The following is a 112,518-nucleotide window of genomic DNA, read 5'->3' on the forward strand; positions in this document are numbered from 1 at the left end:
TAACATTAGTCTGTTGCTCTCAGTTTGTTGCAGAACTTAACTTCTACAATGGCATACAGTGCAGATCCCACCAAGGCTTTGGCAGAAGTTTTTAGTGATGAAAGACTGGGATAATTTTTCTGCCTTTCAAATAATGTTCAGATCCAAGTGTATTAGAGATTTTGGCCACATGAACAGGCGTGACCACTGTGGTGGAAATGCTAAGTCAGGGCTTGAAACAGTGATTGAGCACCAAGTAGTAAGGCAGGGCCAAGCCAGGGGAGCTCAAGTGTATGCAGTGCACATGAATGACCAGTATGGGTATTGACAGGATCTTCCTCTTCGCAGACCTCATTTAAGTGTTGGCAGTGGAACTGAGGGTATCTCATCTGGAGATCCCTGCATAGCTGAGGCCTTCCAAGGATAAGCAGGTTTTTTTTTCCTTATTTCTGTCTCCATGACTGCTCTGTTTAGCAAGTTTTCACTCACTGCAGCCTGGGGTCTTGCTACTCTGCTATCACTGTCGTGCTTTTCATTGTGTTACAACCACTCATTTCAGTGACTTGCTAAAACTTACAGGGCAAGGACAGTATTTAAGTGAGCCAGGAGATATTTGGCCTTGTATTTAATCTTTTTCTTCTTACAAAGTACCCTTGTGTGAGGAACATTTGTTTTGTGGGAGCTGATTCAGGAGAACTCAATTTTGAACATTCCAAGGGGAAATCTCTCTGGAGTTATGACTACAAGCAGGCAAGCAAGAACTGAAGCTAATGTAGAAGTTTAGGAGCGTATGAAAAGACAGCTACATTAGTGAACTGGACTGCCTGCATGAGTATACTCCCTGGGATTCAACAAAATCTAAATTTTCACTTTATTTCTTTGATTACCATTCACTCACTACTTCAAAATCTCCATTTTAATTCGATACAAATTTTCATGTTTCTGCTCTATGTGCAGATTTCCAGAAGAGTGCAATGGAACCAGCAACAGGTTTTGCAAGAATGGGATTTATTGATTTCTTTGATCCATATTCCAACAATAATTTTTGTTTTGTCACAGCCAATTTTCCTTTCTCTTCATAATCTACTTGCACCTTGGAGGAATTTGGTAGAGGTAAAGCCTATGGTTATCACTACACAGCCAGTAAACATAGTAGCTGGCACTCCAATTTTCATCACAAAGAGAACATTAAACATTGCTCACACTTCTAATTCATGCCATTTACTACTAAACAGAGCAGTCATGGAGACAGAAATAAGGAAAAAAAAACCTGCTTATCCTTGGAAGGCCTCAGCTATGCAGGGATCTCCAGATGAGATACCCTCAGCTCCACTGCCAACACTTAAATGAGGTCTGCGAAGAGGAAGATCCTGTCAATACCCATACTGGTCATTCATGTGCACTGCATACACTTGAGCTCCCCTGGCTTGGCCCTGCCTTACTACTAGGTGCTCAATCACTGTTTCAAGCCCTGACTTAGCAAGCAAAATAAACAAAACGGAAGAAAACCTATGCATTTAAAATGGTTAGGATTTGAGAAAGAAAAAATATGAAATATATAGTGGTGGTGACTATGTTAAAAAAATAGTGTTTTGAAGCTGAGAGTTTTCTCTCTCAAGTAATGTTATCGTTGTATGGGAACTGTTGATCACAGCCTGGACCTCTTATTGAGCACCTGAGGCAAGCAAGAAGTCAGCCATGGGAGCACAGGTGAAAGCAATTTGCCAGTGCTACCAGGAAGGGGTGGAGATCCCATTTAAGGGCTGACTACCACTGAGGAGGGATCTCTTTCTGGAGGTTGCTCTCTGGGGTGTTTACTGTCAGCCTATGAGTCCAGTTAGCATTTCCTTTCTTTTTTTTAATTTTTTTATTTTTTTCTTTTTAAATGTACATATCTTTTCATCATGGTAATCTTATGAAGCCTAACCTTTGTGCATCTATTGATTGTAGAAGCCCGTAGCCTGCAATATTACCATAGTAGTTAGAATGTTGCACTTTTCTGAGAAAGTAATAAAAAGGAGTAAAGAAATTTCTCTTGTTTTGAGAAATACTGATTTCTCCAGCCTTTTTGAAGAAACGTTAGACTAGAGAAGCTGCAATTACGTTGTAAAGTCATTCTTCATGCTTCTTATCTGCAACATCTTTTTTTTTTTTTAACTTCTTTTCATAATGAATACATGGCAGAATACCTTAGCCATGAGCAGATAACTCTTTTCTTCAAAGCATAACTTTTGACGCTCTTGACAGCAATACCTGAAATGCAGTTTGTGAGTCTTGGAAAAGGAAGGCAGACAGAAAAAAGACACCATGTAGTCTGGATTTGATTAACATTAGTCTGTTGCTCTCAGTTTGTTGCAGAACTTAACTTCTACAATGGCATACAGTGCAGATCCCACCAAGGCTTTGGCAGAAGTTTTTAGTGATGAAAGACTGGGATAATTTTTCTGCCTTTCAAATAATGTTCAGATCCAAGTGTATTAGAGATTTTGGCCACATGAACAGGCGTGACCACTGTGGTGGAAATGCTAAGTCAGGGCTTGAAACAGTGATTGAGCACCAAGTAGTAAGGCAGGGCCAAGCCAGGGGAGCTCAAGTGTATGCAGTGCACATGAATGACCAGTATGGGTATTGACAGGATCTTCCTCTTCGCAGACCTCATTTAAGTGTTGGCAGTGGAACTGAGGGTATCTCATCTGGAGATCCCTGCATAGCTGAGGCCTTCCAAGGATAAGCAGGTTTTTTTTTCCTTATTTCTGTCTCCATGACTGCTCTGTTTAGCAAGTTTTCACTCACTGCAGCCTGGGGTCTTGCTACTCTGCTATCACTGTCGTGCTTTTCATTGTGTTACAACCACTCATTTCAGTGACTTGCTAAAACTTACAGGGCAAGGACAGTATTTAAGTGAGCCAGGAGATATTTGGCCTTGTATTTAATCTTTTTCTTCTTACAAAGTACCCTTGTGTGAGGAACATTTGTTTTGTGGGAGCTGATTCAGGAGAACTCAATTTTGAACATTCCAAAGGGAAATCTCTCTGGAGTTATGACTACAAGCAGGCAAGCAAGAACTGAAGCTAATGTAGAAGTTTAGGAGCGTATGAAAAGACAGCTACATTAGTGAACTGGACTGCCTGCATGAGTATACTCCCTGGGATTCAACAAAATCTAAATTTTCACTTTATTTCTTTGATTACCATTCACTCACTACTTCAAAATCTCCATTTTAATTCGATACAAATTTTCATGTTTCTGCTCTATGTGCAGATTTCCAGAAGAGTGCAATGGAACCAGCAACAGGTTTTGCAAGAATGGGATTTATTGATTTCTTTGATCCATATTCCAACAATAATTTTTGTTTTGTCACAGCCAATTTTCCTTTCTCTTCATAATCTACTTGCACCTTGGAGGAATTTGGTAGAGGTAAAGCCTATGGTTATCACTACACAGCCAGTAAACATAGTAGCTGGCACTCCAATTTTCATCACAAAGAGAACATTAAACATTGCTCACACTTCTAATTCATGCCATTTACTACTAAACAGAGCAGTCATGGAGACAGAAATAAGGAAAAAAAAACCTGCTTATCCTTGGAAGGCCTCAGCTATGCAGGGATCTCCAGATGAGATACCCTCAGCTCCACTGCCAACACTTAAATGAGGTCTGCGAAGAGGAAGATCCTGTCAATACCCATACTGGTCATTCATGTGCACTGCATACACTTGAGCTCCCCTGGCTTGGCCCTGCCTTACTACTAGGTGCTCAATCACTGTTTCAAGCCCTGACTTAGCAAGCAAAATAAACAAAACGGAAGAAAACCTATGCATTTAAAATGGTTAGGATTTGAGAAAGAAAAAATATGAAATATATAGTGGTGGTGACTATGTTAAAAAAATAGTGTTTTGAAGCTGAGAGTTTTCTCTCTCAAGTAATGTTATCGTTGTATGGGAACTGTTGATCACAGCCTGGACCTCTTATTGAGCACCTGAGGCAAGCAAGAAGTCAGCCATGGGAGCACAGGTGAAAGCAATTTGCCAGTGCTACCAGGAAGGGGTGGAGATCCCATTTAAGGGCTGACTACCACTGAGGAGGGATCTCTTTCTGGAGGTTGCTCTCTGGGGTGTTTACTGTCAGCCTATGAGTCCAGTTAGCATTTCCTTTCTTTTTTTTAATTTTTTTATTTTTTTCTTTTTAAATGTACATATCTTTTCATCATGGTAATCTTATGAAGCCTAACCTTTGTGCATCTATTGATTGTAGAAGCCCGTAGCCTGCAATATTACCATAGTAGTTAGAATGTTGCACTTTTCTGAGAAAGTAATAAAAAGGAGTAAAGAAATTTCTCTTGTTTTGAGAAATACTGATTTCTCCAGCCTTTTTGAAGAAACGTTAGACTAGAGAAGCTGCAATTACGTTGTAAAGTCATTCTTCATGCTTCTTATCTGCAACATCTTTTTTTTTTTTTTTTTTTTTTAACTTCTTTTCATAATGAATACATGGCAGAATACCTTAGCCATGAGCAGATAACTCTTTTCTTCAAAGCATAACTTTTGACGCTCTTGACAGCAATACCTGAAATGCAGTTTGTGAGTCTTGGAAAAGGAAGGCAGACAGAAAAAAGACACCATGTAGTCTGGATTTGATTAACATTAGTCTGTTGCTCTCAGTTTGTTGCAGAACTTACCTTCTACAATGGCATACAGTGCAGATCCCACCAAGGCTTTGGCAGAAGTTTTTAGTGATGAAAGACTGGGATAATTTTTCTGCCTTTCAAATAATGTTCAGATCCAAGTGTATTAGAGATTTTGGCCACATGAACAGGCGTGACCACTGTGGTGGAAATGCTAAGTCAGGGCTTGAAACAGTGATTGAGCACCAAGTAGTAAGGTAGGGCCAAGCCAGGGGAGCTCAAGTGTATGCAGTGCACATGAATGACCAGTATGGGTATTGACAGGATCTTCCTCTTCGCAGACCTCATTTAAGTGTTGGCAGTGGAACTGAGGGTATCTCATCTGGAGATCCCTGCATAGCTGAGGCCTTCCAAGGATAAGCAGGTTTTTTTTTCCTTATTTCTGTCTCCATGACTGCTCTGTTTAGCAAGTTTTCACTCACTGCAGCCTGGGGTCTTGCTACTCTGCTATCACTGTCGTGCTTTTCATTGTGTTACAACCACTCATTTCAGTGACTTGCTAAAACTTACAGGGCAAGGACAGTATTTAAGTGAGCCAGGAGATATTTGGCCTTGTATGTAATCTTTTTCTTCTTACAAAGTACCCTTGTGTGAGGAACATTTGTTTTGTGGGAGCTGATTCAGGAGCACTCAATTTTGAACATTCCAAAGGGAAATCTCTCTGGAGTTATGACTACAAGCAGGCAAGCAAGAACTGAAGCTAATGTAGAAGTTTAGGAGCGTATGAAAAGACAGCTACATTAGTGAACTGGACTGCCTGCATGAGTATACTCCCTGGGATTCAACAAAATCTAAATTTTCACTTTATTTCTTTGATTACCATTCACTCACTACTTCAAAATCTCCATTTTAATTCGATACAAATTTTCATGTTTCTGCTCTATGTGCAGATTTCCAGAAGAGTGCAATGGAACCAGCAACAGGTTTTGCAAGAATGGGATTTATTGATTTCTTTGATCCATATTCCAACAATAATTTTTGTTTTGTCACAGCCAATTTTCCTTTCTCTTCATAATCTACTTGCACCTTGGAGGAATTTGGTAGAGGTAAAGCCTATGGTTATCACTACACAGCCAGTAAACATAGTAGCTGGCACTCCAATTTTCATCACAAAGAGAACATTAAACATTGCTCACACTTCTAATTCATGCCATTTACTACTAAACAGAGCAGTCATGGAGACAGAAATAAGGAAAAAAAAACCTGCTTATCCTTGGAAGGCCTCAGCTATGCAGGGATCTCCAGATGAGATACCCTCAGCTCCACTGCCAACACTTAAATGAGGTCTGCGAAGAGGAAGATCCTGTCAATACCCATACTGGTCATTCATGTGCACTGCATACACTTGAGCTCCCCTGGCTTGGCCCTGCCTTACTACTAGGTGCTCAATCACTGTTTCAAGCCCTGACTTAGCAAGCAAAATAAACAAAACGGAAGAAAACCTATGCATTTAAAATGGTTAGGATTTGAGAAAGAAAAAATATGAAATATATAGTGGTGGTGACTATGTTAAAAAAATAGTGTTTTGAAGCTGAGAGTTTTCTCTCTCAAGTAATGTTATCGTTGTATGGGAACTGTTGATCACAGCCTGGACCTCTTATTGAGCACCTGAGGCAAGCAAGAAGTCAGCCATGGGAGCACAGGTGAAAGCAATTTGCCAGTGCTACCAGGAAGGGGTGGAGATCCCATTTAAGGGCTGACTACCACTGAGGAGGGATCTCTTTCTGGAGGTTGCTCTCTGGGGTGTTTACTGTCAGCCTATGAGTCCAGTTAGCATTTCCTTTCTTTTTTTTAATTTTTTTATATTTTTCTTTTTAAATGTACATATCTTTTCATCATGGTAATCTTATGAAGCCTAACCTTTGTGCATCTATTGATTGTAGAAGCCCGTAGCCTGCAATATTACCATAGTAGTTAGAATGTTGCACTTTTCTGAGAAAGTAATAAAAAGGAGTAAAGAAATTTCTCTTGTTTTGAGAAATACTGATTTCTCCAGCCTTTTTGAAGAAACGTTAGACTAGAGAAGCTGCAATTACGTTGTAAAGTCATTCTTCATGCTTCTTATCTGCAACTTTTTTTTTTTTTTTTTTTTTTTAACTTCTTTTTATATTGAATACATGGCAGAATACCTTAGCCATGAGCAGATAACTCTTTTCTTCAAAGCATAACTTTTGACGCTCTTGACAGCAATACCTGAAATGCAGTTTGTGAGTCTTGGAAAAGGAAGGCAGACAGAAAAAAGACACCATGTAGTCTGGATTTGATTAACATTAGTCTGTTGCTCTCAGTTTGTTGCAGAACTTAACTTCTACAATGGCATACAGTGCAGATCCCACCAAGGCTTTGGCAGAAGTTTTTAGTGATGAAAGACTGGGATAATTTTTCTGCCTTTCAAATAATGTTCAGATCCAAGTGTATTAGAGATTTTGGCCACATGAACAGGCGTGACCACTGTGGTGGAAATGCTAAGTCAGGGCTTGAAACAGTGATTGAGCACCAAGTAGTAAGGCAGGGCCAAGCCAGGGGAGCTCAAGTGTATGCAGTGCACATGAATGACCAGTATGGGTATTGACAGGATCTTCCTCTTCGCAGACCTCATTTAAGTGTTGGCAGTGGAACTGAGGGTATCTCATCTGGAGATCCCTGCATAGCTGAGGCCTTCCAAGGATAAGCAGGTTTTTTTTTCCTTATTTCTGTCTCCATGACTGCTCTGTTTAGCAAGTTTTCACTCACTGCAGCCTGGGGTCTTGCTACTCTGCTATCACTGTCGTGCTTTTCATTGTGTTACAACCACTCATTTCAGTGACTTGCTAAAACTTACAGGGCAAGGACAGTATTTAAGTGAGCCAGGAGATATTTGGCCTTGTATTTAATCTTTTTCTTCTTACAAAGTACCCTTGTGTGAGGAACATTTGTTTTGTGGGAGCTGATTCAGGAGAACTCAATTTTGAACATTCCAAAGGGAAATCTCTCTGGAGTTATGACTACAAGCAGGCAAGCAAGAACTGAAGCTAATGTAGAAGTTTAGGAGCGTATGAAAAGACAGCTACATTAGTGAACTGGACTGCCTGCATGAGTATACTCCCTGGGATTCAACAAAATCTAAATTTTCACTTTATTTCTTTGATTACCATTCACTCACTACTTCAAAATCTCCATTTTAATTCTATACAAATTTTCATGTTTCTGCTCTATGTGCAGATTTCCAGAAGAGTGCAATGGAACCAGCAACAGGTTTTGCAAGAATGGGATTTATTGATTTCTTTGATCCATATTCCAACAATAATTTTTGTTTTGTCACAGCCAATTTTCCTTTCTCTTCATAATCTACTTGCACCTTGGAGGAATTTGGTAGAGGTAAAGCCTATGGTTATCACTACACAGCCAGTAAACATAGTAGCTGGCACTCCAATTTTCATCACAAAGAGAACATTAAACATTGCTCACACTTCTAATTCATGCCATTTACTACTAAACAGAGCAGTCATGGAGACAGAAATAAGGAAAAAAAACCTGCTTATCCTTGGAAGGCCTCAGCTATGCAGGGATCTCCAGATGAGATACCCTCAGCTCCACTGCCAACACTTAAATGAGGTCTGCGAAGAGGAAGATCCTGTCAATACCCATACTGGTCATTCATGTGCACTGCATACACTTGAGCTCCCCTGGCTTGGCCCTGCCTTACTACTAGGTGCTCAATCACTGTTTCAAGCCCTGACTTAGCAAGCAAAATAAACAAAACGGAAGAAAACCTATGCATTTAAAATGGTTAGGATTTGAGAAAGAAAAAATATGAAATATATAGTGGTGGTGACTATGTTAAAAAAATAGTGTTTTGAAGCTGAGAGTTTTCTCTCTCAAGTAATGTTATCGTTGTATGGGAACTGTTGATCACAGCCTGGACCTCTTACTGACCACCTGAGGCAAGCAAGAAGTCAGCCATGGGAGCACAGGTGAAAGCAATTTGCCAGTGCTACCAGGAAGGGGTGGAGATCCCATTTAAGGGCTGACTACCACTGAGGAGGGATCTCTTTCTGGAGGTTGCTCTCTGGGGTGTTTACTGTCAGCCTATGAGTCCAGTTAGCATTTCCTTTCTTTTTTTTAATTTTTTTATTTTTTTCTTTTTAAATGTACATATCTTTTCATCATGGTAATCTTATGAAGCCTAACCTTTGTGCATCTATTGATTGTAGAAGCCCGTAGCCTGCAATATTACCATAGTAGTTAGAATGTTGCACTTTTCTGAGAAAGTAATAAAAAGGAGTAAAGAAATTTCTCTTGTTTTGAGAAATACTGATTTCTCCAGCCTTTTTGAAGAAACGTTAGACTAGAGAAGCTGCAATTACGTTGTAAAGTCATTCTTCATGCTTCTTATCTGCAACTTATTTTTTTTTTTTTTAACTTCTTTTCATAATGAATACATGGCAGAATACCTTAGCCATGAGCAGATAACTCTTTTCTTCAAAGCATAACTTTTGACGCTCTTGACAGCAATACCTGAAATGCAGTTTGTGAGTCTTGGAAAAGGAAGGCAGACAGAAAAAAGACACCATGTAGTCTGGATTTGATTAACATTAGTCTGTTGCTCTCAGTTTGTTGCAGAACTTACCTTCTACAATGGCATACAGTGCAGATCCCACCAAGGCTTTGGCAGAAGTTTTTAGTGATGAAAGACTGGGATAATTTTTCTGCCTTTCAAATAATGTTCAGATCCAAGTGTATTAGAGATTTTGGCCACATGAACAGGCGTGACCACTGTGGTGGAAATGCTAAGTCAGGGCTTGAAACAGTGATTGAGCACCAAGTAGTAAGGTAGGGCCAAGCCAGGGGAGCTCAAGTGTATGCAGTGCACATGAATGACCAGTATGGGTATTGACAGGATCTTCCTCTTCGCAGACCTCATTTAAGTGTTGGCAGTGGAACTGAGGGTATCTCATCTGGAGATCCCTGCATAGCTGAGGCCTTCCAAGGATAAGCAGGTTTTTTTTTCCTTATTTCTGTCTCCATGACTGCTCTGTTTAGCAAGTTTTCACTCACTGCAGCCTGGGGTCTTGCTACTCTGCTATCACTGTCGTGCTTTTCATTGTGTTACAACCACTTATTTCAGTGACTTGCTAAAACTTACAGGGCAAGGACAGTATTTAAGTGAGCCAGGAGATATTTGGCCTTGTATTTAATCTTTTTCTTCTTACAAAGTACCCTTGTGTGAGGAACATTTGTTTTGTGGGAGCTGATTCAGGAGCACTCAATTTTGAACATTCCAAAGGGAAATCTCTCTGGAGTTATGACTACAAGCAGGCAAGCAAGAACTGAAGCTAATGTAGAAGTTTAGGAGCGTATGAAAAGACAGCTACATTAGTGAACTGGACTGCCTGCATGAGTATACTCCCTGGGATTCAACAAAATCTAAATTTTCACTTTATTTCTTTGATTACCATTCACTCACTACTTCAAAATCTCCATTTTAATTCTATACAAATTTTCATGTTTCTGCTCTATGTGCAGATTTCCAGAAGAGTGCAATGGAACCAGCAACAGGTTTTGCAAGTATGGGATTTATTGATTTCTTTGATCCATATTCCAACAATAATTTTTGTTTTGTCACAGCCAATTTTCCTTTCTCTTCATAATCTACTTGCACCTTGGAGGAATTTGGTAGAGGTAAAGCCTATGGTTATCACTACACAGCCAGTAAACATAGTAGCTGGCACTCCAATTTTCATCACAAAGAGAACATTAAACATTGCTCACACTTCTAATTCATGCCATTTACTACTAAACAGAGCAGTCATGGAGACAGAAATAAGGAAAAAAAAACCTGCTTATCCTTGGAAGGTGAGTATTTCATGGTCTCTGCTGCCATCTATTGTCATTTATGGGTACTAACAATTCTTGTTGGGATTCTCTTCATAACGGGAAACAGCACTTATGTACTATACTGTTGCAGGGACTTGAGAAGCTTGCTTCCTCTGCCAAACCTAACTGCAGCTTTTCCATCTTTGAGTATGTACTGGGGATTATTGCCAAGCCTTGTAGGGGTATGAAAGAACAACAAAGGAATTCCATGAATTGTTTTGGGCTGCGGATATATCCAGATCTGCTTACTAATTAAAAAAAAATAAAATTAAATTAAAAAAAAAAAAAGAATTCTTTGCTTTGTGGAAAGCAGCATCTTCTCTTGAAATCTTATCTGTCTTAGGAAAAAACACCTTTGTTTCTCAGCTTTGGTGCTGTCTTGTTCTTGATATACTTTGTGAATTAACATGACAATTTTCTAATGACAGCTCTCTCCCACGATCATCCCAGCGAACATCTGCTGCATGCAACACAGGAATCTTCCTGAATTTCATTTCTCTAAGTGCAGATTTCCAGAAGAGTGCAATGGAACCAGCAACAGGTTTTGCAAGAATGGGACTTGTTTATTTCTCTGATCCATACTCCAACAATATTATTGTGTAAATAAATATGAAGCTTGAATTTTGCCAAGTTTTGAACTTTGAATGGACTTCGGCCTGTTTAAAGAAAGAAGGTTCCTGAGCCTTTTCAGCATCACTAAAACATAAAATGAGAAAGCATAACACTAGTGGGAATTTGGACCTTGCTTTTGTGAAACAATGCATCAGTGTCTGATTCAAGGGAAGCGGTTGCAATTTTGAAGGAGTTCTCCAGGTGTTTGCCAGAGGTTTTTGATGAAATATTGCTCTTTCTGTCTCTAGGGCTATAACCTTGTTTTTCCCTGTTTGTGTTAAAGGCAGATTTACAAGTCTCAATCAGTTAATATTGTTTGATCCTAAATTTCAGTTTTATTTACTTTCTTGCCAGAGTAACCTGGCACGTACAAGAATTTTGTGTCTTCCTACTTGTTTTCTCAGGCCATATTCAATTAATCCCAAAAAGTAAGCTGTTTATTTGTTTGTTTATTGGGGATTAGCTGCTTCTGTTGTTACAAAATCATCTACGGGCAGTAAGATGCACCCGCGTGGATATCATCCATGAAAGATAAACTTCTTTATCCTGCTCTCCTAGCTGTAATTTAACCAGTGGAACTGCTAGGGTAGACTTCTCAAATTCTCATCCTTCATTTATGCAAGCAGAAATTGTCCCCTCTTTCTCAGTAATTTACACATTACTTTCATTCCGATGGGGCAGAGCTCTCTCTGGGCTCTTCCAGCCCCCCCTTCCCCATTTCTCTCTGAGTGGATCCCTGGATCCTACGGCCCTACTCCAGTGCCGTGACACTAACAGCTGCTGTTATTCCCAGTTTACCTCCTCCTCTCCAGAGGCTCCCAGTACCAACACTGCGATTCTCTCTGCAGAGGCTAGTCTCACTTCCAGTGCCCTGCCCTCTCACCTCCCCCTTTGCAAGTAATGCTGTTTGCAGCAGAAGTCTCCGTCTGCAGCTCACTCTCTCACACCAAGTTCTGCTCGCGGGGAAACGATGTGGGGAGTTGTGCTCTCACACCAGCACAGATTAACTCACTTTCTCTTTAACCCCTTTTTCCTTTGTCGCACCCTCAGTTACACTTCCATATACACTCCATTCTACTTCTGTATACCAGTAACAATTACCTTTCTTATACCACCAAAACAGTTCGTCTCATTCCTTTCAAAATCCACAAATCAAACCGCACAATTCTTCAACTCCCACAAACACCAAGAGCTTGGTCTCTCCTGATTAGGATACTCAATCAGAAAACTGGTCCCACTATTCCCTTTATGATCCTAGTTTCTTATTTAATATTCCCCCCTGGCCCTTCTGCAACATCCTTCCAATGTGACAACATACAACTCAGAGGTGTCCTGCTTTTTTTTTGTTTGTCTGATTGGTTTGGTATTTTTTCTGGTGTGAGAGCAACTTCCCACACCTAATAACTAACAAACACTTGAGGAGCATACACATATACAATGGAATTTCGAGCGACAATTCTTTTTGGTGTGGTTCTCTGTGGCTCCACTTCTGTGTTCTGTGACCACAAGGGTAGAAGGGAAAAGCCTCTCTTAACGAGGCAGCTGGAGATTCGAGGAGCGACAGATGCTGTGTTCTCAGGAGGCACATTGGAACAAGTCGGGAGAGATCCTTTCTGGAGTGGGGAGAAAATAACCCCCTCCGGAGGAAAGGCAGCAGGCTGAATTCGGACGCTCTCGGCTTCAGAACGGCACAGCTTCGCTCTCCCGGCTCGGAAGTGGCACTCGCGGTGAACTGCTCCGGAGCGTTTGCCGTTACTGCCCGAGAAGCGAATTATCGCCGACTGCCGCTTTCAGCCTCCAGCCGCGGTGTCTTGTTAAACCGTACCCGAGAAAAAGTGCGACGGCAGCCGGCGGCTTTTCTCCGATTTGCGGGCTCTTCTCCGCACATCCGAAAGGAGCGGTTTGGACTTCGCCGTGCGTACATATATGCAGAATGAACTACGCCTGGCTCTGAATGTTGTGTCCGTGCCTTCATTTCGAGCGACAATTCTTTTTGGTGTGGTTGTCTGTGGCTATACTTCTGTGTTCTGTGACCACAAGGGGTAGAAGGGAAAAGCCTCTCTTAAAGAGGCAGCTGGAGATTCGAGGAGCGACAGATGCTGTGTTCTCGGGAGGCACATTGGAACAAGTCGGGAGAGATCCTTTCTGGAGTGGGGAGAAAATAACCCCCTCCGGAGGAAAGGCAGCAGGCTGAATTCGGACGCTCTCGGCTTCAGAACGGCACAGCTTCGCTCTCCCGGCTCGGAAGTGGCACTCGCGGTGAACTGCTCCGGAGCGTTTGCCGTTACTGCCCGAGAAGCGAATTATCGCCGACTGCCGCTTTCAGCCTCCAGCCGCGGTGCCTTGTTAAACCGTACCCGAGAAAAAGTGCGACGGCAGCCGGCGGCTTTTCTCCGATTTGCGGGCTCTTCTCCGCACATCCGAAAGGAGCGGTTTGGACTTCGCCGTGCGTACATATATGCACGATGAACTACGCCGGGCTCTGAATGTTGTGTCCGTGCCTTCATTTCGAGCGACAACTCTTTTTGGTGTGGTTCTCTGTGGTTCCCTTCAGTGTTCTGTGACCACAAGGGTAGGAGGGAAAAGCCTCTCTTAAAGAGGCAGCTGGAGATTCGAGGAGCGACAGATGCTGTGTTCTCAGGGAGCGCATTGGAAGAAGTCGGGAGAGATCCTTTCTGCAGTGCGGAGAAAATAACCCCCTCCGGAGGAAAGGCAGCAGGCTGAATTCGGACGCTCTCGGCTTCAGAACGGCACAGCTTCGCTCTCCCGGCTCGGAAGTGGCACTCGCGGTGAACTGCTCCGGAGCGTTTGCCGTTACTGCCCGAGAAGCGAATTATCGCCGACTGCCGCTTTCAGCCTCCAGCCGCGGTGTCTTGTTAAACCGTACCCGAGAAAAAGTGCGACGGCAGCCGGCGGCTTTTCTCCGATTTGCGGGCTCTTCTCCGCACATCCGAAAGGAGCGGTTTGGACTTCGCCGTGCGTACATATATGCATGATGAACTACGCCTGGCTCTGAATGTTGTGTCCGTGCCTTCATTTCGAGCGACAACTCTTTTTGGTGTGGTTCTCTGTGGCTCCACTTCTGTGTTCTGTGACCACAAGGGTAGGAGGGAAAAGCCTCTCTTAACGAGGCAGCTGGAGATTCGAGGAGCGACAGATGCTGTGTTCTCAGGGAGCGCATTGGAAGAAGTCGGGAGAGATCCTTTCTGCAGTGCGGAGAAAATAACCCCCTCCGGAGGAAAGGCAGCAGGCTGAATTCGGACGCTCTCGGCTTCAGAACGGCACAGCTTCGCTCTCCCGGCTCGGAAGTGGCACTCGCGGTGAACTGCTCCGGAGCGTTTGCCGTTACTGCCCGAGAAGCGAATTATCGCCGACTGCCGCTTTCAGCCTCCAGCCGCGGTGTCTTGTTAAACCGTACCCGAGAAAAAGTGCGACGGCAGCCGGCGGCTTTTCTCCGATTTGCGGGCTCTTCTCCGCACATCCGAAAGGAGCGGTTTGGACTTCGCCGTGCGTACATATATGCACGATGAACTACGCCTGGCTCTGAATGTTGTGTCCGTGCCTTCATTTCGAGCGACAACTCTTTTTGGTGTGGTTCTCTGTGGTTCCCTTCAGTGTTCTGTGACCACAAGGGTAGGAGGGAAAAGCCTCTCTTAAAGAGGCAGCTGGAGATTCGAGGAGCGACAGATGCTGTGCTCTCAGGGAGCGCATTGGAAGAAGTCGGGAGAGATCCTTTCTGCAGTGCGGAGAAAATAACCCCCTCCGGAGGAAAGGCAGCAGGCTGAATTCAGACGCTCTCGGCTTCAGAACGGCACAGCTTCGCTCTCCCGGCTCGGAAGTGGCACTCGCGGTGAACTGCTCCGGAGCGTTTGCCGTTACTGCCCGAGAAGCGAATTATCGCCGACTGCCGCTTTCAGCCTCCAGCCGCGGTGTCTTGTTAAACCGTACCCGAGAAAAAGTGCGACGGCAGCAGGCGGCTTTTCTCTGATTTGCGGGCTCTTCTCCGCACATCCGAAAGGAGCGGTTTGGACTTCGCCGTGCGTACATATATGCACGATGAACTACGCCTGGCTCTGAATGTTGTGTCCGTGCCTTCATTTCGAGCGACAACTCTTTTTGGTGTGGTTCTCTGTGGCTCCACTTCTGTGTTCTGTGACCCCAAGGGTAGGAGGGAAAAGCCTCTCTTAACGAGGCAGCTGGAGATTCGAGGAGCGACAGATGCTGTGTTCTCAGGGAGCGCATTGGAAGAAGTCGGGAGAGATCCTTTCTGCAGTGCGGAGAAAATAACCCCCTCCGGAGGAAAGGCAGCAGGCTGAATTCGGACGCTCTCGGCTTCAGAACGGCACAGCTTCGCTCTCCCGGCTCGGAAGTGGCACTCGCGGTGAACTGCTCCGGAGCGTTTGCCGTTACTGCCCGAGAAGCGAATTATCGCCGACTGCCGCTTTCAGCCTCCAGCCGCGGTGTCTTGTTAAACCGTACCCGAGAAAAAGTGCGACGGCAGCCGGCGGCTTTTCTCCGATTTGCGGGCTCTTCTCCGCACATCCGAAAGGAGCGGTTTGGACTTCGCCGTGCGTACATATATGCAGAATGAACTACACCTGGCTCTGAATGTGGTGTCCGTGCCTTCATTTCGAGCGACAACTCTTTTTGGTGTGGTTCTCTGTGGCTCCACTTCTGTGTTCTGTGACCACAAGGGTAGGAGGGAAAAGCCTCTCTTAAAGAGGCAGCTGGAGATTCGAGGAGCCACAGATGCTGTGCTCTCAGGGAGCACATTGGAAGAAGTCGGGAGAGATCCTTTCTGCAGTGCGGAGAAAATAACCCCCTCCGGAGGAAAGGCAGCAGGCTGAATTCGGACGCTCTCGGCTTCAGAACGGCACAGCTTCGCTCTCCCGGCTCGGAAGTGGCACTCGCGGTGAACTGCTCCGGAGCGTTTGCCGTTACTGCCCGAGAAGCGAATTATCGCCGACTGCCGCTTTCAGCCTCCAGCCGCGGTGCCTTGTTAAACCGTACCCGAGAAAAAGTGCGACGGCAGCCGGCGGCTTTTCTCCGATTTGCGGGCTCTTCTCCGCACATCCGAAAGGAGCGGTTTGGACTTCGCCGTGCGTACATATATGCAGAATGAACTACGCCTGGCTCTGAATGTGGTGTCCGTGCCTTCATTTCGAGCGACAACTCTTTTTGGTGTGGTTCTCTGTGGCTCCACTTCTGTGTTCTGTGACCACAAGGGTAGAAGGGAAAAGCCTCTCTTAACGAGGCAGCTGGAGATTCGAGGAGCGACAGATGCTGTGCTCTCAGGGAGCGCATTGGAAGAAGTCGGGAGAGATCCTTTCTGCAGTGCGGAGAAAATAACCCCCTCCGGAGGAAAGGCAGCAGGCTGAATTCGGACGCTCTCGGCTTCAGAACGGCACAGCTTCGCTCTCCCGGCTCGGAAGTGGCACTCGCGGTGAACTGCTCCGGAGCGTTTGCCGTTACTGCCCGAGAAGCGAATTATCGCCGACTGCCGCTTTCAGCCTCCAGCCGCGGTGTCTTGTTAAACCGTACCCGAGAAAAAGAGCAACGGCAGCCGGCGGCTTTTCTCCGATTTGCACATCCGAAAGGAGCGGTTTGGACTTCGCCGTGCGTCATATATGCAGAATGAACTTTTTTTTTAAAATTAGTAAGCAGAACTGGATATATCCACAGCCCATAACAATTCATGGAATTCCTTTGTTGTTCTTTCATACCCCTACAAGGCTTGGCAATAATCCCCAGTACATACTCCAAGATGGAAAAGCTGCAGTTTGTCACAGGAAGCAAGCTTCTCAAGTCCCTGCAACAGTATAGTACATAAGTGCTGTTTCCCGTTATGAAGAGAATCCCAACAAGAATTGTTAGTACCCATAAATGACAATAGATGGCAGCAGAGACCATGAAATACTCATCTTGCTAATTCTCACAGCAGAAACGGCATTTAATTCGCACGGTAAGTCCGACATTTTTAGAGAACTACTGAAAGAGACGGTAGGCCTGTTGGATTCAGAATAAGAGAATATAACTCCCAGAGCCTAGCCCTGTCTGCACTCCCATAGATATGGGCACTCAGATGTGAGACCACATCTGGAGTACTCCATCCTGAATGCAACCCTAGCATACTGCTGACTGTCCCTGTTTTGTATGATCAGAAAAGTGTTACTATTAAAGAAAGAGGATAAAGAATAATCCTTCCTTCCTAAAACGATTTTTGAACCTCATGAGCTTCTTCTTGTCCCACTGACAAAGGCTGTCTAAGTCTCTCTGAGTGGCATCCCATCCCTCAGTCATCTTGACCTTATCACATAGCTTGTTGCCATCCACAAACTTGATGAGAATGTACTGTCAATGTCACTGCTGAAGATATTAAAGAGCATTGGTCCCACTACTGACCCCTGAGTAGTAGCACTTGTTACTTTCTCTAGCCAGACATTGAGCCCATGACCACCACTCTCAAGGTATGACTAGACTAAACTTTGTTCATCAGTCCACCTTTCACATCCACACATTTTGAATTTGAAAAGGATATGATGGGGACTATGTCCAAGTCTCTACTGACATTAAGATAGATGACATCAGGCATTTTCCTCATCCGCTCATGTAGTTATGCCATCATGAAATCCACTAGTTATCTTTTCAAAATTAGTTCTTGTTTGTAACACTGAACAGTATAAATTGTATTTTCTTTACGTAGCAGTAGCTAATAGCTTTTACCTGAAATGAGCTTGTTTCTGAAGAAACAAAAATTGGATTTGCTACTTTTGAACATTTTATATTTTTTCTTTGTCAAATCCTAACCATTTTAAATGCATAGGTTTTCTTCAGGTTTGTTTATTTTGCGGGGTTATTTGATAAATTAATGCATATTTTGTAAAGCAAACAAGTGTCTGGCAGTTAGTACATAGCATGACAACAGAATTGCTCTTTGATTTGCATAGTAGTGTTCCTGTTAAAAATTCTGCTTGCCAGTCTTTGAGATTAAATTCTTTTCACTTATAGAATGAGTGTGTTAAGTCAAATTATGTGAATCTGCCTAAACCACTTTCTTCTTGTATCAGGCAGTCTCAGAATTCTATAATAATCCTTCCTTCCTAAAACTTTGGAATTGTTTTTTAGACACAGTCTTTGTTTCTGTGTTTAATTGTTACAATATCAATATGTCTTATGCACTTTGATACATTCAATAAAGTGCACAGGCACAGCAAAATATCATGGCTCAGTATTAACTGATTCATAGCAAGCAAAGAAACATATTTCCAAGAATAAATAAGAATTGTAATTTTTTTTTTTTTAATTGTCAGCAATACCTGTAGACAGTATCTTCTAGAACTAACAATGCAAAGGCAGATATACGTATGCAATAATAACACCAAAAACAAGATCACTACTGGATTGTAATTAATGTCATTCTCTTCTATGAGGCAGTTCTTTTGCTTATTACATAATCCTAGAATGCAATGACATAGCAAGTATCAACTAGTAACAGTGTTACACTATCTCCAGTTCTAAAATTAGACATTCCTCTCACAGCCAGATGCACCCACACAACTCTTGGGCCATCTTGCCAATGGCAGCTGTGACACATCAATTCTTTCTAGGCAGGTGAATTAATTTTTTCCATCTGTAAACTCTGGGGAGAACGGTTAATCTTTGTAGGAACACTGTAATGGTCCACACAGAACTCAAAACTGCAGCTTTGTGCTAGATCTGGCTGATTAGACTTGCTAGAACCTAAAACTTCCCGTTTTATGGCATTCCCATTTTATGAACAAAAAGCCAAAAATGAAATCCGCAGTGAAAGAAAGGCTTTTGAAGAAAAATACGTGGAAGTATAAACAAGACAGAGGCTGAGTGAACATTAATATGGCCCTGCACTTTCTGCCAATGGGCTCTAATCCCATTATCATTAAATTTGCTGGGCAGTTGCATTTTGGTATTTTGGTATTTAGAAACAACGCAAGAGATGTTGGCAAAAAGAAAGAAGAAACAAAGAAAAAAACTCTTTTTTTTTTTTTAAAAGCTATTTATATGCACTTGGCACAGCTCTCCTGGGGTTTGGAGACGTTTCCCTCTTTCTTCTTCGTCTTTCCCCCCTCAACCCGTTCACTTCTAACTTCGTTCTCCTCTCCCATCCTCACAGCACACAGACCGGATCGCCAGGCACTGCGCTGCCGCTAGCCTAGTCCCGTCGGAAAAGTTCTTTCCGCGGTCTGTGCTGCCACCTCCTGGCCAATACGCGGAACGGCCGCTGCGTCCCGCAAGCAAGACGTGTGTTAGTTTTCTTAAGCTCAAATACAAAAACAAAGGGAGGTTGAGAACATCATTTTCCTAATATTAATTTTCTCGTTTAAAGGAATGGTAAATGTATATACAAATGTTCTTGAGTCTTCGCTGAAAATTTGAGCTACTTAATACAAGTGCTGAATTGGGTTTCTTCTTCACAGAAACTTTCCATATACTGACATATAAGAATACATTACTCAGTGTAACAGGTCCAGTAGTCAGTGTATAACTCTTCACTTGAATTAGTAGAGCTTGCTCAGATTCAATGATTACTTTATATTTAGCTAGCTTAAAGAGAACTGAGATAACAGGAAAAAAGAGAGCATGAAGAAGTCATCAGAATTATCTAGCTGTGATTAGAAAAGATACTTGCTAACATTCCTGAAGTCATCCCCTCATTTTCATGTTTACTGTCACTCTTTAATTGTTTTTTAATGTTTCTTTGAACAGTATTAAAATGAATGGAAGTCAAAGTCCAGTTTTAACACTCCACAAGACGTTGTGTTGTTTTGTATGCATCATGTATTATATATGTATTAAATTTCTCCAAGCCTGCCTGAAGATGTACTAACAGTACTTTGAGGCACATTTTGTATCACAGCAATTTAAAATAATAAATTAAATAGAAATTGTCTATTATGATTAGTGGATGTAGAAATACAAGTTCATACCTTTCATTTAACTGTTTTAAAAGCCTACTTCCATTATTCAGGGGACAAATGGCCACTTCAGTTCTACCAAGATCATTCTACCATCCAATGTTCAATCTGCATGAAGTCTAATTATCCATGCAGCTAGAGAAATGTGAAAAAGCTGAAGCACAGATCTTCTACATAACCTACTTTGCAGTATTTACAATAACATGGACTAAAAAATTAGATTGGTACTCATGTAAAGTTTAATGTTTATCGTAGTGTCTCTGCGCTTGACAGTAGCTAAGTAAGCCCATACATCTATTATATTTCTTTCATGCTGCCCATGTGTCCGGCCTCTGTGCCCGTCAGCAGTAATGGTCCTCAGTGCTATTACTGTAATTCAAAGGCATTAACCAGAAATTAAATGCATATTAGTTATATAGTACGAAATTATGTTAGCTGATGTGTTAAAGGCTGCAAACCACAATCTCAATAGCATTTAGAAATACCACTGTGACAGAATAGAAACATAAGAATAGGTCTTTAGAAATATTGTGCCTGAAAACAATTCTGAAAGCACACTGATATTTTGAAAGCATTGTTGGCTATCTGTCACCATGGTTTATCAGTAACTGACTGTCCTCAAATTCCAGACAGCTTGTCTAATCATCTCCTGGTTTACTTACAGATTTCAAATGCTCACCATTCCTGATACAAGCCATTGGCTTTCTTGGCTACCTGGGCGCACTGCTGGCACATATTCAGCCAACTGTCCATCAGCACACCAAGGTCCCTTTCTGTCAGACGGCTTTCCAGCCACTCCTCCCTAAGCCTGGGGTTGCCTGGGGTTGTTGTATCCAAAATGCCGGACCTGACACTTGATTCTATTGAAACTCATACAGTTTACCTTGGCTCATCGCTCCCTCTGGCAGAACAACACTCCCTACCAACTTGGTGTTATCGGCAAACTTACTGAGGGTGCACTCATCTCCTCATCAAGATCATTAATAAGGATGTTAAATAGAAGCGGCCCTAGAACAGAGCCCTGGGGGACAATGCTCGTGACTGGCCTCCAACTGGATTTAACTCCACTGACCACAACTCTTTGAGTTGGGCCATCCAGCCAGTGTTTCATCCAGCAGAGCGAATGCCCATCCAAACCATGGGCAGCCAGCTTCTCCATGAGGATGATGTGGGGGCAGTGTCAAAGACTTTACTGAAGACCACATCAACAGCCTCACCTTCATCCACTAAGCAGGTCACCCTGTCATGGAACAAAATCAGGTTTGTCAGACAGGATCTTCCATTCATAGACCCATACTGTCTGGGCCTGATCCCATGGCTGACCTTTAATTGATCCATGGTGGCTCCCAAGATTATCCGTTTCACAACCTTCCATGGCACCAAGGTGAGAATGATAGGTCCGCAGCTACCAGAATCATCTTCCTGGCCCTTTCTGAAGATGGTCTTCATATCTGCCAGTCTCCAGTCCACCCAGACATTCCCAGTTAGGCAGGACTGTTGAAGGATGATGGAGTGCGGTTTGGCAACCACATCCACCAACTCCCTTAGCACTCCAGGATACAATCCATTTGGCACCAAGGAGTTGTGAGTGTCCACATTTCAGAGCAGTGTCCAGCTTTTTCCTTTTCCTTGAACTAGGTCATTATTGGAAAGATTGTTGGTCTTTTTTTTTTTTTAAAAAAAAAAAAAAAAAAAAAGGATGATATTTTATTTCTATTCAGTGTGTAAGCAAGCAGAAATGTTTTACTAGTGAAAAGATAGAACACATTATTTGGAATTTACATTTCTCTAATACTGCTGATTTAAAGGTGACTTTAACATTCCTCAGCAGTAGCTCTTTGTGAATAATAAATCTATTTTCTCTAACAGCAGTGAATGCGTTGTCTTAGACATGTTTTAGTAACTAGATTGAGAAGTGATTTGTAATCATCCTTGTTCCACTTCCACTGAATTTTCTAAGATGCAATCTATTAAATTAAAAAAAAAGTATTTTATGTCAAGAAGCAGCTTCTTTGGGGATCTAAGATTAAAGTGGGTTCCACTATAAATCTTGGTACACACAGTGCATAAAATAACTAATACAGGAAGAAAAATGAAAGAAAAAAACTTTTAACCTGTAGTACATCAAATTATTCAGACTATGTACATATTAAGTGAAAGTCTAGAAATCATGATTTATGTGATTGACACTGCCTAGATCTAGACATGGAGTAATGAAAAAACGTTACTGAAAACATATGATGAGCCATCTGATGAACTAGCAAGACAATTAGATGACATTTCAGTTTTCAACAGTCTTGACCCCAGAATAGGACAGTTATGTGAGAAAGTCTCTGTGCTACGCAGATTAAAGGCAGATATTTGTGCAACCAAGGTGTTTCAAAGGTAGCATTAACCCATTTCAGGCTAATACAGTCCTTACAGGTGCTGTTCTGAGGTCTAGAAGAAATGCACACCTCAGTGCCAAGTTCTTATCTTTAGGAGAAAAGGGACTAAATCAATTTAAAAGGAAACATTTTGCTTATATTCTCTCATATGGAACCATGTAATAGTTTCAGCAGCTACCAGAAAGCTGTGCTGAACAAATTAAAGGATTAAAAATATCAAAATATCTCTTGTTAGTTGGTCATACTTCACGCAAAAGTTTTGTCAGAATTAAGAGGTTTCTGAAGACAAGCTTTCCAAGCTTTCATATGATAAACATTTTTCTGACTTCACCAAAATGAAGCAATTAACTACTGTGATAAGACACAGTATCACAAACTGATTTAACTCTTCATAGGACTGCACCCAATCAAGGGTTACGATAAGAAGAAAAGCTTTGGTTTTTAAATATCAGTCTCTCAACCTTCACAGAGATAAACCATAGGATGTGCACAACTGTTTGGATAAGAATGTCATACATGTATGAAAGATCTTTCTGTCTGCTGTGAAAGCCATCACTCCCACAATAACAAAGTTTCCATAAATAATTCTTTCGCTTTTTTTTTTTCTCTCCCCCCCCCCCTTTTATTTTTATTTATGCTGAAGAAAAAAAGATAGGATTAGCTCTAGGTGCATATAATGTTCTTGCAGGCAAGGGTTGAGATAGGAAATTGGCACTGAATAACTGTGCAGTTGAAACTGTGTATAAAAGCAAAAAAATCCTACTATTTCACTGATGCTCCCAACAAATTGACCTTGACAGTGAGAGTTATCACACTGCGAGTCTAGACAAATCCAGACATTCAGATTTGTGTTAAAAATTTAGTACTTCCTTCCCACCACATTGTTTTTTGCAGGGATAATTATAAGTGGCTGTACTTAAAATTTACAGCACACATTGAGTAGATGCTCGACAGATTAGTAGTAAAGAATTTCAAAGTATTTTCTTACTTCCATGTAAGTTTTTTTTTTAATTGATTGTGAAGATGAGATTTACATAATTTCAGGAGTTCGGATAAAATCATAAACCTTCAGGGTTGGAAAAGACCTCCAAGATCATCTAGTCCAAATGTGCACCTACCATCAATATTGCCTTCAGAACCATGTTCCTTAGTACCACAACTACATGCTTCTTGAATGCTTCCAGGGATGACTCCAGATGACTCTACCTCCTTCCTCAACAGCCTGCTCCAGTGCCTGACCACTCTTCTGGAGAAGTTTTTCCTAATATACAGTCTGAACCTCCCTTGTCATTGTGGTCATTTCCTCTCATCCTATTGAGAGTTACCTGGGAGAGGAGGCCAGCACCTACCTCACCACAACCTCCTTTGTTGTATTGAGCTATAAGGACTCCCCTGAGCTTCATTTTCTCCAAATTAAAATTAAAAAACCCACAACAAAACCTTTGCCCCCTCCGCAGCTTCTCATAAGAGAAGCTTTCTTGAACTGTTAACCACTAGAATTCCTAACTCTGAAAAAGATTTTTGAACCAATTTGTCTTTCTACAAAGATGACAATGTTTGCTTGGTCAGAAAAAGGAACTCTGAAGATTGCCATATGTATGTCGTGACCTACAAAAACAAAATTATCAGACTACATTGACCAGAACACAGCTTGGAGACTACTGTCAATACTCCTAAAGCAGGGCTTCAGAAGAATAATTTCAACATTATAACCAGGCAGCAATGTTGTACCAGCATAGACAGGCCTTAACAGGACTTCTTGAATATTCGGATACTACTGAGGATTGGTCACTTGAAGTAGTCTTTTCTCAGATAAACTGAACTCATTTTTGCATCATCACCTTCACCATTGCGTCCAGTCTCCCCCTAGTCCACATGACACCTACCATCAAACCTACTGTGGAGAGCTAGGCATGTGGAAATGTCAGCATGACCTCAGAACTTGGGACACAACACATTAGATACTATTAGTGCAATTGGCAAGTATAGAGTCCTACACGTGGGAAGGCATAATTGTACATGTCAGTACAGTGTAGGGTCTGACTTGCTGGAACAGAGCTCTGCAGAGAAGGACCTTTGCGTCTTGATGGGCCTCAGAGGTTGAAGGAGTTTCTCCTCTCCCTCTCCTGTGCCCTAGTGAGGCTACATCTGAAGTACGGTGTTCAGTTCTGGGCTCTCCAGTTGAAGAAAGACAGAACTGCTGGTGAGAGTCCTGCGCAGAGCTACAAAGATGAAGAGGGGACAGGAGCATCCCGTTATGAGGAAACCTGGGACTGTTTAGCCTGGAGAAGACTGATTGGGAATCTTATCAGTGCTTATAAATATCTAATGGATGGGAGTCAAGTGGATCGAGCAAGTTCTTTTTAGTGGTTCCCATCAACAGAATAGGGGCAATGGGCACAGACTGGATGAAAGTTCCATATTGACATCAGAAATAACTTTTTAACTTTGAGGGTAACAGTGCACTGGAACAAGTCATCCAGAGAGACTGTGAAGCTTCCTTCTCTGGAGATATTCGAAATCTGCCTAAATGTTTCTCTGTGCAAATTACTCAAGGGAATCTGCTAATCTGCTTTAGCAGGAGGATGGGACTAGATGATCTCCAGAGGTGCCTTCCAACACTTGTGATTCCATGCATCTGATTCTATTCTTTCACATCTCTGTTGGCTACTCTTTTTATTACATCTAATAAACTGAGTTCAATAAATAGGTAGGCAACAACCTTGCCTCTTTATTTTTTGGAGGTAGGATGGAGAACTTCAGATTTATGTGTAGCTGTCTTGAACTTGACTCCTACAGATTCTTGTCAGTTTAGTGCTTGCTCTAGGGCACTTGAGCAGCTGGCCTAAGCTGTCAGTTTCTTCTACTGTAGGTGCACATGGACACCTACAGTTCAAGGTTCCCATTTATAGCTCAAGTAATGTCCAACTGCTGTTTGGCTAAATCTAACAGTATGCAATAAGATAGCTTTGAACAATTATTTAATCTTATGTTTCTCCAAGAGCAGTTTGAAGTTTAAATTGGTATGTATTAAGTCAAGATTCCATTCCTTTTTGTTTTGTACTGTAGTGTTCATGAATAATGAAGTGGTTTTCTAGAACTGCCCTTTGCACAGATCTAGATAGACCAGCTGGAAGAGCAATAAAGGTTTATCACAGTTCTGCTCTTATTGACCCCTTCCTTTCTACATGCATCAGAAAGGACTCACGGCTGCCTTAGTGCTCTTTCCTTCAGGATAGCTCACAATGCAGGTAGATTACACTCAATAACAAGACTGTTCTCACTTTACTGCATAGAACAACATTCAGTGTGCAAAGCCCTTCAAAAGAAGACTCAGCAGTCTATGGTGGGTGACACAGAGTAAGCATGATTGGCAGTAGTGAAGAATAAAATCTCATTTTATCTCCATAATAGACTTCTACTACATGCTCTGCCTAATCCTACTTAATTATCTGTTCTTAGTGAAAAATCCTGCATGTAATCAAGATGGATTTATTCATTTGGACGTTTTTAATGAGATAGAGAAGATGCTCTTAATTTTTTTTTCCTACTTTCTTCTTTAATCAATTATTCTTTTCATTATGATGCAGTCTTCACAAGATAGTATGGTCTTCAAAAGAAACATTATTGCTAGTGATATTTAATTTCTGCTTGCCTTGCTGCTGGTCACAGAACAGGTACAGTCACTTGAAATTTGCCATGCTTCAGAACTCTGATGAAACAGAGCACACTGTACTAAAAAGAGAAAAATAATCACTATTTCTCATTTGTTGTGGAGTAGTTTTACCTCCAGTGCTTCAGTGGCACAAATGAACCAACTAATACTAGATTTTCCATGCTTAAGTTACTGAAAACTTTTTAACAGGTCTGGAAAACTTAACTGAAAGCCTAATAGATTACATCAGCTGGCTTCCCTTGATGAACTAGGTGAGTAATCTCTGAACCATATAGTCCTGATCAAGGGATGGTATGTGATGGCTCACTACCTACTTGAATTCCCTCTGCTGGATCCATCCATGGAACCATCCAGGTGTCTTCTGGAACAGGATATTTCCTTTCCTGTAAGGGACTCTTCTCTGGGTGCGTGACAATCATTTCCTGGGATGTCTAACTGTGATACGTTACTGGGATGAGTACCTTCTGCAATTCTTCTTTTAATATGGAGATAATGACAGGCAGCTTCTCTGACTAAGGTAGGTGACCCAACACACCACTCTTTGTGATTTGGTCACCCCTGTTTTACAAATGTGGGTTAAATTTTTCACCCACCCTTGGATTGGCAAAGTTGTTTTAACAATAACCTCTGCAGTCTGAGTTATTAGTTCTACTGTCTGCAGTGCAGAATAGGTAGCCAATAACTGCTTCTCAGACATACTGTATCTTTCTTCTGCTCCATGCCAAACCTGTCACCAGAATCTGACTGGGGCTTAAACAGAAATCTGATGTTGCCACAACCCTCAGCTGAACCCTTCTTGAGTTGCATGCACATCCAGTTCAGCTGGAAGGGCTGGATTGAATGTGCCCAGTGGGCATGTTTAACAGCTAGCGTTGGAAGGCTTCTTGTTCCATTCTACCCCAATCCCACCCTTGGCCTTATTTTTGTTAGTTGATATAAAGTTTCTATATGGCAGTTGCTCTAAGTGGGGTATAAAGGACTGCCAGTATCCTAATATACCTACAAACTCCTGCAACTGCTTTGATGTCATGGGAACCAAGAATGCTTGGACCTTATCTGTGATCACACTGGGTAAGACCTTGGTCAGAAAACACACAGGAATTTAACTGATAACCCTGGTACATGTACTTTCCATGGGTTTATAGCACACTTTTTCTTGTAAATGGGCAATTAGTGAAGTTACTGCCTTCTCTAGTGCCTTCACCAAGTCAGACACTAACACTAGATTGTCAGTGTAGTGGTACATTTTGACAGTAGACGGTATCTTCTAACTTGCCAAGTCCCACGCCACCAGATTATGACAAAATGTAGGCAAATAGAGGTACCCCTGAGGCATGACTTGCAAAGTTCTCTGTCTGCCCTCCCAAGTGAACGCAAACTGGTCTTGGGATACCTTACCAATTGGTATGCTGAAAAATGCATTTGCTAGAACACAGTGATACATTTTTATTTCTTCACTTAATGTATCTAAGGCAGAAGTGATATTGGGTACAGCTGCATGGATTTGTGATATGACTTTATTTAGTTGTCTGTAGTCTGCCATCACTCATCACGTATCATCTGACCTCCTGATTGGCCACACGGCAGAGTTATATGAGCTGTGTGTAGGTCTCTACTCTCTCCAGCTCCTGTGCAGTCTTGGCATTTCTTCTTGTCCACCCAGGCATCTACACCATTTTGTATTTGTGAACTGACACAGCTGTGGCAAACAAATGGGCTAAGTTTGCAAGTAGCCTCTTAAAATTTCCTGCGCTGCCCAGTTGCTAATACATCTTTCTCTTAGCCTGAACTCTCCCACATTGGTCTGTAGAGTCAGACCCCACAGAATGTCTATCTCCAATGTACATTCTGGAAGGGGGTTGATAGCCACTCTGCACTTCCAGGTGGGAGATGTCGTACCCCCAGTTTCAACCACATTTGAGTTATACGGATCACCTGACCCCTGAACTCACATATCATTGCCTTAGTGCCTTAAAATTTATTTGAGTCACCATATATAATGGATGTTTCCACTCTGATATCCACTAGTGCCATAACTCGCTGAATATTCTTCCGAGATTTCTGCTCCACCACCATAACATTAGCTCAGTAATCCCCAACACTTCTCCCTCAGATGGCTCAGCCATGGCTGCCCAGCCCACCTCATGGAGTTTTACACTTTTTCTGATGGGACTATGAAATCCTCCAGATTTTATGTTTCTTGGAATCCATTCCATAATTGGAGTATCTGTTTGTCAGTTATTGCCTCCATGCTTATAATAAGACCTTAGTAGGCCATCTGTCAACTTTTTGAAATTGAACTCCTACCTTAATCAGGCCATTGAATATTTGCTTTCTTGAGACCCTAATGGGACTGGATTGGAATCCTTTAGGGACTGGTAATGGATGGATCTCTAACCATAGGCACTCTGCCAGATCTGGCACCAGTTGGGCAACCTGTTGTATTACGGCCTCCACAGCTGCTGGGGCTTTCAGGATACCAAAGTACCATACTGGTATGGTGGGGCTTGTTGCAGGATTGTAGTTCTCATTCCTGCTGAAAACATCATCCGATCAGGACTTTCAAGGGCATCCTCATAAATTGCCTTTTTCATACCTAATTCTCTAACACAGTTTTGTAAGTCTTCCATAGATGATCATAAATCTGTGTGTAAAGGTATTTATTTTTATTTGGCCAAGTTACTTGGCATGAAAAAATCAGCCACTGAATTAACAAATTATTTTCTTCATTACATTGGACTGCTGCGTACAGACTTTGCTTGATGACAGAGTGAGTAGAAAAGGATGCCAGTTTTGAAATTTCTGGTCCATTTACTATGATGTTTTCTGCCCCCATGTGCTGTGACCAGAGCAACCACATGAGTACACTTTCTCCCAGTTTTTATCTAAACTGCAGCACTAGATCCAGAAGTTTGGCTGCTGTGTATGGCTGTGTCATGTAGTCTGGGCGGGGGGGTTACTGGTCAGGGGACATCCCATTGGTCAATCTTGCACCTTCTTTGCTTTCTTGCATCACGATAGGACAGATCTCAAATGGATCTGGCTCAAATGGAGCCTCAAGATTTGACCTTCTGTTTTTTTCCGCTACTAGATCTAGGTGGTACAGACTCACTTGTACAGGGGCCTTGGTAATTTCTGATGATATGTTCCTGAGTTTTCTCAGGGGAATGGTGAATTTAGTTTTTCCCCAGTTGGTATGGTGACTTGTTTGAATCTTTTGACTCATACACGTAATAATTGAATTTCATTTTCCAGAATGAGACTCGATATATCTAATTGACTCAAGGCCACTGGAAGTGGCCATTCCACAGTGGACACAGCCAGCTGTCATTTTTTTGTATCCAGTATATCTTTACTTGAGGCCATGAAAATACTCTGCCATGCAGGCCAGGGAGTCATAAAAATTGCTTCCATCCCACATGGTGCCCCATTTTCCACTCACTGTGGCAATCCCATAACATGGGGATCCTAGAAATACCAGCTAGTCACCTTGGAAAAGAGGCTGAGTCTTACCTCACTACAACCTCCTTTCAGGTATTTGTAGAGAGTGATAAGGTCTCCCTCAAGACTTCTCTTCTCCAGACAAACCAATCTCAGTTCTCAGTATAAGTACTCCTTATAAGGTTTGTGTTCCAGACCATTGTCTGGACACACTCCAGGGCCTTAATGCCTTTCTTGGCACTTGCTCATATTTAAGTTCATGTAGTTGGTGATTGTCCAGCCCACCAATCCATCATGAGGAAGTCTACAGATTCCACCAACATAATATAGTCCTACTTAGTATGCCTTCAAGTACTGCATCTAGGTAACTGTTGGGAAATATTAAATAGGACAAGCCCTAAAACGGAAACCAGTGTAACTCCCCTATTGTCTGTTCAACAACATGATGTAACCTCATTTACTATAACCCTTTCAGCACGACCTGTCAGCCAGCTGTTCACTGATCACACTGTCTTTACCACTAATGCTGGACATTTTGTGCAGTACAATACTTTGAGACACAGTATTAGAAAATTTAAATGAAATCCTAAAAGTTTACATCAGCTGGCTTCCCTTCGTCAACTAGGTGAAGAAGTTTATCGTAAGAGGAAATAAAATTTGTTAAACAGGACTTTCCCTTCATGAACCTGCATTGGTCATGACAGCATTGTCTTCTACATGCTTTTCAGTAGCTCCCAGAATAACCTTCTCCATAATTTTACTGGGCAATGAAGTGAAATTAGTCTGTAATTATCAGGGTGTCTTTTCTAACTCTTTTTGAAAATGGGGATGGTGTTTGCCAGCCTTCCACTGACTCAGAGGTCTCAAAATTCCAATCCACTGAAAAATGATGACATTTGGCTGCACAGATTTTCTCCTTCCAACGGTGAACAACTTCTGTGTAGTCCTCCCATGTCCTCAAAGCTTGCTTCTGGTGCCATATGCTTTCTTTTTCCCCATAAGCTCAAGAAAGTCCTTGCTCTGCTAGGCTGGCCTTTTATTACACCTGCCTGACTTGTGGCATTTTGAAATTGCCTATTCCTGTGTGGTGATGCTTAAAAAGCGACCATCACTGATGGACCCTGAATGACTGCTATTGCAGAATTATGCAGTAATGCGAGTTGAACAGCCGAAGCTCCAAGACCTGAAGGAAAGGGAAAGACTGGCAGCTGCAGTTTTCCTCTTCTCCCATTTCCCACCCCCCAGACTTCCCCTCTTAACTAAAACAAAAGCTAAGCCTCTAGTATCCTTGTCAGAACATCAGGCTGTTTCCCCCATTTATATCTGTGCATCCTGATTACTATTTTAGAGAGTTTCGGATGTAGCGCTGCAAGAGAAGAGATCTGGAACATCTGATCCTGTCAAAACACCTAAGAACCAGAATCTGCATAAGGAAAACCTTATGGTTACAGGGATACACATTGCTTATACTTGCTGCTTTTTTCCTCTGAGCAGAAAAAAAAGGAAAGTTATTCCATGGTGGCCAATCTGTCAATTTAAAGTACTATGTGGCGTTAAAGCACTACTTTAGATATTAGGTGAACTTCAAATTTTTATAGCAGTATCTGAGTTACTGTGCAACCCACTGCTGGCCAAATCATTCTTATCACTCACAGCTGGCCTTAGTTTATACTTTTAAATTCCAGTGATGATATCAGTTCACCCAGTCACCAACACTTCTTACAGTACCTTCCTGTTCTTCATTACATAAGGTCTCAGCTCTTCTCAGTGAATGAGGAATAATGAAATTACATTAAATTCTTACCTTCTTTTGTCAGGAAAGAAGAAGCTTAAAACAATACTAACATATCTTTTTTCCTTCACTCACTTTAACTCACTTTTCATGTATCCTTAAAAAGAATCTCCCAGTGTAAAGCAAGGACTTTGAATGTTACCATGTCTCAAAATAGCTGTAAATCTGTATGAAACCAAGAGCTGAAAGCTGTCAGAATTTTGTGGGGCTGCTGATTGCATTTTACACTGCTCTGTGAGCTTTATGCCAAACTCAACTGTTAAGACTGAATTCTGGAACAGGGAAATGGCTTGGCCACGATGTTGTTGCATAATTTGCAACAACAACAACAACAACCACCTCTGTTTCTTAGTAAGCCACCAAATTCAGAAGAGCTGATTAGGAAACATGCTCTTTTCAAGCCACACAAGGGCTAAAAAATCTTGGATCTCCCTCATAAACAGAGTAGCCCTGATTACCTAACCTTTGTTTCTCAGCCTGCTGGATTTACTCACAAATATCAAGCTTGTGTCAAAGTAACCAGAATGTACCAAAGTTCACCTCTTCCACTCTTGATCACACTGAAGACTGGAAACAAAACCTCAGAACATCTAGCCACAGAATGTAATGGCTTGCCTCCCTCATGGTCTTTAGAATTCACCTGTATTTCATTCTCTGTTTTTGAGATCCCTTAGTCGTGTAAGAGAAAATACTACACTGTAATGAAAGAGGCTGAAGCAAATACAAGATAAACATAAAAAAGAACAGTTAGCAAGAATTCACTGTGAAATTCAGCTCAGCATAATCATTTGTTTATACTTGTACTCACAGACACTAAATTTTTGGCATTTCATTTTCAAAAATATTCACAGCATTCAAAATAAAGATGGATACCTGTGGGGAAAGGTGATGGCAGACAACCAGCTCTAAATTACCACCACCACTACCACCAAAGTGCCCTCACAGCCTAGAAAGACAAATGTATTCTAGGCTGCATCAAAGGAAGCATGGCCAGCAGGGAGACAATCCTGCACCTCTTGTCTGCACTGGTGAAACCTCACTTAGAGTACTACATCCAGATGTGAAGTCCTCAGTAGAGGAGAGACATGGAGCACACCCAGAGGAGAGCCACAAAAAATTATCCAAGGGATGGAACACCCCCTCCTTTCCCCTCCCATGAGGACAAGCTGAGCAAGCTGGGGCTCTCTCAGCATGGAGAAGAGGGGAAGTGACAGAGGCCTTTCAATATCTAAAGGGGGAAATGGTGGCGAGAGAAAGAAGGGGACAGACTCTTTATCAGGGTCTGCTGTGACAGGACAAGGGGAAATCATAGAATGGTGTGGGTTGCAAGGGATGTTTAAGATCATCTAGTTCTGACCTCCCTGCTATGGGCCGAGACATCTCCCACTAGACCAGGTGGCTCAAAGCCCCTTCCAGTCTGGCCTTGAATGTTTCCAGAGAGGGGGCATCCACAATCTCACTTGGCAACCAGTTACAGTGTCCTGCCACCCTCACAGTAAAGAATTTTTTCCTAATCTGTAGTCTAAAGCTACACTCTTCCAGTTTAAAACCATTTCCCCTTGTCCTGTTGCTACGTCTTTCTAAAATGTCCCTCTCAGGCTTTCCTGTAGGCCCCCATCAGGTACTGGAAGGCAGCTATAAGGTCACCCCGGAGCCTTCTGTTCTCCAAGCAGAGAAGTCTCAACTCTCTCAGCTTATCCTTGTAGGGGAGGTGCTTCAGTCAGTACAGCCTTTATATAATTCAGAATTGCTATTTCTTGTTGAAAGCTGTCACCGTACCTAGGTAATTGTTGCATTTACATCTGTCCTTGTAAGACTGCATTGATCGCAGACTTTATGCATGCATACTGTTGGTTTGCAAGAACAAACACTAACAGGGTTTGGTCATGTATTAAGATTGAATGACTTACTACACTCTGTTTGGCACAGTTAATCTAGTCTAGTTGCACTTAGCCTAAAGGTGCAACTGGTTTTTCCATGCCATTCTGCATATCTGATGAGGGTGCACTTGATCACACTGTCCACATTACCTACAAAGATGTTAAATAACACCGGTCCCAGCACCAATCCCTGAGGAGCTGGGATCCACTTGGATGTCGAGCCATTGCCCACAACTCTCTGAGCGTGGCCATCCTGCCAATTCCTTATCCAGTGAGTGGTCCATCCATCAAATCCATTTTTCTCCAATTTAGTGTCCAGGATGTCATGCGGGACAGGGCCAAATGCTTTGTACAGGTCTAGGCAGTTGGCGTCAGTTGCTCTTCCTTTATCCACTGACGCCGTAACTCCATCATAAAAGGCCACCAAGTCTGACAGACATGACTTGCCCTTGGCAAACCCATGTTGGTTATCACCAATCAATTTGCCTTTATTTTTCCTGTGCCTTAGTAGGGCCTTTGGCAGGATCTGTTCATGGAACAGAGGTGAGACTGACCAGCCTGCAGCTCCCTGATCTTCTTTTTCTCCCTTCTTGAAAATGGGAGTTATGTTTCCCCTTTTCCAATTAGCGGGAACTCACCAGGTTGTCATGACCTTCCAAATATGTTGGATAGCAGCTTGGCAACTTTATCTGCCTGTTCCCCCAGAACCTGTGGGTAGATCTCATGGGGTCCCATGGACTTGTGCCCTTCAGGCTCTTCAGATGGTCTTGAATCTGATCTTCACTTACAGTGGGCAGATCTTTCTTCTCTGAGTTCTTACCTTCTCTTTCTGCAGCTTGGGTGGTGTGGCTGGAGCCCTTGCCTGTGAAGGCTGAGGCAAAGTCGTCATTGAGCCCCTCAGCTTTCTCCACAGCCCTCATAACCAAGTCTCCAGTTCCCTTCTGGAGAGGGCCCACGTCTCCCATGGCCTTCCTTTGATCACTGATATACTATTGAAATTCTTCTTGTTCCCCTTAATGTCCCTGGCTAGATTTAATTCTATCTGGGTTTCAGCTTTCCTAACCTGATCCCCAGCTGCTCGGACAACTTCTCTGTGGTCCTCCCAGGTAACCTGTTCCTTCTTCCACCCCCTATAGACTTTCTTTTTGCATTTAACTATGTCAAGGAAATGATTTCAAACTAAACAAGGGGAGATTTAGATTCAATATAAGGCAGAAGATTTTCACAGTAAGGGTGGTGAGGTGCTGGAACAAGTTGCCTTGTGATATGGTGGATGCCCCATCCCTGCAGGCATTCAATGTTAGGCTGGAGCAGGCTATGAGCATCCTCATCTGTCTGTAGATGTCCCTGTTCTCTTGCAGGGACTAGATGACCTTTAGAAGTCCCTTCCAACTCAAACGATTCTATGAATCTATGATTCTATCTTACATTTGGCTTTGGTTAGCAAAATTCCACTTTAACTTTCCAGCAGTAAGTACCAGATTTGCATAGTTTTGTGATCTTTACATTGGTTTCAATACTTAGTGTTATTTCTGCTGCGGTATAGATATGTCAACTGTTGCTATCATCTTACATTTCAATTCTGGGGGAAATCAACCACTCAGTGAAAAAATTCCATGTATGATCACTCAGTCTGTTGTTCTGGACAGAGACTTTAATCCAAAGCAAGCAATAGAGTCTCCGATTTCTGAACGTGCTTAAGCATTTTCACAGCATTTTTATTATCACCCTAGGAATAACAGGTAGCAATTGTAATGTAATCTAAGCCAACTTGCCTTCAGTGATAGTAAGTGTACATTGAGTACCTCGAGTACTGTGTCCAGTTTTGGGCCCCTCACTGCAAGAAAGACATTGAGGCCCTGGAGCAGGTTCAAAGGAGGGCAACAAAGCTGGTGAGGGGTCTGGAACACAGACCATATGAGGAGAGGCTGAAGGAGCTGGGAATGTTCAGCCTGGAGAAGAGGAGGCTCAGGGGAGACCTCATTGCTCTCTATAACTTCCTGAAGGGAGGTTGCAGTGAGCTGGGAGTTGGCCTCTTCTCTCATGTCATTAGTGATAGGACCAGAGGGAATGGTTTCAAGCTCCAGCAGGGGAGATTCAGGCTGGACATTAGGAAGTATTACTTTTCAGAAAGGGTGTTCAGGCAGTGGAATGGACTGCCCAGGAAGGTGGTGGAGTCACCGACCCTGGGAGTGTTCAAGGAAAGACTGGATGTTGTGTTGAGGGACATGGTTTAGTGGGAGCTATTGGTAATAGGTGAATGGTTGGACTGGGTGATCTTTTAGGTCTTTTCCAACCTTGGTGATTCTATGATTCTATGATTCTACACGCTTTTCATGAACCCAAGCTGACTAGGCCTTATCTCCTGGTTGTCCCGCATACGCCATAGGACTGCAGTGAAGACAATCTGCTCAGTGACCTTCTCTAGTACTGAGGTCATGCTGATAGACCCATAGTTCCCTGGATCCTCATTCATGTAGATGTTTGTCACATTAGCAAATCTGCAGTCACCTTGGACCTCCACAGTTAACCAGAAGTGCTAATAAATGATGGAAAGTGGTTCAGCAATCACTTTTGCCAGCTCCCTCAATAACCTTGGGTGGATCCCATTTGGTCCCATGCATTTGTGACAGTCCAGGTGGAGTAGCACATTGCTAACAGTTTCCTCTTGAATTGTGGGTAGGTTATTCAGCTCCCCATCTCTGTCTTTCATCTCAGGGGGCTGAGTACCCTGAGGATAACTGGCCTGACTATTAAAGACAGAAGTAAAGAAGGTTCTGAGAAAGACAACCTTTTCCTTGCTCTCAGTGAAAACCTTCTCCATCATGTAGGTGAAACCAGGAGATTCTCCCTGGCCTTCCTCTTTGCTGTTAGTATATTTGTAAAACCATTTTTTATTATCTTTAACAATGGTGGCCAGGTTAAGTTCTTACTGGACTTTTGCTTTTCTAATTTTCCCTCTAGACAAATCTGTGTTTGCATTGAAATTTGCATTTCATTTCAATAAAAATTGGGTACATGCTTTTGAGAGTATTCCTTCACCTTCATTCTGATACATTGTGTGCCCAAATGTAATATCCACTGCCCATTTATAGCTTTTGAAGGAGGGAATTATAAAGAGATTGAGCTCTTCAAACAAGTATGTATCTCTTCTCTCCTCTGAGCACTCAACAAGAAAATGCAAGCAATAGTCTTTCACTTCTCTCAACATACTTACTGCCTGTTAACACATTGGCTACATTTGTCAAATTACCTTGGTACAAGAATGTATTATTTCCCTTTAAAAGCTTAATCACACATACCTTTTCAGAAAATCACATAGAATCACAGTTTTGCTGAAACTGGCAGAGTTCTCTGGAGAGGTACGTATCGCATTACACTGAAAAATATTTTGTATACTATCTCTTAGGTTCTTCATAACTTGAAGACGACTTTACTACCAAAGTCCAAAGGCACTTTGCTGTCTTTTTGGAATGAATATGGTTTGGAATTATTCAAACAGTTGGCTGGTAATTGAAGAAGCTTGTATAATGACTTATGCAGGCCAACATTTAAAATATCAGGATATTATGCCTATCTACCTCTGCTGAGAGGGGTAAATCCAATTCTCAACAGCCTCCTTAGCTCTTCGAGGCGTCCTAATATCCTAACCAGTCTCCCATCAGCGAGATGGGACCAGCCTTTATAGAAATGGTTGGAACAGAACTGTCTTCCAGCACAATCATTTAGCTGGCCTAATTACAAATTTTTATAAATTTATCCTGAAAATATGACATTTTTTCCCACAAATAACAGTTTTCTCCTGAAAAAATTGCATTCTCTCCCAGAAATACAAGCTTTGTAGAAAAATATAACATTTCCTGAGAGAAACACCAGTTTTCTCCCATCAATATGATGTTTTCTCCTAGAAATACGAGTATTCTCACCAAAATGACATTTTCTCACACGAATACCACTTTTGTCCTCAAAAATATGACATTTTCTCCCACAAATACCGCATTTCTCCAAAAAATATGATATTTTCTCCCACTAATACCGGTTTTCTCCAAAAATATGACATTTCCTGCCTGAAATACCAGTTTTCTCACCCAAACTATGACATTTTCTCCCAGAAATTCCACTTTTCTTCTGAAAAATATCACTTTTTCCTCTCAGAAATACCAGTTTTCTCCCCCAAAATATGACACTTTCTCCCAAAAATACCACTATTTCCGAAAAGATATGTCATTTTCTTCCAGAAATATCAGTTCTTTCCACATAAATATGATACTTTCACCCAGAAATATTAACTCTCTCCCCAAAATATCACATTTTCTGCCTGAAATACCAGTTTTTCCCCCAAAATGTAACAGAAGGGAGGGACATTCCTGTGTAAGAAAAAAAACAGATGGAATGAAGCATAGTGTGCTGAAACTGAGAAGGAAGGAAGGCATTCCGGGTTGAAAGCCAAAAGGAAGAAGTCTTGCTGAGCCAAAAAGCAGAAGGAAAGGGTCTTGCTGGGGTAAAATACAGAGGAATGCTGTTGCTATTCCAAAAGCCAGAAGGAGGGTTGCCAGACTGGGGTTTGATGTGCCTCAACCCTGAAGGAAGGAGGCAATTAGTAAGATAAGTGATGAATGCATTGAGGAGTGCTAGCAGTTGAACTGCAAGAGAGAAAACAAGGTGAAGACCAAATCGCTCCTTACCGGGCTGTGGAGAGAAACCTCCCTCATCAGAGGGAAACAGCCAGCTGGTCACACTTTCTCGTCTGCAAGTGACCGGTGTGAATAGTGGTTCTCCGCAAATGCTGCTTTCTGCTGAGAAGGGTGGAGTCGGGCAATTCTGTAGCCAAAAAAGTGCGACTCCAACCGGCTGCTTTCCTCCGAGGATGGGATTTTTCTTTGCAGCTGAGACAGGAGAAATTATGCTTTCAGCTCGTTTTCTCTCTGAAAGCATGACTCCTAGCACTACTTCAACACACCTTCCCCTTTATTTAGTGAGAGTTCATTTCTTTTCTTTCTCCATTGTAACATTCTTAGTTTCTCTGATGATAGAAAAAAAGGAATGAAAATTTGCTGTAAGACAGATGATGAGTACGTTGAGGAGGGCTAGGCATTGCGCTGTCAGAGAGAAAACAAGCTGAAGTCCATATTGCTCCTTTGGAGTTACTTGGAGCGCACTCAGTCTGTTCCGTAGCCGTAAAAGTGCAAGGAGTGCAGCAAATCAGAAAGAAGCTGCCTTGCTGGACTGAAACTCAGAAGGAAGGGGTCTTGCTGGTCCATACCCAGAATAAAGCAGGTGTACTGTGCCACAAAGCAAAAGAATGCTGCTTGCTGGGTCCAAAACTAGAAGTAACCGGGAGTGCTGGGCCACAGACCTAATAGAACGGGTCTTACTAGGCTGAAATGTACAAGTAGAGCTTGCTGTGTCAATACCAATGCTGGGCCACAAACTGGAAGGAAGGAGGTTTGCTGGGCAAAAATACTTAGAAAAAGGGATTGATGTCCAGAAAACCATATGGAAGAGGTGTTGCTGGCTCTAACCCAGAAGGAAAGTGGCTTGCTGAGCCAAAATCCAGAAGGAAGTGGACTTACTGGCCAGAAATGCAAAACAGCTGGGACTTGCTGGCCCAAAACCCATAAGGAAAGGGGCTTTGCTGTGTAGGAGGTGGGCATGCTGGACCAAAGCCCAGGAGACAGAAGGGACATGCTGGGCATCAACACATAAGGAAGGGGGATTCTAAGCCCAAAGCCAGAAGGAATATTCCTTGATATGCAGAAACCCAGACAGATGGGGGCTTGCAGGGTTCCATGCCAGTGGGTTAGCTGGAGGGAAATCCAGAGGAAAGGGGGCCTGTTGATCAAAACCCAGAAGGAGGGCTTGCTAGGCAGAAACCTGTAAGGGAGAGTTCTTTCTGTGCCAAAAACCAGAAGGAAGGAAGCTTGCGGGTTTGAAATCCAAAAGGCAGCTGTCCATCTGGGTCAAAATGCAGAAGGAAGGGTGCTTGCTGTGCTGAAATTGAGAAGGAAGGTCGCCTGCTGGGGTGAAAAGCAGAAGAACTGGAGCTTGTGGTGCACTTACACAGGAGTTGTAGCTGAGCTGAAAACCAGGAGTAGAGCATGCTGTGTCCAAACCCAGACGGAAGAGGGCAGTGCTGGGCCAGAAACCAGAAGGAAGGAGGCTGGCTGGGCTGAAATGCAGAAGGAAGGGGCTTGCTTGACCAAAACCCAGAAAGAGGTCTTCCAGGACAGAAACCTAGAAGGTAGGGGGCATTCTTAGCCTAAAGCCGGAGAGAACAGTACTTGACATGTTGAAACCCAGATGGACGGGTGCATGCAGGGCCCCATGCCAGATGGAAGTGGAATAGCTGGTGCGAAATGCTGAAGGAAAGGTGCATACTGCGCCAAAACCAGGAAGTGATCTGACTCAACATCAGCTGGTTCAAGCTGGAGAAAAGCCTTATCTCTGTGTGGGAAGAGTTGGAGACACTTCAGCAAGAAATTAGCAGCTGAATAGAGCAATGTTTACAGCAACTCCTGCAGGGCATTCTTCACTCTTGCATTAGAAATGGGATAAAGGAAAGAATAATCCAAGCAGGTCTGGGAAATCCTGCAGGGAACTTGAGGCACAGCTACAGACACTACAGACAACAATGTGATATTTCTCCAGTGCATGGAGTAACAATGCCCTATTTTCATTTTCTGAGAATCACTAATGAGGGAGGAGGAGGTATTCTCACACGGTGAAGTGAAGTTATAAAAAACAGCAGGGTGTATGGAGACAGTAGGGCAGCAAAAGTGGGGCATCAGCAACATTAGGATCTTTGGAGAGTTAAAAGAAAGTATCTGGGTGCTGGGCTGGTGTCTAGCTAGGGCATCTGGAGCCCAAAACAGAAAGGCAATTTTACCTTGTTCAGTTATGAGGAAGCATAGTATTACATATTTTAGAACTGTTGTAATAATTATTTACCCTTTATTAATGAGCTTTAGCTTCTAATCATTTAAGATCCAGGACCTTACATAGTTGGTTGCCTTCACCTTCTGTCCCTTGATGGAAATCAAATATCTAGACCTCCTATCCCTCAACTTAGAGTCACGACAAGCTAACATTTTAAACATTTTATCTTCATTTCTTTTTCTCTGTGATGGTTTGGGGACTGTAATTCATCCATCCTACACAATGTGATAATTTCAGGAGAGATTCTCACTGAGAGAAAGGCATCACGAGCACAGGACAAAGATGTGGTTCCTGCCTCAGTCAGTTTACAACATAAGCCTCCAATGTAATGTACCAAGTGTTTTTTTTTCTAAGGTGGAAAAAGCACTCTTTTATAAGGTCATTCTGCTTTTATATTTTACTCGCACTATTATTCTTGTGCTACTATCAATTAAATGCAAAGAAAAATAAAAAATATCACTGTATAAATCATAAAAAGGCCCTTTTTATGGGTTAAGGACAAAAGCTTGTTTCACGAGAACTGTGTTTTTGCTTATATGAAACAATCCCTCGTCAGTCTGCCCTTCCAACAACAGCACCATGGCTCCAGACAAATTAACTTACACACCACTGTTATGGATGGTAGCATGTTGTACAATGGAAGGTCACATCTGAGAGCCCTGCTTTGATTACTCACCATATGGGAAAGGTTTCATTTTTGCATGACTGAGTTATGGAAGTGAGAGGCATTAAGAATCCTCTGCTGGTATACAGTGCTGGACTACAGAGAGAAAAAAGAATATAAAGGAGTTAGTATACCATTTCTATGTCACAGCATCACCTTTGGTAGTTCTATTGCTGGATCTGCAATGGCACACAACAATGTATTTACGTACTGGGACTAAAGGACTTCTCCTCCACCCTTCTATTAAGACTAATTGTCAAAACACTGGTTCTTGGGAGATTTGGTAATACTATGGAGCTGCACATCTTGCTCCCTACAAGGGACTGACTGCCTGCTGAAGTTTGAGTTTGATATCTGTGGCCCGTGCCAGGAATAGATCCTACGGAGATGATGTGTGATTGAGCTTGCTTCTATCCATTGTTCATGGCAATTTCAAGGAGAACAGGCCACTCCTGTGGAGGTGATTTCAGGAACAAGTGATCACTTTTCTACTACTAAATGTGGGGGCTACTAAAAATTTAATATATGTATATATATATTTTTAATTAAGGCCTTTCAGAGTGGTAGCATGGATAGCATAGCTGTATTTTGGTCTTGTGCCACCATGGGTCGGAAAAGAATCTGTATTTTCAAGGACTAAATAGGTCACTGATATTAAGGATCAAAACTGGATAAAAGTTGGGTTAGAGCAACTCCTGCTGAAGTACACAATCAGCCCTGTGCTCTCAAGGTAGGTCCTATCAAGTTGTGTTATGCTGGCCAATACTGCACAGATTCTTAGGATAAGAATAACATATACTTTGGCCTGATTTGCTAGAGGAGGGGTGGAAGAGGCAAAGCCCAAGGGAGAATTGTTACTCTTCTTGTTGTGAAAAACAGCAGTAGGATTTGCTTCCTGTCCCCAGCAACCCCTCTTAAGGACAGCTTCTTTAGGCTAAAGATGATTCCCTGTCCACAGACAGAGCAAGCAGCTAGTTGCAGCCCCCCACATCTCACTGTTTGGAAGAGGTAGATTGAGCATTAGAAAACTTCTAGCACTAAGGTATAGGCCTTTACTAAACTTCCTTACAAAATGGTTGCAGATTGTTCACAATGAGATGTTGAGGCAGAGCCTAATATAAGCTAGAGTGAGAATATCTGCCAGATATTCTATTTTTCAGAACATTCTGACCAGGTGGGTAAACACTGATACTACCTACGGTGGATAGGCAGGATAGCAAAAGCCTAGTATACACTATTCTCCTGCCCCCTTGAAAAAAAGGGGAACTTCTGGTGGCCCTAGTACATTGTCCTTCTGTCCTCTTGATGAATAGAAAACAACCTGTGGGCCTAGTAAATGTCCTCCTGTCCCCTTTGAAAAATGAAAAATGACAGGTGAGTGATAAACCTTATATGTAAACACACCTTAGCAACTGTGTCTAGTACGCTGTGTGCCTGAAATGCTCAGCCAATGAGTAACAGGAGAGATACACTTAGTAGGAAGGATATAAAGGAGTATAGATTTCACTAATTAAGCGCACAATTTCTTTTTTGCCACAAGGTGGCGTGCGCCCACTATTACAGTAACGAATAAACTTCGTCACTTCACAAAGATCTGTGTCTGATTGGAAATTATTGATTTTGAGCGTTTCTCACACTGTTGGCATGAGGCAACATGACTCTTGTGCTCCAGAATGAACAAGCAGCTAATCATCCTCCTCCCCTGGCTGCACATGCTAAGGTGCTGCAGCTGCATGCCTGGGTATATGTGCAATTCTTTCTGTATCCAGCTCTTACACAGCAATAGGATTGAACCATAGGGCTATTTGGCAAGCTCTTCAATTGCAGCCTGCTTGTCCTTTCAGCTTTGTTTTCTATGCTAGATTTTGCTGAGGTCCTATTGTCTGAACAGCTTTGGCTAGCACAAAACAATCCGCAGCATTGTGCCTTTGTATTTCACCTTTCACTTGCAGTCATTTATTTCTAGAGCTCACAATGAACCTCAGGATAACTGACCTACCTGAATACAAAGGGAGCAGGAGATAGAAGTTTCCTGGTTGTTCTGGAAGAAAATGATTTGTTGTCAGCATTCCTTTTAGAAATAACTTGAAGTGTCATAGACAAGCACCCAACAGTTCATTGCCCCAAACACCCACATAAATGAAAAAGGAAGAGGAAGACTGAGAAAGCACCTGTCTGCACAGCTGTCATCCCTGCTGTTCTCCTGTCACTACACTGGCAGAGTGGCAGAGCACAACATAGCAAACCCCAATTTTCCAGCTTACCAATAGGCCTGCTGGCAAAAATGTTCCTCTCCATCCCAGGAGGCCAACTTTGGAGATCCCTCATGCAGCTTTTCTGCAGGAAGAACTTTCTTCTTAAACTTCAAGAGCCCTGTGGAAGTAACAAGAGGTAACAGCGACTAACAGTTATTGAATGTATGAAGCCAGACAGATTGAGTTCTGGATGACACCCCAAAAGATAAAGAGTACGTAAGAGCAAAGCTGTTAGTAAATTAGTTTCCAGTTCAAGAGAGGCAGTGTTCAGGACGAAGCTCTTAAGAACAGGATCCCAGTCAGACTGCTACAGAGACCTTGGCACAGCTTCACTGCTTGGACTAGACTTTACACGATCCTTAGGACCCTTTCCCATACACACATCATCTGTGCTCCTGCGCTGCAGCCCACAGTGTTCTCAGCAATGCTGCCACAGATATTTGAAAGCTGTATCTAAAATCACCAAAGGATTTGGAGAAGAAGATAGCTTTTTGCATTCCTCTTGCAATTCAAGATCACAAATGCAGAAATTCAGATCACTGCACAAAACAGAGCTACACTATTGGCCTGCCAAAAATCGCCTGGGAACTGCATTGTAGGATTTCAGTCTGTAAGAGACACTTTCTAGTAACAAGCAATATGTAGTGTCTATTGCATGTAACATGCCAATGGGGAGAAAGATTTCCTCAAAACTGTAACTGGTCTAGAAATACCCTACCTAATTTGGCAGAAAGGAAGAGTTATTTGGAAATATTTGCATAACTAGCTTTTGGTAAGCTTTTTTGAAACTGTTTTACATTATTCATAATAGTGAGACCAATGCTATGAACTCTAGATTCCAAGAAATTAACGAATTTGATGATGGAGTAGAGGTAAGCCTACAAAAAGCTTTCTCATCTTTCTCTTCATTTGAAATCTCATTCCCAAATACAGTTGTTTTGTCTCCATAATGTGTTTCTGTACTTTTGCAGCCATATTAGTAACGTGTGGCACTGCTTTTGAGTTGGTTTTGGTTTTATGATCCTTGTTTAGAGTTATTACTTTGTATTAGTTACACTTCTGAACCCTTTTTAGGTAGCCCATGGACCTCCTGATGTGCATGGACAACAGATGAGAAATTACTGCAATAATCTTATTCAGTGAAAGGCACCTATTCAGATACTGTGTGAATAGTACGAATTGCAGGAAATGTCACCTTTTCCTTGTACTAATTGAAGGTCCCAGATTCATATTATTTACCTGTGGGGCCACTTCCATATACGTCTCCATATATTAGTCAGGTAGGAATGGGGCTTGAAAAGCAATGCTCAACATGAAGGAATTATATGCCATGTTGCACAAGGTATATCAAATATAATTTTTGCAGTTTTGGCTGAGGAAAATCTTCCTAAAGATTTAAGAACTCACTACTATTTCACTGGAAATGCAGTCATTAAGTTGCCAAATATTATTGGAGAGTAGGAAACAAATTACTTTGACTACAGTATGTACTACCAAAGGCTGGGTAATTGCTTCAGAGAATATATCCCCCATAGGTATAGTTCCTTTTTTCCCCAATATTTACTCAAACAAACCTCTTCCTTATTAAAGTTCATATTTTATTAATCTTGAATAAAAATTCATTTAATTGAATTAGAATAAGCTTTAAGCTATTGCTTTCTGTCTTGTAAAACAACACATAAGAAAATAAATGTGAAATTTTGGGTTTCATTTTGCTCATTTCTGAGGGGAGTCAGTGAACAAAACGCCCTGGGAATCTGACCTCAAGGACAAGGAAGGTGAGCAGAGCTGGCAGATCTTTAAGAAAGCTTTTCTTACAGCACAAGAGTTCTCTATCCCTAGGCATAGGAAATCAGGAAAGGAAGGCAAGAGACTGACATGGCTAAACCAAGACCTCCTGGTCAAACAGAAGATCAAAAAGAAAATACACAGGCAGTGGAAGCAGGGACAAGTAACCTGGAAGAAGTACAGGGATGCTGCTAGGCTGTGCAGAATCAGGAAGGCCAAAGCCCAGCTGGAACTGGACTTGGCAAGGGGTATAAAGAAAAATAAGAAAGGTTTCTACAGCTAGAAAGGAAAGTCAAAGAGGGTGTATCCTCACTAGTGAGCAACACAGGCAAGCTAGTAACAATAAACAAGGAAAAGGCTGAGACATTCAGGTTCACAACTGCCTGTGGAACCTGCTCAAGGATAAATCCACGGGTCATAATGAGATGTATCCTAGAGTTCTTGAAGGAATTTGGTGACATAGCCGCTCTTGTTATTTGAAAAGTCATGGAGGTCAGGTGAAGACCACAGTGACTGGAAAAAGGCAACATCACATCCATTTTTAAGAAGTGAAGAAAGGATGACTCAGGAAACTACCAACTAATTAGCCTCACCTCTGTGCCAGAAAAGACCACAAAGCAGATCCTCCTGGAAGCTATGTGTATGGGAACTTTTGAATGACAGCCTGAACCTCTGATTGACCACCTGAGGCAAGCGCTGACACAGCCATGGGAGAACAGGTGAAGGCAATTCACCTGTGTGACTGGAAAGGGTGGAGACTGGCTCCATCTCTCCTAGACCCAATTAAGAGCTGACTTCCACTAAGGAAGGATCTCTTTCTGGAGATTGGTTTTTTTTTTTTTTTTTTTTTTTTTTTTTTTTTTTTTTTTTGGGGGGGGGGGGTGTGTGTGTGTGGGGCTGGGATACAGGTGAGTATTTTAATTTTTATAATCCCTTTCCACTGCAATAATCCTTCTAGTTATGCTGCCTGCAGAATACCAGCCTAACTACACCAGTCTGCTAATGGTATATTACTTGAATGCACACTGTGCTAAGGCACATAGAAGAGAGGGAGGTGATACAGGATAGCCAGCATGACTTCATTAATGTCAGGTCCTGCCTGACCAATCTAATGACCATTTATCATGGTGTTGCTCTGTCAGTGGACAATGGAAAAGCCACTGATGTCATCTGTCTTGACTTCAGTACTGTCTCTGACATGCTCCCATATCACTTTCTCCAAATTTGAAAGATATGGATTTTTTGTAATGGACCTTTTGATGGATGAGCAACTGGTTGCAAGATTGCACCCAAAGAATGATGGTCAATGGCTCACTGATCAGATGAAGGTTGGTGTCCCTCAGGGATCTGTATAGGAATAGGTGCTGTTTAATGTCTTCATCAATTACCTCAACAGTGGGATTGAGTTCTCCCTCAGCAAGATTGCAGATTATGTCAAATTGTGTGATGATGTCAACATGCCTGAGGGATGGGATGTCATCCAGAATGATCCAGAGAGCTTTGAGCAGTGGGTCTGGGTGAACCTCATGAGGTAATCCCCACTATCAATACAAGCTGGAGTATAAAAGAATAGAGCACAGCCCTGCTGAAAAGGACTTGGGGGCACTGGGGGATGGCAGGCTGGACTTGAGCCAGCAATGTGCCCTAGCAGCCTGGTTAAAGCCAACCATATTCTGGATTGCATCAAAAAAAGTGTGGTCAGCAAGTCAAGAGAGGTGACCCTGTGTCCTCAGTACAGGAGAGATATTGACCTGTTGGAGTGTATCCAGAGGAGGGCCACAAAAACTGTTCAAGGGATAGAACATCTCCCCTACAAGGACAGGCTGAAAGAACTGGGGCTGTTCAGCCTGGAGAAGAGAAAGCTCTGGGGAGACTTGATAGCAGCCTTTCAGTACCTAAAGGGGGCTTCAAGGAAGAAGGGTCTACTGTAATATATGACAAGGGAAATTGTCCATAACTAAAAAGAAGGAAGATTTTTGATTGGATGTAAGGAAGAAGCTTTTGAAAACAAATGTGAGGCACTGGAACAGGTTGCCCAGAGGTGTGAATGCCCAGTCCTTGAAGATGCTCGAGATCAGGCTGTACCATGCTTTGAGTAACCCAATCTATCTGTCTAGATGTCCCTGTTCATTGCAGGGGAATGTGACTAGGTGATCTAAAAGGGTCCCTTCCAACTCTAACAATTCTATAATTCTATATGAAGTCATAGGTAGGAGATACATTGTTGGTTCTTTCTTCTTTCCCTATTTTTTTCTGCTTGCTGCTATGAACAGTTCATGCTGGCTTGCTACATCTGCTCAGATGACAATATTTGCATTCTCAGCAAAGTAACTGATGATCTACTTTGCCTGCTTTTGCTTCTAGTGGCTGGCCATTCCTCCCTTCAATTCAAGAAAAATCAGAAAAGGTCAATGAAGCCAGAATTTGCTCATGTAAAGCAAAACCCCTTCTGAAGCCCTAGCATGAACAGTGACACCCATCTGGATTGCACTGCAAAAGCTGCAGCTGCGACTGCACCTGGAAAAATCTCACCACAGGCCCCCAGTCAGAAACAAAGCCAGAACCATGTTTGTTCCTTTTAAAGTAGGCAGTAGCTTATAACAAGGTGAACTGTTGGGCAATGACAGGGCTAAATGGATGCATGCAAACAAAAATACACTTTTTGGCTCCTTATGTAGCTGATATGCAGGGAGACTCTAGCTGAGCTTGGAGACTCCAGGTGAGCCCTTTCTCTTGTATTTCTAACAGTAGACTGTCTCTTGCAGAGAGCCTGAAGTCCTATCCTTTTCTCTGAAGTTTCTCATAAGCACCTATAAGAAAGCAGTGTGTAGCAAGCAAGCCATCTAGAACAATGGCCCTGTTTGTACATCAGTCAAGACCACTGCTATTATTTTGGAAGAAACGTCTGCAACACAGTAAACAAGCCACTAGTTCTTAATCTATTTTCTTAGGATATGCATGCTCTCTGACAATACAGATTACTGTTTCAGGACTACTGTTATAAATACATATCATTTCAGTAATCTGGTTTTATAACAAGTTTCACATAGGAAAACATATCTAGCCCTGTAATCCAGTTCTGAATTTTCTTAACTCCTGTCACGTCCAGTTATTCCTGAACTTAATTTGGAACAATTTTCAGGAAAGATCTCAGAAACCAGTACTTGATTATGTTAACTTTATTTCTTGAACTTCAAGGACAAGCAACACCCTGCCAGTCAATAGTAGATATTTGCTATTACAGTTGTATTCACAATTGTAATAGAAGCAGATTTGGATTAAGACAGGCCCAAACCCATTTCCAGAAATGAGGAGCTACTGTGAGAGTACACAAAAGCTCAACATATGCTGCTTTCTATCTGCTACCATGTAGGGAAATCAGAGAATGACAGGCACCTGAATCTGAAGGGGGGGAGGGGGGGGGGGGAAAGGCAGCTCAAATCTGCATCTCTGGAAGATGGTTTCCATTCTGAAACAGTTTAATATTTCATTAACTTCTTTCTGCCCCGCCACAGTGAATCCAAAGAGATGACTATAGGAATCTAGATGTAAGTCATGACAATATTGCTAAGGCTATATTCAAGATAGTAACAAAAAAGCTGAGTGGACTGTGTAATCCTGGCAATATATTCTTTTTTACTCAAGTACTTGCTCTAATTGAGTAAGGTGCTGACACCTATAAACCCAAGAAAAGCATGGAACCTGTAGCACTACCAGCACTGGCTCTTAACTTTCCTCACTGAGTCCATTGGCTATTGGCCAAAAATGTTGACTCACTGTAGCTCATACTGCTCAAGAGGATGAGGAGGAGTACTCCCAGCATGGGATTGGACCTCTTCTGTTCATAATGTGGTGCTCCAGACATGCAGAGTTCTAAAACAAAACCACTTGTACTGCAAGGGTGGTTAAACTAGTACAGGTTGCTAAGAGAAGTCATGGAGTCTCTGCTCTTGGAGATGTTTAAAACCATCTGTTCTGATCATGATCCCGAGCAGCCTGCTCCAGCTAATCCTGATCTGAAAGGGGAGCCTGAGCTGTCTGATCTTCAGAGGTGCCTTCCAATCCCATTGATTCTGAGCTCATAGCATACTTATTCTTCACTGACCTTTCTTTTGTGCTACTGATGGAAGAAGTACCTCAATTGCATTTCAGGAATTTTCATACAGGCATACAAGTTAAGTTACAGAAGGAGAGCTGTCCCACGGAAGGATGTAGATACTGCGACACCGAGAGCTGCATGTTATTATTTTTAGGCATTTCTTCCCCTTGGACAACACACAAAGAAAACTTAGGTGCTCCAATTCCCTGTGCAATAGATAGGGAAAGCAAGATATCTCAAGATATGATTCACAAAAGCAGAAAAGAAAACTGCCTCTAGAGCCACTGGAGGTGCCAAGGAGAAGGGTGAAGGTTAAGCCCTTCTTAGACAATAAATCATCCTTTTCTGGATGACAGAGTGCCATTTCTTAGTAGCTAGTGGAGTGGGGTTGGAGCTCCATCCCACTGCCTGCTGCTAGTTGCTTATAAAAACGCAGCAGGAAGAATCATTGCCTATGTAGATAATGGTCAAAAGGTTTGTGCAACAACCCAAAATACACACCATCCAGAGTTGGTTTCCCTAGTCTCATTTGGGAATTTGGGGTATACATTTCTTCCTAGTTGACTGTAAATGCTGTGATATGGAACAGAAGTCTCAACTGCATAAGCTGCTCCACTATGAAGAAATCATTCATCCACACAACTGAAGGAAAATATTAGTTGTATAAGAAAGCAGTACCAAGCACAGGTAGGATTATCACAGGCTGGGTAGAGGTTTTGCCTGGCCACTTCTGAAAGGAGTTTTCCTGACAGAGAGATCCTGCGGGCAAGGGAGAAATGAGGAATACTCAGATGTGGGCTACTGAGTTTCTCAAGTGGTTTGCTCAAACTTCTCCTCTCTTTTGTTCCACAGTGGCCTGGTGGATACACATCAGCAAGCCTTATGAAAAGGAAAAAAGATTCAGGGAAGCGACAGTACTGAATATCAGTTCAAGGAGACTGCAAATGTATTATAGATAACTCCTTCCTCCTCACCTGTCTAGCAAAATTCTTTACAGTTTTGGATCTAGTCATACTCCTCTTTTCTCTACTGGCCTCTGTCCCACTCTGCCAAGTCAGGGAAACTTCCCTACAGTCTGTCCCCATGGCTACAGTCGTGCTGGTAGATAATGACAGAACTTATTTCACTGAGAACTGATATGCTGTGCCATTCCAGTGCACAGTTAAACATGACAACCACAGTAACCATAGAAAGCTTTTATGCAGCTAGGTTTCCCAGGGATATTTATCTGTGTACTCAAAAAGACAGGATGCCTGAGAATGACTGTTGTGGATTCAGACTTTTGGTACAAATTAGTTTTTCTATTCAAATGCTGCTCAATTTCATCTTTAGTAAGCTGTTTAATTCACTCACTCCTATATGACAGTCCAGGACATAATGTTAGGATCTCTGAGATCTACTGCAGGGGCTGAGCTGTTCTCTGTGCTGTGAGGACAACAATTCTAGTACCTGGTGCTTTCCCTTAAAATCCTGGCCATTCGTTGGGGGGGAGGAAACACAGAGAAGGGTTCACATATGCAAGAATGAATACCTTAAGCGGCAGGAAGAAAGACTTGGGTAATGAAGAAGGTTGTAAAAAAAAAAAAAAAAAAAAAGTTATAGTTCGTCTTTCTGGAACCATGGATGACAGGGGGCAGGTATGCTGGCTCTGCTGTCGCCTTCAAGACTGAAAAAACAAAAACAAAAACAAACAACAAAACAAAACAAAAACCAAAAAAACAGCGTTAAGTGTGTTTTCCACCCCGAGTTACGCAGAGGAGCATTCTTCGTCGTGCTCCGAACCACCGCACAGCCAGCTCCAACACCGAGATGACTCCAGTGTGAGAGCTCACCAGGAAGAGGACGAAGACGACTCTCCTCGCGCCCAGCCCCGCACCCACCAGCGGGGGTGCGAGCCCCGCTGTCAGCCCCGCACGCCAATCAGGCAGCCTGCCTGCCTTCCTGTAGGTGTGTCCGGCTCACCTGGGAGCCGCGGTGCTGATGACATACCTGCAGCCCTGCGGGAAGCGCAGAGATCTGAGTCTGCTGTAGCCCAGGGCAGGGGGGTCCCAGCCTGAGCGGTGCTGGGGGTAGCGTTGGCCCCGGCCCGGCCGCCGCAGGTAAGGGCACTGTGAGAGTGGCGTTGCTGTTTGCCTGGAGATGCGAAGGCCTGGCGCCCGATCCAGCACGGGCCGGGCTGAGGCCGGCTGGAAGGGCGCTGTTCCTGGGGCCGGTGCGATAGGGAGAGGACGGCCGAGAGAGCGGCCCGCCGTTTCAGGATCCGACGGGGAGGAGGCGTAGGAAGAATCTCGGGGGAAGGAAGTCGCCCTCATCCCGCTGTGGGACGACGGGCCTGCTGCCCTCCTCTGGGACGTGGGGCTCGGCCTGATGCGCGTAGGTGTGGATGAATGTGTGGGGAATCGCCGTTCGGGGAAGCCCCGCAGAGCCAGGTGCAGGGATGCCCGCTCTGGTGCCTACAGGGAGAAGGAGAAATGAGCTTATACCCTCGGGGGGCCTTCCGCAGCCTTTTCTTGATGCTCCTGCCCCTCACAGGTAGAAATGTGGGCCCGATCCCGGGCCCAGCAGCTGGAGTGCTTTTCCGCACTGCTGCTGTGCCTCCCACATGAGAGTTAGGTCTTGCGCTGGTCACTGGACTGTGGACTTCAGAAACCTTGGTGTCTCAGGGCTGCATTTGAACTCTGGACACCTTGTTTTTCTCTCTGCTTTGCTCATTTGTGTCTTGTGACTTTTATGGCCTGTCATGGAGGAACGGAAGATGAGACGGGTGCTTGCTGCACATTTCCCTTCTCCCCACTTGGAGCTTACCCCAGAGCTGTGGTTACACCCTTGGTGCCTCAAGCAACTTGCCTAGCCTTTCAAGCTCCTGCAGCTCTTCCCAGGCCCACCCAGCACCCTTGTTATCCTTATGCTTTGTGCTTTAACTTTCAGAAGTTGGATGGATCAAATCTGGCAGACAGTACAAGGGCAGGGGAGCACCTTTGCCAAGGGATTACTGGATATGGATGCTGTTGCCTTGTCCTTCCCCCTCATTTGCTGGCCAAACCACATCCATAACATGCTACTGAAGTTTTGTGACAGCATTCACTGATGTTTTAGAATTTCTTGAAATCTAAAAGGCTTATTGAAGGTAACTTGTATAAGGATAAAGTTCTCTTAAAAGGTTGCATAGGAGGGAGGTGGCTTGTTTTGGAGTGATATATAAGTGACCTGGGTTTCTGAAGTGCAGCTGAACTGGGTGAGGAGAAGGCATTGAAAATATGATTTGAAGTTGTTCTACATCTGAATTATTCTTAAGTCTCAGTTGTTAATATTTGGTTTCCATGCACAGTCTCATTTTGCCAGCTCATGGCTGATGAAGTATTTGTAGTCTTATCCGTGCAGTAACTTGGTAGTCTTGATTAATCTGAGTGGGAAGGGGGATCACATGCTATGATCACTGGTGGCAGCATGGACTAGAACTAAGCCTGGTGCTACTGCTGAAGCTCTGTCTTCTTAATGTCTAAAACTATGAGACCTGGGTACTTCCTTTGAGGAACTCTTCTGAGAGCCTTTGATGTTTATAGCTTCATTTCTGGGCCTTGTTTTTTTCATCGTGTTAAACTTGGATATTCTTGCTCTTGTCCCTTGAGCCTTCTTATTTCCTGTGGATCACTTTTTTTTTTTTTTTTTTTTTTTTTTCTTTCAAGTCCTTTCCAGGTGTGAAAAACAAAATTTTCCTGAGGTTTTTATTTTTTATTTATTTACTTATTTTGTATCATTGCTCCAACTAAAAATCAGCCCACATCCTTGGGAAAAAAAATTGTCTCCATGGCCAGACAGTGCTGGTGCAGAACGGTAGCTTGAAGCCAGGCATGAATAGCCCTTGTGCTAAATTGAATAAAAGAAGGAATCATATGTTTAATTCCTATATTTCTGGGCTGAGGCAGTAGGTTGTGGTTGCACAGATCCTCTCAGCTAGCACTGCCACTGGAAGATGCTGTTATGCTACCATTTGTCATCTGTGCCAGTTCCTCAGCCTGGTTTGTTGTGAAGCTACATGTGCATGTGTGCCAGAAGAGAAAGAGCAATGTAGGATGGGAGTAAGGAGGATGGCATCTGTGTCAGTTTTTGACAAATTAGGGAATTTGTGAAACTAAGGCTTGAGGTACAGGAATTGTCACAAGCACAGTCTACCTTAAGTATTTATGGAAGATACACATTTTTCTTTTTTTCTTTCAATATTTCCTTTAAAGCAAGTGTTTAAGACCAGCTGCCCGGATTCACTCATTAGCCCAAGTTTACTCAGTTGCCAGACTTGGTTGGTCAGATGAGTTTAGGTCTATTGCATGGAAGTCCAACCTTTTGGTTTGCCTGAGTTGAACTGAGTGAAGAGGAATTGTCTTGGGCCACGTATAAAATACATGATATCAATAATGTGGATAAGTAACGCAACTTATTTTTTAATGTATTTTTTATTAAAACACGAAAAAGAATAACATAAATATAAGACTAGTGGGATATTTTTCCTTTTTCAGTGGAAGTATTTGCAATTCTTTGTGAGTTCTCAAAGTGCTCGTCAGAGATTTCTGATGAAATATTACTCTTCCTGTGCTTCATCCTTGAAAACAGTTGTTCACAAACATATAAGCCACTGAAAGGCAATGCATGAATCAGTTGTGATTGTGAAGTGAAGGTTATTTTTCTCTGGTAAAATAGGTCTTGTAAAAGTGTAGTAAAAAGACATAATCAAACTTTTATTTGCAACTTGATACATTACATGTGAGAATTCACGGGTAACGTATTTTTGTCAGCTGAAAAAGGAGTCAAAATACATTAAAAAATTTGTTTTTGTTTTTGTTTTTTTAATCTTCAAACCTATCTCAAATTTCTTTATCAAAATAGAAAGCATGGCTGCATATTTTGTACTGTTTACAAGAATGTATTTAGCCAATGCATCAAAATGCTCATTTGCCATAACTTGAACTTGCTGTAATTTTGAACACTGTTATGATTTGAAATAAGCACAGATAAGTGGATTTTCATCTTGAAGACGCATGTTTAATTCATTCAAATGAGCAGTCAAATCCACCAAAAGTGCTAGACCTCTGAGCCATTTTTCATCTTTAAGTTCTGGTGCAGAATTTCTTTTTGATTCCATAAATGACTTGGTTTCATTTTTCAAATCATGAAATCTTTTTAGCATTTTACCCCAACTTAGCCATCTCCCTTCAGAAAAGTAAATGATATTCCCATAATCAGCATCCAAATTTTTAAGAAACTCCTGGAACTGGCAATGATTAGAATTCATGAAATTCTCAGATTTGATGATCATTTGCATTATGTTATCCATTTTTAAAGCTTGCACATGGCAATTTTCTTCATGTCTGATGCAGTGCTGTTTCATCAAACACGAACTGCTGGTGGTAATTGCATTGTCTTCTATTAATCGTGTAGGTCCCTCTTTTTTTACCAGTTATCTATGTGGAACCATCAGTAGCTATACTAGATATATTGACAAAAGTTGAAGAAAATTGCTTTAATGTATTTTTTACTGCTTCTTACAGATCAAGATAATTATAATCTTTGAAAATTGACACAGTTTCCTTTGCAAATTAAGCATAGTACCATATTATTTATCTTGACAAGAAAGAACTCATCAGTCTATTTTTTGTTGAACAATCATCCTTCATCCATAATTTTCCTTTTTTGGGGTTCTTGTTTTCTTTTGAGACACCATTAGGTACGTTGAAATATCAGTATCAGCAGTCACTATTTTTTGTTCAACAAGTGACAAAAGCACATGCCATGTGTAATACATGTGGGTTGAGTGCATGTGATGGGTGTAAGAAGAAAAGTTTGTTCTGCACTATGCCCCCCCTGTTTTGGATAGTATATGAAAAGTGAACAGGAGTAGTTGGCTGTAAATTAACTTCCTGAGACTGTATCCTGTTTGCAGAAAGTCACATAGAAGTGTGTGATGACTAGGACCACGGAAATATTCATACATCAAAGTACTTCTGTAGCCTCTAATTAAATGTTTAAGTTCTTATTGAGTGAGAGCTTTCTTGGAGCTCAGTTTCTACCACTGGAGTTCTTGCCACTTATTATACACAAAAATTCCCAAATCCAAATCCAATTCCACTATATCAAATGGGAACACAGTATTTCCAAATGGAAATACTAGGTTACAGCCTAAAACAGTGGTTGAGTACCTGGTGGGAAGACAGGATCAACCCAGTGCATGCAATGCACCTGAGTGACCAGAAGGAGTAGGATGGGGATCCACTCCTTCCCAGACTTCATTTAAGATTTGGCAATGCAGGGCAGCTATTGCTGTAGATCTCTGCCTACCTGAGGCCTTCTGAATGTAAGCAGCTCTTTTCTTTCATTTCTGCATCTGTGGCTGCTGCATTAGGGCTCATTCTCATTTGCTGGAGCCAGAGACTTTGCCATTCTGCTATTATCATCCTGTTATAGCATTACACTGGGTCATGCTGCAGTGTCTGTGGGGATTCACAATCTTAGTGGTCCCTTGCATGTGCGGGCAGGGCACAGTCTTGCTGATGAGATTAAGCCTTGCACAGTGTGTCTGAAGAGGGAAGGATGAATGCTACTTCATCCAGTGGTAGTTTGAGGTTTCAAAATATTCCAATCTAGAGGGAAGGATTAGGATTACAGGATTTCTTCATATTAGAAAATGGGATTCGGGTTGCTTTCCCATAGCAGATGAAATGGGGAGTTGGAAGCACCTCAGTGTGTTCCAGGTGACTGGTTCCATCAGTGAAAAAATTGATGGGTTAAACTGAAGAGCACACTAAACACAAATCCTGCCCCACCTAAATAGTGTCCTCATAACGCTGCGTGTAAGGGCTGAAGGGAGAAAATAACCACTGGAGATGCATAGTCACAGAGGAAAGCTACTAAATAACATATGAAATTTGCTTCAGTTCAGACTAGAAAGTGCATATGCCTGAGGAAGCAGAAGGTCAGATACAGTACTTTTGGATTGCGGGAGCCCTATGCATGTGGCACAAAGTCTGAGCTGAGTTCAATGCAGTGACCTGTTGGACATGGTCATTGTTTGCAGCTGCTGCAAGATGGCTACAATAGTTACATCTACATATTCACTTAATGATAGAAATAGATACATAAACCAGTGTTAACTAATGCACACTAAGCAGTGGGAGTAGGAGTGACAAGAAGATTCTTTGCCTTCAGATATTGCTGAGCAGCTACAAAAAATCAGAGGATGCCAGCTAAAGTATGTACACTTTATATTCACAGAAATTAGAGGTCTGGTAATTAAAAGTGCCTGCAAATACTCTTTGAATAGCCTGAGTCTTAACTAGAACCTTACTTGGTTACAGATTCCTGTCCTGTGAGGTGGTGCTAGTGGAAAATTAAGTGTATAATAGCAAGAGTATGTCTTTGCTGGCATACTTTATTTCATAGCTGAAGGAAAGGTACAGCAGCCTTACTGATGCCTAGCAAAGCACTTGATGTTGTCTTCAGAGGACCTTTAGAGGGCTATAAGCAAGATTATTTTGGAATAGATTAAGCCTGTGCTGCTGTTAAGACATACAAATTGTACTGTAGGTATTCCTTAAGGGTAACTAGCCCTGTGAAATATAATCTAGCTGCAACATTTGAGTCAGCCTTCTTTCTAAAGTGCTCAGAGATTCCTATTCAGGTTTACAAAGTAAAGGTTGTCAGGTTGCATAACAGCAAAGATGAAAAGGTGTGGTGTGCATGTTTCCCTTCTAGATTTATACAAGAATAGATATTACAGGCATACTGTCAGCCTTATAGGATGGGGTCAGTGTCTTACTGCACAATATTTTGGAGAGCAAGTGTTAAATCACAGAATCGTAGAATCATAGGTCCTGATGATTTATATTCTATGTGGCTTGGATAAATCTTGCCACTGTCTGTTGCCTTTCTGTGTCTGTTTCTATAACTCGCTTTGTCCTGTCACTCTTCCTCATCTGTGGACACTGCTGCGAAGAGGGGACCTTCTCTTAGTACATCTGGATGAGGGATTGAAAAGGAAACTAAGATAGTCACAGAGTCAGTGCTACCTTCTGTTGTCTTGCTACAGAGGTTATTTCAGCCTATGTTCTGTGCCGTATTGCTCTGTACAGTGTGTAAAACAAGCTGTTTCCTTCCAAAGAGGTGCAGAGGAAGGTACATGAGCAGCTTGGACTGCACTGGAGCAACAATCATGCTGCGACCAGTCACATGGCAGGGCAATAAGAACCCATGTGAAATTATGTCTACGTGTATATAAAAATAATAGCAACTGTATTGTCAGGCATATTGGAGCTCTTTACTTCAATTCTGAATGTTGCTTCATGCTTACCTATTTGGCTGCTGAGTGTATAGTAACAGATACTAAAAGAATAAAAGTAGGCATTGGAGTGGAAAATGGAATAGCTCTTTGATAGTCACAGCAAAATAGTTTTAAAGAAAAAAGTATAATAAGAAAATATGGGGTTTTATGGACCCCACACGCAATGAAAAAAAATCCTGAAAATGAGGAATTTCAACTTCAGTAGAGCAGTATGAAATCAAAGCTGCCCTGAAATACGTTATCTTTTACTAACATGTTCCCTTTGATAAGTTAATTTATAATTCAGTACTGCACAAATTTTGATTGTGGCAGTGGAAAATAGTGTAGTGCATTTGAATTTTTTTCATTTGTATTCACAGAATTACAGTATTGCAGAGGTTGGGAAGACCTCAAGAGATCATTGAGTCCACCCCCCCTGCTAAAGCAAATTCCCTACAATAGGTCGCACATCCAGACAGGTCTTGAATCTCCATAGAAGGAGACTTCACAACCACTGTCGGCAATCCATTTCCATAAGCTCTGTCATGCTTAGCATAAAGAAGTTCTGCATGTTTATATGGAACTTCCCACATTCAAGCTTTAGACCATTGCTCCTTGACCTATCACTACACACGAATGAGATGAGCCTGGCCTCATTCGTTTGCCTTCAGCCTCCCTTGAGATTTTTATAAACATTTATCCATGTCCCTCCTTAGTTGTCTGTTTCCCAGGCTGAACAGACCCAGGTTACTCAGCCTTTCTTCATGAGGGAGATGCTCCAGGCCTTCAAGTACTGAAAATAAGGCTGAATTTCTCCAATTTGGAAGCACGGTATTATGATGCATAACTCTCCAATGTGTATTATTACTTCAGTAATATATTGTCTTTAAATAATTGTCTGGGGATGTGGTAGAACTGCAGTTTTGTGCTGAAGTGATGCAGTAATCCTGAGCGAAGAGTTTAAGACCTGAAATTAAATAGCTGGATCCATTCAAAACAATTAGATATACTCAGTCTGCCCAAACAATTCCAATGTAACCAAAATATTATTGGTTTGTGTTCTGTGGGCTTCTTAAAGCCATAGGTTCAGAATTATAGATTATTTGACAATAAGAGTGGAGGGGGGAGTGTTGGATTTTGGTGGTTTTGTTTTGTTTTGTTTTTGAAAAAAGAAACCCTTTAACTGTCTTGATTGTGGGAAAGGTTTGAAGTGGGACAGAAGTGTGATATGGCTTCTGCAGCAGAAGACATTTAAAAAGTAATCCCAAACTTCCTTTGTCTCTCAGACAAGAGATTTAAAAAGAAATTGCATAGGAGAGACCTATACACCTAAGTTCAAGTTTATTTGTGAAGAGTTGGTTTTCAAGAATGGTTTGGTGGAGATACTTGTTTTGTGCTTAGAGATGCCAAGAACTATTTGATGCTGTATGTCTTGAGCTCATAAAATTGTTGGAATTGTAAAAGTGGGTTTATCTGAATATGGACAGAGTGAAAAATAAGCTGCTGTGAATACCTGACATTTGTGAAGTTATGGGGCATGTACTTTCATCATGCGGGTCACTAGAATGTAAGCATGGTAAAAGAGTAAAACTGGTCCAGAATGAGTTGAAACAATTAATTATGAATACTATTTGTATGTATCTGTTGTTTATGTAAAGCATCTACAGTACAAAAGTAAAATACATTAGGAACACCTTTCATATCTTGAAGAATTTGGAGGCAATAGACAAAGTGAGGGATCTGAATGAACAATTAATACTTTTTCTGTTGGTGAAGGGATGGTTTAAGTAAGACTTTACTTACAATTGCAGTCTGTTACAGAATTTAAAACTTTGTGTGTTGATCACACTGAGTGGGCACTGACTTACTAATCCTGAGAACACATCTGTGAGTTAGGAGGGGTTGTGGTTCCCTCAGCTGCTGAGGTGGGCAGGAGCTGCTAATCAAAGAGCCAGAACTGGGAATTCTGTTGGGGAGAGTTTGGGGGTAAAGTTGTGGTTCTCAATTGCCTTGAAAAATCACTGATCATCCAAGCCGTTTATAGATTCTTTTTTTTTTTTTTTTTTTTTTTTTTTTAATCAAATGGTAACAGTGGGTAATTGAAGGAATGAGAACTCCTACTATCCTAATGTGCACAGTTCCATTTCCGTTATGTTACCGATGTCACCCTTTGTGGACCCATCAACTTGAACTTTGTGGGTGACCACAACTGTTTAAGTGTTCACGGGCTATAGCTGTAGATAGAAGCACGACTTCATAAACAGTCATGTTAGTGCATCTTTATCACTTTTTATTAGGATAAATGCTAGCAGAGCAGGAGTACATAAACATTTGCAGTGCAGGGTATTTTTCTTTTTGAAACAAAAGCAGGAATACTGCTAATTCCTGGTGTGCATATAGCTGTGATCATTCTTTGTCTACTTTCTCTCTGTTTCTTGAGAGCAGGTCTAAAATCACCCGTTGTAACTCCTGCGTATGCCAAGGGGTACAAAAGTGGTTTGTTATCTCATGATGTGTCACTGCGATTGTTCTCACTAGCATACTGAAATAATGAGCTTGTACTGTCCTTCAGTCCTGCAGTAAGCAATCATAGCCAGATAGAATGCGAACCTGATACTGAGGAAAGACAAAGACCTCTGAAACAGTGGCTGGATGTTGGTTGTTAAGCGCCCCTGTCCTGTGTGGGTGAGACCTCACTTGCTGCAATGTTAGCTCTCAGCATCATGTGTGCTGTGGAGAGCGGGCGATGTGCAGAAGTTGCTTGCTTCTTGCTCCTACCTGACCACCGATACACTGTGACACATGAGAGGTACAGGGTTCATTAATTGTCAGCAATAATTTGTTCTTTGAGCTAGGTTCGCTAAGACTGGCAGAGGAAAGATGGAAGACCTGTTCTCAGTACGGGAGTACATTTGAGAAGAGAGATTTGACTTCCCTCCCTTTCTGTCATGGTCTATGGACTACACCAGCCCTTTCTTTTGTGCCATCCTGATCTTTCCCCCTTCAGACATCCCCTGTAGCTTGGCTTTCCCAAGACCGAACTGCTGTACCTCACTACATGCTGCAGTGACTACTAAGTGCAATAAAGTGGTTTGCCATATATCAAGTCTGATAATCTGTGAGTCTGATTAGCAGTGTCAGGAGTTAGGACAGAAAGCTATCTAAGTTTAACTCTGCTGAACTCTACTGAATCTAGGAGAGAGAGGATGTTTGTGTGTTGTTTATTTATGCCCCACTGATTGAAGTTTTTGCAGGTAATGGGAAAGACCGTGAGCTGAGCCTTGGATTTCATGAACTACTGCCTGTAACTTCCCAGGGGAAGTTACTTATGCTAAAGTATGCACAGTCCCAATTAGAATATAGTATGCTTGCTTGCGTAGGTTGGTGGATCCGAATACGTCAAGGATTTTGCATTCCTTAGCTTGACATTATTGTATGATAGTGTTGTGAAAGAGGCAGAGGAAATGATATAAATTTTCTGTTGCACAATTAGTCATGATGACTGTTAGGAGACAAATTGTCTCATGTTCCAACTTCTCACTAGCATACTGAAATTGTAAGCTTGGGGGTGAATTTAAGGCGCAAAGGACTGACTTCTCTGTATTTCTTTTTGGAGGTGTGTGGCCCAGGAGGAGAAAAAGAAGCAGTTTTGTGTGCTGTAGGGCTGAGGACAGAGAGGTTATAGGTCAGTCAAGAGTTGGAGCTGTTTTCTTCAAAGATTGCCAAAGGGCAATTGTCAACGGTTTACGGGCTGGTTCAGCCCGGTTCCGTGACGAGCGGGGTGGAGGGATCCACAGATCCGCGCCTCCGGAAAAAAAGGAAACAGGAGACCCCAAAATAATTAAAAACAGCGGCACCGATCTGAGGAGAAACAAACTAATTTACTAAGTATATTATCGGAATGCAAGATAACACACTATAATACAATATAATCAGAATTGAAGCTAATAAATCAAATATAATGAGAGAGAGAATGTCTGAAAGGGTGGATAGGCCTCACCACAACGCTGAGGTGAGATGCGCAGTCCAGTTGAGCAGCAGGGAGACAGGAGCAGTGTCCACGACGAAGGGCAGGCGAGAAAGAGAAATCAGGTGGCCTTGCCAGGAGTTAAACCTCCTCTCCCTGACCGCAAGGTCCCCTGGGGAATGTAGTTCTTCTTCTCTTCAGGGCAGGTACTCAGGACTTGAGCATTAACAGTTAAAGTCCCAGTGCCCCACATGATGTTATGATGTGGAATACCGAAAGCCAAAAATCACAAAACCATGACAGCAATCTCAGGATTTAAACTGTTTAGTTGAAGAGCTGTGGAGCTGTAAAACCATATTGTTTTAAGGGATCTTGGTGGGTGAAAATGTGAAGCAGACTCTGCCTCCTCATTCATATGCAAAAGAATGAAAATAGATGAAGGATTAAAATGTCTGTAATTGTTCCTTATACATTTAAACTTATTTAATTATTATTGTAGGAAAAATACTATAATTAGTTAGTGATAGAAAAGCTAGAAATATTTCTAGCTGGTATATGTTCTGTGCATTGAAATAACACAATCTAATTCTATCATTTTTCCCCCCATTTTTTCACTTTTGTTCCCCCACTTCTTTGCTTGCTTGCTTCCTTCCCCAGCACTTCCTTTTCTGCTTTTTTTTTTTTGCCTTAATCTGTTCTACACTGTACATACAGTGTGTCTCCCTTTCCTCCTTCCTTTTCTTTTTTTTTTTTTTTTTTTTTTTTTTTTTTTGCCTTTTTATGTTCTAATTCTACATTCAGTGTATCATGTTGAGTCCTAATCTAAATTCACTTGGACCTGTGTATCCTTTGTTCTAATTAGTCAGGAATGAAGCCTTAACATTTTTTGGCTTAAAAGGCTAAGATAAACCCAGACAGTAAGATCTTGTCTTTGAGCTTTATGTATGTATGTATGTATGTATGTATGTATGTATGTATGTATGTATGTATGTATGTATTTATTTATTTATTTATTTCCCCAGACCTTTTCCAAACCGGTATGTGGGGAAGTCTCTGGACTCTCAGGACGCACTAGAGACATAACAGCACACCAATGTGGTTAAAAGCTATTAGTCTGCTTTGTTGTTAAGCACTGCTCTATTTATACACGTTAACAGAGCATTCTTCAAAACGCACTTCAACCGTTCACACAGGCGCTTAGCCAATCAGAGCCGTAAGATGTTCTTACTTCTTCCAAAGGTGTCCTTGGTTCTCATGCCACTATCTTGCTCCACAGCTTCTGCTCTGAACAGATTTTTCTTACATTCACACATTTCCCCCTTTTTTGTTTATTCGCAACCTTACCATAATATAAAATAATAATTATATTAATAATACAATCATTGTAACTCAATCAAGGCCTTGATTGATGATACTATAAGTGTGAGAAAGGAGACAAGGCAAACATAGTATCATGGCAAGAAATACTGTTGATCTACTAAGAAGAACAAACACTTGTTCAGTCTGCAGCTCATCTTTCTGCAACCTGGAAATAAATCCCGGAGGGCCCAATTCTGTGTTAATCTCTTACTGCCTTGAAAGAGGTCTTCAACTTCTATGTATTCTATTACATTGATTTTGAAACATCACTAAGAATTGTACAATAGATGCTTTTAGAGTGCTCATAATTATGCCTTTGGGCTAATAGAGAATTAATAGTTGGGCAACTTTTGCATGCCAGATAGAACTAGGGGCATTATTACTGACCCTCGAGAACCAACAATCTGCAGAAAAAGAGAGAGAAAAAACATGGTGGTAGTGAATGCGATAGGCAGTGCCAGCAGGGCATCCCCTGCTTCAAGGTGCACTTTTCCTCTCTCATTCTCTCACCCACCCCAGATTCTCTCTTTTATTCTTCTCTGGGTCTGAAGGGTATTTTCCATTTGTACGCTGCATCTGTATGGCCAGTGCATGATACAGAGGCCAAACGGAATGCCTGCTTGCAAAACAGAATAAACTATTGAGGTTAACTCTCTTAGCATGCGCCTTTGGCTCAGGTGTTGCATGATCATATTTTAAATTCCTGATTAGTGGGACAAAAGAGAGTTAATCATTCTGTATAATATAGGGTCATCCCTTTGCTTGGGATTCCTTTTCAGGTTTTGTCTTAGCGCTACTAATACATTAAAATAGCTATTTCCATAGATTCCAGCATTGGTAACATTAAATCCTGTTAATTCACATTCAATCTATTACTAAAATAAAAAATAATTTAAAAAAACCCACACAACAACCATTACTACTGTTGCTATTTGCAATACAACAAGTTACAAAGCAATACCAAACAACAAGAAGCACACAATCCCAATCATTGAGTTCATGGTCATTTCAAGCCTGGTTTCAGTCTTTCTCATCGTTTCACATCCTGACACTGTTCTTTTTGTGGGTTCCATGAGCTGCAGTGGGGGTATGCACAACCATTCCCCCTTTTTCCTTTTGTGCAAGCAAAATAGTAGTGGACATTTTGTTAAGTAAGCATTTTACAATACCAATAACTATACTAATAGTTATAATACCTATTCCCAGCAACAGCCCCTGGTATAAGGACAGCTAAAGCTACATGTGTGCTGCATTTAAGGTGGATGTCACGCATGTCCTGGAAAGTGAGAGAAAATATAGTGAGTTTAGCAATGTAACATGGACCCCCAAAAGCATTTCCTGGTATTTCCAAACATAAAACATGTTTTCTTCCATCCCTTAGATGTGTTACTGATCTGTTGAGTTCCAAGATTTAACTCCTGTAGGTCCCAGGGTATAGTGGTATTTAGACTCCTAAGAAGCTTGAAAGAACAATCATCTGGAGTATCCGATACATTGCAACTACCTGTGGAGTAAGCAGAAAAGTCAGAATCATTGAGAAACAATATCCCTATAAAACAAGTTTGGAAGGGATCAGTGGCAGAAGCAAGCTCTAAGCAGAAGTTGGTCCAGCCTGTTGATTTAGCCTAAGTGACCCACATATTTTGGGTTGATTTGGTGCAGTTCAGGTAGTGCTTCCCTGCCAAGGACAAACACTGCAAGCAGGAATCCAAATAGGGCCAGCATCTGTGGAAAGACAAAAATAACCTCTTCCTACAAATATAGTACTTGGGCCCTTCCAATCTTCTGCCAGCGGATCTTTGTAAGGTACTTTAGCAGACTCAGATAGCACTCCCATGCTAGAACCTGAATGATACAAGGCTATAGCAGATACCAATGAACCTCCTTGTACAGAAAGGAAATTAAGGGAGAAAAGAGTGCTCATGAGGCGATCTGATACATCACATATATCGCTCATTTGGTTTACTTGTGTTTTTAGTGTAGCATGTGTGCGTTCTATAATAGCCTGACCTGTAGGAGTATGTGGGATCCCGAACTTATGTTGAACTCCCCACTTTTGCAAAAAAGACTGTACTGAACAGCAACTTATAGGCTGGCCCATTATCTGTTTTAATTTGTTTCAGAACTCTCAAGATAGCAAAACATGCTATCCCATGTTTAATGACATATTTAGCAGATTAACGTGCTAATGGAAAAGCCCATAAAAACCCAGAGTAGGTGTCGATAGTGACATCTGCATATCACAGTCAGCCAAACTGCGATATGGGTGACATCTGTTTGCCACACTTCCAATGCTTGCAAACCTCAGGGATTAGTCCCGAGCCCAAAGCCACCGTTACGGTGTCTGCACTGTGGATATGTTTGTACTATCAACCTTGTATCATTCACGCCAATATTAAACTGTTTTATGTAAACCATGGGCATTTTGATGAAACATCTCATGAGAGCTACGAGCAGCACCAAACAGATTAACAGGGATCACTATAACCAATTTATCAGTAACAGCATTACCCTCCCCTAAACCATGTGTGTTTAGTGGTTGTGAATATGGATGACACAATATGTTTCCTTTCTTTGCTGTTATGTGTGTTTAAGATGTAAAAAACAGAGATAAGGCACACGTTATTGTTATCTCTAATGTGAGCATCCTCAGTTCTTTGACATACGCGAGCTGCGTAGAGGGAATCAGTTACAACTTTAAAGGTTCATTTGGCCACACAGTAAAGGCCCATGAAATTGCTTTTAGTTCCATAGTTTATAAACTGTCCCGTGGCTCCGTTGGCACAAACTGATGCTTCCAGCTATTGTTCCACCACACACAGACATCTCTGTGGCTCCAGCATCTAGCGTTAGTACATACGGTGTGACCATCCACTGGTTGTCTCGAATACCAAGGTATTCCAATCCAGTCAGTTTTTTCCAGGAACTGTGCTACTCGCTGATCTGGGCGTTCTGTATGCAAATGGCCACAATACCCTTTTAAAGCCAACTGTAAGGAGAGGGAGTTATGGTACACCCACTCTGCCCACCACGAGGTAAAGGATAAACTAATATCGTCAGGTTCTCGCCCTGCTATTTAGAGAACTCTGTCTCTGCCCATACAAATCAGTTCAGCTACTATATTGATACAAGTCATAAGGACGACTGAGGCTGAATGGGGGAAAACAACCATTCCAGCAAAAAAAAAACAAAACACACACACACACAAAAAAAAAAACCAAAAAACACAGGAGAAGCAGAGAATTGTTTATTAGGCCTGTTTTGAGGAGAAGTGTGCCTTTTTCTCTGTTGACAAATGACTGCGAAAGCATGCTTCTCCTGGACATACACGACAAGGGAAAAGTCATGAAATAAGGATTGATGATGGCTAGCTGCCGATTGAATTTGGACAATAATCTGAATTACAGCCTGCTTAGCCTCAGGCGTCAGTATGATCGCATCATTAGCACATTTTCCCCTTAACAACTGAAACAACGGCTCTAGTTGAGCATTAGAAATGCCAACCGATGGCCTTAGCCATTGTAAGTGACCTAAAAGAGTTTGTAAGTTGACGAGTGTGGAAATGTCAATTTTCAATTCTACAGTCTGAGGGTATATCATAGCATCTGACAATTTCCAAAAACCCAGATAAGGAAATGTGTGTTGCACTTTCTCCAGTGCCACCGGAAGGCCAAATTGAGAGAGATGGGAGATTAATTGCATTTCCCAGCTATTATCAAAAGCCTGTTCCTGTCAGCACAGTATGCCATCCATGTAATAATAAATGATCATATGAGGGTTTGCTTTACGAATAGGTTGCAAGGCTGTGGCTATGAATGGGTGACACACAGTCGGAGAATTCTTCATGCCTTGAGGCAGTACAACCCATTCATGCTGAGAAGTTTTATTGACAGATGGCACAGAGAAAGCAATACGCTTACAGTCTTTCTTGTGGTGTGCCTCCCAAATTCCCCCTTTTTTGTTTATTAAGAATGGATTTCAATGTTAGATGAGTATACTCAGTGATAGCTTGTCTAGGGGGAGAATGAGGAATGCCTGTAATATGTCTAACACCCTATTCTTGGAGGAAGGTTACAATGGCTTTAGAAATATAAGCAGGTCCATTATTGGCTCTAAGTAAGTTACACGCAGGCTGCAGAGACGCAGCAACAGGCGACGTAGGCGGCGCGGACGAAAGCTGCGTCACGGTGAGCAACGGGGGCGGGGCGGAGGGCGGGAGCGGCCCAGCGAGCGTCAGTGGCAAAGCCGAAGGCGAGAGCGGGATGAGCGTCGGGGGCGGAGCCAAGGGCAGCAGTGATGAGGGGGGTTGCGATTTCTCTTCCCCTCGGTGGGGTAGGAGCCGCGGATCGAATCCGGACCAGGGCTGCTTTCTGCACGGAGGGGTAGCGGCGGGGGTGGGAGGGAGGGGAGGTGGGAGGGCGGGTGGGTGATGGGGAATAGTCGGAAGAAATTTTTCCTTGTCGGATTGGTTTAAGCCCATTCATAATTTGGTGCCAAACAGATGAAAGTTTAGCAGCTGTTTTGTCTTTAGTAATAGAAGCTTCCTGGAGTTTTGTGCCAATTTTGTCCCAAAGCTCTCCATAAAAAGAGAATCCAGTTTTCGGAAATTCAAGGACATTTTTGCTTTACCATTTGAGAAAAGTAACTAATGCTACGGTAAATACAGGCTGATTCTGATTCTGCAAGATTTACCTGCTGCTTCCTCTCCAGTGAACGCCCCATAGTTTCCGACTGCTAACCCCCTGTCCCGCAGAACGGTGTGGATGCGCAAAACAATCTCTGCGTAGTTCAGTCGGGCAGGCGGCGCTGCCGGATGAGTCGATGGAGCAACGGGCGCTATTGGTAGGGCAGGACCCATAGAAGGCACTAGATGAGAGCCTCGGTCAGGCCCTGTATCCCTTTTTTTGCTACATACAGATTTCCAGATCACGTAATCTCTCTGTTAATATTTTAACCTCGCAATCCAGTTTTTCCAGCCCCTCGCCCCCGTCGTCGCTCACTGATTCTGCACGAGACTGCTCCTGGCAGTGTTCATCAGGGGTGATGTCAGGTATAGCCCCTTTTACCTGCTGCAATACTGCAGATGACTCAATAGCAGTGTCATTTGAAAGATCAGGGGCTGCTGCCTCTACTGATGCTTTTACCTGACCTGCCAAGGAACACACATGGTGTGTGATACCCTGAACAGGCACGTCAAACTCTGAAGACAAATTAGTTGTTGTACCAGCCAGTGCCTGTATAGCTGCAGCAGCTACCTGTCATTCAGCTTGCATAGCTTTCAAAGAGTTAATAATAGACCTACACAAGGGGTCAAGGGTCCGCAATAGTTTTTCTTCCTTTCCACCATTAATAACTGAGTCCCACATGCGGTCCCCAATATCACACCATTCATCGATGCTGAACATCAGTGCCACTTCCTACAAATGTCCCTTCTTCCAAGCCCAATGCATGAGGGTCTCAGTCATGCCTTTAGGAGATGACTGCTCCTCTCTCTTAAAGAGTTAACAGCAATTTCACTGCAGCTTCCCACTCCATCATGGGTACAGAGGGTGGGTTGCGACCCTGCTTCCAGCTAACCGCAACACTTATGTCGGTGCCTAATCCAGCTACCACAACACGGTGCCAACCTCTGTCGCAACCGTCCTGACATTGTCCATTTCCCTGAATTGTCCCACGAAGTGTCCCTGTTGGGTGCCAAATCTGGGGAAGTCTCTGGACTCTCAGGACGTGCTAGAGACATAACAGCACACCAATGTGGTTAAAAGCTATTAGTCTGCTTTGTTGTTAAGCACTGCTCTATTTATACACGTTAACAGAGCATTCTTCAAAACGCTCTTCAACCGTTCACACAGGCGCTTAGCCAATCAGAGCCGTAAGATGTTCTTTCTTCTTCTAAAGGTGTCCTTGGTTCTCATGCCGCTTATCTTGCTCCACAGCTTCTGCTCTGAACAGATTTTTCTTACATTCCCACACTGGTAGAGGCCAGACATACATTTTTCTTGATTGTAAGCCAGAATTCTTGCATATCCACATGATTCTAGGAAGTATATGTAAAACAAAATACTGTGATGCACACAATGAGCTTATCCCAGTTGTTACTCACAGCGCAATGCCTGAGCATCCAAGATTTCCATGTCTTTGCATTAGTACCTTTCTATTCAGCACCCACACAATTCCTGTGGCTTTGGGTATGTGATGCTGTTTTTTCCATGGGGAGAGAGAGGGGGTCCTCACTGGTGCTTTCCCACATTTACATTGTTTGAAACATTTTATTTATATCTAATACTTGCTTCCAAAAGCAAACTTCTCACTGTGCTTCTTCTATCTAAGTTCACCAGTTAACTGTCTAAGAAAAATCAGTTAATTCTCTGAAAAGTAACTTTAGAGAGGGTTTTATCAAAACCTGTTTTCCCCACCCACGTCACTACATCCCTTTTGGATGGACTTTTTTTTTTTTTTTTGGCTGCAGGTTTCAGTACAAAGCAGCACCAATATTGCAATATTGCCAAGTATTGTTGGCTATGATGTGTATCTCAAAACTTCTTTCACATTTTTCATGAAGTCTAATTACTAGAGTAATAAAACAATAAAAATGCTATGTGGAGCAAAGACTGAAAACACGTATTCTGAAAGCGCAAAATAAGGACAAATGAGTTCAAGATTTAAGGAAAAATAGTTGCTATGTCAGATTTAAAAAATCAATATTTTATTTGTATTTCCATTTGATGATACTTAAAATATTGAAGCCAAATACATGGCATGTTTGTTTGTTTGTTTTTTTGCTGTGGATATGATAGTTGTAGCTGATGAAGTTGTAGTTGGCTGAAGTTGTTAGCACAGTGTGATGGGGTTGCTATTACTAGGAATTTTTTCAGTTGTGTATATATATGCTTCACTTATTGATATAAAAACACTGTTTTACCAGTACCTTGATAGCTGGGTGTATTTTGCTGTATAGCTTACCAGTTGTCCTTTACTGATAAAATTTTCCAGCTTTGTATCTTCCATTCTGTTAAGGCTCTGGCAGCTATCACTGCTGGAAGCAATAACTGTTCTCATATGGGACTTGATCCAGTTGTGAAAACTTATGTTTTTTCCAAGAACATCAGACAGGATAACTTCAGAAGCTCTTTCTGCAAGGGAGGACAGTTTGTTCAGGTTGTTGAATATTGTTCATCCTTATCTGTCTGTAGCTTAACTGTATTCAAGACTGGTACAGGTAATGTGGTGGTAACTGTACTTAGCAATGATTCCACTGAGCAGCTGGGGCAAGGCCACACTTTCAAGTCTGTTTCCAAGCTCTTTGATGTTTTAATGGCATTTCTATATGTCAATGTGGTTTTAGTATAAACATCAGCATTCTTTAATCTGAAACTCAAAAACAGCAGCATGGGCGCATGTTTCTGTAACGTAGTAGGAGACTGTGAAATTTCGACAGCTAGCTGGAGATCTTCTTACATCTAGGTCCTGAAATGCTTTGTTTAAAGAGAAACTGGAACTCCTGTGATTTATAGCAAAACTTTTGTCTAGGAATGTGTGTAGTGTGTAGCGTTCATCATAGCATACATTTCAGAAGTCCTTGCTTCCTTTTGGGGACCAGATGTTTCTGTTGGTTGTTTTGTTTTGTTGTTTGTAGAGACACCTGTATGGTGCAACTGGAAGTGACTGTACATTGCTTTCACTGATGCTTCCTCTCTGAGTCCAGTAGTATAAACAATTGTACTACTAAGCTATGTCAGTGAGCACTGTTTACTGTTCCTGTTTATTCTTAAAGACTGTACTAAAGATTACAAAGTGTCAAGACTTATCCAGAACTTTTATGAATATAAAACTGAAGCTCTGCTTCAAATGAACCAATTCTCCCGATGTATAGATGGCCTAATGGTTGTCATAAGACTGAATCATTTTACCTGGGAAGTGCAATATGCTGTCCAAGCTGCGGGCATCACTTGCTGTTTAGATTAACATTCTGTAGCAATTTCTGAGGTGAAATTCTGTACTACTAATTTTGTTTCTTTGATATTTTTAATAATTTATTATTTAGTCTTATAATCCATTTAAGTGAAAACAAATATAGAATAAATATCCTTTTTCTCCCAGTTAGTGAGTAATTTGATAATTAATATGCTCAGTACATCTTCAGTATGCCTACTATTGGTGAAAAACAGTGAGATACTGAATGTTAAAACTCGTCAAACTATACCCATATGACAGAGGTCTTATATTTTCCTGAGGTTCAGTAGCAACTTGGATGTATTTTCCCTTTTTTTTTTTTTTTCCCCTGCCCAAAACATTAGAGGAGGCAACTTCTTCCCAGCATGCCAATAGCACACAGGCTTTTTAGAATAGTGGAAGATGCTACATTATCTTGACTCATGCTTTTTATGTAACGACCTTTTATTCTTTATGTTATTTCCTTTGGCAAGCTCCAAATCTGCTTTCCTTCACTCTAGTGCTCTGTGAAATCTCTTCCTGAGTTCAGGGGTTTTGACCCTGCTACTTCACCTTTCTCAATGTACAGTGCAAGTAGCCTGATGGTTTGCGAAGATCATGAACTAGGCCTCAGCCTGGTATCCATTTTCTGGTGTGTTTTTGTTGTTGGTGGTGGTGTGTTGATGTGTCTTTTTTTTTTTTTTTTTTTTAAACATTTATTTATTTATTTATTGCAGGTGCACATATGCAGTAGGCTTCATACAAGAAGCATTGAGCTGTGGAAATGGATTAAAACAAGATGTTTAGTTATAGGGGTGCCCTTCTGGGGAACAGCCCACTGAAAACTGAGTTTTGTGGTGGGGTAGCTTTTGTGCTAGCACAGCCCTGGCCATTGTACTGAGTTTTTTCTTGAGTGCCTCACCAAACCAAAGGATATGCAGCCTCCAGGTAGAAGTGGAGATTTTCCTACATGGATCAGGATTTTGGATGGAGGAGGCTAGAGTGAGCCAGCCTCTGCCATCCTGGCTCCTTTGAAGTATGCTTGAGCTGTGTGGCAGCCCAGCTGGGGCCAGACATCCATTCACCACCCATCAGGAAGCTTGTCTGCCCCATAGGAAAGGCACAGCAAGATTCCTGCAGACCTTGTGGGCTGCAGAGGGCCAGTAGGCCAGGCAGACAACCCAACTAGTAGTGTGTGTTAGTGCAGCTCCAGTTGTCAGACCTGTAATTGCAGGGCAGGGCTTTCTCAGGCGTGAGGCTGTTTACAACAACATGGGTGTATGCACCTCGTGCTGCCACGTCTATGCACCTTGTGCTTCTACCTCTCTGCCCTGGCACAGGCTGGGGAGCTGGCTGGAAGCACTTTCAGATTCTCCGCAGAGGGAAGGCAAGGTGAGGGCACAAGAGGCGGAGTCTATCCCCAGGTTGTCAGGAGGAGGATCTCAGCACTCATCTAAGTCTTGGTTTTCTTAGGATTAGTGCTCTATTTAATTCCCTGGAGTTGTTGCACCTTGTTTCCTGGCTGACTGTAGAGCCTGTCTGTGCTAGACAGCACTTGTTATTTCTTCTTTTTTTGTTTGGGGGAGGAGGTGGGGAGGGGGAGTGAGTACTTTCTGTTTAAAAACTTAAGAGTTTGTCATCTCCATCCAGGTAATTAACACAGGCTGGAAAGAAGACTGATACGTTGTTTTTTGTAATCTGGGAAAACTGCATAAACATACCATCACAGAATTGCCTTGTCTGCTAGTGCTTTCACTGCTATCTAGTTTTGAGTAGCTGGCCAACTTATTCATCCTTCCACCCTAAAATTTAGTGTTGCCTGTTGCAGTAACAGCAGGTATTACATCTTTTTTTTTCCATGCTGCTCTGCAGCTCACTACACCCTCTCATTTCCAGCTTGTAGCTGTTTTGCTAGCATCTGTTAGCATCACTGTGCACTGTTGTGTGCATACAATCTCTGAAGTCTTAGAGTTTTAGGTCCTCTTGGCAAAAAAAAAGTATGCTATGCTTCTGTGCTGGAGTGTCTTCCTGATGCTTTTGGAAAGGTAAAAGATATAATAAGCGTTGGCAGCAGTAAGATACAACAGAAGCCCTCTGGGAAAGTTTTGAATGGACCTATCAATTTATAGTTTCAAAAAACAGTATGTTTTAAATATTTACAGCTATTCTCAATTTCAGAAATCCAAATGCTGAGGGATCTATTTTTATCTGATTTTGGAAAAAATAAGTTTTCAAAAAAGAAAACCCACAAAAACAAACATGGAAAAAAGGAACAAAGTTAACTGATTAACTCTTTTTTTTTTTTTTTTTTTTTGTAAATTTTTCTAAGCCTTAAAATGATGAAAATCCCCACGAAGCTGCATCAGCGAGGGTGAAGTTGGACATTAGGAGAAGGTTCTCAACTGGGAGGGTGGTTGGCCACTGGAGCAGGCTCCACAGGGCAGTTTTGGTGGCTGATGGAGTTCAAGAAGCATTTGTACAATGCTCTCAGAAGTATGATTTAATTTCAGAGTGGTTTTGTGTAGAGTCAGGAGCTGTACTTAGTGATCTTTGAGGGCCCACTTCAGAATACTCTGTAACTGTATGATTGAGATATATACATGTGTATAAATATATATGTATATATATAAAGCTTCAGGTCTGGAATCATTGATTTCAGAGCAGGTATGCTGTTTCACTTGACATAAGAAAAAATATTAGTGAAACCAACTTAAAGGTCAGGTCTATCCTGGCCATGGAGTTGGATGGGGCAATTAGTCCAGATATAATCATGCTCGTAGTGCTTTTACCTTCTGTGTGGAATAAGCACAATTAAATTGTCACTGATCTCAAAGACTGCGCTTTCCATGCAGAGACTTATCTTGCTCTGTGAGTTTCCCTAGTTGAAATTGTTGTCCCCCTCCATTGCACAAAGCAGTTGAATTTCTGGAAAAAAAACCAAACAACAATAGTCTTAAAATTGGGAAAAGGGAAGGTGGAGAGCCAGAGAGAGAAAAAGTAATTTAATGAACTCTGCACACTCTCCGGACTCAGGCCTTAGAGCTATTCTACTGCTAAACTGTTAGTAGGTTTTTATGTGAAGAAGTGTGGAATGGTTTGTTTGATCAAAAAGATACAGAAATATGCATCTAGAAATCTTAAAAGGATGAAGGAGGAGAACACTGAAGCTTTGTTCAGGGAGAAATCTTCACTGTGGTTACATGTTGCAGCAGATTCTTGAAAGATAATTTACAAACTAGTGTGACTGTAGGTGTACCTAGCGCACATGAAGCAATGTCAACGGTTTACCAACTGGTTTGGCCTGATTCTGTGACTATCCATTTCTGATAAGCAGGGAATTGAAAATAGGGAAGAAAGCATGGAACACAAGGAAGTGCATCCCTGAAGCCAAAGAAAGGAGGGGGAGCCACTCAAGTTTGTCTGTTTCTTACATCTTTTTAAATTTGAGATTTTTGATCATGGGATAAGCAGAATCCAGAAAAAGTAAAGCAATGAATCAGATTCTACCATCATTGTAATAGACATTTCTTAGATGCGATGTCTGAACTTCAAATGCTGTAATGGATAGGAAATTCTACTATGTCCTTAGAGAAACTGTCCAACAATCCTGTGATTTTTTTTTAAACTAAAACTGATAATATGAATTTTCATTTTGTTTCTCTTTGTTATCTGTAGTTACGTCTGTGTGCATCAGGAGTACTCCTCTCCACCTGTATAGCTTACACAGCCTTCAACTATCTTATGTCATGTGCTTGTTATGTATTAATCACATTCTTATATTCCTACTTCTTAATGAATTCCTGTGATGAGGTGCAGTAAATTCTTCTATTTCACATACATACAAAGAGATCTGTGAAGAGATCCATCAGTTCCACAGTACAGGTGCTGCATTGCTGAAATCAGAGATTTTAAATCTCAGCAAGTCACTAAAAGAGATGGTGAATAGTAATCCATTCTGCGACAAAAAAATTAATGGAGACTTTTATTATATTCTTGTCCTGATTTCTGAGTTTCCCTTCTGGGTTTGAGAGGAGTCACCATAGCCAGTACTTTTCATAAATTGCACTTTGCCCATGTACAGAATGATCAGTATCTTTACTCCTGGCTGAAGTCACTTTCTGCATTTGCATTTAAAACTTAAAAGGCACTAGTAGTTTTATTTTGGAGTTATAATCCTATACTGCAAGCTCACCTGAAGTGTTTGCCTGTAGTTTTTGCCTCAGTCAGTTTTTCTCAACACGTAAGTATGTATTTTGTTTTCTTTTCCCTCATCAGTGTTAGTATGTTTTTTAAGTCTCTCAAGCCAATTAGTTCTACTAATTCATTCTACAGTACTAACATAAGAATGATTTTTTCTTTTTTGTCTGAATGCATCATGGATAGTCTCTGAAGAAATCAGCAAGGGAAGTATCACTCCCTTGGAAGCTTGCAGCACTGCTGGGGAAGCCTGGAATTCTGCAGTAGCTGAAAGACAGCGTCATGCCTTTCATGCATCAGTTGAAATGAGCATCAGCCCACTGGATTCTGCAGAGGGAGCAGAGCTCAGCACACCTGCGGACTGTCTTTCTGCTCCAGGAGAAGCAGCAGAAATGCCAGGCAGACCCTCAAATCCTGTACAAAAAGTGCCAGCAGTACTGGAACAAGAGCATGGTGATGCAGATCCTCATAAGAGACTCTCAGAATGGGATGGAGAAATGATTTTAGAGGGTGAACTGGATTGTTCATTAAAACTTAAGCAAGGGGAACTGGCTGACCTGGAAAGCAACCAGGGCTTTTCCTATCTCAGCCCAATCCAGGATGGACCAGCTAATGGCAGTGCCATCCCACAGTCTGTGGACCTCAGCACTGAATGTTCTCATTCCCATACAGAACTGGGTTTTCATGTCTCAGATCCTCAGGCCCAGTATCAAAAATCTCCTTTGGCTGATAACATTTCCTCTCAGAGAGAGGCACCTAAGTGCTTCTTGGTTTTTAAAACGATTTCGGAGGGGCACTATAAGGCTGAGCCATCTCTGGATAAGGTAGAATCTTTGCAGGAGATTGATGCTAGTGCAGAGCAGAAGCAAAACAGCAAAAAGGTGGCACTGGCAATTGATGAACGGCCTACCTTGGAGACAGCAGCAGAGGACATGGCTAAAAGTTGCACTTCTGAAGATGGTAAGGAAAGCAGAAGAGTGCTCCAGAGTTGGGAAGAAAATACAGAGTCTTGCTATCAATTGACTTCCACCTTAACAAATGACAGCCAAATAAGCTCACTACAAACAGGAGGAAACATCTCAGCTTGTGAAATAAGTAGTAGCAAGGTGTTCAAAGACCAGCAATCAGTAATGATTCCTAAGGAAAACCCATCCACTTCTGAATGCATTCATATTGAAGATGATTGCAGAAAAACAGACAGCAGACCTACCTCTTCAGTATCATGTGTTTTCTACAAAAAGGATACTGCTAAAAAACCTAAACGAATGAATACTTCACAACATAAGGAAACAGCACAGAAGGAAGCAGTGGCTGAACTTCAGCAGGAACAAGAGAAGAAAGAGTGCAAAGACCAGAACATGCAAGAAGAAGGAAAATTTTTGAAGCCCAAAAAGCAAGAAAAAAAGGAACAAAATGAACAGGAACAGCAACAACAGAGGGAAGAGCTCAGATTGAAGACGATGGCATCAACTCTCCTTTCAGAGACACTTTATATGCCCAGGCATAAAGTGGACTTCTGTAGTTTGGAAAATGTCTTCTTGGCTGAGCAAACTGGAACAGCACTTCCTGGGGAATGTGATTTCATGAGAGAGCATCTTGGTGAGAGTGTGCTGCTCAAAGCTCAAGTCACAGCAGTGAGTTCTAGATGTCAGACACCTTTTGCCAGCCCTTTCCCATCAGAGAGCCTGAACCTAATGGGTGAAGTTCCAGTGGTGCCTCTGCACGTGTACCATATCTCTGACCTGGAAGAGCTGGAAGACACTGTCCGCTTTTCCATGACCAGTCAAAATAGTGTAGAAGTTGACAGGGATGACAACATAAAGCTGGGTGGGAAGGGTGAGCACAGTGGTGAACCTGGAAAGGCTGCCCAGATATTTGACAAAGGAGAAGCTCCACACTGTGGAGGAGTGGCAGCACCTTCTAGCATAGAGGGCCGTGAGGCTTCTGTTCAAGTATATTCCTCCACTGGTACTGAGAAGATGGACCCAAAAGATCCTGTGGATTCTCATCCCATTGCAGAAAACTTACGAAAAGCTGAGTTTTGTGACTTTGTTTCAAATTTACCCTTAAAGCTCACTTTTGTGGCTTCGATGTCTGGCCCACAGCAAGAGGACGTTGGTGGAGGAGCCCTGGTGAACCCTAAGGACTGTCCTAGTTCCAGCTTGAATAAATTGTCATACTCTATAGAGAAGCATGCTAACCAAGCTGTTTCTGTGTGCATGCAGGATTTGGCATCAGTGGAAACTATTGTTTTAACTGCTGATCCAGAGGAGGGCAGTGGTTCCTATGAACTGCTTGCTCCTGAGGAAGACTTTCGTGAAGACCTTAGTGTCTCATCTTCTTTCTCTGTAGTATATACAAGCTCTCTTCCTGCAAAGAAGAGCCTTCCTGGGGACAGAGAAACACTGTTTTTTGTTACAGAGCCTCTGGAATCAACTCAAACATGGGTCAGGAATTCCACTACCTTGAACCAACCAGGAACAATTCTTCAGTACCAAGATCCACCAGAAGAAAGTGCCATTATGCAAGAAAATGAAACTGGAACAAATGTGTTTCACAAAGCACAACAGATACCTTTATTTGATCAGTCTGACTGGAATCCTGGATCTAGAATCTCAAGCATCCTGAGCACCCTAACTTGGCCCCCTGAAGGAGATACGGTCCTTGCTGTAAACCAGGGAGGACGACCTCTGTCTCCTAAGCCTAACACAAGCCTAACTCTGGTGTCTGAGCCTGATGCCAAACACCTTCCTTCCCATGTCCCAAGCCCTGTTCAAGCTCAGGCCCCTGCACCTAATGACAGTCACTGTGTCCAGGCTCTAGCTCTTGAGAGTCATGAGACACTGACTCCTGTACCCAACTCCAAGCCACATCTGAACTGTAATATGGACGATCATGACTTACTAGCCCTTACTATAAGCCATCCTTTATGGACTGCTGCTATTGTATCTGATGCTAGCACTGCCAACTTTTCTCCTGATAAAAGTCTTACAGACGAAGTTGTCTTTGTTCCAGCAACTAAAGAGCACAATTTCTGTGACTTGGGTATCCGAGATACAGAGACTTCTAATGACTCAGGGGTCAGTTTGTTGGCCAAAGGCTTTTCTGCTGTTGGAAATGAGGCATTGGCCAGCTGTTCTGACACCAGCACTGAAACAGTGATTCAGCATGAGAGTATACAGTGTGAAAAATCCTCACCTGACCACCTTTCTTGGTCCTCATTGGAAGATTTGGGAACATTCACAGACTCAGAGAGCAGAGACTCTGTACATTCCCTTCCAATGCTAGCATTCACCAATCCAATTCACTTTCTCCAGCTAAGCCCTCCATCACCACCAACTGCTCAAACAATCTGCCAAGAAGCTGAGGTATCAGGAGAGCTGCAGTGGGTGCAGCGGACAGACCTCTTTGATGTGGACACAAAGAACATCCACGCTTCAACAATTACAGAGAAAGCAAAAAGTGAGGGAAGAGTAAAACAAAGGCTAGAAGGACAAGAAAAATACCGTTTGGTATCTCAATCAAAAGAAGTACCAAAACATTTACCTTTGGAAAAATCATCAAGCTGGCCAGACAAAAAAACAATTGGGGTAGTTGCAAAAGAGCCAAAAACCAGTCAAGAAAGTCTGAGTAAGTGCAGAGTGAAAAGCAAGGACTGGCACCGTCAGGGCCTAAAAAGGATATCTGTACCACCAGACATCTTTCAGGGTGAGTCCATCCTCCATCTCTAGCTACTCTTCTTCACTCTGCAAAACTTAATGCAGTTATCAAAAGTCTGTAGTTAAATAGGCAATGTGATAGAAAGTCATGAGAGTTGAAAGTGTGGCAGTGTTTTTGTGCATTTCTGGCAGTACTTGGAACTGCAGCCCCTTGTGCATTTCCGGGCTGCTATCACACTGCTCTCTCCTAAACTCCTGTCTGCTACCCCATGATAGGTGCTTCCTGCTGCACATGGGGAATTAGTTCCCCTGCTTGCACTAACACATGCAGCAGAGACCTTATTTCACTTCCTATTCCTTCTCTGTCTTTATTGATCTGCTGCCCTTACACAGTAACATGAGCAATTTTAGCCTACTTGCTAGAGCTGGGTTTTTTGTGGGGCTATTTGCAGCTGTTAATCACCTCTGCAGCCATCATATAGCCATTGTGTTTTGTTGCACTTAAATAACAGCCCCAGGGTCAGTGACTCCACCACCTCCCTGGGCAGCCCATTCCAGTGCCTGATCACTTTTTCAGAAAAATTGTATTTCCTAATGTCCAGCCTAAATCTCCCTTGGTGCAGCTTGAAGCCATTCCCTCTAGTTCTATCACAAGTTACAGGAGAGAAGAGGCCGACCCCCTGCTCTTCCCCAGACTGAACAATCCCAGCTCCTTCAGCTGCTCCTCATAAGGCCTGTGCTTCAGACCCCTCACCAGCTTTGTTGCCCATCTCTGAACCTGCTCCAGGGCCTCAATGTCTTTCTTGCAGTGAGGGGCCCAAAACTGGACACAGTACTCGAGGTGTGGCCTCACCAGAGCTGAGTACAGGGGGACAATCACTTCCCTGTCCCTGCTGTCAACGCTGTTCCTGATGCAAGCCAAGATGCCATTGGCCTTCTTGACCACCTGGGCACACTGCTGGCTCATATTCAGCCAAGCATCAATCAATACCCCCAGGTCCATTCCCTCTACACAGTCTTCCAGCCACTCTGCCCCAAGCCTGTAGCGTTGCCTGGGGTTGTTGCAGCCAAAGTGCAATAGGGAATGGATCTAAATCCAGCTGGCGACCTGTCACGAATGGTGTTCCCCAGGGGTCGGTGCTGGGGCCTATCCTCTTCAATATCTTTGTTGATGACCTGGATGAGGGCATTGAGTGCACCCTCAGTAAGTTTGCAGATGACACCAAGTTGCTCTGAAAGTTCCTCCTATTTATTTGAAATGCCTCCTATATATTATATGTATATTATATGAAAATGCCTCCTATTTATTTCCATGTAAACTACAACAAAGAGAGCAATAATGCTATTTGATAGAGCTAATTCTTAGCTGCAAAACACTGTTTTTCAGTATAGCCACCACCAATAGCTATGCATTTTTGCCAGCAATGAACAAGAGCCTGCATGATGCACTTGTAAAGTCTTTACTAGTGGAGGTCACCCTGTTGCGCCTGCTTTAACACACCACCCACTGCCTCACTTTGCTAACATCCATTGTTTGATCTCCATAAACATGAGCAAATGTCAATGAATATCAGAAGGTGCAATTTTTTCTGTATGAAAGAATTCAGTTCCATACCTTGGTATCTGACCTGGAGCATATGAAGCCATTTTGTCAGACTGCCCTCTGCTGCCATCTATTACAAGGCAACAAAATGTAACAGAATATTGGTGGAAAGGTTGAATCTGGATTGAATCTCTATATCTCTCACACCATCATGATCTGCCTTGGATGTTGTGGGCCAGCATAATAAAATAGAAGGCAGTAGTTTTGGAGTAGCCCTCATACAATATTTTAAACATGCTGGCTTTTTTTCTTAGAAATTAATAAGTTTATTTTCCAACCTCCACAATGTGCTGGAGTTCTGTTATGGAGGGAAAGGAGGGAATGGCTGAGGGGTGCAAAGAGTTTGGTGGCACACTCAAATCAAAATTTCTTCATGTATTCGACCTGTACATTTTTTGTTCAATATTTTAAAACATTCAAAGCAGCAGTTCTTTTCCCTGACTTATATTTACAGCTCAGTCTCTAGTCTCACTTCCTTTTTCTGCTTCTGATGAATGTATTTGTAATTTCTCCACTCATTTAATTAAACCTCTTACAGAAAGAAAGGGAAGCCCACATTTTCTTCATTTTATAATATAAACAGATGCTGTCTCAAACAGCAGTTTGTAAGCAATCAGAGCACATAAATGCAAGGTTTGGATAACACCTATCATTCTCATGGAGGTGTCATCCTTTATAAGACTCTAGGAATGTGTAATTTTGTTAGGTGTTTGGTATTTCTGTTCTGGATGCTACTGGGAGTTTTTGGAGCTCAACATCTGCAAAAGCAAGTCTAGATTCTCACATACTTGGCCCAAGTTGCTGAAAGGCAAGGAAAGGAAAAGGCATCTTGCAAATATAGGGCCTGCAGGCAGTAGCTTTGCTTAGGCAACTGAAAATCTGTGCTCTTAGAGATACTGTCACTTCTGAAAGTATCAACCTTTCTATTGGTATGAAAAGCAAATGTAACTAAGTTATAGTTCTAAAGTATAAGTAATGCCAAGGATTACAAAAACCAGAAATAAAGTTCAGGAAGGCATTTGTGCTGTAGACTTAAGACTGTTGCATAGATAGGGTATGATAAGGGGTATCTGTGTCTTTTGTGATTCTAGCTCGACTCTACATTTGTATTTGTGTTTACCTTCTAATTATCTTATGTAACAGAAGTCTGTCCTGTTCATTCAGAGGAAGAAGTACACAAGGTGCACAGGGAACCACCAGTCAATTCAGAAACAGTTATATTGCGGTAAGTCTCTTAAAGGCTCCATGCTCCATTGATTTTGGCCTCATGCCTGTGTAGCACAGATACCTGATGCTCTACCATTGTTTCTAAGGGATCCAAATGAAGATAAGTAGAAAACTATGCTAAAGTGACTTACAGCTGTGTTCCTCTCCATGTCCTGTAGGAGAGGACTCCATTGCAGCAGAAGTATTTCTGTCCAGTGGACAGTATTTCCATCAAGCCAAACTTTGTTCTTTCTAACGTAAAGTATGTGGAGCTTGAGCTTGTTAGACAGGGCCTTGTGTCAGATCCATTACTAAGATTTGGGTTATCCATCACTGGCACTGTGCTCTTCATTTTCTCTGTGTTTGCAAATCCTTACTTCCTAACAGAGAAAAGAAACCTGCAGACTCAATGGGGACCTTCAAACGTCGGCACTCCAAACTCATCAACTCCTGTAAGTACCTTCTGCTTGAAGTGCTATGGCAGACCACTATCTTCTGTCATCTCCCACCCTTGCTGTTGGTTTTGTCACTTGGGAGCATTAGAAAGGAGTGTTTAGTGGAGGCAGTGAAGCCATAGTCATGGTCACTACATGGCTGATAGTAGATACATATGGTTTAATGTTATCCTAACAGTTTTCTCCAGACTGAAGTAGAGGGCAGATAGCTTCATAGAAAGTGTAAAAATATATGCCTCTCTTCACAGCGAAGTTGCTGTATCAGGAATACAGTGATGTGGTTCTGAACAAGGCCATTCAAAGCCAGAAGAGAGTGGATTCTTTTACAGAGGATACAGAATCGAGTTTGCCAAGCTCCCCGAGGCTACGAAGGAAAGTGTTGTCTCCCCAGGACTCATATTTGCAACGTCTGTCAGTGTCATCAAACGCATCCCTCTGGCAGGATATCCCCATGATCCGGGGCAGCAGAATATTACTCAATATGTCCCGTGATGAGCAGAAGCTGCAAGAGGTAATGGATAGATGTAATAAGGTAGATTGGTGGCTTGTAGTCAAGGAGGATGGAGGACGGTGGTTAAAGTGGAAAGCAAAAATGCCTGATGTGGGAATGCAGTGGTTGAATGCAGAGGTCACCGTGTCATGTAAGCAGTTTGGGAATGTGGTGTCAGTACTTATGAAGTAATACAATGCTGAAGTTCTGCATTGTTGGTAGAAGAAGCACAGAAATAAGATAAAAATTCTATCACTAACTTCATGAAAACAGATGTTAGGAAATTGGAACAAGAGAAAACAAGGAATTTTGAACAAATTTGATGAAAAATAGAATCTTAAATAGAAAACTGAGCTTTCTCCCACACTTAAGCTTATGAGAGAATTGACCCACATGTGCTGCAGGGCTGAGGGGGAATGAGAAGATATATGTATGTATTCGGCAAATTGGTACATGGAGTAACAGGTTAAGGAAGATTGGAGGGACAAACAAGTGGATGGGAGAACCCTGAGAAAGAGGAAAAAAACAACAGCATGTGAAACATGAAGGAGAAAAAGAACATAGGCAGTGTTGATGCTGGATAATTTATGGGAGCACATAACATAGGGGAAAGTGGAGTCTAAGAATGAAAACTAAAATTAGAACAGGTAACTATTGTTTTAAGTCATACTGCAAGCTGTCTTTCGTTCCTGAAGTTTCTCTTATTTTGTAATTAATTGCACACATCGCATACTAAAAAGTTTTCTTGCTTTATCCCATCTCCACCTAATAAGATTCCTTGCAGGCTTGCCTGGTCTGCTGATGTTCTGCTCCCTTTTTTCTTCTCTCAAGGCCAAATTTGAGTTGATAATGTCTGAGGCTTCCTATCTGCGCAGTTTAAATGTGGCAGTGGATCACTTCCAGCGATCAACAGAACTCCAGGCAATTCTCAGCAATCAGGAGCGTCAGTGGCTTTTCTCACGCCTTCAGGATGTACGTGATGTCAGTGCCAGGTGAGATTACAGCCCCTTACTTCCACATCTAACACCCTCCATGAAGTGCAAATTACAGCCTTCAAACAACTGGAAATGATATAACTGTGCTCAGAGATCATTACAGAGTCAGAATATTCAAAATGCTGCCATGTCTTAGTGGCACTGACTGCAAACAAGTAACTAGACCTCAGTCCAAACCAAATGCAACTTTTACAAAATATATGTGCAGACGGTGCAGCTGCACAATCCTGAATCAAATATAAGTAAATAAGATTACAGACATAATATGACAGTACCTGATTTGAAATCAATTAAATGTAAGTCATTAAACATAGATTTCTCTCTCCTTCTATGGCACCACAACTGTGTGCTGCAGTTTCCTTTTTGACTTGGAAGAGAAGTTTGAAGAGGACATGTTCACCTTCCATGTATGTGATGTGGCTCTGAAACATGCTCCTGAGTTCCGCAGGGTCTATCTACCATATGTAACAAACCAGACATACCAGGAGCAAACCTTCCAGCGGTTACTGTAAGTTTTTAAAATTTGTTGAAACCTTCTACAGCCTCCTGTTTGCTTGCTGCACTTCTGATGTGCACTGTTTCAAGTGACAGGCATACAGCAAGTATGATCTGTTGTACATCTGCTGGTACATCTGTTTGCAGTACATCTCCAGAAGAAAAGGTAGAAGCCTTCTTCAATTCAGTAGCATTTGGAACAGACGGTCGGAGATTCTGTAAGGCTCCTCTTTTGAGAGGAGAAAAAGAACAACTGAGATAATGTAAGAGAATAACATTCAGTAGAAATATTCTATTGAAGGCAATTGCCACAACCTTAGAGCAAAAATGATTGTTCTAGACAGTTGTTGTCAGTATGTGGTTTTCAGACTATTAAGAACCTGAAAGTGATAATTAAGAAAAGTATGGTTGCTGCCATTAAATCTAAACTGGCTATTCAAGAGTGTTTGAAATGGATTGAAAATCTTAAGGCCAGAGCATCATGAGTTTCTCTTGCTGTTGTCTTCTGCACTCAGTGGCACAATCAAGCACTGCTCAGGCTCAGTCATGAGCAAAGTTTCCTTAGGACTTCTGCACTATCATCAGTAAAAAAACAATCCTAGTTGATGTCACTGTTCGAAACAAGTCATTCAGGCATTGGGTGCTCTGGGTGCTGCTGACTGGGAGACTTTTAGTCTTACCATTGGTTTCCTTGAGTGAAGGCTCAGTTCTGCACAGAAAGAACCTTCAGAATATCATCTAGGGTATTGTGGGCACAATGGCTACTTGTGAGATACTTCTGGGCATAAAAGCTTCTTTTCCAACTCTTCAGGGATATAGAATTGGACTGTTCTGGCAGTAGATGCCACTTGCATACCATTGTTCTTGTATCTGCTGCTGCTGAAGACAGAAAACTGGATGGCAGTGGCTGTTTCTAAGACATTAAGCAACACATTAGAGAGTAAGGCAGGTGTAATACTCTTCCCAGCAGTAGCAAGATTGTGGGAGCAGCTTTTCCACTCCCTGGGTAAAGCCCCTGGAGCTAGGCCATTTGGTATTAAGAAAGGATACAAACCACAACTATTTTGTGAAAGGTACCCTTTTTGTAGGTGAGACTGAAACATAGATGCTACTTCTGGTTATTCCAGAGTACTATACCACAAAGAAGAAAGATCAAACAAGATCTTTATTGTAGTGTTGCCCTCCTATAGCTGTTAGAAACCTATACTTATTCTAACTATGCTGAGTGGTCCAGTTTCTTGACATTTCTTGCTCTAGGGCCAAAACATGACTGCAGTGACTGGCATACTTCAACATTCACTGAAATCTGGTACTCTTTCTCTGCTAGAAAGACTATTTATTTGCTCTGATGCCTGCATATGCTTTCTCATTTACTTTCCCACAGGAGTGGAAATGCAGGATTTCAACAAGTCCTGGAAAGATTGGAAAGTGATCCAGTATGCCAGCGCCTCTCACTTAAATCCTTCCTCATCCTCCCTTTCCAGCGCATCACTCGACTTAAACTCCTCCTGCAGGTTACTGCTCATTTATCAGTTTTTCTACACTTTCTTTTAATCTGACCCTTCTTCAAGTCCGAAAGTCACTAAATATGAACTAGCATCAAGCACTAGCGGGATGGGCTGCATACAGCTCTACATGCTCTGTGTGATAAGCTTGGCTAGATGCCCTAAAGCAACTCCATTGCATTTATTATGAATATGCATTTCAAAAAATAAAGCAGGCATTTGTACAATGATAAATGGGTGTGTGCTAGATCAATGCCATTAATTGGATACAGTCTCTCTTGTGAGGCAATATATTTTTGTATATTATTAGGACTTAGTTGTAACACTACAACAGTTACATACCAATGAATAATTAATTGAGTAACTCTGAACGTGTTTTAAATTTTTTTTGTTTGTTTTGTTTTGTTTTGTTTTGTTGGTTTTTTTTTTTGTTTGTTTTTTGTTTGTATTTTTTTTTTGTTTTTTTGGGTTTTTTTTGCTTCATTCTAGAAGGCACATGTTCCCTGGCTGCCCTCTGGAAGGCGATCTGTCTCTATTCTTTGCCTGCAACATTGTCTCTCTGGGACACTCCTATTAAGTCAACATGCAAGTCCCCAGTGAATCAACCTTGAGCACTTCCATGGAACTTTTTTTTTTGTTATTTGAGCCTCTTTTGGAAAGGAGAAAAGGGGTATCAGGCAAAGAATTATTCTGCACTTAAGACTGTGCTCAGAGTAGTGGTTGTCTCCTATATCATGTAACATACAGAGGATAGTTAACTCCATTTAAATTTTCAGGGATGCCCTGTTCAGTGCAGCTTGTCAACTGCATCCTGCATCTTAAATTTCTGGCCTTGTTATCTCCACATCTCCTACCACTACTTCATTCTCTCTTGAGGCTATATCTTAATGTCTCCTTGTTTCTTGAGCCCTTCTGAGAGCTCTGCTCTTCTTGTCTACATTATGAAAAATGCTTTTTCTCATGCAGAATATCCTGAAGAGAACTCGGCCTGGGTCTGAGGAGGAAGTGCAAGCAACACAGGCCTATGATGCACTTGAAAAGGTAAGGCTGTCAACCTGTTCTCCACAGCCATACACAGTTGGAGAGCTTCAGGGTGTCGGTATATGCTTTTTCTATTGACTCTCACACTTGTGACCCCTGCCAATGGCCCATATTACTGATTGTCACCTATAATAAATTACTATGTTCCTGTGCATCTTCTGCATTGAGCACTAAGACAGGACCTAGCTGGGATGCAACTGAATCTTTGCCAATAACACTTAACTCAGGATTCATCTTTCCAGTTGTCTAATCAGTGGGTTGCAAGGGAGGTAAATCTTTGGAGACCCCAAAATAGGGCACTCCCTTCTCTGCATGAGTCACCAAAGTGGTGGAGTCAGATAGTTACTCACAGGAACTATGCAAGAAGATTCATTGAGGTTTCAAATAACAGTCCAGGGCAAAATTAAACAAGTTTCTAACAAGGATAAGTCAACTACTTCAAGTCAAGATTAGGCAACTTTCTAACAACAGTTAACCAATGTTATGGGTAAAGGATACTTTGGCACTTATCAAGTGTTTCAAGGTAAATTTAGGCAATGGCTACTAAAGAAAATGAGTAAAAGAAGATCAAGAGGAAAAAGAAGGGGAGAGAGAGAAGTAGAGAAAGAATGAGAGACAAAGAAAGACATCACTGGTCCATTTCAAGGAGTTCTAGTGCTTGCCCACCAGTGCTGGAGAATAGATGAGGGGAAGGGGTGAGCTCATCCAAAGGTTGAATTCTCTAACTAGAAAATAGCAGAAAGTTAAAAGCCCCCTGAAGCTTCTCTCAGGCATCCTTTTATGCCTGCTGGACTTGCAGGTATACCATCCCAAGGTTGTAAACAAGCAAGTTTGCAACAGTAAGTTTGTAGCGAAAACTTTATTGTGGGGAAAGTAGGTCTCTTTTTTGGACAGAGACTACCCTGTTATTTCACATGATCCCATACTTCACTGTTATCAGTCTTTGGTTTGTAGTCATAGCCATGGCCTTGTTCTAAGGTGTTGGAAACCTACCAAACATACCACAGGAAGCCTGAAAGCATTTTTCACTGGTCCTTTATACCAGTCTCCTAAATGTTATCTCTCCTTGTGCTCTTTATCTTTGTCTCTATTTAGCTATCAATTTATCACTCACTTCTTCAAGAAGATCTTGCTCTTTTAAAAAAAAAAATCTCAAGGTGTTTAATACATTCATCCTTACTCTCTGTTTATTAAAGAGGCAAGACTTAATGTCTTCTGAGAGTATTTGTTACCTGCAAATTGTACTGCAAAATTAACTTTTTCCTTGGTAGCCCTTGTGCCCTTGTTTTGTTTAGTCTTCATTTGACCTTCTTGGAGTGTCACTCCCTTTCTTGTAATTACTCTGCAACTCTATACCACAAATCTAAACACCAGTTCTACATGATGCATAGCTCCTTAAAATCTGAAGAACTGCACTTGCCTTCTGCACAGATCCCAGAATACTATGGTCTGAGACAGGTGAGTAAGATATCATACATGGAATTCTGTAATTTAGTTGTGTAATTTAAGCCACCTCTGCTACACTGTCATATAGCTACCTTGTATCACCTCAGACAGCTATGTGGGCAGCTTTAAGACTGAAATATTTCTGTTGTATCAAGTCCTCAGAGTTACTGCAAAAAGCTCTGGGTTGTGAAAAATCTGGCCTGATGTTTATCTAATCATCCTCCTGTCTTTACAGTGGAGCATCAAATAAAAGCTCCATCCAAATAACTGGTAATTAAACTTCTGTTATCTGAAAGGAGAAGGAAGTCTCTACTATCCCTCCTAGTATCCCCAAGTTAAAACAATATGTATAGAATATCCTCAGTTGGAAGGAACCCAGAAGGATTATTAAGATCACAGAGACTTCTTAAGAAATTCAGATGAAAACTTCAATGAAAAAAAAAAAACAACAGTCATTGAAGGTATGGATAAGTTTTAATATGCTTGTCTGAAATTTTCTTTTTTTTTTTCCCTCAGGAGGATGCCCAAGAATTGTAATTTAATGATTCTTCATAGGTTCCTGGGAACAATACTGATTCCAGTAGGCAGTGCTGCACCTCACTATCACCTATTTTCCTCTGCAGCTCATCAAAGACTGCAATGAAAATGTTCAACGCATGAAAAGCACTGAAGAGTTGATTTACCTCAGCCAGAAGATAGAATTTGAGTGCAAGGTGAGATTGTCCATGCCCTTGGCCTTGCTCTAGCCTAATATCTTTCATCTCATTCCTTACAAAGTCACTTGTGCTTTCTTTTGTTTTCCTCCCTTGTATACATTGATATGCTGGTTCAACAGCTTACACAGCTCAATTCTTCATCAGTGCTTCCCTTACCCAAACACTTGTGTCAGAATTCAGTTGAAGGTCTCTAGACAAATTGTCTTGGTCCAGCTGAAGAAATGAAAGTATGCTTCCTCTATAGAAAGATCAAAATCCAAAATTCATGGATACTTTTTTCCTTGCATACACCTCACATAAATATTACTTCTGTCTTGTAGATATTCCCACTCGTTTCACAGTCAAGGCGACTAGTGAAGTGTGGTGAATTAACAGCGCTGGACTTCAATACTCCAAGTCCAAAATGGAAAGTCACCACGCGTCCTATCTGCCTACATCTCTTCAATGACTGTCTGCTCCTATCTCGGCCAAAGGAGTGAGTGCTTCAGCCACAGTTCTTGCTGTCCCTTCTAAAATGCATCCTTCTGGGTCTGTGCTTTAATTAGAGTCAGTTCCTTCTGGCTGCCAGCAAGTGGCGGCATTTGTCAAGTCATTTCCTAACCTTGCATTACGTGAGTATCACTTAAGTGACATTCCTGATGTTTTATCAAAATATAAACAAAACAATATAACTGGGCACTTCATTGTACAATATTTCCATTCTGTCTATCTCTATAATATGAAATGCTTTAATAGCAATTTATTATAGTTATACTCTGTATGGTAACTATGGAGTTATGGCCTGAACCATTGATTGAGCACCTGGGGAAAGGACTTGGTCAGCTCTGGGAGCGCAGGCACAGACAGCTTGGCTCCACCTCTCTTAGACCTCCTGTAAGGACTATCTGCCACTGTGGAAGGATCTCTTTCAGAAGATCCCTCCTTTGTGGAGTTTTCCCCTGTGAGCCTAATCTTTGAGACAGGTAAGCAGTCCTTTTTCATTGCCTTACAACATCTTTCTATTGCATTAGTCCCCCTGTCATTATACCTCCAGTATCACCTATCCATCTTGTTGATCTTTCTGATTGTTACATACTCAGAGAATAATTTCCTCCTAAATGATAGTATGAAGTCTCATGAATGTACAAATTAATGAAACAGAAAAAGTAGTTTAAAAAGGTGGGTGAAAAGATGGTGTTTTTATTATGCTGTAATCTATTACATAAAATCTTGACAGAGTTTGCAAAGGTTGTATTTCTACCCTTTTAGTTAAATCTTCTCTTGCCTTCTCAGATTTCCAGCAAAAACAAAGCTTATGGTGTCTGAAGCAGATCAGTAATCATTAAAAGCTTCTTGCTTTCCTAACATCAGGCAATTACATGTACTTACTTGTTAGCCTTCATCACCTTAATACTCACAATTTTTGTTCCTCCTCTTTACCTGCAGGGGTGGACGTTTTGTTGTGTTTGATCATGCTGCTTTCTCAGATGTGCGTGGGGAAAAGTGTGAGATGAAACTGCATGGAACAAACAAAAATGTTTTCCGTCTCTTTCTACTTCAGAATTGCCAGGGAAAGAGAGTGGAGTTTCTATTTCGCACAGAGACACAGTGAGTTCGCTCAAGGTTACCTTAATATGTCCCAATGCCATAACCAGTCACCTCCTATGAGCCTCGTGGTTGTCCCTTAACTACCAATATGCTGAAATATAAAGCACAGCTGCTGAATGGAAACTCAGAAATCATCCTTTTGCCATAACGAGTTCCTAATGAATCATGTTGCTCCTCTCTCATCACAGCTGCTTATAGAATACTACAATGTCATTTCATACCATCAGCCTGAAAAAATGGGAGTTTTGCCTTGTCCCACCCTTTTTTCCACTTCTTCCCCTACTTCTGTAAGGACCCACTTGCTGACCCTCCTGTGAGGATGGACATGTGCACACATACACGTGCACTCTTACACTGCTGTCCCTCACACTGAAATCTGACACATACCTGGTGATGTTTTTCAGCAGTGAGAAACTGAGGTGGATCTCTGCTTTGGTTCCTCCACAAGGGGAATTGGACCTCCTGGAATGTCCTGGTAAGACTGCTCTGCTATTATTACCAAGGAGAGTGGGCAACTTGGAATTACTGCAAGGTGGATTATCCCAGAATGACTCCATGGCAGAATATTTTCCTTTACGTAATTAAAATATATTCATGTTTTTTTCTCCTCAGTTCCAGGTTCTGTCAGTCATTCTACTTATTTTTTATTCCTCATTTGGTAGAAGATGTGTAATCTCCCATCCAATTCTCTGCTCTTCAGTGGTTGGGCAATCTTTTATCCCCTTCCTCATCTGGGCTGATACATAGAGATTTACTGTTACTTTCTTGTATACCGTTATGATCTTTCCTCTCCTATTAGATGCACCACAGGTTCAATGCATAAGGATGTACAAAGCTCGGGAAAATGATGAGCTAGCTTTGGAGAAAGCAGATATCATCATGGTTATGCAATACAGCAATGATGGTGAGCAGAATGAACGATATCTAAAATTATGGTTAGCAAGTTACTTAAGTAGTGTAAAGCTTTTAACAGCACAATCCAGCTTCAGAAGGAGCTTCTCATTTGTGGTTGTTCATCTGAAAGAATGAAGAGACTTTTTATCTTCATTAAAGAATTTTATATGGAAGCTGAAAGGGGCTTTAGGGCTTTGTTGGAGTGAGGTTTGAGGGAAGAGTAATGGAAAAATCCTCACCTATTTTGCCTCATGTTGTGTTTGTCCCCACTCCTACAGGATGGATGGAAGGAGTGAGACTTTCAGACAGGGAGAGGGGATGGTTCCCCTCAGAACATGTGGAGCTCATCTCCAGCAAACATGCACGGCAGAAGAACCTGAAAGAAGAACAACGTGTGAAGAATGCCAAGCAGCAAGTCTTCTGCAGGAAATAATTCTACCTTGCTTGAACCTGTGCAGTCTCTCTGCTACAGAGAAACCATCTTTTTTCTATTGTTTCTAGGAATAAGCACCTCTGCAAAGAGTGTATTACAGATGAATCTTTTGCCAAAGAAAGTGGGAATTCAACCGGGAAAATATATTCACTTCCTTCCTGTCACCAGAATCACAGCAGCAGAAGGGAAAAATGTTGCATGTATTGCTTGCTTTGTGTTAGTAGGGAGTGACTTTAATTGTACAGAGCAATGGAATCTGGATTCCTGGAAATGTATTCTGATTTTACCACTGGCAAGTTACTTCAGAATTCTGCCTTAGTTTTCCTATCTGTGAAATGGGTTTATACTTACCTACCTCACTGGATGTTGTGAGGCTAAATTGATTATTATTAGCCTACTGAGAGCTTTGAGTTTCTGAGAAAGAAGGCGCTAAGCACAAAGCACAACATAAGATGAGGAAAATTTTCCATTTGAATATCCTCTTCATGTCTTGAGAGTATTGATCTCCTTTCTATAATTTCTACTTGGAACAATGGATCTATTTGATCATACACATCTACTGTTTTCTTTTCTTTTTAAAAGGTACAGATACAATGAAGCGCTAAGTCTTAGCATGCTATAAAGAATCCTCAGTAGCATTAGAATACACACTTGAGTTTTAGAAAGTTTTTGGAAGTCACTGTTAAGATTTTCTGCACCTTAAGAAGTATAAAGCTGAATTACAGAATTGTAGGAGCTGGAAGGAACCTCCAGAGATCGAGTACATCTCCCCTGCAAAGCAGGTCCCCTACTGCCAGCTACACAGATAGGTGTCCAGGGAGGTCTTGAATATCTCCAGAGAAGGAGATTTCACAACCTCCCTCGACAGCTTGTTCCAGTGCTCCATCACCCTTACCATGAAGAAGGTCCTTTGCATGCTAGTACGGAACTTCCTATGCTCAAGTTTATGGCTTTCCTGTCCCTACTGACTGCTGAAGAACCTGTCGGAGTTCCACTAAGCCATCTGAAATGGCCCTGTTTTCTACTCTACCTCCCACTCAAAGTAGAACAGTTACTTTTTATAAAGATCTGACATGTAGGTACATGCCCTGTACAAAATAACCATGTCTCTAGGCATTTGGAATGAAGTTGCATTTTCCTGCTGTCCTAAATATTACAGCTGATATGATACTGCATGCACCATTTTGCACACTTGTGGTAGACACTGAGATATTTTGCCACTGTAGATAAAGTCAAAATATGTGCCAGGGACTCTGTTGTATTTGTAGAACTCTCCAGTTGTAAGTCCAGTTTACATGTAGTCCTGCTTTTGTGCAGAACCTGTCTGAGCACATGCCTTCAACTGTAAAATATTGTTGCTGCTGAAGTTATGTTAATACAACATCACGTATATGAATCAATACACCAAAGAAAACTCTGTATCTTTCTTGCATTTAATATATTTAAAGAATTATCTTCATATTTCCAGCTTTCCTTTTGTATAACATTCTGCCTTTACAGAATCACAGAATGGCCAGGATAGGAAGGGACCTCAAGGATCGTGAATCTCCATGCCCGCTGCAACAGACAGGGCCACCAACCTCATTTAATACTAGACCAGGACCCCATCCAATCCGGCCTTGAACACCTCCAGGGATGGGGCATCCACAACCTCTCTGGGCTTGCAGCACCTCATCACTCATAGTAAAGAACTTGCCCCTGACATCCAACCTAAATCTTCCCTCTCTCAACTTAAAACCATTTCCCCTTGTCCTGCAGTATCAACGCTTTCAGACTTGATTCCCCTCTTATTTGTAGGCTCCCTTTAGGTATTGAGAGGCTGCAATGAGGTTACCCTGCAGCCTTCTTTTCTCCAGGCTGAACAAGCCCAGCTCCCTCAGCCTGTGCTCGTAGGGGAGGTGCTCCAGTCCCCTGATCATCTTTGTGGCTCTCCTCTGGACCCTCTCCAACAGCTCCATGTCTTTCTGGTACTGGAGGCTCCACACACTTGGACACAATACTCCAGATGGGGCCTCACAAGAGCAGAGTAGAGGGGGACAATCACCTCCCTGTCCCTATTGGCCATCCCTCTTCTGACAGAGCCTAGGATACCATTTGCTTTCTGAGCTGCAAGAGCACACTGCTGGCTCATGTTAAGTTTTTCATCTATCCAGACCCCCAGGTCCTTCTCTGCAAGGCTGCTCTCAAGGACCGCTCCTTCCAGTCTGTATGGATGCCTGGGATTCCTCAGTCCCAAGTGCAAAACTCTGCACTTTGCTGTGTTGAACCTCATTAGGTTCACCTGGGCCCGTCTTTTGTGTCTGTTGAGGTCTCTCTGAATGACATCCCTTCCTTCCTTCCGCTGTGTCTACCACACCACTCAGCACTTGCTGAGGATGTACTCAATTACATCATTGATAAAGATGTTAAAGAGCACTGGTCCCAAGACAGCACCTGCGGGTGCCGCATGTTACCAGCCTCCACCTGGACATAAAACCATTAATCACCACCCTCTGTCTGTGGCCTTTCAACCAGTTTTTTATGCATTGAGTGGTCCACCCATCAAATCCACATTCCTCCAATTTGGAGATAAGGATGTGGTGGGGAACCATGTCAAAGGCCTTGCTCAAGTCCAGGTAAGTGACATAGGTCACATTTCCCTTGTCCACCAAGCCATCACTCCATCATAGAAGGCCACAGATTGATTAAGCATGACTTTCCTCTGGTGAAGCTGTGCTGGCTGTCTCGGATCACACGTTCATTCCTCATGTGATCCAGCATGTCATCCAGGATGATCTGTTCCATGATCTTCCCAGGTACAGAGGCGAGACTCACCCACCTGTAGTTCCCAGGGTTCTCCTTGCTCCCTTTCTTATAAATGGGAGTGACATGACCCTTCCTCCAGTCATTCGGGATCTCACCTGACAGCCATGATTTTTCAAATATGATGGAGAGCAGCTCAGCAACAACCTCAGCCAGCTCCTTCAGAACCCTGGGTTGCACGCCCCATAGACTTGCATACATTCAGTCTCATGAGGTGGTCTTAGACTTGCTCAGCCCTTACAGTGCCCCCCATGGTGATTTACCATCCTGGTCCCCACCTAGAGGTTTAGGGATGCAGGGCTCAGGGACGTGAGAAATACTGGAATCCTGGCCACCAGTGAAGACCAAGGCAAAGAACTCATTCAGTACCTCAGCCTTCTCTTCTTCCGTTGAAGCCAGTTCTCCTTTTACCAAAGGAGGTACACTCGCTTTGGCCTGTCTCTTCTGGCCAATGTACCTGTAGAATGTCTTCCTATTGTTTTTCACATCCCTCTCCAAGTTCAGTTCTGCCTGCACCTTGGCTTTCCTAATCCCACCTCTGCAAGTCTGGACGGCATCCCTCTATTCTTCCCAAGTGACACGCCCTTGCTTCCAGAGCTTGTACACACCTTTCTTTGCCGTCAGCACACCCAGAAGGTCCTTTGCCAAGCCATGCCAGTTTCCTACCTCCTCAGCCCACTTCCTTATTCAGAGGGACGGAGAGCTCTTGTGCTCTCAGAAAGGCATCCTGGATTCTTTACCCTTTAATTCCCATGGGCACTGTAGTATAGCTTATTTTAGCCTATTTATGTCAGTAATTGTAGCTGGATTAATAAATAAATAAATAAATAAATAAAGTTTTCATCCTAGTAAATTCATGCACTTCTCCCATTAAAACAAAATATAAAAAAAAGTCTGCTTCCTTGATTTTAGATTTTCATATTAAATGAGAGTAGCTGACTATTTTCTGAATATTTTCAGAAATATATTCAGTATTTTAGTTTATTTTTTCCATAAACACTCCTTTCTAAGTTAAGTACAAATTGCTATACTTAGCAAAGTTAGTTAAGAAAACTTGCTTTACTAGCCATGGTAATGATTTCAAGAGACTTACGGTGTAAGTTCGTGAATGTTCTGGAATAGTTGCTGCTGCAGGTTTCCTAGTGGTATTAGTCATCAGCATATAAGGATAAGCTAAAAGAATGACCTAGAGAACATGGGATTTGGACCTACTAGTAATGTGGAATTTTTGAGCCCCTCACTAAAAGAAAGATACTGAGTTACTAGAATGCTTGCAAAGAAGAGCAGCAGAGCTGGTGAAGGGACTAGAAAACTAGGTATACAAGGTTACGGAACAGGGCTGTTTAGTCTGGAGAAAAGAAGACTAGGGGAAGACCTCTTAGATCTCTACAACTACCTGAAAGAAGGTTGCAGCAAGGTGGATGCTGGTCTTTTCTCAAGTGACAACTGATGGGGTGCAAGGAAATGGCCTCAAGTTGTGCCAGAAGAAAGTTAGACTGGATATCAGGAAGTTTCTTCACAGAAAGAATAGCAACACATTAGAACAAGCTATCTGATGGAAGTGGTGGAGTCACGGTTCCTGGAGGTATCTAAGTGATGTGTGGATGAGATACTTAGGGACGTGGTTTACTGGTGGATTTGTAGGGTTAAATTGATGGTTGGACTTCATGATCTTAAGGTTTTTTCCAACCTGAAAGTTTCTAGGTTTGTCTTTTTAATTTACGATCCAGACTACAGTATGCATACTTTTCTTGCCTAGAAGAACTGAAGATGATTCATAACTTTGCTCAGAGCAGAAGTAAAGCCCTATCTCAAACTACATAGTGACATAAGAAAAGTTACAAGCCTCACCAAGATCCACAGATGTTTAAAGATCCAAAATATCTACTAATTCAAGTCTTATGAAATGTAAAGCGATCACAATCACTGATGTTTCAATCGTGTCTGTGTAAGGTCATCTTTTACAAGCAGTCCCAGGTGTATCGTATTTTATCAGCTTATTCTTTGTTACCTGTATCTTGGAAAGAAATGCTATAGATATTGCCAATTTCAGTTAGAAGTCATCTTGTTAACAATGTGTAAACCAAGAATTCTTTACTCTTTCAACTTCTGCTCTCAAGAACAAGTGGGCATATTATTTGTTAGTCTTCCAAGGTGGTTTTTAAGTTAAACTGTGGAGACACTATTTGTTGTGAGGGATAGAATGCTTATACTGTTTAACTATTTGTATCAAAGGTTAACTTCTCCCTTTTAAAATACACACATCCTGTTGTCATGATTTTGTTTAGGAATATTTAATTATCTACTTGTGCTTTTAAGTGATTGTATCCTGTTTTACTTTGCTTACATTTCAGATAGTTCTCAGCTTCTCACTGTCTCTAATTAACTAGTTAGCTGCAGCACCATCCTACCTCCAAAATCCATAAAAAATCTCCACTGACTTGCTTCATGCTTTTTGAGACTAACTTTGTAAAAGCCAAGGACTTGTTAATTAAGCTACTGCAATTCTTCTCAACAGCTCTTAGCACCTTCAACTGTACATTCAGTTGATCAGAATCAAGTTGACAATCTTCTGAATCCTATTAATCTTAAGTCAGGATCTCTCCCTTACATTATCTAAGAGGGCCAGCCTGCCTTCCCAGAAAATTGATATTAAACAGGCATAGGTTAGAGCTTATCTGCTCCTTCTCTACACTCTGCTTATAAGCCAAAGAAGGTCCACTGAACAAGAACACTGAATGAGAAATGACCTTTAAACATATGTCAGCAAGATCTGGGACTCAAACACCATGCTGTTTATATCTGGTCTCCTGTGTAATTAGCTTGAGGCATCTATTTGACATCACAGAGGCTACAGAAAGGAGTAGCCATGTGCATAAACAAGAACCTTATAGCCATATGTAGAGCCCATCTGAAGAGCCATAAAATACGTGGTTTTAAAACACATCCCTTCCACAGAATCACAACATACATCCTAGTAAAATCTATTATTTGAACAAGAATCTGCTAATGTTTTACACTATAAACCAGTATGTTTATTGTGGAAGCCTGAGAAAGAAAAAAAATTTCTGTTTCTAAATGTGAATGGTTCTATTTCTAAATGTGAATAATCTTAAGAGGTAACCCTTCTTGCCTCCTTGTCATGGCTCCAAGTGCACCAACAGGCTTCTATTACCCTGAATGGTTTCCTACACCAAATAATTTATTCCTTATTGTCTCTGGAAGTATATTTGAGCTTAAGCATAGGGACATAGGAACCACATTCCTATGTAGGCTTGTAGGCCTGTGCCTACAGAGACAGGAATACCTGCCTCTCACTGCAATTCCTTCTACTTGTGACTGCAGCCTCCAGACAGACCAGGGCCATGATTCATCACCTCACCCTGCCTGAGGCTGTCAATGGGCCCTGCTATCATCACCCTGCTCTGACGCTCTAGCTGCGCATTCTGGTCAGCAAGGACACCACCTCTGCCTGTACTGGGGTCATCCCTGGCTCCAGGCTGGTCTTCACTTACAAAGCTGCACCAATCTTGCAATCTTGCTGTTCCCAATGTGCTCTATCAGCTGGAAAGATTCAGACAAATTCTCTCATAATCTATCCAATTAAGTGTTCCTGTCAATGTCAGACATGATTCTAAATGCCATATAAGCTAAATTTCTCCAATGAGTTTCACACTGTATATATATATATATATATATTCATTTATATATATATATTATAGATAGATAGATATAGATTTTCATTTTTTGTTATATGGTACTCCAGCACATAGAAAATTTAAGGGTAATCATTAGAACATTTAAGATCTGGAAAGTAACCACATGGAAAGAAGAAAAAATTGAGACTGTAAGATTCAATTCTTAATTCCAACTGCACAGAGCCAGTGTTCACTCACTGGGAACCTAAAACCCATTTATTTAGAATAAGATGCATCTGACAACAGCAAACTAAAAGTAGTAAGGTTTACAGTAGATAAAAGAACTTTAAACCAAATATAATGGAACAACACTCGACAGTGAAAACAAACACATGAAAAGCAAACACATCAGCATCACCTCACTAACAACAAAAAAACAAACAAACAAAAAAAAACACCTTAGGTTTTGCACATAAGCATAGTCAGGAAAGGGACGAATTTATCTATAGAGAGCGATTCAAGACAAAAACCTAAATTAGGGTTCCGACAAATCAGATTAGGATCAATTGTAATGATTCTCTTTTGCAGACATTCCCACTACTGCTACAGGAACAGCTGGAATGATGATGGCCATTAAAGATTGTGGCTTGAGTGAAGGAAGAAATCAAACTCAGTGCTAACTTACTTTAAAAGGTGGGCTGTAAAAAGAAGCATGAATCTTTCACAGGAACCTTTTTAGACATATCTGGACAAAAAATATAAATAAGTAAACCAGCATTTCCATGCTGATGTGAGAAAAAAAGAACTTGAAAGCTAACCCACAGTAGAGGGCAATTATACTTGTTTCTTTTTGCAGTAAGAGCAGCAATGAAATACAGGCATGAGCTACATTTGAAAAATTTTGTCAAGAACCTGGGAAAATCTTGGTTTATGTCTAAAAATAAAACGTTTTAGGTACTGTTTTTTTGATTTGTTTGTTTGGGTTTTTTTTTTCATTTTTAAAAAGTTTGAAATACATAAATATATACGTTGCTCTAAAAACTAGAGGGTCACAGCCCTGAAAATCTTGTATTTGTTCCTTCTAAAGAAAGAAAGCATTCTCCATAGTTCTTTGTCTTCTTCAGAATACTAGAAAAAGCTAATATTTGAGCCAGATACTAGAGTCAGCCAAACTTCATGCAGTGAGTAAACACAGTTTTGATTAGAGACAAGAACTTCTAAAGCAGTCTTTATTTTTTATTTTTTTATTTTATTTTTTTGTTTGTTTGTTTTCCTTTGGTTTAATATTTAAGAGGTTCTATCCACTCTAAGATCAGATTTGTCAGCTGGATGCCTCTGAGAAATTAAGCATCATTTTAGCTTCGTTAACACTCCAGCCAGCATGCTTTACATTTACTATCTGAATCAGCTGTACTGTCATACCAATTGTACTTCATTTACACAACGCTGCTACACCTGCTTCATTTTATACTCATTTAACACTGTAAAATTACTCTTGGGTCAAAGCATCTCACCAGCAGAGGAGAGAAGAAGGATCACTTCTTTTGACCTGCTGGCCATGCTTCTTTTGATACAGCCCAAGATATGGTTGGCTTTAACTGGACTACAAGAGTACATTACTGCCTCTTGTCCAGCTTGTTGTCTGTTAGTATTCCCAAGTCCATTTCAACAGGGCTGTGCTCTATTCTTTTATACCCCAGCTTGTACTGATAGCAGGGATTATCACAACCCAGGTGCAAGACCATGCACTTGGCTTTGTTGAACCTTGTAAGATTCATCTGGGGCCACTGTTTGAGTCTCTCTGAACAGCATCCTATTCCTCAGGTGTGTAGATCACACCACAGAGCTTGCTGTCATCCACAGATTTGCTGAGCATGGATCCCACTGTAGTTGATGATGAAGATATGAAATAGCACTGGTTAGACCCATGAGTGGCATCAGCCTTCACTCCATCCAGGTATTGAGCCACTGACCAACTCTCTCCAAGCACGATTTTGCAACCAATAGGAGCCGTGCCTCACCACTAGCTCCATATCAGGGATTTAGTGTTGCCTCTCCATTACGTGTGGTTCTATTGGGAGTCCTTGCATCTGCTCAGGAGTTGCCCGCCTACTGCCACCCCTTCCTTGGCCAAGTGGCTGAGATAGATCTCTCAGATAGCGGCTTCTGGGCAGCGTTTTCCCATCACTGGCGCCGCAGCTGGCTTTGATTAGCTGGCTGGCCCCGCAGTCCTCACAAGTCTTGCTGCTGGGCGGGGCACTAAAAAGGCATGCCTGGCTGTGGCGGGTTGGATGTGCGGCAGCTGTCCAGCCGGCAGGGACGCGGTGGGCATGGAGGAGGAGCGAACGCTGAAAGGGACAGGTAAGGGTAGAGTTTCAGGAATACAGCGCTAGCTCATGTTATTCACCAGAGAGAAAGCACCCGACAATAAACCTAACGAGCAGCCCCAGGAGAAAATAACAACCCCGGTCGTCTCCTCCTCCAAGCTGTTATCTGGGCAGTAATCCCACCAAACCTGGACCGGTACTTGCAAGATGGGTGATAAGAGCTCTTGCCCTAGGGATAGCTGCCATCTTATCCAGTGTGCTGTCTCGAGGCTGTGGGTTTCTGTCTGCTAGCTCAGTGTCTGTGTGTGGTCTTGGAGTCACAGGGCTTGTAAAAGTATAGGGCAAACTGGTGAGGAGGCTGAGGTTGCTGATCTTCCTGTTTTAGCTCTCCAGTGTGATCCTGCTACCTCAGAGTTTCCAGGCTGGTGGTGCTTATGTCCCCAGTTCTCTTTCTCTTTGTCTCAGTTGCATGGATGTTTATGGTTTTCCCTGCATGCCTGGGATGCTTTGCACCAAATGCTCAAAGCACCCTTGAAATCTTGCTGTCACTGTGCAAATGCTTACTTTGTTCTAGGAACTCTGAGGAGATGATTGCAAGAAAAAAGGACAGTACGACTTACGACTGTTCATACGACTTTAGACTTTCTGAACTCCACTAGTATGATCTACCTGTTCACTTAAGATCTCTTTTATTTCAGATTATTTATCCAAAAAAATGTGATGTTCAATCAGGTCTCTTGCTGTAGCAATGATGAAAGGAGAGGGCTGGCAACCCTCTCTGGTTGTTACTGTGAAGGGGTTTTTTTTGTGTTTTTTTTTTTGTTGTTGTTTTTGTTTTGTTTTTTTTTTCCAAGTTTTACTTTCATTTGAGGTATCTTCATGTTGATACCAAGTTTTGAGTTGTTAGGTCTTTGCTTTGTGTCTAAGAAATAGAGGTGGCAGATTTTCTGTTTTTTTGATGAAAGAATTATTCCTGCAGGTGGTGCAAAAATCCTTGCTTTTGATCCATCTCTACTAAGGATACTAGGAACGGGCACACGACTTCAAAACAGGTTTTGTGATTTAAATGCATACTAGTTCATAAATAAAAATAAAAATTAGTTGGAAGGGTCTTTAATCATGAAGCTGAAAGTATTATTTCTAATTTGAGGCACAGTATGAGAGGATGAATGATGTGAAAATACTAGTTTTATCATGTAATCAGCAAGAACAGGACTGAAACAAGATAAAGCAGAAAGGACAGTGGAAAAGGGAATTACATAGCATATGTATACATGGCTTTTCCCTCCCTTAGTTCTTAGCCCCTCCCATCTGCGCTTGTAATTTCATCTCATCTCATGTAATAGCGAAGGAAACTTGCTGCTTAACAAGTACATAGTTTTTTGCTACTGTCTTTTTCCTATAGTACTAATTCAGTTCTCTTAATCTTGTAAAAAGGCAAATTGAGAGGTCTTGGAAGCAGTCTGGTGTCTATTTGTATGAATGCTTTCCATGAATGCTTACCCAATTGACTGATGTTGTGAGTTTCCTACTCAATTAACAATTGTTTAAGAAAGAGGCTTTGGATCAGAAAGCAAGTTCTTTATTTTGACATTGTGTTATTATAAGTAAAAAGTAGGAGAGAATGAATTTTTTTTTTTTTTTTTCATCTATTTTTGTCTTCAGGTACCTTCTTCACTGCCCGTTCTTAGGTCTGTTATTCATTACTGTTGTGTCTGAAGCTGAAGAAAGTTAAGTCAGTTAATAAATGTTCATACAATTTGTTGTTTTTTTTTTTTTTTTTTTTGTTGTTGTTGTTGTTGTTTTTTAACTTTGATCAACTTCAGTATGGTAGAAACAGAAGCCTCTATAATGAAATGTGGTGCCATTTGTCAGATAATCCCTGCTGACAGAATAGACCAGACTCTGGCTTTCATTTGTCTTTAGCTTATTTTTGTAAGGAGTCATTTGGTGTCTTGACATATCATAGATTTTTTTATTATGTTCTTTATTCCAAAGGCCTCTGTTATTCACAGTGCTGTTTTCCTTAAAAGTATTATTGTTAGTTACATGCAGCTTTCTCTTGATTTTTCTTTTTTTTGGTGTGCGTGTGTGCTTAGTATTAATTACTCCTATAGTTTGCAGTTGAATGTTTTTGCAGGCATCTTTTCTCTCAAGACGAGGCTTTTCTAAGATCAGATGTTTAAATATCTCTATGTTGACCATATTGTATTCTTTTTTCTTTTTCTATCTTGGTCACTGTCTTATTTTGAACTCTCAAAGTATGTTTGTCTTTGTTTACACTGTTAATTTTTATTGCAGTGTTTCCCCTTTTCCATGACTGAAACTTATCTTGGTGCACCTGGGTAAGAAAGCATACATATGAGTCAGTCTGGGGAACACCTTTCTTTTTTTTTCTTCCTTGTAGAGCGTAAGAACAGCAAGGAGAGCGTATCACTGAACACCTTTGTGATTGATGCTGATCCTCTTGGTGGACACAGTACGGGGAGTAATGCGCTAGTTACATTCCAACTTGCAACTATAAAAGAAGCTGGGGATACCCTGGGAACAGAAGATAAGGCTAGCCTTGTGAAGGAGGAAGATGGTAGTTACTGCATGCTGCAAGCCACTGAGTCAGCTTCTCAAGACTCAACAGCCCTTCCTCTCAACCTTGTCTCAGTGTGTGGGCAGTTGTCAAATTTCCTCAGCAACAAAAATTCTGTGCCTCCTCTTCCTGTGGTTATGTTTGCACAGGCACCCACAGATAATTCAGGGTCATTCAAAAAGAATGAAGGTTATCACTCTGATGTGACTGAAAATGTGGCAAAGAAAAAAAATAATTGCATAAGTGGAGTATGTGCTGAGAAGTTACCTGGTGCAATCTCTGGAGATTTCTGCAGGCTAGCACTGTTAGAGGATGTATATGGCCCAACTAATTGCAGGTCAGTGCTCTGTACTTCAGCCAGTATTGGAGGTCAGCAGTCCTACACAACAACTTCATTCCTGAAATCTGGAAGTAGTCATGGTGAGAACAAGCAGAAAAAAGATTTATGTGAGGATCCAGAAATTCTACTGCCAGTCAAGAAGAAGACACGCACCTTCTATAGCGCAGGTAGATAATGCGGAACCCAGTGGCAGGCAGTGATACTTGTAGTGATAATGGCACTAATGTTTCTTACATCATCCTGAAGGCACAGCATGGAGATGCTGAACTGCCCTAAATAGCATTTTCATTGCATTTTGCAGTACTAGAGGTTGAGAACTTCAGTTAAACATTTGCCAAGTCTTTGTGCTTGAAATATTGCTAGCAATACTATTTGTTTTACTGTGGAAGGAGACATTTGCTTACTTCTGTGGTTTGCTTTTAAGAAAATACCACCTATGTTGTTCATGTATTGCTAACTACATAAAAAATTTGGGTTTTTATCTGTTGTTTTTGTTGTTGTTTTTTTTTAAAATTGTTGTTTATCTTCTCCTCATATGCTTTCAATCTCTCTCTGTGTCATTTCTAGAGCAACTAGAAGAGTTGGAGAAGGTGTTCCAGAAAGATCACTACCCTGACAATGAAAAGAGGAGGGCAATCGCAGCTGTAGTTGGGGTGACACCACAGCGTATCATGGTAATAATGCCTGTGTGGGTAACAGTGACTTATGGGATTCGTGCCAAAAAAAGTGTCAGGAGGAGGAACTGAAGCAGGGAGAAGTTAATTTTGCTGATGCTCTGTGGAAGCAAGGCTCTTCAAGAGTTCTGGATTCATCTGAGCAAGCATGGAGGCAGTCATTGCTGTTTCTTTGCCTGTGCTCCTGTGTGTAGATAATTTTCCATCTGAATGTTTCTTTCTATTGATCAGGTGTGGTTTCAGAATCGCAGGGCAAAGTGGAGAAAAACAGAGAAGTTGAATGTCAAAGGCAGCAAAAAATACTCAACATCAGCAGCTCTGGCACTCCATGCTGGGTCAGACATTTGTGGGTGAGGGACTTGCTCTGTTTACTCATTTCTCCACAATAGATACCTAATGAATTAAATCTTCACCTATTATTTTTTACCTTTATTTTTAAGCCATGGAGAACTGATCATTGAGATGGTTTATTGCACATCTGTTTTCTCCAGCTAGACAGGTTCCTAGCAAATTATTGTAGTGCATCCTCTTAAGAGAGCTATTGGACACAGTGTAGCACTGTTTTACTGAAGCCATGCAGAAAGCAGTGTTGAATAGAAAGGATAAACGAAATCACTCCTTCATTTTTATTTTCGTTTTATGTGTTCTTTAGGCCCTTTGTGTGCACACAGGAAGCTTTTTATTCCAGACCTCCTTCCACCATCATTGAACGTTTTCATAAATTTGTCACTTGGTGATGGAAAAGGTGCTTGCATGTAACAAATATCATGGAGACATTCTCTGAAGAAATGAAAAACAGCATGTTTCAGAGATGAGGGGGGAACAGAGAGAGAAAGAGAATCTGTTAAGTGACAGATAGGAGACCACCTGATGGATTTCACTGCACTGTCCCTGCTACTTATCCTTTCACACAAGTAGTCTGAGACTGCTTCCCCAAATATTGGTCGATAGTGTTCCTTGCACTCGTAAGTGCAAAGACAGTGCTTACTGATCTAATAATCTAGGATCTATCTGTTATAGGATAGCTAAAAAAGTGTGTATTTTGCGGTAATGTCTTGCATTGTGTTCCAGTTCAAGTTCATACCTCTTATGTACAACTCCAGGGCACCTCTTCTGCCAATGCCTCCATTGCCTGATCAGTCTGCCATATTAAGTGTAGACACTACAGCTGGGAACTGCTCCAGTAGGGTCAGTGAACATTCTTCGTTGCTTGCTTCCTCCTCAGGTGAGATCCATATCAGTGCAAATCTTATTGTTGTTATTTTTGGTGATGTTGGCAGGCTCTCAGACACTTCAGAGAGGTCATGTTAGAGTTCAATCACATCAGTACAAAAAGTGACATCAGATTTAGCAGTTCTCTTCTAATCATGTTAATAGCTATATTGGATGGTATCTCTGTACTAGCACTAGAGCTAGATTTACTGTTCTTATTCATTCATGCCATACCACAGCCCAGCAATCAATTCTGAACATGAGTTCATAAGGATATGTGGTTGAAACGTTCTGCTGTTATAGCTGAATGATAACTGTTGCAACTTTGGGTTCTCCCACATGATGACAAAACTATTATTTTGGCTATTATGTGCTCTTCAGGGCAAAAGTACAAATTCGCCTATACTGAGCCATTTGTTTCTGGAAAATCTGTACATTCGGATCCAATTCTTGATATGGAAAAAAAAATCAAGATAAAGATTTATGGGTTTTTACTTCCTGATCCTTTGAACTTGATGCTGTGTGTAAATCTAGCTTTTATACAATATGCATTTCCCTTACTTGTCTGAAACTCCAGGATCTTTAGTATTAAGGACATGTAGGTGAATTCTCTTTGTTCTCTTTAAATCAAGCTAAGCAAAAAGTATTAAAGACTATTTGTCATCTAAGGCTCGTAAGTATTTTCCAAATAAATATCTATGTGACAAAAATATTACCATTTCTAAATTACTTTGCAGAAAAGAGGTGTATGTTTTGCTAGTGAGCATAAATTGTGAAGTTAAGTAATTTATTTATTATTATTATTACTATTATTTCTCCTAGTTTCCTGAGGAGAGGGAGTAGTGTGGTAGGTGTAATGATACAGGTTGAACTCACTGTTTATGAAACCCACCCTTCCTTCCAGTCTTAAAGTTACATTCCTACAAGTCATGGGAAAATTGCTGCCCAGGAAAAGTAGAGATCTGAGTTACTGCTCCTTCTGAGTGAAAAGATTGCTATTAAGAGTTCTCATAGGAGAGAAATCTGCATATTCCAATCGCAGGAAAGCCTTCAGTCACAGTTGTATCTTAGATGTAGGACAGTAAAACCATGAAAAATGAGACTTCCTTTTTTTTTTCCCCCTCTTCTCGGCAGACCCATTCATCCTCATTCAGAAATAAGTTTGCTCATAAACGAAGCCAATTAGGGCTCACCATTTTTCTTAGAAGACTTCAGAAAATGAAGATAAAACATGGATAGGATAACATGCCAAGTAAAAGGAGGAAAACAAAGAGTGAACAAATGAATAAAAAGGTCATAAATCCACAAGGCAAAGGCCAGGAAAAATGATCTCGGTGGAAAATTGCACAATGGCAGATTTCAGCAGAACAATCTGTGACCTATGCAATGATCAGTTATGCTCAGAGACTGGCCTAATTGTTGTTCGGAATGATTGTTCAGGTGTTATCCTTGGTAGCAATGTTTCTCCATGTTTCTCCACTTTCAGCTGGACAAGCAAATTACGTGCGTGAGAATGCTACAACCTGTTAACTTTTGTGAAGTACTCAGTGCCTTTTTTTTCCTTTGCTTTTTCCTTGTTCTCTAGACATTGGTGGGGTTTTTTTTTGGTGGTTTTTTTTTTTTTTGTCTCACAGTTTCATACAGTTATCCAAAGAAATTGGTGTGGTGATATTTTTCCATTCTGGCAGTTATGGATAGCACAGCTAATGCCAAAATCAAAAGACTCAATTCTGCTTCAGAATTTTTTGCTTGGTCTTAGAATGGTATTATGATTTTTGATAGATAGGTAGCTTGCTTTAAACAAAGTAATGTGCATGTATGTATTTGACATTTCTAATTGTTTGCAGTTTATTTGACTGAGACTTCTGACAGTTATATTACTTTGATTCAGTGATTTAAAACATACATGACCTCTTAGAGATGAAACCTGAATGTCTCTGAGTAGGACTGAACTTCCTTACTGTTATGGAAAGTTTGGATGCATGTATAATTAAATGCCTTTTACATGAAAAACAAGAACATGTTTATGCAGGTAGGCACTGGACGTGCATGTACATAAACTTCCAGTTATAAAAGTTCCTTGAGCAAAATCAGGCAGTTGTGTTTTGGATAAAGTTGTGGTTTGGATCCAAAGTTTAGAAATTTTGTGTATTTTATGAGATTTCTGGTGATTTAGCTGCTGATGCTAACTTTTCAGAACCTGTTTGTAAGCTTATATACAGGTAAGTATTTACCCCCATAGAAATAAAAGCTACTTTCTATGCTTCTGTTAATTGAAGTTTTATTTTATTTTTTTTTTTCCCCCTGGTGATTTTGCAGGAAGAGCTTGTAGCTCTTAGGGAAATAACAATGTGATTGATTAGCCAGAAGCAGAAATTTGAATGGGATGGAGGAGCAATTTCATGAAGTTCAATATGATCTGTCAAAGAACAGTAAATAAATCTCATAAGTCCTAATGATTTCACTATTCTTTATTCTGGCCTTTAAACAAATTACTTTAAAACTGGTGATGTATATCTCACATGGCAAACAAGATTCACAACTTTTAAACAAGTAGTAGGTTCTGTTCTACTGAAAATCCATAAGATCAGACCAATGCACTTCTCCTAGCATTATAGTTATAACCTGAAATTGGTATACTCATCTTTAGTTAATTAATTGAAGAATGCTTGTGCTCCTAACTTTAAGATTTTCTCTGCTTTGAAAATGCCATTTGCAAGAAAGATGCATTTTTTACAGAACTTATAGTAATTTCAGGAAGAGACTGTGTATGAGACAAGCTTTATGATGGTTCCAGTAAGTGCTGTGATTACTATTACACAGGCATATTTTCTTTACAAGAAACTGGATTGTTCAATGTGTAACTGACACTTATAATAACAGAGACTTTTGCTGAAGTCTTGATGCTTGAGAAAGCAGTTCTAGTATAAGTACATTGTCTGAGGTTAGCTTTGTTGCTCAACATCAGCTGCACTGTACCCAACACTGTGCTTTTTGAGAAACTGGTCATGTTCCCCAGAGCTACTGAGCAGTCTGCAACCAACTGCTTGGTTATCTGCCAGAACAGCGACAGTTGTCTTATACTGAAGCCTTCTGGAGTCAGTATGATGAGAAAGTAACGTATAGCAGATACTGGGAGAAAGGACTCCAAAGCAGATAGGTGTCACCCTAATACCAAAGATTTTGGAGGTGATCTGATCTGATGACAGTGAAAGCAACTCCCTAAAACAGTCTTATAGTTAAAACCATGCCCAGTTTTAAGTTCATGGACAGATCTGTAGCATAAGAAGATGCATCTTCCTATGTTATCCCCTAAAGTTTAGTAAAAGACTGAAAACAGTTATCTTGAGAGTAGCATACGTATCCTTCACATCTTTTTCTTTCCTTTTCACTTAAGACTCCGTTTCAGTCATTGGAAAATCTTGCCTTAATGAATGGCTTTCATAGTTCTGCCAGGATGCCCAGAAAGAAGCTATACTACAGCAAAGACATTACTCATAGTTCTAATGTCTCAATCCACAAGGGCTATTTTGTACTAAATGTTTTTAAATATTTTTTTTTAAAGATACAGAACATATTTCTCATTATGTGTGAAAGTGGGTTTAAAATTGTTTTTCTGGGATATCTTATTAACACTGCTCACATTTGTCCTGAGCATGGATAAGGCCAACTTCAAAATAGCTAATTGTAATATTATTGTTTAACTGAAATTTATCTGGATAATATTTTTCAGATAAGTTGTACCCAGTATGGCTATGGCTTCACGAAGTTTGTGCAAAATATTACATTCTGGGGCATTGCAATCAAAGGCTTTTGTAAACGAAAACAGAGCTTCAGCTCTGTTTCTGGCCAAGTTACTTTGTCTTGTTATGAAACTAAAAGTTGTTTTGACTTGTTTTACAAACGTTGGACTGTATGCTATGTCAAAAGAATTGTGGACATGCAACGTAAATGCTGCCTGAAACAGAAAGATCATATTCAAATAGCAAACTAAACCACTGGGAATTGCCTGGGAGTGTGAATGGTTTAGAGATGCCGTGTCTTGATCTAGTTTTTGAAATTATCCCAAACTCAGGGCTCTTCAAGTTTTCACTGAAAGATCCTGTCTCTTTTCATAGTTGCAGTTAGTTGGAAAAAAAATCATAAAGGAAGATATATTAAGATAAATGCAATTGCATAGCTCACTGGAGAATCTTAGAAATGGAACTGCAGATGATTGAAGTGGAATCTTATTAGCTCTTTGGACACACATTCCAAAATTTTATAAAGGTTGCTCATTCTAGCTGCAGCAGTATTATGTTTAGGTTTTATGCTAAAGGTATACATCTGGTAGAGTGCATCTGATGTTTCTCTATGCCTGTGAGAGTGAAGTACAGCTGTAAACTATTCACACTGCTATAGCATTCTCTGAGTGCTTTGCCATGTGTGGAAGTAGACCAATTTTTCTTGAATAATAATGCCTGAGATATATTTTCATATCTGCTCATCCTTATTCTGGTTTGGCCTAACTAGTCCTGAAAAATCATTTCCATTGCCCTATATGCCTAAAGATAGTTAAATTTCTCTAAACAGAAATAATTTGATGTTTGGCTTAACGGAAGAGCATTTTGTTAACATACAAAGTTCTTGAAGACCACATATAAAATTCTTGAACATCTGTGCATACATGTTCTGGATCACTAGCATATATGCTTATAAAGTTTTCCTATCATGTCCTCTTTCCACAGAGGTAGCTTGGTAAGAAACTACTCCATTCTTCTTTTCCAGCAGTGCCTGAAGAGACAGACTACCAAACAAGACTAGCTACTGAAATATGTTGTTGTGCTTTCTCATCTCCCAGCTTCCTTTTCCCAAGGCTGACATCTATGTTCTCTCTTTTTGCTTTGTTTGTTTTAGTGTTTGGCATGATTCATCAAATGCATATCAGGAATGAAAGTTGTGTTTTTAAGACACGGCCGAGATTTCATGTCTATAAAGGCATGCTTTTTGTTTCTTCCAAACTAGTTGAATTTTTCGAAAGGATAATCTGTGCAGCACATTCTTCCCAGAGGACAATAGATGTGGAAGAAGGCTGAGGGATCCTGTCTTTCTTTCCATTAAGTACTTATTTTCATTTGGCTGCCTTCTTGAGAGCTGAATAAATCTACTATATGGAGACTAAAATTCTGAGAGTAATCTTAGTTAATTAATAAACATAACTGTATGTTCCAGAGAGCTTGTTACTGCTTGTTTTTCTTCCCAGAAGAAATGCTGCTACTTATTCACTTTTATTCACATCAGTTAACCTACACTCCTTCACTGGCATCTTGCCTTTCTGTTTTGATACTTTTATTCGACTGATCCTTTGCTTACTCCTTTCAATTTTTAGTATGACAGTCTCTCTTTTTATTCACAGTCTCTCCAGTGACAGGGATGATAGGATCTTGTGAAGCAGTTCAGACAAAGGCGTTGCTGCAGCTTGACTTCAGTTCCAGCAGAGTGGAGTGCTTCCCAAGCCTTCCTAGTCCTCCACCCATTCGTAGGGCCAGCCTGCCTCTCAGTCTTTCCTTCAGCCCCTACGGTCACATTGTCCCATTGATGCTGGATGCTCCCAACAGTGAATGCGTCTTGTCCAGTCAGGAAAACAGCTCCAAGGAGGCCTTCACTTATAGCATCCAGGATCAAGGGTAGGAATAGATGAGACTCTCATTGAAGAAGACAGTGAATTTTGGGAGGGCAAAGCTGGGACATAGGACAAGGAAATATATGGGAATGTAACTAAGAATTCAAAAGAAAACAAACCCTTTAAATGGAGTATGGAAAAGTGAATAATGATGTTGTAGGACTATGCACTTACCTCCAGAAATCTGATAGCCATAATAATTGCATGTACATCAAGTGGTAGTGAAGTTCAGAAGCACGTCCTTGAGATTAAGTATTGGTGTTTGCCATTTAGAGAGTAGAAAAAACTAAAAGGTACTCCCCATCAATGTGCTATGTTAGAGAATCTTGCTGTTAGTGCTCTATCTCTTTTTTCCTGTGTCTGGGATTTGGAAGAAAACGTTGGATTCAGATAAGGATTTGATGGTTGTCAAGGGTGAATAAAACAATAGTTGTATATGTTAGAAGGTGATGTTTGGGGTTGATTCTACTTTGAACTCTGAATTGCTTCTCTTCTTGCTTTCCACAGCTTGTGTTCAGCAGTTTCTTCTAAGCAGCTGGACTTTATAGGCAGTCTAGAGACGCCATACTGGCAGTATGGCAGCCAGGGTGGAACTTACCAGCTGTCCCAACATCCCCAGCAGCATCAGTGTTCCCAGTTCCACTGTCTGCCATTTCACCGACCCAGCAATGTCTCCAGCATTCACCTCACTTCTACAACACCAACTGAATCCTGTTCAGCTTTCCTTGCCTCACCTAGCAGCAGTGGAATGGTAACCTATGGGTCAGCAGGAGACACACAGGACTATGTACAAAACCATGTGGAGGAACAATCTGTGTTACAGTGGCAGAATCAGGTAAATTTCTGAAATCTTGACATGTCACTCCTCAGGAGTGTCACCTGAAAGCCTCAGGGTGATCAGTAGTTTTACTGGTGACTGAGAGAAAGAAGGAATGTGCATGTACATGCATAATATATATAAACCGGTTTTTCTCCTTTCCCCATAATCTTTTGCTCTCTTAATAGGTCACTTACCACTTAATTTGAATGCAAAGTTACTTCTTAGGTTATATATTATAGAGAACGTTACTGTGTGTGTATATTAGGTACTACAATGGTTTCATCTAGATTGGAGAGCAACTTACGTTTTTTCGAAGAATATTGAACAAACTAATGTGCCTGTGGTGTATGTAAGGTAGTGGTCAAGAAAGAAAAATGAAGAGGTGTCACAGGAAATTAGTGGGAGGGAACAAGAAAAAGAGGATTCTAAATCTACTGGGCTTCTGCAGAGATCATTTTGAAAGAACTTATGTATCTTAGGGTAGTATAGTAGAAGACAGAAACAAAGGCCAAGAGAATATTGTTATGGCTTTTTTTTTTTTTTTTTTTTTAATTCCCTATGGGAATTTGTGATATCACTTAGAAAATTATGCTGAAATGCTTTATTCTAAGTAACAAAGTAGAAATGGCAATATTGGTATCTTTTTGTATCTGTATTCTGAATTTGTTCAAGTCCTGGTAGGATCAAAAGACAATACTACAGCCATGTATTTAGTTTGTCTGTCAGGTTTGTTAAAATAAAATTACAGTCCAAAAAACACCTCTGATCAAATAAGAGAACAAAATGCTTTCAGACTGCAGATGCTGCTCTTGTACCATTTTTGTGGAGGTCCTTTTGTCAAGGAAAAAGTCTGACTCACAGGATGACTGGTGCAAGCTGACTCGCTTTTCATGGCAAACATTTTCTAGAACAGTTGGCAGCAACTCTTTCTAGCACTAGGCCTGGTTCTCCCCTCTGGTTGTAAGGCAAAATTATTATTTTCTGTGGTTTTTCAGTTTAAAGTTTCAGAAGTAAGGGCTGTATTCCAGCATACAAAGTTATTATTTTTATAGCATGATGACAATAGAGTGTGTTACCTATCTTAGAGCATGTCATGCAACCATAGAGGGGTTTGTAGAAGTTAAGATTTCCCAGGACTGATGAAGGGGTATTGCTGAAGAAACAGTCCCAG

At 41.5% G+C, this 112,518-nt stretch overlaps 2 protein-coding genes and 1 long non-coding RNA gene across 5 annotated transcripts; 2 read left to right on the forward strand and 1 right to left on the reverse strand.

The window, feature by feature from the left end:
* Positions 1-13,076: 13,076 nt before the first annotated feature.
* LOC128084560 (uncharacterized) lies at positions 13,077-16,906 on the reverse strand. Its single transcript, XR_008208595.1, has 2 exons — positions 16,772-16,906; positions 13,077-15,723 (listed from the first exon to the last, which is right to left on the reverse strand). It is a non-coding gene; the product is annotated as an uncharacterized LOC128084560 (long non-coding RNA).
* A 33,869-nt stretch (positions 16,907-50,775) lies between these two features.
* Positions 50,776-91,839, forward strand: LOC128084460 (uncharacterized). Of its 3 annotated transcripts, none has more exons than XM_052690526.1 (15): positions 50,789-51,099; positions 74,959-78,471; positions 81,190-81,250; positions 81,619-81,683; positions 81,935-82,197; positions 83,008-83,168; positions 83,527-83,679; positions 85,051-85,180; positions 86,138-86,212; positions 88,282-88,371; positions 88,695-88,849; positions 89,800-89,961; positions 90,366-90,436; positions 90,761-90,865; positions 91,134-91,839. In XM_052690526.1, the coding sequence occupies exons 2-15, from the start codon at positions 75,069-75,071 to the stop codon at positions 91,286-91,288; spliced, it is 5,049 nt and encodes a 1,682-aa protein (XP_052546486.1). In that variant the 5' UTR covers positions 50,789-51,099; positions 74,959-75,068; the 3' UTR covers positions 91,289-91,839. The 3 variants fall into 3 exon arrangements, with proteins under 3 accessions (XP_052546487.1, XP_052546486.1, XP_052546485.1); XM_052690525.1 differs by having other exon boundaries at positions 50,792-51,099; positions 81,169-81,250; XM_052690527.1 differs by lacking the exons at positions 88,695-88,849; positions 89,800-89,961; positions 90,366-90,436; positions 90,761-90,865; positions 91,134-91,839 and having other exon boundaries at positions 50,776-51,099; positions 81,169-81,250; positions 88,175-88,305.
* Positions 91,840-97,789: 5,950 nt separating this feature from the next.
* Positions 97,790-111,884, forward strand: NOBOX (NOBOX oogenesis homeobox). Its single transcript, XM_052690533.1, has 7 exons — positions 97,790-100,089; positions 102,463-103,146; positions 103,547-103,653; positions 103,885-104,003; positions 104,757-104,878; positions 110,261-110,531; positions 111,035-111,884. Exons 1-7 carry the CDS (start codon positions 100,020-100,022, stop codon positions 111,372-111,374), a joined length of 1,713 nt encoding a protein of 570 aa, XP_052546493.1. The 5' UTR covers positions 97,790-100,019; the 3' UTR covers positions 111,375-111,884.
* Positions 111,885-112,518: the final 634 nt, after the last annotated feature.

This window comes from Tympanuchus pallidicinctus, unplaced genomic scaffold (assembly GCF_026119805.1).
Source record: "Tympanuchus pallidicinctus isolate F22 unplaced genomic scaffold, pur_lepc_1.0 scaffold27, whole genome shotgun sequence".
In the NCBI taxonomy this organism is placed as follows: domain Eukaryota; kingdom Metazoa; phylum Chordata; class Aves; order Galliformes; family Phasianidae; genus Tympanuchus; species Tympanuchus pallidicinctus.

Excerpts from the sequence above, each read along its gene's own strand:
- NOBOX (XM_052690533.1), top strand. The coding sequence starts at position 100,020 with ATGTGCGGCAGCTGTCCAGCCGGCAGGGACGCGGTGGGCATGGAGGAG. Across the intron at positions 103,147-103,546 it reads ACGCACCTTCTATAGCGCAG|AGCAACTAGAAGAGTTGGAG; the intron begins GTAGATAATGCG and ends TGTCATTTCTAG. Across the intron at positions 110,532-111,034 it reads TATAGCATCCAGGATCAAGG|CTTGTGTTCAGCAGTTTCTT; the intron begins GTAGGAATAGAT and ends TGCTTTCCACAG.
- LOC128084460 (XM_052690525.1), top strand. The coding sequence starts at position 75,069 with ATGAGCATCAGCCCACTGGATTCTGCAGAGGGAGCAGAGCTCAGCACA. Across the intron at positions 88,372-88,694 it reads AGATAGAATTTGAGTGCAAG|ATATTCCCACTCGTTTCACA; the intron begins GTGAGATTGTCC and ends TCTGTCTTGTAG. Across the intron at positions 90,437-90,760 it reads GGACCTCCTGGAATGTCCTG|ATGCACCACAGGTTCAATGC; the intron begins GTAAGACTGCTC and ends CTCTCCTATTAG.